Source organism: Zea mays, chromosome 8 (genome assembly GCF_902167145.1).
Source record: "Zea mays cultivar B73 chromosome 8, Zm-B73-REFERENCE-NAM-5.0, whole genome shotgun sequence".
Taxonomy (NCBI): Eukaryota; Viridiplantae; Streptophyta; class Magnoliopsida; order Poales; family Poaceae; genus Zea; species Zea mays.
Genome location: NC_050103.1, coordinates 138,627,323 through 138,764,397, shown reverse-complemented (window position 1 = coordinate 138,764,397; position 137,075 = coordinate 138,627,323). Strand labels below are relative to the sequence as shown.

Genomic DNA, 137,075 nt, shown 5'->3' with positions numbered 1-137,075 from the left:
ACAAAAGACTTGTCTTAGTCTGTGGAGACAATATATGATCCTAGAGAGCTACCAGGAGTAAGTACTGCCGGTCTAGGAGTGGACGGGGTGTTACAACAGTACCATATGACATTGTGTATATGACTTGTTAGTGTTGCCATTGCTGTACAATAACTTGTTAGTACTGTCGTTGCTATTAAACCAGTGTTGCAAGTGTCTTTATTCCAGGATGAAACGAACGAGCAATTCTGTAGTTTTGTATTGATTCCAGATCTGGATTCATCACTGACCAAATTTCAGTGAACCAACCAGATGCACTATATCCGGGTCAGGAACAAAACGTGCGTGATTTTAATCCTACACAAATGAGCACGAGCTTGTTTGGTTATTTTCAATCCATATGGATTGGAGAGGATTGATATGGATTAGAAGAGATTTTGACTTACTAGGGATTGAAACCCCCTTAATCCATATGAATTAGGGTAGAACCGAACATTGCCTTATGGTTGGATACAAAGAAGAGGATGCATTTACTTGGTGTGATGGAAAAATGTTTTTTCTTTGTTATGAGTATAGTATAAGTGCGGTTTTGGTATCGAAGTTTGTTGTGAAATGATGTCTGTTCTCATCGAGTGATGATCTTATCCACACCACAACGACATATATATGGTGATGATTGCGCCCAACTGTTGTGCAATCGCCTTAGGGGTGTTTGGGTTTCAGAAACTAATTTTTAGTCCCTCTATTTTATCTTATTTTAGTCTCTAAATAACCAAATATGGAAGTTAGTTTCTGTATTTGTTAATTTAGGGACTAAAATAGAATAAAATAGAGAGACTAAAAATTGGTTCCTAGAAACAAAAACCCCCATCATGGTTTGTTGAATCTCTATCTAAAGGTGTCTTCACATTTTGTAGAGATACCCCTCCACCTCTTATCTAAATCACTAATTAATTTTCTCATAACCCCTAGGTTTCATCATCTCGCATGTTCTCCGTTACCATGTCTTTCTCATGACACATGCTCTCCGGTCGCCGCTCCTCTCCGTCGTAATTGTCGTCGCTCCTGTGCCAGTTCCTGCACAACTGCTCCTGTGCTGGCATGCTCGTTCTCATCTCAAAAAGGAAATGTACTAGTTCTATGCCATGGCGTGTGTGTGGTGATGCTCCTGTGCCTGGCGTGCGTGCGATGCATGTTGTACGCCATGACGCATCGGCGCATGCGTTGCTACTGCATCAAGTGTTTCCTGACGCCATGTTTTGCATGTGTTGCTGCAAAATTGCTGACAATCTTGTTTCATAGGTGCTACAGATTAAACCTCGTATATCGTTACTGAGATGGATATGGTTGATGCGACCTATGAGTGAAACTCAACAAATACCAAAGATGTCAATATGCATGATGGATATACGATGCCAACAAAAAAACCGAGTGTACCTATGGTGCGTAAATTTTATTTGTTTTTTATGCACTTGCAATTAGTTGGTTCACGTTCTTGTGAAAACTATGCATTTTGTACATGTTGGGATGTCATTTGATGACATTGAATCCGTAGAGAATTTTTACAAGGATTATGCACATGTCATTGGCTTTTCTGTTTGTGGCGACCGACAAAAAATAGATGACAATAGTGTGATTCAATGGAAACGATACTGTTGCGCAAGGCATTTATATAAATTAACAAAAGACAATGTCGATGCGAATCCATCTAAAAAGGTATGCCACAACAGAGAAACTAGATGTGGATGTGATGCCTTTATTTATGTGAAGCGCAATATTGAATGCAAGTATGTGATATCATAGTAAATAAGGACCATTACCATGATCTTGTTACTCCTAGCAAACTACACTTGTTTAGGTCCAAACACTTTGTAAGTGAGAAGGAAAAACAACAATTTTCAATTGTCACAAAGCAAACATAGGAACATCACAAGCATATAGACTACTTCAAGTCTGTGCAGGGGGGGGGGGGGGGTGTTTGAGTATGTTGGCTGCTCAAAGAAAGATTTACAGAACTACTATAGTGACTTTAAGGACAAAATCAAAGATGTCGATGCCCATATACTTATTGATCAATTTGGTAGGATTAAGGAAGTGTACTCAATGTTTTTCTTTGAATATGAAGTAAAAGATGAAAGGTTGGTTTGAGTGTTTTGGGTTGATTCAATTAGCAGGAAGAACTATATCCATTTTGGTGATGAGGTATCATTTGATTCTACTAATAGCACAAACCAATATGATATGACATTTGCACCTTTCACGCGAGTCAATCATCATATGCGATCTATTTTTCTTTGTCCTGCTTTTATATCTGATGAGAAGATTGAAAGTTATATTTGGTTATTTGAGACATTCCTACGAGCTATGAATGGGAAGGCTCCTACAATGATTATAACTGATGAAGATGCTAGTATGAGGGCTGTTATTGCTAATGTTCTTCCAAATAACAACATAGGTTGTGCATGTGGCATATTCTGAAAAAATCTCCAGAAGAATTTGGTCCACATTTGTTAGATGATGAAAAGTTCTAGAAAAGGGTTAACTCATGTGTATGTGGTTTAGAAACATCTATTGAGTTCGGGAGCAGTTGGCATGCTTTCATAGAGGATTATAATTTGGCAACCAATGAATGGTTGGTGAGAAGGTATGAAATCCGTGAGTCATGGGTCCCAACTTATTTCGAAGGTATGTGGCTTGCAGGTATTCTTCGAACAACATCAAGGTCATCAAGTGCAAATTCATTTTTCAATCGCTTCATTGGTCGTAAGCTAGCATTTGTAGAGTTTTGGCTACGTTTTGACACAGCTTTGAAATGCCAACGACATGAAGAGTTCATAGATGATAACATAACCCTACATATGAATCCTAGTTTATTTATTTCATGCGAATTTGAGGAACATGGTAGTTTGATTTTCACACATGAAGTTTTCAAAAAATTCCAAAAGGAGGTGTTAGCTGCAAGAGAGTATTGTGACGTACACAACACAACTCAAGTGTATGATTGAAAAATTGTTTCCATGATGGACAACTATACAAAGGTTAGAGAGGTAATTCGTTTTGGCAGTGAGCTCATATATAAGTGCTCGTGCATGCTATTTGAGTCCATTGGGATCCCATGCATGTCGTCATATCATTTGAATGTTTCGATGTGATAGAATAATGAATTGCCTATACACTACATTACCAAAAGATGGGTGAAAAATTGTAAAAGGCAAATTCATGTGCCTATATGGTGGTTAATTTTTTTTGCAACACTAACACACTATTGTCTTCTTTTGCAGAGTTGATGCATATGACATCAAAGGTAATCAATCAGTGGAGAGGGCCAATACATGTGCCATCCCTAATTCTATGAGAAGGAAGATGGCAAGTGTGCATAATAAATTTGAAGATATATTCTAAAGGGCTAAGGCATCAGAAGAAGCCATGGATATTTTATTACAAAAATGGAATCTATATCCTTGTTGTTTCAGCCATACTCGCACACTAGACAAGAAGAGCAGGAAAGTTTTATTGGTTGTACCATCCCAAATAAAATAGAACTTCGCCCACCTAATGATATTCATGCAAAGGGGAGGTGCACAAGAATCTTGGGACATGTTGACCATAAAAAGAAAAAGAAAGAATCTACCCCACACAAATGTAAGATTTGCTAAGGAATTAGACATGATAGGAGCAATTGTCCACGGCAGAAAGGAACATGCTAGGAGAAATTGTCCACAACAGAAATTATATTGTGTTCTCTATTAATTTGCTATCTAAAAGTTGCCTAGAGGGGGTGGATAGGCGAAACCTGAAAATTATAAACTTCGAACACGAACTTTGCCTAGGGTTAGAGTTAGAATGAGTAATAATGAAATTGGAGTGCGGAATAGAGTTCTTCTTGCTATGAGTTGTTCAATCAATGCAGGTAGCTTTGGGAGCTAACTCAAAGAGATCGCAAGCAAGAGAACTTTAGAGAGAGTGGAGAGGAAGAATCAAATCGTAATACAAGATTAGAACAAAGACACAAGCGGTTTGTTTCCCGAAGTTCGGTTCCAAAGAACCTACTCCCCGTTGGCCACGTAGGCCTGGTCTCTTTCAACCCTTTCACTTTCTCAAATGGTCACTTAAACCAGTTGAGTGCTTCTTCTTAATCTGGAGGGTCACTTACACCCCGCAAAGATCACAACACAATTAGGTGTCTCTTGCTAGCTTTACAAGTCACTTGATAGTTTAGAAGGAGATGAAGCAAGCATAATAAAGAAAGCCAAGCAACAAGAGCAACAAGAAAATCACAATATCATACTATCTTTAGACTTTCTAAGGCACTACTTACTAATGATTACTAGTCACAATTATGGCACTTGGAGGAGTTTGGAAGCTTTGAATGTGTCTTGTGATGAAGTGTTTGCTCTTGTATTGAATGAGAATGAATGAGATGCTTGGATGAAGTGAATGGAGGTAGTTGGAGTTGTATTTATAGTCACCAACCACTTCCTAGCTGTTGCCCACTTTTTGCCAACCGCGGACGGTCCACGCTCCTAGCCCGAACGGTCCGCCCTACACATCAACGACTAAAATCACAACGGTTAGCAGTAACGACTATATCAATGGCTATAAGTGCATTAAATGTGTCGTAAGATGTTAGATAAAACAGTGGTGGACGGTCTAGCCATGCACCCAGGACGGTCCGCGGGGACGCTAAAAATGAATTGTACCGAACCCATCACCTTCGGGTTTCTCTAGTTTTCAATGGATGGACAGTCCGCGCATGAGACTGAACGATACGCGCTTGGTCTCGGATGGTGCTCTTCTCTCCTTTGAACAATTCGTAGTATAAGTGTGGTTTTCAACATAGTTTCTGTCCGAGGTGCTTCGAGGCATCGCGGACGGTCCGCCGGAAGGGCCTGGACGGTCCGCGCCACAATAGAAAACCTAAAAAGTTCTCCTGTCTGGAATGGATGGACTTATGCACCTGTGAATCAATGAACTAGAGAAACTAGTTAGTCCATAAGATTTGTGATGATTATTAGACATGGCCAAATGGGCGGCCCGACACGACACGACACGGTCCGAGCACGGCCAGGCACGTCACGGTTAGGGCACGGCCCGTTTGGCCCGTTTAATAGTCGTGCCGTGCTGACACGGCACTAGTGCCTAAGACTAGGCCCAAGCACGGCACTAAGCCTGCTTAGCCGTGCCGTGCCGGCCCGTTTAGCCCGTTTAGCACTACACCACAGAATTTTAGTCAGACATTCACAAACACAGTTAAAACATACTAAAATAGCTAATATTGAGCTGTTTAGTGCAATGGTTGACTCATTAAAAACCTATCTAGATAAAAACTCACCATTGTGAGAAAATCCTAGATAGGAAAAAAGAGTACATCACACAGCTAACTACTCGTGATTGGATCTAATCATGCATAACCGTTGAAAGGGAATTAGGCTTACACCTATTTCCTAAACTAATTTTGGTGGTTGAATTGCCCAACACAAATAATTGAACTAACTAGTTTGCCCAAGTTTATAAGTTCTATAGTGTCGGGGACCATAATTAGGGGTACCCTCAAGACGCCTAATTCTCAGCTGGTAACCCCCATCAGCATAAAGCTGCAAAGGCCTGATGGGTACGATTAAGTCAGGGATCAGTCCACACGAGTGACTCGATCACGCTTCACCCGAGCCTAGCCTCGGCCAAGGGCAGCCGACCTCGAGAGACTTCCGTCTCGCCCGAGGCCCCCTTTTTATGGCGGACACATCACCGGCTCGCCCGAGGCCTTGGCTTCGCTCAGAAGCAACCTTGACTAAATCGCCACACCGACTGACCAAATTGCAGGGGCATTTAACGCAAAGGTGGCCTGACACCTTCATCCTGACACGCGCCCCCGGCAGAGCCGAAGTGACCGCCGTCACTCCACCACTCCACTGGCCAGTCTGACAGGCAGTCAGGCCTTGCCAAAGGCACCACGGCGAACTCCGCCCCGCCCGACCCCAGGGCTCGGACTCGGGCTAAGACCCGGAAGACGGCGAACTCCGCTCCGCCCGACCCCAGGGCTCGGACTCGGGCTAAGACCCGGAAGACGGCGAACTCCGCTCCGCCCGACCCCAGGGCTCGGACTCGGGCTAAGACCCGGAAGACGGCGAACTCCGCTCCGCCCGACCCCAGGGCTCGGACTCGGGCTAAGACCCGGAAGACGGCGAACTCCGCTCCGCCCGACCCCAGGGCTCGGACTCGGGCTAAGACCCGGAAGACGGCGAACTCCGCTCCGCCCGACCCCAGGGCTCGGACTCGAGCTAAGACCCGGAAGACGACGAAACTCCGCTCCGCCCGACCCCAGGGCTCGGACTCGGGCTAAGACCCGGAAGACGACGAAACTCTGCCTCACCCGACCCCAGGGCTCGGACTCCGCCCTGGCCTCGGCCGAACGACTTCCGCCTCGCCCGACCCCATGGCTCGGGCTCGGCCACGGCAACGGAAGGCAGACTCAACCTCGGCTTCGGAGGAACCCCCACGTCGCCCTGCCTAGGGCACAGACTGCCACGTCAACAGGAAGCGCCATCATCATCCTACCCCGAATCGACTCGGGTCACAGAGAACAAGACCGGCGTCCCATCCGGCCAGCTCCGCCGGAGGGGCAATGATGGCGCTCCACAAGCTCTATGACGACGGCGGCCCCCAGCTCTCTTACGGAAGCAGGACGACGTCAGCAGGGACTCGACCGCTCCAACAGCTGTCCCTCCGCCAGGCTCCGCCGCACCTCCGACAGCCACGACATCACGCCAGCAGGGTGCCCAGATCTCTCCAGCTGCCACATTGGCATGTACCTAGGGCACTAGCTCTCCCTCCGCTAGACACGTAGCACTCTGCTACACCCCCCATTGTACACCTGGATCCTCTCCTTACGACTATAAAAGGGAGGACCAGGGCCTTCTTAGAGAAGGTTGGCCGCGCGGGACCGAGGACGGGACAGGCGCTCTCTTGGGGCCGCTCGCTTCCCTCACCCGCGTGGACGCTTGTAACCCCCCTACTGCAAGCGCACCTGACCTGGGCACGGGACGAACACGAAGGCCGCGGGACTTCCACCTCTCTCACGCTCGACTCCGGCCACCTCGCCTCTCCCCCCTTCGCGCTCGCCCACGCGCTCGACCCATCTGGGCTGGGGCACGCAGCACACTCACTCGTCGGCTTAGGGACCCCCCTGTCTCGAAACGCCGACAGTTGGCGCGCCAGGTAGGGGCCTGCTGCGTGCTGACGAACAGCTCCCCGTCAAGCTCCAGATGGGCAGTCTCCAGCAACCTCTCCGGCCCGGGACGGTGCTTCGTTTCGGGACTCTTGAGTTCATGTCCTTCGACGGCAGCTACGACATGATACTTCTTCCACCGCCGCGCGACTACGACAATGGCGGCCGACAACCCGCCCGCCGGCGGCGGAATCGACGACGTCTTCCCCGCGAGGTGGAAGGGCAACATTCGGGCTCGCTCCGTTCTCTCCCCCGCCAACGGAGGAGGAGGCGGGGCCGTCAAGGCCAGGTGGGAGGCCGCGCTTCGTCGGCCGTCGAGCGAATCGACGCCCCCGACGCCCCGACGGAAGGCACGCCGAACGTCGACCTCGCGTTCAAGACGGAGGCAAGCGCCGTCCCCCCGCGGCACGCTGACCCCGAGCAAGAAGACGACGCCGGCGCGCTCGCGGAAAGCCTGCAGGACGTCGCCCTCGAGCCAGAGTTGACGGTGCAACCAGTCCCCGATGTGACTACGTCGCTCCTCGTCGACAAAAAGGTACCGACTAACTCCCATCTTGCGTCATTTCGACTCGGCCTCAACCCGCCAAACGACCTCGTTTTGGCGGGCGCCCTCATTGAGGCGAGTGCAACCCCACTGAGGTTCCTTATGCGGTCGCCTTGGGACCGACTGACGGACGTCTCGACCTATGGGCCCTCTGGGTCCGAGGAAGATGACGATCCCAGCATCGCTTGGGATTTCTCCGGACTTGGCAACCCCAGTGCCGTGCGGGACTTCATGACCGCATGTGACTACTGCCTATCCGACTGTTCCGATGGAAGCCGCAGCCTTGGCGACGAGAGCTGCGGCCCAAGCCGCGAATGTTTCCACATCGAGCTAGGGAATCCCTCCGAAGGCAACCATCTTGGCATGCCGGAGGACGGTGATCTCCCTAGGCCGGTGCCTCGCGCCGACATCCCACGGGAGCTAGCTGTGGTCCCCGCTCCGGCGGGGGGTTACGACCCACAACTCGAGCAAGTCCGCGAGGCGCAGGCCAGGCTCAACGAGGGAACAGGAGCGCTTGAGCCGATCCGTCGGGACGTCGGACAGGCGTGGGCGGGCCAACCCCTGGCCGGAGAAATACGTCACTTGCCCCAAGGTCTCCAGCACCGCGTCGCCAACGATGTCAGGATCAGGCCGCCGCCCGCATCCAGCGGGGTTGGTCAGAACCTGGCAACCGCAGCAATGCTCATCCGCGCGATGCCGGAGCCGTCAACCACCGAGGGTCGGCGAATCCAGGGAGAACTCAAGAATCTCCTGGAAGGCGCTGCGGCCCGGCGGGCCGAGAGCACTGCCTCCCGAAGGCAAGGTTATCCCTCGGAACCTCATGCCGCGACTTCCCGATTCATGCGGGAAGCCTCGGTCTACACCGGGCGCACGCGCAACACCGCGCCTGCGGCCCCGGGCCACCTCGGCAACGAGCACCATCGACGCGACCGTCGGGCTCACCTCGACGAAAGGGTGCGCCGAGGCTACCACCCCAGGCGTGGGGGGCGCTACGACAGCGGGGAGGATCGGAGTCCCTCGCCCGAACCACCCGGTCCGCAGGCCTTCAGTCGGGCCATCCGACGGGCGCCATTCCCGACCCGGTTCCGACCCCTGACTACTATCACGAAGTACTCGGGGGAAACGAGACCGGAACTGTGGCTCGCGGACTACCGCCTTGCCTGCCAACTGGGTGGAACGGACGACGACAACCTCATCATCCGTAACCTCCCCCTGTTCCTCTCCGACACTGCTCGCGCCTGGTTGGAGCACCTGCCTCCGGGGCAGATCTCCAACTGGGACGACTTGGTCCAAGCCTTCGCTGGCAATTTCCAGGGCACATACGTGCGCCCCGGGAATTCTTGGGACCTTCGAAGCTGCCGGCAACAGCCGGGGGAGCCGCTTCGGGACTACATCCGGCGATTCTCGAAGCAGCGCACCGAGCTGCCCAACATCACCGACTCGGATGTCATCGGCGCGTTCCTCGCCGGCACCACTTGCCGCGACCTGGTGAGCAAGCTGGGTCGCAAAACCCCCACCAGGGCGAGCGAGCTGATGGACATCGCCACCAAGTTCGCCTCTGGCCAGGAGGCGGTCGAGGCTATCTTCCGAAAGGACAAGCAGCCCCAGGGCCGCCCATCGGAAGAAGCTCCCGAGGCGTCTGCTCCGCGCGGCGCCAAGAAGAAAGGCAAGAAGAAGTCGCAATCGAAACGCGACGCCGCTGACGCGGACCTTGTCGCCGCCGCCGAGTATAAGAACCCTCGGAAGCCCCCCGGAGGTGCAAACCTCTTCGACAAGATGCTCAAGGAGCCGTGCCCCTACCATCAGGGGCCCGTCAAGCACACCCTCGAGGAGTGCGTTATGCTTCGGCGTCACTTCCACAGGGCCGGGCCACCCGCCGAGGGTGGCAGGGCCCGCGACGACGACAAGAACGAAGATCACCTAGCAGGAGAGTTCCCCGAGGTCCGCGACTGCTTCATGATCTATGGAGGGCATGCGGCGAATACCTCGGCTCGGCACCGCAAGCAAGAGCGCCGGGAGGTCTGCTCGGTGAAGGTGGCGGCGCCAGTCTACCTAGACTGGTCCGACAAGCCCATCACTTTCGACCAGGCCGACCACCCCGATCATGTGCCGAGCCCGGGGAAATACCCGCTCGTCGTCGACCCCGTTGTCGGCGATGTCAGGCTCACCAAGGTCCTGATGGATGGGGGCAGCTGCCTCAACATCATCTACGCCGAGACCCTCAAGCTCCTGCGCGTCGATCTGTCCTCCGTCCGAGCAGGCGCAGCGCCCTTCCACGGGATCATCCCTGGGAAGCACGTCCAGCCCCTCGGGCGACTCGACCTCCCCGTCTGCTTCGGGACACCCTCCAACTTCCGAAGGGAGACCCTGACGTTCGAGGTGGTCGGGTTCCGAGGAACCTACCACGCCGTGCTAGGGAGGCCATGCTACGTGAAGTTCATGGCCGTCCCCAACTACACCTACTTGAAGCTCAAGATGCCGGGCCCCAACGGGGTCATCACCGTCGGCCCCACGTACAAACACGCGTTCGAATGCGACGTGGAGTGCGTGGAGTACGCCGAGGCCCTCGCCGAGTCCGAGGCCCTCATCGCCGACCTGAAGAACCTCTCCAAGGAGGTGCCAAACGTGAAGCGCCACGCCGGCAACTTCGAGCCAGCGGAGACGGTCAAGGCCGTCCCTCTCGACCCCAGTGGCGACACCACCAAGCAGGTCCGGATCGGTTCCGGGCTCGACCCCAAATAGGAAGCAGTGCTCGTCGACTTTCTCCGCGCGAACGCCGACGTCTTTGCGTGGAGTCCCTCGGACATGCCCGGCATACCGAGGGATGTCGCCGAGCACTCGCTGGATATTCGGGCCGGAGCCCGACCCGTCAGGCAGCCTCTGCGCCGATTCGACGAGGAGAAGCGCAGAGTGATTGGCGAAGAGATCCACAAGCTAATGGCAGCAGGGTTCATCAAAGAGGTATTCCATCCCGAATGGCTTGCCAACCCTGTGCTTGTGAGGAAGAAAGGGGGGAAATGGCGGATGTGTGTAGACTACACTGGTCTCAACAAAGCATGTCCGAAGGTTCCCTACCCTCTGCCTCGCATCGACCAAATCGTGGATTCCACCGCTGGGTGCAAAACCCTGTCCTTCCTCGATGCCTACTCAGGGTATCACCAGATCCGGATGAAAGAGTCCGACCAGCTCGTGACTTCTTTCATCACGCCGTTCGGCATGTACTGCTATGTCACCATGTCGTTCGGTTTGAGGAATGCGGGCGCGACGTACCAGCAGTGCATGAACCATGTGTTCGGCGAACACATCGGTCGCACAGTCGAGGCCTACGTCGATGACATCGTAGTCAAGACAAGGAAGGCTTCCGACCTCCTCTCCGACCTTGAAGTGACATTCCGGTGTCTCAAGGCGAAAGGAGTCAAGCTTAATCCTGAGAAGTGTGTCTTCGGGGTGCCCCGAGGCATGCTCCTAGGGTTCATCGTCTCCGAGCGAGGCATCGAAGCCAACCCGGAGAAGATCGCGGCCATCACCAGCATGGGACCCATCAAGGACTTAAAAGGGGTACAGAGGGTCATGGGATGCCTCGCGGCCCTGAGCCGCTTCATCTCACGCCTCGGCGAAAGAGGTCTGCCTCTGTACCGCCTCTTAAGGAAGGCCGAGTGTTTCGCTTGGACCCCCGAGGCCGAGGAAGCCCTCGGCAACCTGAAGGCGCTCCTTACAAAGGCGCCTGTCTTGGTGCCCCCGGCGGACGGAGAAGCCCTCTTGGTCTACGTCGCCGCGACCCCTCAGGTGGTTAGCGCCGCGATTGTGGTCGAAAGGCAAGAGGAAGGGCATGCATTGCCCGTTCAGAGGCCGGTCTACTTCATCAGCGAAGTGCTGTCCGAGACTAAGATCCGCTACCCGCAAGTTCAAAAGCTGCTTGACTCCGCGCCCCGAGCCCTTGTCGGAAATGCTTTCCGGCAAGGCTTCTACTGGCCAACGGCGGTGGCTGACGCCACTAGAATTGTCCGCACCTGCGAAGGGTGCCAATTCTATGCGAAGCGGACGCACCTGCCCGCTCAGGCTCTGCAGACAATACCCGTCACTTGGCCCTTCGCTGTATGGGGTCTGGACCTCGTCGGTCCCTTGCAGAAGGCGCCCGGGGGCTACACGCACCTGCTGGTCGCCATCGACAAATTCTCCAAGTGGATCGAGGTCCGACCTCTGAACAGCATCAGATCCGAGCAGGCGGTGGCGTTCTTCACCAACATCATCCATCGCTTCGGGGTCCCGAACTCCATCATCACCGACAACGGCACCCAGTTCACCGGCAAAAAATTCTTGGATTTTTGCGAGGATCACCATATCCGGGTGGACTGGGCCGCCGTGGCTCATCCCATGTCGAATGGGCAAGTAGAGCGTGCCAACAGCATGATTCTACAAGGGCTCAAGCCTCGGATCTACAACGACCTCAACAAATTCGGCAAGCGATGGATGAAGGAACTCCCCTCGGTGGTCTGGAGCCTAAGGACGACGCCGAGTCGTGCCACGGGCTTCACGCCGTTTTTCCTGGTCTACGGGGCTGAAGCTATCTTGCCCACTGACCTGGAATACGGCTCCCCGAGGGCGAGGGCCTACACCGAACAAAGCAACCAAGCCAGCCGAGAGGAATCGCTGGACCAGCTGGAGGAAGCTCGGGACAGGGCCTTACTACACTCGGCGCGGTACCAACAGTCCCTGCGACGCTACCACGCCCGAGGGGTCCGGTCCCGAGAACTCCAGGTGGGCGATCTGGTGCTTCGGCTGCGGCAAGACGCCCGAGGGAGGCACAAGCTCACGCCCCCCTGGGAAGGGCCATTCGTCATCGCCAAAGTTCTGAAGCCCGGAACATACAAGCTGGCCAACCATCAAGGCGAGATCTACGGCAACGCTTGGAACATCAAACAGCTACGTCGCTTCTACCCTTAAGATGTTTTCAAGTTGTTCATATACCTCGCACCTACGCAAAGTTTAGTCGTCAAGGAAGGGTCGGCTTAGCCTCGGCAAAGCCCGACCCTCCCTCGGGGGCTAAAAGGGGGGAGACCCCCTCTGCGTCGAATTTTTCCTCGAAAAAGGATCTCTTTTTAGCAGGATTTCTTTCGTGCTTCTTGACTACTTCGGAAAGCGGATCCTGGAAACGACGGAGTACACGTAAGCAGCCAAGGCTGACCGAGCCGAGGGACTCCTACGCCTCCGGGATACGGATACCTCACTCATCACCTTCTGCGATAAGTAACTTGCGCTCGGATAAAGCGACTCCGTGGACCGAACAAGTCTTCGCATTCGGAAGCTCTCCTGCCGAAGCAGTCCTTCAAGCTTTCTCGACTAAGTCGGGGACAGGGCCTCATGGACGGGTGAAAGTACGCGTAAGCGGCAAGGCCGACCGAGCCAAGGGATTCCCACGCCTCTGGGATACAGATACCTCACTCGTCCCTTCCGCGAAAAGCAACTCTCGCTCACACAAACATCCCTGTTACCGACAGAGTCCAGATGCTCGAAACGAGAGGAAAAAAGGCGCAGCTTCGCAAGCGTGGCGAGGGTGTGTTTTTTCTGGCCTCGGCGGCCGCAGAAAGCACACGCTACAAGATGATCTGATCCTGCAGGCTCGGGTCTTCACGCTGAAGGGAGCCGTAGCACCCTCGGCATCGACGACGTCTTCAGCAAAGCCCGACCCAGCCTCGGGCGGCGACGCGGCCCAGGGACTCCTCCGGGAATCCGGCCCGAGCAGGCGGCTCGACCGGTTACCCCTGGGGCCTCGGTCAACCGGCTTCCAAGGGCGCCAGCCCGACCCGAGGCCTCGACTGATCGACTTCGGCGTCGGCTCCGCTGACGGACAACACGACTAGGCTCCGGCCAACCAGGTTCCCATTCTCGAGCCAACTCCGCCTCTGTTCATACTGATATCGCTACCCCTGGCCTCGGTCCACCGAAGGGCGGCCGAGGGGTCTCTTTAACTAAGCTAGAGGAACCCCAGACAACAAGGCCGAACGGGCCGAGGGATTCCTACGCCTCCGGGATACGGATACCTCACCCGTCACCTTGACACGGAGCGACTCATGCTTGGTAAAGCGGTTCAGATAATCAACAGGCGAGACTTAGTGCTCGAAAATGAGGAAAAAACACGGCTCCGTGCCGAAATTACATACATGTTCAGGCCCCGACAGCCACAATGAACAAAAAGCACTGGCATTCGAAGTGCCATTACGAACGGAACTCCGGTTCCCCCCTCCGCAGGTACGAACGACCCCACTCCATGGGGAAGGCCTGCGGAGCAACAGAAGACCGACGGTCGGCTCGCCGCCGCCCATCCTGACTACGGTGACGGTAGGCCGGCGCTGCTGCGATCTTGCTCTCGCCCCCGCCGACGCTCGAGGGGCGAGGACAAGCACGCCGGCGCGGTGGCCCGGGGCGCGGGTGGTGGCAGTGATCCCGTCGGTGACGAGGACTTCTCGAGCCGCCTCCGCCTCGGCGCCGATGGCAGGGGACACCAGCCCCCCGGCAGATCCCCACTCAAATCCTCCCAGACGAGTGGGGCGCCGGCCTCTGCGCAAGGGCGCCGTCCCAGTGCAAAAGCAGGGTCACCCCAGAACACGAACGCCGCCCTAACGGCGCGCGGAATCGTGGGTGGTCCTCCCGTGCACACGATGCGGCGGTCACCCTCCGGCAGGAGGGGCCGCCGGAAGCCCGGCCGACGACTCCGACACGCTGGAGGTAACGACGCCCGCTGTCGATCAGCCCCACGTTGTCTAAGTCCGCGCCGTCCGCAGGGCCAGCGAGCGCCTCCACCCCCGAACGCCGCGGGAAAGGGCGACCCGCGGACCCGCGCGGAAGGTAGAGCGACGGCTCAGTGTGGCTCCCGCCCCAGCGGGGATGATGAACATCCTTGAAGCTGAGGGTGGGACCAAGATCGCAGCCCGGCTTGCTCTTCCCCACCCAGAAACCGGCGGTCACCATCCTGGGTGATCGTCGGCATGGGGGAACGGCCGGGCCGGCTGATGAAAATCCTAGAAGCCGAACGATGGCTGAGAGGTACCAACTCCCATGGAGTTGCGTTCCTCCAACGAGGAGGCGGAGAGGCGGCGGATACCCCCCATCCGGGGGCTTGAAAGATGGGAAGACACGCCGCTTAAGGGAGGAAGAAGACATGGTTGCCTTCCGAAAGGAGTCTCCCTCCTTTTAAAGGCAACTCTCCCTACGTGCGCCCCCAGGCGCCACGGGCTGAGTCTTCTCCAACACGCTCCAAGGCCCTCCCCTGCGACTCGGGGCTGGGTCCCGCATGTCATGCAAGCCGGCTCAGGGCAGAAGAAGCCGAACTGCCGCGCGTGGTGCGCACGACCGTCCAGCGGTTACAAGCGACCCCCCATTTCCGCCCAGACCAACGGGCAGAAGGGGCGGGCAGCCATGCAGGCGGCATGCAACCGCGCCAGATGGACGCGCTTCTCCAACTTCTGACACGCCAGCTTGGGAACCCAGGCCCACGCGTCGAGCAACCGGCGCGCCAGTTGCTGCATGCAAGCAACCGCACCGCCACTTGTGCCACCATCGCACCTCTTCGGTTGCGGAGCCAATGCCGCGACTCGAGGCGACCCAACAGCGCCAGCCTGGCGCGTCGGTCAAAGCGACCGAAAGAGGGCCGGCAGTAATAGCGGTGGCAGGCGGGCGGGCACAGCAGTCACGTCGTCAGCCAGGCTCACGTCCCATCCTGGGACAGCAAGAGAGCCTCCTCTCACGGCGTGGAGACGGTGCACCCGTGACCCGTTCCTCGAACGGATCGCACACGCGTAACGGCCGCCCCGCCAACCACTCGCCCCGTCGCATTAACTCCGCGGCGGGACACGCGGCGCCTCTGGCAGGAGGAGCGCGCGACGCTTCACCTTCGCCGTAATAATCGCGTCAGAAAAGGTACGCCACATCGTCCGATTTCGTATCCTTTTCCGTTTTCCTCTTTCTCTATCTCTTGCAACAGGGACCGGGAAAGGGGGATACCCCGAAAGGGATCCTTCTCCGCGAAGGAACCGGGCTCCGAGCCCCCCACTACTGATCAGGGGTTCGAAGGCTGGCCCTCCGAAGGGTTCAACAGCCGCCTCAGATCGCGTGGGCCCGACACCCACTACTGGTCAGGGGTTCGAAGGCTAGCCCCCCGAAGGGTTCCATGGCCGCCTCAGGCTACTCGGGCTCCGCGCCCATTACTGATCAGGGGTTCGAAGGCTGGCCCCCGAAGGGTTCACAGTCGCCTCAGACACCGAGCGAGGGATGACCAGGGGTACGTTCGATACATAACCAAGGCTCGGGCTGCGCTCCCGAGGTACCCTAGGACATTTTCGAGACCAGCGGAAACGATCTTGTAACGGAATCCCATCGGAGGGAGGCATCGAGCCCTCGGACCCCGTCGCCAGGGGACCGGGTCCGGCAAATCACCCGCAGGTACTTTTGGGCGTGCCTCTGGGCCCCTAGCCGACCCCCAACGAACGGGGCACGGACGTCCACTCGGATTACCCGCTTGCAGCTCACCGGAGACACCATGTTCGGTGCCCATCGAGGGTAACATGGCGCACTCCCCCCCTCCTCCTTGCGGAAAGGCGACGTAGGGGCGTATGTAAAAAGTCGAGTCTGTCCCTGATCGCCCTCTCGCCCTGTGCAGAGGCTCGGGGGCTGCTCTCGCAAAAACCAGCTCCGGCCAAATCGTTGACAGCGTCAACATACCAGCCCGAGAGCTTGGACCCCGACCGTGCACCCGGGCTACGGCCAGTTCGCATGAGGGAACGACCAGACCAGCCGAAGCATTGCGCGAGGTATTAAGACCTCGAAGGAGTGTAACCACTCCTCCGAGGCCTCGGGGGCTACACCCGGCGGGTGCGCTCGCGCGCACCCACCGGAACGAAATGCAACCGAGAAAGGCTGGTCCCCTTGCAAAAAAGTGCGACAAAAGCCTCCAAGCGAGTGCTAACACTCCCTTCGAGGCTCGGGGGCTACTGTCGGGGACCATAATTAGGGGTACCCTCAAGACGCCTAATTCTCAGCTGGTAACCCCCATCAGCATAAAGCTGCAAAGGCCTGATGGGTACGATTAAGTCAGGGATCAGTCCACACGAGTGACTTGATCACGCTTCACCCGAGCCTAGCCTCGGCCAAGGGCAGCCGACCTCGAGAGACTTCCGTCTCGCCCGAGGCCCCCTTTTTATGGCGGACACATCACCGGCTCGCCCGAGGCCTTGGCTTCGCTTAGAAGCAACCTTGACTAAATCGCCACACCGACTGACCAAATTGCAGGGGCATTTAACGCAAAGGTGGCCTGACACCTTCATCCTGACACGCGCCCCCGGCAGAGCCGAAGTGACCGCTGTCACTCCACCACTCCACTGGCCAGTCTGACAGGCAGTCAGGCCTTGCCAAAGGCACCACGGCGAACTCTGCCCCGCCCGACCCCAGGGCTCGGACTCGGGCTAAGACCCGGAAGACGGCGAACTCCGCTCCGCCCGACCCCAGGGCTCGGACTCGGGCTAAGACCCGGAAGACGGCGAACTCCGCTCCGCCCGACCCCAGGGCTCGGACTCGGGCTAAGACCCGGAAGACGGCGAACTCCGCTCCGCCCGACCCCAGGGCTCAGACTCGGGCTAAGACCCGGAAGACGGCGAACTCCGCTCCGCCCGACCCCAGGGCTCGGACTCGGGCTAAGACCCGGAAGACGACGAAACTCCGCTCCGCCCGACCCCAGGGCTCGGACTCGGGCTAAGACCCGGAAGACGACGAAACTCCGCCTCACCCGACCCCAGGGCTCGGACTCCGCCCTGGCCTCGGCCGAACGACTTCCGCCTCGCCCGACCCCATGGCTCGGGCTCGGCCACGGCAACGGAAGGCAGACTCAACCTCGGCTTCGGAGGAACCCCCACGTCGCCCTGCCTAGGGCACAGACCGCCACGTCAACAGGAAGCGCCATCATCATCCTACCCCGAATCGACTCGGGTCACGGAGAACAAGACCGGCGTCCCATCCGGCCAGCTCCGCCGGAGGGGCAATGATGGCGCTCCACAAGCTCTATGACGACGGCGGCCCCCAGCTCTCTTACGGAAGCAGGACGACGTCAGCAGGGACTCGACCGCTCCAACAGTTGTCCCTCCGCCAGGCTCCGCCGCACCTCCGACAGCCACGACATCACGCCAGCAGGGTGCCCAGATCTCTCCGGCTGCCACATTGGCATGTACCTAGGGCGCTAGCTCTCCCTCCGCTAGACACGTAGCACTCTGCTACACCCCCCATTGTACACCTGGATCCTCTCCTTACGACTATAAAAGGGAGGACCAGGGCCTTCTTAGAGAAGGTTGGCCGCGCGGGACCGAGGACGGGACAGGCGCTCTCTTGGGGCCGCTCGCTTCCCTCACCCGCGTGGACGCTTGTAACCCCCCTACTGCAAGCGCACCTGACCTGGGCGCGGGACGAACACGAAGGCCGCGGGACTTCCACCTCTCTCACGCTCGACTCCGGCCACCTCGCCTCTCCCCCCTTCGCGCTCGCCCACGCGCTCGACCCATCTGGGCTGGGGCACGCAGCACACTCACTCGTCGGCTTAGGGACCCCCCTGTCTCGAAACGCCGACATATAGGTACCAAAGATTCACCATAAGTCAATAAAAAGACCAAGAAAAAGGGTTCAAACAAAGGAGCAAAGGGACAACCGAAGGCACCCTGGTCTGGCGCACCGGACTGTCCGGTGCACCACTGGACAGTGTCCAGTGCACCAGGGAAGATCGATTTCAAACTCTTCACCTTCGGGAATTCTCGGAGCCGGCGCGCTATAATTCACCGGACTGTCCGGTGTACACCGGACAGTGTCCGGTGCTCCAAGAGGACATGGCTCCGAACTCGCCAGTCTCGGGAATTCGCATCGGCTGCTCCGCTATAATTCACCGGACATGTCCGGTGTACACCGGACTGTCCGGTGTAACTGAGGGGCAACGGCTACTTCAGGCGCCAACGGCTACCTGCAGCGCATTAAATGCGCGCCAGCGCGCGCAGAGGTCAGGCACGCCCATGCTGGCGCACCGGACACCCTACAGTTCATGTCCGGTGCACCACAGGACATCCAGGAGGGCCCAGCGTCAGAGCTCCAACGGTCGGAACCCTAACGGCCTGGTGACGTGGCTGTCGCACCGGACATGTCCGGTGTGCACCGGACTGTCCGGTGCGCCATACGACAGACAACTTCCACCAAACGGCTAGTTTGGTGGTTGGGGCTATAAATACCCCCAACCACCCCACATTCAAGTCATCCAAGTTTTCCACTTCTCAACCACTTACAAGAGCTAGGCATTCAACTCTAGACACACTCAAGTGATCAAATCCTCTCCAATTCCACACAAGGCTTTAGTGATTAGCAAGAGAGATTTGTCGTGTTCTTTTGAGCTCTTGCGCTTGGATTGCTTCTTTCTTTCTCACTTGTTCTTGTGATCAAAATTCCATTGTAACCAAGGCAAGAGACACCAATTGTGTGGTGGTCCTTGCGAGGAAGTTTTGTTCCCGGTTTTGATTTGAGAAGAGAAGCTCACTCGGTCCGAGAGACCGTTTGAGAGAGGGTAAGGGTTGAAAGAGACCCGGCCTTTGTGGCCTCCTCAACGGGGTGTAGGTTTTCAAGAACCGAACCTCGGTAAAACAAATCCGCGTGTCACACTCTTCATTCGCTTGCGATTTGTTTTGCGCCCTCTCTCTCGGACTCATTATTATTTCTAACGCTAACTCGGCTTGTAGTTGTGATTAATTGTGTAAATTTCAGTTTCACCCTATTGACCCCCCCTCTAGGCGACTTTCAATTGGTATCAGAGCCCGGTGCTTCATTAGAGCCTAACCGCTCGAAGTGATGTCGGGAGATCACACCAAGAGGGAGATGGAGACCGGCGACAAGCCCACTACGAGTCACGGGAGCACTTCATCGGAAGAGTCCCGCACCAAGAGGAAGGAGAAGAAGAAGAGCTCCTCCAACAAAGGGAAGGGAAAGGAGAAGAAATCCTCCTCCCACAAGTCGCATCGGAGAGGCGACAAGCACAAGAGGATGAGGAAAGTGGTCTACTACGAGACCGACACTTCATCAACGTCGACCTCCGACTCCGACGCACCGTCCATCACTTCTAAGCGCCAAGAGCGCAAGAAGTATAGTAAGATCCCCCTACGCTACCCCTCAAAGCGTACTCCTTTACTCTCCGTTCCATTAGGCAAACCACCGGTTTTTGACAGTGAAGATTATAACATGTGGAGTGACAAAATGAGGCACCATCTAACCTCACTCCACACAAGCATATGGAATGTTGTTGAGTTTGGTGTACAGGTACCATCCGTAGGGGATGAAGACTACGACTCGGACGAGGTGGCCCAAATTCACCACTTTAACTCCCAAGCCACCACTATACTCCTCGCCTCTCTAAGTCGAGAGGAGTATAATAAGGTGCAAGGGTTAAAAAGTGCGAAGGAAATTTGGGACGTGCTCAAGACCACGCACGAGGGAGACGAGGTGACAAAGATCACCAAGCGGGAGACGATCGAGGGGGAGCTCGGTCGCTTCATGCTTCACCAAGGGGAGGATCCACAAGCTATGTACAACTGCTTGAAGACCTTGGTGAACCAAGTGCGCAACCTCGGGAGCGAAAAATGGGATGACCATGAGATGGTCAAGGTTATTCTTAGATCCCTCGTATTTCTTAACCCTACACAAGTTCAATTAATTCGAGGTGATCCTAGATATAAGCAAATGTCTCCCGAGGAAGTTATAGGAAAATTTGTGAGCTTTGAGCTAATGATTGAAGGCTCAAAGAAAATCATCGAGCAAGGCACTTCCTCCACACCCGAGGCACAATCGGTCGCATTCAAGGCGACGAAAGAAAAGAAGGAGGAAGCTACTCCAAGTCGAACACCCATCGATGCCTCCAAGCTCGACAACGAGGAGATGGCGCTCATCATCAAGAGCTTTCGTCAAATCCTCAAGCAAAGGAGGGGGAAAGACTACAAACCCCGCTCCAAGAAAGTATGCTACAAATGTGGTAAGCCCGGTCATTTCATTGCTAAATGTCCATTATCTAGTGATAGTGACAGGGGCGACGACAAGAAGGAGAGAAGAAAGGAGAAGAAGAGACACTACAAGAAGAAGGGCGGCGATGCCCACGTATGCCGCGTGTGGGACTCCGACGAGAGCTCCACCGACTCCTCCTCCGACGAGGACGCCGCCAACATCACCGTCACCAAGGGACTTCTCTTCCCCAACGTCGGCCACAAGTGCCTCATGGCCAAGGACGGCAAACAGAAGAAGGTTAAATCCAAATCCTCCACTAAATATGAGTCCTCTAGTGATGATAATGCTAGTGATGAGGAGGATAATTTGCGTACCCTTTTTGCCGACCTAAACATGCAACAAAAAGAAAAATTAAATGAATTGATTAGTGCTATTCATGAGAAGGATGATCTCTTGGACTCTCAAGAGGACTTCCTTATTAAGGAAAACAAAAAGCATGTTAAGGTCAAAAATGCTTATGCTCTACAAGTTGAAAAATGTGAAAAATTGTCTAGTGAGCTAAGCACTTGCCATGAGACTATTGACAACCTTAGAAATGAAAATGCTAGATTAACTGCTAAGGTTGATTCTCATGTTTGTAATGTTTCAATTCCCAATCTTAGAAATGATAATGATGGTTTGCTTGCTAAGATTAAGGAATTGAATGATTCTCTTGCCAGTCTTAGGATTGAAAATGAAAAATTAATTGCTAAGACTAAAGATTTTGATGTTTGCAACGTTACTATTTCTAACCTTAGAAGTGAAAATGATATATTACATGCTAAGGTTGTAGAATTAAAATCTTGCAAACCCTCTACATCTATTGTTGAGCATGTTTCTATTTGCACTAGATGTAGAGATGTTGACATTGATGCTATTCATGATCATATGGCTTTAATTAAACAACAAAATGATCATATAGCAATATTAGATGCTAAAATTGTCGAGCATAACTTAGAGAATGAAAAGTTTAAATTTGCTAGAAGTATGCTCTATAATGGGAGACGCCCTGGCATCAAGGATGGCATTGGCTTCCAAAGGGGAGACAATGTCAAACTTAATGCCCCTCCTAAAAATTTGCCTAACTTTGTTAAGGGCAAGGCTCCCATGCCTCAGGATAACGAGGGTTACATTTTGTACCCTGTCGGTTATCCTGAGAGCAAAATTAGGAGGATTCATTCTAGGAAGTCTCACTCTGGCCCTAACCATGCTTTTATGTATAAGGGTGAGACATCTAGCTCTAGGCAACCAACCCATGCTAAGTTGCCTAGAAAGAAAACTCCTAGTGCATCAAATGATCATGGCATTTCATTTAAGACTTTTGATGCATCTTATGTGCTTACTAACAAATCCGGCAAGGTAGTTGCCAAGTTTGTTGGGGGCAAACACAAGGGCTCCAAGACTTGTGTTTGGGTACCCAAAGTTCTTGTTTCTAATGCCAAAGGACCCAAAACCGTTTGGGTACCTAAAGTCAAGAACTAAACTTGTTTTGTAGGTTTATGCATCCGGGGGCTCAAGTTGGATCATCGACAGCGGGTGCACAAACCACATGACAGGGGAAAAGAAGATGTTCTCCTCCTACGAGAAAAACCAAGATCCCCAACGAGCTATCACATTCGGGGATGGAAACCAAGGTTTGGTCAAAGGTTTGGGTAAAATAGCTATATCTCCTGACCATTCCATTTCCAATGTTTTTCTTGTAGATTCTTTAGATTACAATTTGTTTTCCGTATCTCAATTATGTCAAATGGGCTACAACTGTCTATTCACTGATGTAGGTGTCACTGTCTTTAGAAGAAGTAATGATTCATAGCTTTTAAGGGAGTGTTAGAGGGTCAGCTATACTTGGTGGATTTTGATAGAGCTGAACTCGACACTTGCTTAATAGCTAAGACTAACATGAGTTGGCTCTGGCACCGCCGACTAGCCCATGTTGGAATGAAGAATCTTCATAAGCTTCTAAAGGGAGAGCACATTTTAGGATTAACAAATGTTCATTTTGAGAAAGACAGGATTTGTAGCGCATGCCAAGCCGGGAAGCAAGTTGGTGTTCATCATCCACACAAGAACATCATGACAAGTGCCAGGCCACTAGAACTCCTGCACATGGATTTATTCGGCCCGATCGCTTACATAAGCATCGACGGGAGTAAGTACTGTCTAGTTATTGTGGATGATTATTCTCGCTTCACTTGGGTGTTCTTTTTGCAGGAAAAATCACATACCCAAGAGACCTTAAAGGGATTCTTGAGACGGGCTCAAAATGAGTTCGGCTTAAGGATCAAGAAAATTAGAAGCGACAACGGGACGGAGTTCAAGAACTCTCAAATTGAAGGCTTCCTTGAGGAGGAGGGCATCAAGCATGAGTTCTCTTCTCCCTACACCCCACAACAAAATGGTGTAGTGGAGAGGAAGAATCGAACTCTCTTGGACATGGCAAGAACCATGCTTGATGAGTACAAGACACCGGATCGGTTTTGGGCCGAGGCGGTCAACACCGCTTGCTACGCCATCAACCGGTTATATCTACACCGAATCCTCAAGAAGACATCCTATGAACTCCTAACCGGTAAAAAGCCCAATATTTTATATTTTAGAGTTTTTGGTAGCAAATGCTTTATTCTTGTTAAGAGAGGTAGAAAATCTAAATTTGCTCCTAAAACTGTAGAAGGCTTTTTACTAGGATATGACTCAAACACAAGGGCATATAGAGTCTTTAACAAGTCTCAGGACTTGTTGAAGTTTCTTGTGACGTTGTGTTTGATGAGACTAACGGCTCTCAAGTAGAGCAAGTTGATCTTGATGAGATAGGTGAAGAACAGGCTCCGTGCATCGCACTAAGGAACATGTCCATTGGGGATGTGTGTCCTAAGGAATCCGAAGAGCCTCCACATGCACAAGATCAACCATCCTCCTCCACGCAAGCATCTCCACCAACTCAAAATGAGGACGAGGCTCAAGTTGATGAAGAAGAAGATCAAAGAGATGAGCCACCTCAAGATGACGGCAATGATCAAGGGGGAGATACAAACGATCAAGACAAGGAGGATGAAGAACCAAGGCCGCCACACCCAAGAGTCCACCAAGCAATCCAACGAGATCACCCCGTCGACACCATCCTCGGCGACATTCATAAGGGGGTAACCACTCGATCTCGTGTTGCACATTTTTGTGAGCATTACTCTTTTGTTTCCTCTATTGAGCCACATAGGGTAGAGGAAGCACTCCAAGATTCGGATTGGGTGATGGCGATGCAAGAGGAGCTCAACAACTTCACTAGGAATGAGGTATGGCATTTAGTTCCACGTCCTAACCAAAATGTTGTAGGAACCAAGTTGGTCTTCCGCAACAAACAAGATGAGCATGGTGTGGTGACAAGGAACAAAGCCCGACTTGTGGCCAAGGGATACTCCCAAGTCGAAGGTTTGGATTTCGGTGAAACCTATGCACCCGTAGCTAGGCTTGAGTCAATTCGTATATTATTAGCCTATGCTACTTACCATGGCTTCAAGCTGTACCAAATGGACGTAAAGAGTGTCTTCCTCAACGGACCAATCAAGGAAGAGGTCTATGTTGAGCAACCTCCCGGCTTTGAAGACAGTGAGTATCCTAACCATGTCTATAGGCTCTTTAAGGCGCTTTATGGGCTCAAGCAAGCCCCAAGAGCATGGTATGAATGCCTAAGAGATTTCCTTATTGCTAATGGCTTCAAAGTCGGAAAAGTCGATCCTACTTTATTCACTAAAACTCTTGACAATGATTTATTTGTATGCCAAATTTATGTTGATGATATTATATTTGGGTCTACTAACGAATCTACATGTGAAGAATTTAGTAGGATCATGACACATAAATTCGAGATGTCTATGATGGGGGAGTTGAAGTATTTTCTAGGATTCCAAGTCAAGCAACTCCAAGAAGGCACCTTCATTAGCCAAACAAAATATACTCAAGACATTCTAACCAAGTTTGGAATGAAGGATGCCAAGCCCATCAAGACACCCATGGGAACCAATGGGCATCTCGACCTCGACACGGGAGGTAAGTCCGTGGATCAAAAGGTATACCGGTCGATGATTGGTTCATTGCTTTATTTATGTGCATCTCGACCGGACATTATGCTTTCCGTATGCATGTGTGCAAGATTCCAAGCCGACCCTAAGGAATCACACCTTACGGCCGTAAAACGAATCTTGAGATATTTGGCTTATACTCCTAAGTTTGGGCTTTGGTACCCTCGGGGATCCACATTTGATTTGATTGGTTATTCGGATGCCGATTGGGCGGGGTGCAAAATCAATAGGAAGAGCACATCGGGGACTTGCCAGTTCTTAGGAAGATCCTTGGTGTCTTGGGCTTCAAAGAAGCAAAATTCAGTCGCTCTTTCTACCGCCGAAGCCGAGTATATTGCCGCAGGCCATTGTTGCGCGCAATTGCTTTGGATGAGGCAAACCCTGCGGGACTATGGTTACAAATTAACCAAAGTTCCTCTTCTATGTGATAATGAGAGTACAATCCGCATGGCGGATAATCCCGTTGAGCATAGCCGCACTAAACACATAGCCATTCGGTATCATTTTCTTAGGGATCACCAACAAAAGGGGGATATCGAGATTGCATACATTAATACTAAAGATCAATTAGCCGATATCTTTACCAAGCCACTTGATGAACAAACTTTTACCAAACTTAGGCATGAGCTCAATATTCTTGATTCTAGGAATTTCTTTTGCTAAACCTGCACACATAGCTCAAAAGCATACCTTTGATCATGTCTCTTTTATATATGCTATGACTAATGTGTTTTCAAGTGAATTTCAAACCAAGTCATAGGTATATTGAAAGAGAATTGGAGTCTTCGGCGAAGACAAGGCTTCCACTCCACTCTACTACTCATCCTTCGCCATCGCTCCGCTTCACTCTCCGCTTTTGGTATAATCTTCACTCATATGTTTTATTTGCCAAAGGGGAGATAGTAGTTAGACAAGGGCTTATATCTCACTCAAAGTATCCGTTTTTGGCGATTCATGCCAAAGGGGGATAAAGTATGAGCCCAAAGCAAAAGGACCGCACCACCACCCTAATTTTAAAATTAATGATTTTCAAGTGGTAAATTTCAAATTGGTATCTCTTTGTGTTCTAAAGGGGGAGAAAGTATTATTTTCAAGATTGATATCTTAAAACCCTCTTGAATACTAAGAGGAGAATTTATTTGAGGGGGAGTTTTCAAAGGAAAAGCATTTGAAACAAGGGGAGAAAATTTCAAACTTGAAAATGCTTCGCAAAATCTTACTCATTTACCTTTGACTATTTTGCAAAAGGACTTTGAAAAGGATTCACAAAAAGAATTTGCAAAAACAAAACATGTGGTGCAAGCGTGGTCCAAAATGTTAAAAATAAAGAAACAATCCATGCATATCTAGTAGGTAATATTTATTGGCTCAATTCTAAGTAACCTTTGTACTTGCATATGCAAACTAGTTCAAATTCTGCACTTCTATATTTGCTTTGGTTTGTGTTGGCATCAATCACCAAAAAGGGGGAGATTGAAAGGGAATTAGGCTTACACCTATTTCCTAAACTAATTTTGGTGGTTGAATTGCCCAACACAAATAATTGAACTAACTAGTTTGCCCAAGTTTATAAGTTCTACAGGTACCAAAGGTTCACCATAAGCCAATAAAAAGACCAAGAAAAAGGGTTCAAACAAAGGAGCAAAGGGACAACCGAAGGCACCCTGGTCTGGCGCACCGGACTGTCCGGTGCACCAGGGAAGATCGACTTCAAACTCTTCACCTTCGGGAATTCTCGGAGCCGACGCGCTATAATTCACCGGACTGTCCGGTGTACACCGGACAGTGTCCGGTGCTCCAAGAGGACACAGCTCCGAACTCGCCAGTCTCGGGAATTCGCATCGGCTGCTCCGCTATAATTCACCGGACATGTCCGGTGTACACCGGACTGTCCGGTGTAACTGCGGGGCAACGGCTACTTCAGGCGCCAACGGCTACCTGCAGCGCACTAAATGCGCGCCAGCGCGCGCAGAGGTCAGGCACGCCCATGCTGGCGCACCGGACACCCTACAGTTCATGTCCGGTGCACCACAGGACATCCAGGAGGGCCCAGCGTCAGAGCTCCAACGGTCGGAACCCTAACGGCCTGGTGACGTGGCTATCGCACCGGACATGTCCGGTGTGCACCGGATTGTCCGGTGCGCCATACGACAGACAGCTTCCACCAAACGACTAGTTTGGTGGTTGGGGCTATAAATACCCCCAACCACCCCACATTCAAGTCATCCAAGTTTTCCACTTCTCAACCACTTACAAGAGCTAGGCATTCAACTCTAGACACACTCAAGTGATCAAATCCTCTCCAATTCCACACAAGGCTTTAGTGATTAGCGAGAGAGATTTGCCGTGTTCTTTTGAGCTCTTGCGCTTGGATTGCTTCTTTCTTTCTCACTTGTTCTTGTGATCAAAACTCCATTGTAACCGAGGCAAGAGACACCAATTGTGTGGTGGTCCTTGCGGGGAAGTTTTGTTCCCGGTTTTGATTTGAGAAGAGAAGCTCACTCGGTCCGAGGGACCGTTTGAGAGAGGGTAAGGGTTGAAAGAGACCCGGCATTTGTGGCCTCCTCAACGGGGAGTAGGTTTTCAAGAACCGAACCTCGGTAAAACAAATCCGCGTGTCACACTCTTCATTCGCTTGCGATTTGTTTTGCGCCCTCTCTCTCGGACTCATTATTATTTCTAACGCTAACCCGGTTTGTAGTTGTGATTAATTGTGTAAATTTCAGTTTCGCCCTATTCACCCCCCCTCTAGGCGACTTTCAACCGTGCCTAACCGTGCCTAGGGGCTAATCGGGCCGTGCCCGTGCCGGCCCAGCGTGCCCGGTGCTCAGCCCAGGCACGACACTACCCATTGGGCCGTGCCGGCACGGGCCCGGCTCCAGCCGTGCCGTGCCGTGCCCAGGCACTACGGGCCGTGCCGTGCTCCGGGCCGGCCCAATTAGCCCGGCACTATTGGCCATCTATAATGATTATCAAGCACCAAAATCAATTATAGAAAATGGTTAAGACTCTCTCACTTTCAAACAAATGTGTTCACGTATGTTTCAGTTAACGTTTTCTTTAGTCTTTAGCAACGACAAAGTGTCACGATGATGATCAGTTGACCAAAATGCATAAGCATCCGTTAGCTAGCATGGCCATGCGTTGTGTATGAGCTAGCGCGCGTTAGGAAACAGGTTCATTTCACTTTAATTCGAAATGATTATTAATATTTCTATAATATTTTGTCTGTATAAATTATAATAATAATAATAGTTTGAATAACTAGCTTTAATCTATAGTGAACAGATTGCGGTAGCGGCGCACTCCAGCCATGGCGTACAGTTAAGTATCCGCGCCTGACACAACTGTACAGGAACCGACCGCCGGCGACATAAAGAAGATCTTCGGTGCTAAGAAAAACAAGGACCCGCCGCCCACCGTCTAGGACGCAACCAACAAAATCCCTGCGGATTCACAATACACATATATCACAAATCCATTCAATTCAATCAAAATCCCTGCGGATTCACAATACACATATCCAACCAAACCGATTCCTCCTTGCAGATCACCATGCGCGACGACACCGTCGATGACAAGATAGGATCATGCTGAATCAATCTTGGTGTCTTACTCGATACATACATTTTAGTTATCCTAATTCTATTTCTATAGATAATCATATGTAATACCATACAACAACACCAATTATTTGTAGATTGATTTCACAAGGTGTGCTCATGCCAAATTTCCAAACAACATATCAAATGCGTCATGGCTGGATGGAGTTGAGTAGCGATGATTTCTTCTAGGCAGCGCGGAAGTGGAATTGCTTTTATATCCAATGCATTTGTACATTCTTTTAGATTTCCATAAAAAGAAGTTTTAGGGCTAGTTTGGGGACCCATTTTTCCAAGGGAAATTAGCTCATTTTTCCATGGGAAAATAGAAATCTCATGGGAAAACGGAGTTCCCAAACTAGTCTTTAGAGAAATTTTCGTGCATCAATGGATACTAATTCCTATCTTCACCCTCTTGTCGGCGTTTCGAGACAGGGGGGTCCCTAAGCCGACGAGTGAGTGTGCTGCGTGCCCCAGCCCAGATGGGTCGAGCGCGTGGGCGAGCGCGAAGGGGGGAGAGGCGAGGTGGCCGGAGTCGAGCGTGAGAGAGGTGGAAGTCCCGCGGCCTTCGTGTTCGTCCCGCGCCCAGGTCAGGTGCGCTTGCAGTAGGGGGGTTACAAGCGTCCACGCGGGTGAGGGAAGCGAGCGGCCCCAAGAGAGCGCCTGTCCCGTCCTCGGTCCCGCGCGGCCAACCTTCTCTAAGAAGGCCCTGGTCCTCCCTTTTATAGTCGTAAGGAGAGGATCCAGGTGTACAATAGGGGGTGTAGCAGAGTGCTATGTGTCTAGCGGAGGGAGAGCTAGCGCCCTAGGTACATGCCAATGTGGCAGCCGGAGAGATCTGGGCACTCTGCTGGCATGATGTCGTGGCTGTCGGAGGTGCGGCGGAGCCTGGCGGAGGGACAGCTGTTGGAGCGGTCGAGTCCCTGCTGATGTCGTCCTGCTTCCGTAAGAGAACTGGGGGCCGCCGTCGTCATAGAGCTTGTGGAGCGCCATCATTGCCCCTCCGGCGGAGCTGGCCGGATGGGACGCCGGTCTTGTTCTCCGTGACCCGAGTCGATTCGGGGTATGATGATGATGGCGCTTCCTGTTGACGTGGTGGTCTGTGCCCTAGGCAGGGCGACGTGGGGGTTCCTCCGAAGTCGAGGTTGAGTCTGCCTTCCGTTGCCGTGGCCGAGCCCGAGCCATGGGGTCGGGCGAGGCGGAAGTCGTTCGGCCGAGGCCAGGGCGGAGTCCGAGCCCTGGGGTCGGGCGAGGCGGAGTTTCGTCGTCTTCCGGGTCTTAGCCCGAGTCCGAGCCCTGGGGTCGGGCAGAGCGGAGTTTCGTCGTCTTCCGGGTCTTAGCCCGAGTCCGAGCCCTGGGGTCGGGCGGAGCGGAGTTCGCCGTCTTCCGGGTCTTAGCCCGAGTCCGAGCCCTGGGGTCGGGCGGAGCGGAGTTCGCCGTCTTCCGGGTCTTAGCCCGAGTCCGAGCCCTGGGGTCGGGCGGAGCGGAGTTCGCCGTCTTCCGGGTCTTAGCCCGAGTCCGAGCCCTGGGGTCGGGCGGAGCGGAGTTCGCCGTGGTGCCTTTGGCAAGGCCTGACTGCCTGTCAGACTCACTCTGTCGAGTGGCACTGCAGTCGGAGTGGCGCAGGCGGCGCTGTCCTTCTGTCAGACTGGCCAGTGGAGCGGTGGAGTGACGGCGGTCACTTCGGCTCTGCCGGGGGCGCGTGTCAGGATGAAGGTGTCAGGCCACCTTTGCGTTAAATGCCCCTGCAATTTGGTCAGTCGGTGTGGCGATTTAGTCAAGGTTGCTTCTGAGCGAAGCCAAGGCCTCGGGCGAGCCGGTGATGTGTCCGCCATAAAAAGGGGGCCTCGGGCGAGACGGAAGTCTCTCGAGGTCGGCTGCCCTTGGCCGAGGCTAGGCTCGGGTGAAGCGTGATCGAGTCACTCGTGTGGACTGATCCCTGACTTAATCGTACCCATCAGGCCTTTGCAGCTTTATGCTGATGGGGGTTACCAGCTGAGAATTAGGCGTCTTGAGGGTACCCCTAATTATGGTCCCCGACAGTAGCCCCCGAGCCTCGAAGGGAGTGTTAGCACTCGCTTAGAGGCTTTTGTCGCACTTTTTTGCAAGGGGACCAGCCTTTCTCAGTTGCATTTCGTTCCGGTGGGTGCGCGCGAGCGCACTCGCCGGGTGTAGCCCCCGAGGCCTCGGAGGAGTGGTTACACTCCTTCGAGGTCTTAATACCTCGCGCAATGCTTCGGCTGGTCTGGTCGTTCCCTCATGCGAACTGGCCGTAGCCCGGGTGCACGGTCGGGGTCCAAGCTCTCGGGCTGGTATGTTGACGCTGTCAACGATTTGGCCGGAGCCGGTTTTTGCGAGAGCAGCCCCCGAGCCTCTGCACAGGGCGAGAGGGCGATCAGGGACAGACTCGACTTTTTACATACGCCCCTACGTCGCCTTTCCGCAAGGAGGAGGGGGGGAGTGCGCCATGCTACCCTCGATGGGCACCGAACATGGTGTCTCCGGTGAGCTGCAAGCGGGTAATCCGAGTGGACGTCCGTGCCCCGTTCGTTGGGGGTCGGCTAGGGGCCCAGAGGCACGCCCAAAAGTACCTGCGGGTGATTTGCCGGACCCGGTCCCCTGGCGACGGGGTCCGAGGGCTCGATGCCTCCCTCCGATGGGATTCCGTTACAAGATCGTTCCCGCTGGTCTCGGAAATGTCCTAGGGTACCTCGGGAGCGCAGCCCGAGCCTTGGTTATGTATCGAACGTACCCCTGGTCATCCCTCGCTCGGTGTCTGAGGCGACTGTGAACCCTTCGGGGGCCAGCCTTCGAACCCCTGATCAGTAATGGGCGCGGAGCCCGAGTAGCCTGAGGCGGCCATGGAACCCTTCGGGGGGCTGGCCTTCGAACCCCTGACCAGTAGTGGGTGTCGGGCCCACGCGATCTGAGGCGGCTGTTGAACCCTTCGGAGGGCCAGCCTTCGAACCCCTGATCAGTAGTGGGGGGCTCGGAGCCCGGTTCCTTCGCGGAGAAGGATCCCTTTCAGGGTATCCCCCTTTCCCGGTCCCTGTTGCAAGAGATAGAGAAAGAGGAAAACGGAAAAGGATACGAAATCGGACGACGTGGCGTACCTTTTCTGACGCGATTATTACGGCGAAGGTGAAGCGTCGCGCGCTCCTCCTGCCAGAGGCGCCGCGTGTCCCGCCGCGGAGTTAATGCGACGGGGCGAGTGGTTGGCGGGGCGGCTGTTGCGCGCGTGCGATCCGTTCGAGGAACGGGTCACGGGTGCACCGTCTCCACGCCGTGAGAGGAGGCTCTCTTGCTGTCCCAGGATGGGACGTGAGCCTGGCTGACGACGTGACTGCTGCGCCCGCCCGCCTGCCACCGCTATTACTGCCGGCCCTCTTTCGGTCGCTTTGACCGACGCGCCAGGCTGGCGCTGTTGGGTCGCCTCGAGTCGCGGCATTGGCTCCGCAACCGAAGAGGCGCGATGGTGGCACAAGTGGCGGTGCGGTTGCTTGCATGCAGCAACTGGCGCGCCGGTTGCTCGACGCGTGGGCCTGGGTTCCCAAGCTGGCGTGTCAGAAGTTGGAGAAGCGCGTCCATCTGGCGCGGTTGCATGCCGCCTGCATGGCTGCCCGCCCCTTCTGCCCGTTGGTCTGGGCGGAAATGGGGGGTCGCTTGTAACCGCTGGACGGTCGTGCGCACCACGCGCGGCGGTTCGGCTTCTTCTGCCCTGAGCCGGCTTGCATGACATGCGGGACCCAGCCCCCGAGTCGCAGGGGAGGGCCTTGGAGCGTGTTGGAGAAGACTCAGCCCGTGGCGCCTGGGGGCGCACGTAGGGAGAGTTGCCTTTAAAAGGAGGGAGACTCCTTTCGGAAGGCAACCATGTCTTCTTCCTCCCTTAAGCGTCGTGTCTTCCCATCTTCCAAGCCCCCGGATGGGGGGTATCCGCCGCCTTTCCGCCTCCTCGTTGGAGGAACGCAACTCCATGGGAGTTGGTACCTCTCAGCCATCGTTCGGCTTCAAGGATTTTCATCACGCAGCCTGGCCACGCTCCGCCACCGGTGGCCACCCAAGATGGTGACCTCTAGTTCGACGGTGGGGGAAGCAGGCCAGGCCGCGGCCTCTACTCCTCCCTCGGCCTCAAGGATTTTCGTCATCCAGGCCAAGATGGAAGATGAGGCGAGTCGGGGGGCCGCCCCCGCGTGGGTCGGGTGCCCTTTTCTTCCCCCCGCGCCCGGGGGTGAAGGGCGTCCTTGAGCCCCACGGAGACTTCCTCCAGCCATGCCGGGATATGTAGGGCGCTAGTGGCCCTGGATCTCCGTCTCCCTGCCTGAATGGCTGGTTCTCGTCCTCAGCGGGGGGGAGTCCTCCTGCCGTGACACCTGCCCCAAAGCTGCTGCCTAAGCCGCTTCGCTGTCTAGGGCAGGGGTGGTTGTCGTCGCGGTTGGAACGGGCGGCAGCGAGCCGCTCATCGTTCTTCAGTTACTCCGCAGGCCTTCCCCCTCGGAGGGGGGTTGTTCGTACCTGCGGAGGTGGGAACCGGAGTTCCGTTGGTAGTGGCATCTCGAATGCCAGTGTTTTTTGTTCATTGTGGCTGTCGGGGCCTGAACATGTATGTAATTTCGGCACGGAGCCGTGTTTTTTCCTCATTTTCGAGCACTAAGTCTCGCCTGTTGATTATCTGAACCGCTTTACCAAGCATGAGTCGCCCCGTGTCAAGGTGACGGGTGAGGTATCCGTATCCCGGATGCGTAGGAATCCCTCGGCCCATTTGGCCTTGTTGTCTGGGGTTCCTCTAGCTTAGTTAAAGAGACCCCTCGGCCGCCCTTCGGTGGACCGAGGCCAGGGGTAGCGATATCAGTATGAACAGAGGCGGAGTTGGCTCGAGAATGGGAACCTAGTTGGCCGGAGCCTAGCCGTGTTGTCCGTCAGCGGAGCCGACGCCGAAGTCGATCAGTCGAGACCTCGGGTCGGGCTGGCGCCCTTGGAAGCCGGTTGACCGAGGCCCCAGGGGTAACCGGTCGAGCCGCCTGCTCGGGCCGGATTCCCGGAGGAGTCCCTGGGCCGCGTCGCCGCCCGAGGCTGGGTCGGGCTTTGCTGAAGACGTCGTCGATGCCGAGGGTGCTACGGCTCCCTTCAGCGTGAAGACCCGAGCCTGCAGGATCAGATCATCTTGTAGCGTGTGCTTTCTGCGGCCGCCGAGGCCAGAAAAAACACACCCTCGCCACGCTTGCGAAGCTGCGCCTTTTTTCCTCTTGTTTCGAGCATCTGGACTCTGTCGGTAACAGGGATGTTTGTGTGAGCGAGAGTTGCTTTTCGCGGAAGGGACGAGTGAGGTATCCGTATCCCAGAGGCGTGGGAATCCCTCGGCTCGGTCGGCCTTGCCGCTTACGCGTACTTTCACCCGTCCATGAGGCCCTGTCCCCGACTTAGTCGAGAAAGCTTGAAGGACTGCTTCGGCAGGAGAGCTTCCGAACGTGAAGACTTGTTCGGTCCACGGAGTCGCTTTATCCGAGCGCAAGTTACTTATCGCAGAAGGTGATGAGTGAGATATCCGTATCCCGGAGGCGTAGGAGTCCCTCGGCTCGGTCAGCCTTGGCTGCTTACGTGTACTCCGTCGTTTCCAGGATCCGCTTTCCGAAGTAGTCAAGAAGCACGAAAGAAATCCTGCTAAAAAGAGATCCTTTTTCGAGGAAAAATTCGACGCAGAGGGGGTCTCCCCCCTTTTAGCCCCCGAGGGAGGGTCGGGCTTTGCCGAGGCTAAGCCGACCCTTCCTTGACGACTAAACTTTGCGTAGGTGCGAGGTATATGAACAACTTGAAAACATCTTAAGGGTAGAAGCGACGTAGCTGTTTGATGTTCCAAGCGTTGCCGTAGATCTCGCCTTGATGGTTGGCCAGCTTGTATGTTCCGGGCTTCAGAACTTTGGCGATGACGAATGGCCCTTCCCAGGGGGGCGTGAGCTTGTGCCTCCCTCGGGCGTCTTGCCGCAGCCGAAGCACCAGATCGCCCACCTGGAGTTCTCGGGACCGGACCCTCGGGCGTGGTAGCGTCGCAGGGACTGTTGGTACCGCGCCGAGTGTAGTAAGGCCCTGTCCCGAGCTTCCTCCAGCTGGTCCAGCGATTCCTCTCGGCTAGCTTGGTTGCTTTGTTCGGTGTAGGCCCTCGCCCTCGGGGAGCCGTATTCCAGGTCAGTGGGCAAGATAGCTTCAGCCCCGTAGACCAGGAAAAACGGCGTGAAGCCCGTGGCACGACTCGGCGTCGTCCTTAGGCTCCAGACCACCGAGGGGAGTTCCTTCATCCATCGCTTGCCGAATTTGTTGAGGTTGTTATAGATCCGAGGCTTGAGCCCTTGTAGAATCATGCCGTTGGCACGCTCTACTTGCCCATTCGACATGGGATGAGCCACGGCGGCCCAGTCCACCCGGATATGGTGATCCTCGCAAAAATCCAAGAATTTTTTGCCGGTGAACTGGGTGCCGTTGTCGGTGATGATGGAGTTCGGGACCCCGAAGCGATGGATGATGTTGGTGAAGAACGCCACCGCCTGCTCGGATCTGATGCTGTTCAGAGGTCGGACCTCGATCCACTTGGAGAATTTGTCGATGGCGACCAGCAGGTGCGTGTAGCCCCCGGGCGCCTTCTGCAAGGGACCGACGAGGTCCAGACCCCATACAGCGAAGGGCCAAGTGACGGGTATTGTCTGCAGAGCCTGAGCGGGCAGGTGCGTCCGCTTCGCATAGAATTGGCACCCTTCGCAGGTGCGGACAATTCTAGTGGCGTCAGCCACCGCCGTTGGCCAGTAGAAGCCTTGCCGGAAAGCATTTCCGACAAGGGCTCGGGGCGCGGAGTCAAGCAGCTTTTGAACTTGCGGGTAGCGGATCTTAGTCTCGGACAGCACTTCGCTGATGAAGTAGACCGGCCTCTGAACGGGCAATGCATGCCCTTCCTCTTGCCTTTCGACCACAATCGCGGCGCTAACCACCTGAGGGGTCGCGGCGACGTAGACCAAGAGGGCTTCTCCGTCCGCCGGGGGCACCAAGACATGCGCCTTTGTAAGGAGCGCCTTCAGGTTGCCGAGGGCTTCCTCGGCCTCGGGGGTCCAAGCGAAACACTCGGCCTTCCTTAAGAGGCGGTACAGAGGCAGACCTCTTTCACCGAGGCGTGAGATGAAGCGGCTCAGGGCCGCGAGGCATCCCATGACCCTCTGTACCCCTTTTAAGTCCTTGATGGGTCCCATGCTGGTGATGGCCGCGATCTTCTCCGGGTTGGCTTCGATGCCTCGCTCGGAGACGATGAACCCTAGGAGCATGCCTCGGGGCACCCCGAAGACACACTTCTCAGGATTAAGCTTGACTCCTTTCGCCTTGAGACACCGGAATGTCACTTCAAGGTCGGAGAGGAGGTCGGAAGCCTTCCTTGTCTTGACTACGATGTCATCGACGTAGGCCTCGACTGTGCGACCGATGTGTTCGCCGAACACATGGTTCATGCACCACTGGTACGTCGCGCCCGCATTCCTCAAACCGAACGGCATGGTGACATAGCAGTACATGCCGAACGGCGTGATGAAAGAAGTCGCGAGCTGGTTGGACTCTTTCATCCGGATCTGGTGATACCCTGAGTAGGCATCGAGGAAGGACAGGGTTTCGCACCCAGCGGTGGAATCCACGATTTGGTCGATGCGAGGCAGAGGGTAGGGAACCTTCGGACATGCTTTGTTGAGACCAGTGTAGTCTACACACATCCGCCATTTCCCCCCTTTCTTCCTCACAAGCACAGGGTTGGCAAGCCATTCGGGATGGAATACCTCTTTGATGAACCCTGCTGCCATTAGCTTGTGGATCTCTTCGCCAATCACTCTGCGCTTCTCCTCGTCGAATCGGCGCAGAGGCTGCCTGACGGGTCGGGCTCCGGCCCGAATATCCAGCGAGTGCTCGGCGACATCCCTCGGTATGCCGGGCATGTCCGAGGGACCCCACGCAAAGACGTCGGCGTTCGCGCGGAGAAAGTCGACGAGCACTGCTTCCTATTTGGGGTCGAGCCCGGAACCGATCCGGACCTGCTTGGTGGTGTCGCCACTGGGGTCGAGAGGGACGACCTTGACCGTCTCCGCTGGCTCGAAGTTGCCGGCGTGGCGCTTCACGTCTGGCACCTCCTTGGAGAGGTTCTTCAGGTCGGCGATGAGGGCCTCGGACTCGGCGAGGGCCTCAGCATACTCCACGCACTCCACGTCGCATTCGAACGCGTGTTTGTACGTGGGGCCGACGGTGATGACCCCGTTGGGGCCCGGCATCTTGAGCTTCAAGTAGGTGTAGTTGGGGACGGCCATGAACTTCGCGTAGCATGGCCTCCCTAGCACGGCGTGGTAGGTTCCTCGGAACCCGACCACCTCGAACGTCAGGGTCTCCCTTCGGAAGTTGGAGGGTGTCCCGAAGCAGACGGGGAGGTCGAGTCGCCCGAGGGGCTGGACGCGCTTCCCAGGGATGATCCCGTGGAAGGGTGCAGCGCCTGCTCGGACGGAGGACAGATCGACGCGCAGGAGCTTGAGGGTCTCGGCGTAGATGATGTTGAGGCAGCTGCCCCCATCCATCAGGACCTTGGTGAGCCTGACATCGCCGACAACGGGGTCGACGACGAGCGGGTATTTCCCCGGGCTCGGCACATGATCGGGGTGGTCAGCCTGGTCGAAAGTGATGGGCTTGTCGGACCAGTCTAGGTAGACTGGCGCCGCCACCTTCACCGAGCAGACCTCCCGGCGCTCTTGCTTGCGGTGCCGAGCCGAGGTATTCGCCGCATGCCCTCCATAGATCATGAAGCAGTCGCGGACCTCGGGGAACTCTCCTGCTAGGTGATCTTCGTTCTTGTCGTCGTCGCGGGCCCTGCCACCCTCGGCGGGTGGCCCGGCCCTGTGGAAGTGACGCCGAAGCATAACGCACTCCTCGAGGGTGTGCTTGACGGGCCCCTGATGGTAGGGGCACGGCTCCTTGAGCATCTTGTCGAAGAGGTTTGCACCTCCGGGGGGCTTCCGAGGGTTCTTATACTCGGCGGCGGCGACAAGGTCCGCGTCAGCGGCGTCGCGTTTCGATTGCGACTTCTTCTTGCCTTTCTTCTTGGCGCCGTGCGGAGCAGACGCCTCGGGAGCTTCTTCCGATGGGCGGCCCTGGGGCTGCTTGTCCTTTCGGAAGATAGCCTCGACCGCCTCCTGGCCAGAGGCGAACTTGGTGGCGATGTCCATCAGCTCGCTCGCCCTGGTGGGGGTTTTGCGACCCAGCTTGCTCACCAGGTCGCGGCAAGTGGTGCCGGCGAGGAACGCGCCGATGACATCCGAGTCGGTGATGTTGGGCAGCTCGGTGCGCTGCTTCGAGAATCGCCGGATGTAGTCCCGAAGCGGCTCCCCCGGCTGTTGCCGGCAGCTTCGAAGGTCCCAAGAATTCCCGGGGCGCACGTATGTGCCCTGGAAATTGCCAGCGAAGGCTTGGACCAAGTCGTCCCAGTTGGAGATCTGCCCCGGAGGCAGGTGCTCCAACCAGGCGCGAGCAGTGTCGGAGAGGAACAGGGGGAGGTTACGGATGATGAGGTTGTCGTCGTCCGTTCCACCCAGTTGGCAGGCAAGGCGGTAGTCCGCGAGCCACAGTTCCGGTCTCGTTTCCCCCGAGTACTTCGTGATAGTAGTCGGGGGTCGGAACCGGGTCGGGAATGGCGCCCGTCGGATGGCCCGACTGAAGGCCTGCGGACCGGGTGGTTCGGGCGAGGGACTCCGATCCTCCCCGCTGTCGTAGCGCCCCCCACGCCTGGGGTGGTAGCCTCGGTGCACCCTTTCGTCGAGGTGAGCCCGACGGTCGCGTCGATGGTGCTCGTTGCCGAGGTGGCCCGGGGCCGCAGGCGCGGTGTTGCGCGTGCGCCCGGTGTAGACCGAGGCTTCCCGCATGAATCGGGAAGTCGCGGCATGAGGTTCCGAGGGATAACCTTGCCTTCGGGAGGCAGTGCTCTCGGCCCGCCGGGCCGCAGCGCCTTCCAGGAGATTCTTGAGTTCTCCCTGGATTCGCCGACCCTCGGTGGTTGACGGCTCCGGCATCGCGCGGATGAGCATTGCTGCGGTTGCCAGGTTCTAACCAACCCCGCTGGATGCGGGCGGCGACTTGATCCTGACATCGTTGGCGACGCGGTGCTGGAGACCTTGGGGCAAGTGACGTATTTCTCCGGCCAGGGGTTGGCCCGCCCACGTCTGTCCGACGTCCCGACGGATCGGCTCAAGCGCTCCTGTTCCCTCGTTGAGCCTGGCCTGCGCCTCGCGGACTTGCTCGAGTTGTGGGTCGTAACCCCCCGCCGGAGCGGGGACCACAGCTAGCTCCCGTGGGATGTCGGCGCGAGGCACCGGCCTAGGGAGATCACCGTCCTCTGGCATGCCAAGATGGTTGCCTTCGGAGGGATTCCCTAGCTCGATGTGGAGACATTCGCGGCTTGGGCCGCAGCTCTCGTCGCCAAGGCTGCGGCTTCCATCGGAACAGTCGGATAGGCAGTAGTCACATGCGGTCATGAAGTCCCGCACGACACTGGGGTTGCCAAGTCCGGAGAAATCCCAAGCGATGCTGGGATCGTCATCTTCCTCGGACCCAGAGGGCCCGTAGGTCGAGACGTCCGTCAGTCGGTCCCAAGGCGACCGCATACGGAACCTCAGTGGGGTTGCACTCGCCTCAATGAGAGCGCCCGCCAAAACGAGGTCGTTTGGCGGGTTGAGGCCGAGTCGAAATGACGCAAGATGGGAGTTAGTCGGTACCTTTTTGTCGACGAGGAGCGACGTAGTCACATCGGGGACTGGTTGCACCGTCAACTCTGGCTCGAGGGCGACGTCCTGCAGGCTTTCCGCGAGCGCGCCGGCGTCGTCTTCTTGCTCGGGGTCAGCGTGCCGCGGGGGGACGGCGCTTGCCTCCGTCTTGAACGCGAGGTCGACGTCCGGCGTGCCTTCCGTCGGGGCGTCGGGGGCGTCGATTCGCTCGACGGCCGACGAAGCGCGGCCTCCCACCTGGCCTTGACGGCCCCGCCTCCTCCTCCGTTGGCGGGGGAGAGAACGGAGCGAGCCCGAATGTTGCCCTTCCACCACGCGGGGAAGACGTCGTCGATTCCGCCGCCGGCGGGCGGGTTGTCGGCCGCCATTGTCGTAGTCGCGCGGCGGTGGAAGAAGTATCATGTCGTAGCTACCGTCGAAGGACATGAACTCAAGAGTCCCGAAACGAAGCACCGTCCCGGGCCGGAGAGGTTGCTGGAGACTGCCCATCTGGAGCTTGACGGGGAGCTGTTCGTCATCACGCAGCAGGCCCCTACCTGGCGCGCCAACTGTCGGCGTTTCGAGACAGGGGGGTCCCTAAGCCGACGAGTGAGTGTGCTGCGTGCCCCAGCCCAGATGGGTCGAGCGCGTGGGCGAGCGCGAAGGGGGGAGAGGCGAGGTGGTCGGAGTCGAGCGTGAGAGAGGTGGAAGTCCCGCGGCCTTCGTGTTCGTCCCGCGCCCAGGTCAGGTGCGCTTGCAGTAGGGGGGTTACAAGCGTCCACGCGGGTGAGGGAAGCGAGCGGCCCCAAGAGAGCGCCTGTCCCGTCCTCGGTCCCGCGCGGCCAACCTTCTCTAAGAAGGCCCTGGTCCTCCCTTTTATAGTCGTAAGGAGAGGATCCAGGTGTACAATGGGGGGTGTAGCAGAGTGCTATGTGTCTAGCGGAGGGAGAGCTAGCGCCCTAGGTACATGCCAATGTGGCAGCCGGAGAGATCTGGGCACCCTGCTGGCGTGATGTCGTGGCTGTCGGAGGTGCGGCGGAGCCTGGCGGAGGGACAGCTGTTGGAGCGGTCGAGTCCCTGCTGACGTCGTCCTGCTTCCGTAAGAGAGCTGGGGGCCGCCGTCGTCATAGAGCTTGTGGAGCGCCATCATTGCCCCTCCGGCGGAGCTGGCCGGATGGGACGCCGGTCTTGTTCTCCGTGACCCGAGTCGATTCGGGGTAGGATGATGATGGCGCTTCCTGTTGACGTGGCGGTCTGTGCCCTAGGCAGGGCGACGTGGGGGTTCCTCCAAAGTCGAGGTTGAGTCTGCCTTCCGTTGCCGTGGCCGAGCCCGAGCCATGGGGTCGGGCGAGGCGGAAGTCGTTCGGCCGAGGCCAGGGCGGAGTCCGAGCCCTGGGGTCGGGCGAGGCGGAGTTTCGTCGTCTTCCGGGTCTTAGCCCGAGTCCGAGCCCTGGGGTCGGGCGGAGCGGAGTTTCGTCGTCTTCCGGGTCTTAGCCCGAGTCCGAGCCCTGGGGTCGGGCGGAGCGGAGTTCGCCGTCTTCCGGGTCTTAGCCCGAGTCCGAGCCCTGGGGTCGGGCGGAGCGGAGTTCGCCGTCTTCCGGGTCTTAGCCCGAGTCCGAGCCCTGGGGTCGGGCGGAGCGGAGTTCGCCGTCTTCCGGGTCTTAGCCCGAGTCCGAGCCCTGGGGTCGGGCGGAGCGGAGTTCGCCGTGGTGCCTTTGGCAAGGCCTGACTGCCTGTCAGACTCACTCTGTCGAGTGGCACTGCAGTCGGAGTGGCGCAGGCGGCGCTGTCCTTCTGTCAGACTGGCCAGTGGAGCGGTGGAGTGACGGCGGTCACTTCGGCTCTGCCGGGGGCGCGTGTCAGGATGAAGGTGTCAGGCCACCTTTGCGTTAAATGCCCCTGCAATTTGGTCAGTCGGTGTGGCGATTTAGTCAAGGTTGCTTCTGAGCGAAGCCAAGGCCTCGGGCGAGCCGGTGATGTGTCCGCCATAAAAAGGGGGCCTCGGGCGAGACGGAAGTCTCTCGAGGTCGGCTGCCCTTGGCCGAGGCTAGGCTCGGGTGAAGCGTGATCGAGTCACTCGTGTGGACTGATCCCTGACTTAATCGTACCCATCAGGCCTTTGCAGCTTTATGCTGATGGGGGTTACCAGCTGAGAATTAGGCGTCTTGAGGGTACCCCTAATTATGGTCCCCGACACCTCTGTTCTTATATGTTTCCTTGCAGGTATGAGGGGCAGCGTGATATGCTCTACAACCAAACATATAACCTTGACCAAGTTGCTTTTGCGGCACTGAAAGGGAAATGTGTTCTTGGTCTATTTCTGTTTTGTTTTGGTGATTAAATACTCAACATATTATTTTTTGTCTAACATCATCTTGTATGAGCATGAGCACAAGTAGTTAAAGCAAATTGAGAAAAAGGTACTTTTAGGCTCGAAAACGGGCATACTACAAATCGATGTGGTTCCAAGTGAAAAAGGTATGTTCCTAACACTTGGTCAATTGTTTTAGGTACTAATCATATTTGTCTAGGTGTTAGGGACTACGACAAGTCAAGTCAAAAGGAGCAAAAGAGAATTGGCATGAAAAAGGAGCATCAAGATTGGTCTGCGTAGCATTGGACGGTCCGGTGCCAACCACCGGACAGTCCGGTGTGCACCTGACAGTTCGGTGATGGTTCGACCGTACAGGTTGCTCTTGGAAAAAGCAGACTCGCTCTGCTATAATGCACTGGACGGTCCACGCGGAGCACTGAACAGTCCGGTGTGTCACCCGACCAACGGCTACTTGACACGTCAGTTGAAACCAATAGTCAATAGGAGCACCAGACAGTCTAGTGTCACTCACTGGACTCTTCGGTGCCCCTAGAAGCAGAAAGTAGCCAATCAAGTGATTCATAGCCGTTGCACTGTGTAGTGTCCGGTGTGCATTGGACAGTTCGGTGCACCCGCGGACAGAAGACAACCAGAGCCTTCCAAATGGAGTTGCAACGGCTCCTAGGTCCCTTGAGACTATAAAAGGACCCCCTAGGCGCCATGGAACTATACCAAGCACACTTTGAGCACTCTACAACTTCGAGACTCCATAACCACGTTGTTGATTCATTAGAGAGAGATTTGAGCGCGTTCTTGAGCTGTGACTATGTCGTTTTTATTCTTGCGCTCTCTTCTTCGCTTGTGTGCGTGTTGTTGTTGTATTGTACTCTTGTGTGTGTTTCTACTCCATCCTTACTCTGGTTTTGATTGAGATCATTTGTGTAAGGTGTGAGAGACTCCAATTTGTGGAGATTCCTCACAACAGGGTATTGATATAAGGAAGACAATCGTGATACTCAAGTTTGATCTTTGAATCACTTGTGAGGGGTTGAGTGCAACCCTTGACCGAAGGAGGTCACCACAATTTGGAGTAGGCATTGGCCGAACCACGGGATAAAATCGCCTTGTCTCTTGTCCATTTACTTTATTGTGATTATCGTCTTCTTGAGTTCTCATATTCACTTGTATTATTGATCCTAAGTTTGATACACATTTCAAAGGAGCAATCAAGTGAAGAGTTCTCTTAACTCTTTCTCTACTCTTAAATTTGGTTTGATTTACTCTAACTCAACTACTAGACTAAGTTTGTTGTTTTAAGTTAAATTTCGAAGGATCACCTATTCATCCCCTCTAGGTGCTCTCAATTGGTATCGGAGTCGTTCTCTTTATCAAGGGACTAACCGCTTGAAGAGATGGATCCTAAGGGCAAGGGGATTGTGATCAACAACAAGGAGGAGACCCTCAACAACAACGAGCCAAAATGATATAAGCCCATCGACTCAGGCTCAAACAATAAGAAGGGAAGAAGAAGAGGCGCATTAAGAAGATAATCTACTACGACATTGATGCCTCATCACTTTACCAAAGGACGACTGAAAGGGAAATAGGGTCAAACCTTTTCCTATAAATGATTTTGGTGGTTGAATGCCCAACACAAATATTGGACTAACTAGTTTGCTCTAGATTATGTATTCTACAGGTGCATAAAGTTTCAACATAAACCAATAAAAAGATCAAGTTAGGGTTCAAAAGGAAGGAGCAAAAGAAACCGAAGAGGACCCTGGTCTGGCGCACCGGACTATCCGGTGCACCAGGGGCGAGCAACTCCAAACTCTTCACCTTCGGGTTTCTGAGGCCGCGCTCCGCTATAACTCACCGGACTATCCGATGTGTCACCGGACTGTCCGGTGTGCCAGTGGAGAAACGACTGGGCAGCGCAACGATCAACTCCAACGGTCGCCTGCAAATGTGAATAGTGCACAGATAGTTCGTGCAGAGTCAGAGCAGCGCCAAAAGGCGCACCGGACAGTGAACAATGCCTGTTCGGTGCAGCACCAGACTGTCCGGTGCACCAAGAAGTCAAAGCTCCAACGATCGAAACCGTTAGAACCCTAACGGTTGGGTGACGTGGCTGGCGCACCGGACAGTGTCCGGTGGCGCATCGGACTGTCCGGTGCGCCCATCGACAGACAGCCTCCCCAACGGCTATGTGGTGGTTGAGGGCTATAAATACCCCCCAACCACCACCACTCCAAGCATCCAAGTTTTTCAGACATCTCATTCAATACAAGAGCTAGTGCAATCAATACAAGACACAATTCAAAAGAATCAAAGCCTCTCCAAGTCCCAAATCCACTCTAAACAACTAGTGACTAGAGAGAGAGTTTTGCTCGTGTTCTTTGAGCTCTTGTTCTTGGATCACTTTCTTCTTCCTCATTCTTGTTCTTCAAGCAACTTCTAATCAAAGCAAGAGACACCAATTGTGTGGTGATCCTTGTGGGGTCTAAGTGACCCGTTTGATTAAGGAGAAAGCTCACTCGGTCTAAGTGACTGTTTGAGAGAGGGAAAGAGTTGAAAGAGACCCGGTCTTTGTGACCACCTCAACGAGGAGTAGGTTTTCAAGAACCGAACCTCAGTAAAACAAATCACCGTGTCATTCGCTTTATTTCTTGGTTGATTTGTTTTCGCCCTTCCTTTCGGACTCATATTTATTTCTAACGCTAACCTCGGCTTGTAGCTTGTGTATTAAGTTGTAAATTTCAAATTCCGCCTATTCACCCCCTCTAGGCGACTTTCAACGACGATGATTCTTCTTTAAAGAAAAAGACGATTAATCAAAACTATTCTTTGTCTACAGTTGAATGTACAATACCGCAATACCGCAAGCTTCCATTCGTCCATAGTTAAACAGAATCATGTTTCTTGGAGTCAATGATGTAAAGAAAGACATATTCCGCATGTTTGGTTGCATGCTCCTCGGAAACCAGTCTCTACGCGTGCGTTGACTGCTCCCCAACATTTGATTGGAAGCCTGTATGTGGACGACCGTGCCTGTATGTGTGGATGCATTGTAGGCTAAATTAAAGCTTTTCAGTTGCATGCACGCAAACGGAGAAAAACTGCGTTTGTGGAGGGACAGGCTCGCGCGAGACATGCGCTGGTTGTGCAACCAACCAATCATGTGGATTATATCTACAGTTGAATGTAAAATGTTCTTATGTACTGCACCACTTGGATTCTTTGTCACTTCACTTGTGGACGGTGTAAATGTGATTGAATTGGTTGGGACATAATAAGATCCTCCTCTTGTATTTGGATTCTTTGTCATTTTACTTGTGGACGGTGTAAATGTGATTGAATTGAATTGGTTTGACTTAGGACATAATAAGATCCTCTTGTATTTGGTGGTGAGCATAGGCATGATTTGTTGTACCTGTACAACGTATGACATTCACTGGGCGTATCTGCTCTGCCGGCCTAGTTGTGCCGTGAATTCAATAATTGAGTTCAACATATAGTATTGTGTACCAAGTATCTGATTAATCAAAGAATGCTCTTCTTTTGGCTAAGTTGAACGAAAGAAAGAATGTGGAAATGGTTATTGCAGATAAATGTCAACCATTGGAACTTTAGTTTAGTTCTGGTACACCAAAGGACCCAGAACATTTGAAATTTTACAACCCACATGTGGTGTTTCTTTGCGATCACATCATCTGTGTCTATGATTTGTGAGTCAGTTTGTGTTTATGATTTATCTCTACTAACTATTAAGAGCTCAATGTAGACTGCCCCCCCACCACCTCCGCCCGCCCGAAATCCACGCCGCCAACAACTGTCCGCCCGGAATCCACGCCGCCGTCTCCGCCTGCCAACCCCGCCCGTCCGCAAACGAACCACGCTCGCCCCCCTCCAAATCATTCCGCCAATCGCGCTGCGACCAACAATCCCGCGCTAACCAACGTCGCAATCGGGCGGGCGCGACCAAAGTCGCGGGTGGCGGCGACGTAGTCGGGAGGGTACGTGGGCCAGAGCGCGGTCGGCGAGCCCGTCAGGGTGCACAAGGTGGAAGAGGTAGTCCTCCCACTCGCGCTGCCCGCAGGCGTTGGCGGCAAGACGGCTGCCGTAGCCCTGCAGGCGGGCGGAGGCAGGGTCGTTGGTGTAGGCCTCCTTGTCCTGGACGGGGAGGGCGAAGAAGGCGGTTCCTGCGGCGCGCAGGCGGTCCTTGAGCTCGGCGGGGATGTCGTGGCCGGCGATGTGCATGATGCCCCAGTCGGCGGCGGCGGCGCGCACGACCTCCACGCACTCGTCCCGCTGCTGCTGCTGGTTGCTGCTGTCGAGGAAGGGGGAGATGTCGATGACGGAGATCCTCGGCGCGTTGTGGTTGTTGGCATGGGTGCGCGCCAGGTCGAAGGCGTCCCCGAGGCTGGCTCGCTCGTCGAGAAGCTGGACGCGCTGAACCGCGTGGTGGCGGTGGCCTCGCGCCTCGGCCACCGGTGCGCGGCCCCGGCGCTCGTGGGCTTCGGCCACGTCTACGCCGACCTCCTGGCCGAACGCGCCGACGCGGGCACGCTCGCCGCCGTCGCATCCCGCTCCGACGCCGTGCCGCTCGTGCGCAGGCTCGACCGCGTCACCGCCACGCTCTACGCCGAGCTTGACGCGCTCGCCGAGCTCAAGCCGTCGGCGCGGAGGCCGCCCACCGACTAGGCCCGCCACGCGCTCGAGCAGCGCGCGCGGTGGTGTCGCCATGACGTGCGCCGGCTCAGGGACGCGTCGCTCTGGAACTGGACCTACGACAGGGCCGTGCTCCTGCTCGCGCACGCCGTGTGCGCCATCTACGGCCGCATCCGCCTCGTGTTCGGCGACCCCGTTCTAGGGCTCGACCTGCTGGCCATGACCCGGGAGTCGGGGCAATGCGAGCAAATCCCGCAGCTCTCCGGTCTGGTGGCAGCAGATTCAGGCCCCGTACTCCAAAGCAGTCTTAGCGATGGCAGGTCAGCGCCGATCTGCAGAGTCGATCATCCAGACATGTCGCGGCCAGTGAGTTTTCGGTCGAGCTGTGGAGCCAGCCTCGGGAAGATGTTCATGCACTGCTTGAGCTTGAGTAGCTCAGCGCCATGGACGGACGGGCTCGAGGGCGAGTTCTCGGAAGATTCCAGCTGCATCAGCAGCACAATCAGATCAGGGATGCTTGCACCATTCAGCAGCGAGTAGGGGGTACCCACCACCACCACAACGCCGCCACCACCGAACAGTGGCAGTATCAGCAGAAAGGCGCGGCGGTTCGGTCCGAAGAGCATAGTGACATCGCTCGCGCCGGCGTCCACGGTTGGTGGCTCCGCCCTCGCGCTGCACTACGCGAACATCGTCATCGTCATCGAGAAGCTGCTCCGGTACCCGCACCTCGTGGGCGAGGAGGCGCGGGACGAGCTATACCAGATGCTGCCGCGGAGCCTGAAGCTGGCGCTGAGGAGGAGCCTGAGAGCCCGCGCGAGGAGCACGGCGATCTACGACGCGTTCCTGGCGCACGACTGGCGGGAGACGCTCCAGAAGACGATGCTGGCGTGGCTCGCCCCCATGGCCCACAACACGGTCCGGTGGCAGGCCAAGCGGAGCTTCGTGAAAGGGAATTAGGCTTATACCTAGTCCCTAATTAATTTTGGTGGTTGATTTGACCAACACAAATAATTGGACTAACTAGTTTGCCCAAGTGTATAGATTATACAGGTGTAAAAGGTTCACACACAGCCAATAAAAAGACCAAGTTTTGGATTCAACAAAGGAGCAAAGGGGCAACCGAAGGCACCCCTGGTCTGGCGCACCGGACTGTCCGGTGTGTCACCGGACATGTCCGGTGCACCAAGGGGACTCAGACTCAAACTCGCCACCTTCGGGAATTTCCAGAGGCACTCACGCTATAATTCACCGGACTGTCCGGTGTACACCGGACAGTGTCCGGTGCGCCAAGGAGAAGCGGCCTCAGGAACTCGCCAGCTTCGGGAATCGCCAACGGCTAGTCCGCTAAAAATCACCGGACTGTCCGGTGTGCACCGGACTGTCCGGTGCGACTCCGGAGCAACGGCTACCTCCGCGCCAACGGCTCTCTGCGGTGCAATAAATGCGCACGCAGCGCGCGCAGATGGCAGGCTTGCCCATACTAGCACACCGGACAAGGAACAGTAGATGTCCGGTGTGCACCGGACACCCTGGAGGGCCCACATGTCAGAAGCTCCAACGGTCAGAATCCAACGGCAGTGATGACGTGGCAGGGGGCACCGGACTGTCCGGTGTGCACCGGACTGTCCGGTGCGCCATCGAACAGACAGCCTCCCAACGACCACTTTTGGTGGTTGAGGCTATAAATACCCCAACCACCCCACCATTCATTGCATCCAAGTTTTCCACTTCCCAACTACTACAAGAGCTCTAGCATTCAATTCTAGACACACCAAAGAGATCAAATCCTCTCCAAATTCCACACAACGCCATAGTGACTAGAGAGAGTGATTTGCTTGTGTTCTTTCGAGCTCTTGCACTTGGATTGCTTTCTTCTTTCTTGATTCTTTCATTGCGATCAAGCTCACTTGTAATTGAGGCAAGAGACACCAAACTTGTGGTGGTCCTTGTGGGAACTTTGTGTTCCAAGTGATTGAGAAGAGAAAGCTCACTCGATCCGCGGGATCGTTTGAGAGAGGGAAGGGTTGAAAGAGACCCGGCCTTTGTGGCCTCCTCAACGGGGAGTAGGTTTGAGAGAACCGAACCTCGGTAAAACAAATCCGCGTGTCTCACTTCATTATTCGCTTGCGATTTGTTTTGCGCCCTCTCTCACGGACTCCATTATATTTCTAACGCTAACCCGGCTTGTAGTTGTGATTATTTTTGAGAATTTCAGTTTCGCCCTATTCACCCCCCCTCTAGGCGACTTTCAATTGGTATCAGAGCCCGGTGCTTCATTAGAGCCTAACCGCTCGAAGTGATGTCGGGAGATCACGCCAAGAAGGAGATGGAGACCGGCGAAAAGCCCACTACAAGCCACGGGAGCACTTCATCGGAAGAGTCCCGCACCAAGAGGAAGGAGAAGAAGAAGGACTCCTCCAAACGGAAGGAGAAAAGATCTTCCTCTTCTCACCACAAAGAGAAGAAGGAAAAATCTTCTTCTCACAAGTCGCATCGGAAAGGCGACAAGCACAAGAGGATGAGGAAAGTGGTCTACTACGAGACCGACACTTCATCAACATCAACCTCCGACTCCGATGCGCCCTCCGTAACTTCTAAACGCCAAGAGCGTAAGAAGTTTAGTAAGATCCCCTTACACTATCCTCGTACATCTAGACATACTCCATTACTTTCCGTTCCATTAGGCAAACCGCCAACCTTTGACGGTGAAGATTATGCTAGGTGGAGTGATTTAATGAAATTTCATCTAACCTCACTCCACAAAAGTATATGGAATGTTGTTGAGTTTGGAGCACAGGTACCATCGGTAGGAGATGAGGATTATGATGAGGATGAGGTTGCCCAAATCGAGCACTTCAACTCCCAAGCCACAACCATACTCTTGGCCTCTCTAAATAGAGAGGAATACAACAAGGTGCAAGGATTGAAGAATGCAAAGGAAATTTGGGACCTCCTCAAGACCGCGCACGAAGGTGATGAACTAACAAAGATCACCAAGCGGGAAACGATCGAGGGAGAGCTCGGTCGCTTTCGACTTCGCCAAGGGGAAGAGCCACAAGACATGTACAACCGGCTCAAGACTTTGGTGAACCAAGTGCGCAACCTCGGGAGCAAGAAGTGGGATGACCACGAGGTGGTTAAGGTTATTCTTAGATCACTCATCTTCCTTAACCCCACTCAAGTTCAATTAATTCGTGGCAATCCTAGATATACTCAAATGACCCCCGAGGAAGTTATCGGGAATTTTGTGAGCTTTGAATGCATGATCAAAGGCTCCAAGAAGATCAACGAGCTTGATGAAACCTCCACGTCCGAAGCACAACCAGTGGCATTTAAGGCGACGGAGGAAAAGAAGGAGGAGTCTACACCAAGTAGACAACCAATTGACGCCTCCAAGCTCGACAATGAGGAGATGGCTTTAATCATCAAAAGCTTTCGCCAAATCCTCAAGCAACGGAAGGGGAAGGACTACAAATCCTGTTCCAAGAAGGTTTGCTACAAGTGTGGTAAGCCCGGTCACTTTATCGCTAAATGTCCATTATCAAGTGACAGTGACAGGGATAACGACAAGAAGGGAAAGAGGAGAGAAAAGAAGAGGTACCACAAGAAGAAGGGCGGCGATGCCCATGTTTGCCAGGAGTGGGACTCGGACGAGAGCTCCACCGACTCCTCCTCCGACGAGGACGCCGCCAACATCGCCGTCACCAAGGGACTCCTCTTCCCCAACGTCGGCCACAAGTGCCTCATGGCAAAGGATGGCAAAAGGAAGAAGGTAAAATCAAGATCCTCCACTAAATATGAAACCTCTAGTGATGAGGATGATGCTAGCAATGAGGTGGATAACTTGCGCATTCTTTTTGCCAACCTTAACATGGAACAAAAAGAAAAGTTAAATGAATTGATTAGTGCTATTCATGAAAAAGATGACCTTTTGGATTCCCAAGAGGATTTTCTAATTAAAGAAAACAAGAAACATATTAAGGTTAAAAATGCTTATGCTCTAGAAGTAGAAAAATGTCAAAAACTATCTAGTGAGCTAAGCACTTGCCATGACACCATTGTCAACCTTAGAAATGAAAATGCTAGTTTAATTGCTAAGGTTGAGTCTCATGTTTGTGATGCTTCAATTCCAAATCTTAGAAATAATAATGATGACTTGCTTGCTAAGATTAAGGAATTGAATGATTCTCTTGCTAGCCTTAGAGTAGAAAATGAAAATTTGATTGCCAAGGCTAAAGATTTTGATGTTTGCAATTCTATTGTTTCCGACCTTAGAACTGAGAATGATATGTTACATGCTAAGGTTGTTGAATTAAAATCTTGCAAACCCTCTACATCTAATGTTGAGCATATTTCTATTTGTACTAGATGTAGAGATGTTGATATCAATGCTATTCATGATCACATGTCTTTAATCAAACAACAAAATGATCATATAGCATTATTAGATGCAAAAATTGCCGAGCATAACTTGGAAAATGAAAAGTTTAAATTTGCTAGAAGTATGCTCTATAATGGGAGACGCCCTGGCATCAAGGATGGCATTGGCTTCCAAAGGGGAGACAATGTCAAACTTAATGCCCCTCCAAAGAACTTATCCAACTTTGTTAAGGGCAAGGCTCCCATGCCTCAGGATAACGAGGGTTACATTTTATACCCTGCCGGCTATCCTGAGAACAAAATTAGGAGAACTCATTCTAGGAAGTCTCACTCTGGCCCTAACCATGCTTTTATGTATAAGGGTGAGACATCTAGCTCTAGGCAACCAACCCATGCCAAGTTGCCTAGAAAGAAAACTCCTAATGCATCAAATGATCATGCTATTTCATTTAAAACTTTTGATGCTTCTTATGTGCTTACTAGCAAATCCGGCAAGGTAGTTGCCAAATTTGTTGGGGGCAAACACAAGGGGTCAAAGACTTGTGTTTGGGTACCCAAAGTTCTTGTGTCTAATGCCAAAGGACCCAAAACTGTTTGGGTACCTAAAGTCAAGAACTAAAATTGTTTTGTAGGTTTATGCATCCGGGGGCTCAAGTTGGATACTCGACAGCGGGTGCACAAACCACATGACAGGGGAGAAAAAGATGTTCTCCTCATATGAGAAAAACCAAGATCCCCAAAGAGCGATCACATTCGGGGATGGAAATCAAGGTTTGGTCAAAGGCTTGGGTAAAATTGCTATATCTCCTGACCATTCCATTTCAAATGTTTTTCTTGTTGATTCACTAGATTACAATTTGCTTTCCGTATCCCAATTATGTCAAATGGGCTACAACTGTCTATTTACTGATGTAGGTGTTACTGTCTTTAGAAGAAGTGATGATTCAATAGCATTTAAGGGAGTGTTAGAGGGTCAGCTATACTTGGTAGATTTTGATAGAGCTGAACTCGACACTTGCTTGGTTGCTAAGACTAACTTGGGTTGGCTCTGGCACCGCCGACTAGCCCATGTTGGAATGAAGAATCTTCACAAGCTTCTAAAGGGAGAACACATTTTGGGACTAACCAATGTTCATTTTGAGAAAGACAGGATTTGTAGCGCATGCCAAGCCGGGAAGCAAGTTGGCACCCATCATCCACACAAGAACATCATGACGACCGACAGGCCGCTTGAGCTACTTCACATGGATCTATTCGGCCCGATTGCTTACATAAGCATCGGCGGGAGTAAGTATTGTCTTGTAATAGTGGATGATTATTCTCGCTTCACTTGGGTATTCTTTTTACAGGAAAAATCTCAAACCCAAGAGACCTTAAAGGGATTCTTGAGATGGGCTCAAAATGAGTTCGGCTTAAGGATCAAGAAAATAAGAAGCGACAACGGGACGGAGTTCAAGAACTCTCAAATCGAAGGCTTTCTTGAGGAGGAGGGCATCAAGCATGAGTTCTCTTCTCCCTACACGCCACAACAAAATGGTGTAGTGGAGAGGAAGAATCGAACTCTATTGGATATGGCTAGAACCATGCTTGATGAATACAAGACTTCGGATCGGTTTTGGGCGGAGGCAGTCAACACCGCTTGCTACGCCATCAACCGGTTGTATCTACACCGAATCCTCAAGAAGACATCATATGAACTCCTAACCGGTAAAAAGCCCAACATTTCATATTTTAGAGTCTTTGGTAGCAAATGCTTTATTCTTGTTAAAAGAGGTAGAAAATCTAAATTTGCTCCTAAGACTGTAGAAGGTTTTTTACTTGGTTATGACTCAAACACAAGGGCATATAGGGTCTTTAACAAGTCCACTGGACTAGTTGAAGTCTCATGTGACGTTGTGTTTGATGAAACTAACGGCTCTCAAGTAGAGCAAGTTGATCTTGATGAGATAGGTGATGAAGAGGCTCCATGCATAGCGCTAAGGAACATGTCCATTGGGGATGTGTGTCCTAAGAAACCCGAAGAGTCTCCAAGAACACAAGATCAACCGTCCTCCTCCACGCAAGCATCTCCACCAACTCAAATTGAGGATGAGGCTCAAGATGTTGAACAAGATGATCAAGAAGATGAGCCACCTCAAAATGACGGCAACAATCAAGGGGGAGATGCAAATGATGAAGACAAGGAGGATGAACAACCAAGGCCGCCACACCCAAGGGTCCACCAAGCAATCCAACGAGATCACCCCGTCGACACCATCCTCGGCGACATTCATAAGGGGGTAACTACTCGATCTCGGGTTGCACATTTTTGTGAGCATTACTCCTTTGTTTCCTCTATTGAGCCACACAGGGTAGAGGAAGCACTCCAAGATGCGGATTGGGTGATGGCGATGCAAGAGGAGCTCAACAATTTCACAAGAAATGAGGTATGGCATTTAGTTCCACGTCCTAATCAAAATGTTGTAGGAACCAAGTGGGTCTTCCGCAACAAGCAAGACGAGCATGGTGTGGTGACAAGGAACAAAGCTCGACTCGTGGCCAAGGGATATTCACAAGTCGAAGGTTTGGATTTTGGTGAAACCTATGCACCCGTAGCTAGGCTTGAGTCAATTCGCATATTATTGGCCTATGCTACTTACCATGGCTTCAAGCTTTATCAAATGGACGTGAAGAGTGCCTTCCTCAATGGACCAATCAAAGAGGAGGTCTATGTTGAGCAACCTCCCGGCTTTGAAGACAGTGAGTACCCTAACCATGTTTATAGGCTCTCTAAGGCGCTTTATGGGCTCAAGCAAGCCCCAAGAGCATGGTATGAATGCCTTAGAGATTTCCTTATTTCAAATGGCTTCAAAGTCGGCAAAGCCGATCCTACTTTATTCACTAAAACTCTTGACAATGATTTGTTTGTATGCCAAATTTATGTTGATGATATTATATTTGGGTCTACTAACGAATCTACATGTAAAGAATTTAGTAGGATCATGACAAAGAAATTCGAGATGTCTATGATGGGGGAGTTGAAGTATTTTCTAGGATTCCAAGTCAAGCAACTCCAAGAGGGCACCTTCATTTGTCAAACTAAGTATACACAAGACATACTAACCAAGTTTGGAATGAAGGATGCCAAGCCCATCAAGACACCCATGGGAACAAATGGGCATCTCGACCTCGACACGGGAGGTAAGTCCGTGGATCAAAAGGTATACCGGTCGATGATAGGTTCATTGCTTTATTTATGTGCATCTCGACCGGACATTATGCTTTCTGTTTGCATGTGTGCAAGATTCCAAGCCGACCCTAAGGAATCACACCTTACGGCCGTAAAACGAATCTTGAGATATTTAGCTTATACTCCTAAGTTTGGGCTTTGGTACCCTCGGGGATCCACATTTGATTTGATTGGTTATTCGGATGCCGATTGGGCGGGGTGTAAAATTAATAGGAAGAGCACATCGGGGACTTGCCAGTTCTTGGGAAGATCCTTGGTGTCATGGGCTTCAAAGAAGCAAAATTCGGTCGCTCTTTCTACCGCCGAAGCCGAATACATTGCCGCAGGCCATTGTTGCGCGCAATTGCTTTGGATGAGGCAAACCCTGCGGGATTACGGTTACAAATTAACCAAAGTCCCTTTGCTATGTGATAATGAGAGTGCAATCAAAATGGCCGACAATCCCGTCGAGCACAGCCGCACTAAACTCATAGCCATTCGGTATCATTTTCTTCGGGATCACCAACAAAAGGGGGATATCGAGATTTCATACATTAACACTAAAGATCAATTAGCCGATATCTTTACCAAGCCACTCGATGAACAATCTTTTACCAGACTTAGGCATGAGCTTAATATTCTTGATTCTAGAAATTTCTTTTGCTAAAACTTGCACACATTGCTCATAAATGTACCTTTGATCATGTCTCTTTTATATATGCTATGACTAATGTGTTTTCAAATGTATTTCAAACCAAGTCATAGGTATATTAAAAGGGAATTGGAGTCTTCGGCGAAGACAAGGCTTCCACTCCACTCTACTACTCATCCTTCGCCGGCACTCCGCTCCACTCTCCGTCTTTGGTATAATCCTCACTCCTATGTTTCATTTGCCAAAGGGGAGAAAATAGTCATCTATAGGGCTCTAATGATGCCGTTTTTGGCGATTCATGCCAAAAAGGGGGAGAAATGAGCCCAAAGCAAAAGGACCGCACCACCACCCTAATTTTAACATATGATTTTCAATTGGTTGAAAATTTCAAAATTGGTATCTCTTTGTGTTCTAAAGGGGGAGCAAGTAGTATTTTCAAAACTTAATATCTTAAAACCCTCTTGAACACTAAGAGGGGAATTTATTTGAGGGGGAGTTTTGTTTAGTCAAAGGAAAAGCATTTGAAACAGGGGGAGAAAATTTCAAATCTTGAAAATGCTTTGCAACTCTTATTCATTTACCTTTGACTATTTGCAAAAGAACTTTGAAAAGAATTTACAAAAATTTTTTTTGCAAAAACAAAACATGTGGTGCAAGCGTGGTCCAAAATATTATATAAGAAAGAAACAATCCATGCATATCTTGTAAGTATTAATATTGGCTCAATTCCAAGCAACATTTGCACTTACATTATGCAAACTAGTTCAATTATGCACTTTTATATTTGCTTTGGTTTGTATTGGCATCAATCACCAAAAAGGGGGAGATTGAAAGGGAATTAGGCTTATACCTAGTCCCTAATTAATTTTGGTGGTTGATTTGACCAACACAAATAATTGGACTAACTAGTTTGCCCAAGTGTATAGATTATACAGGTGTAAAAGGTTCACACACAGCCAATAAAAAGACCAAGTTTTGGATTCAACAAAGGAGCAAAGGGGCAACCGAAGGCACCCCTGGTCTGGCGCACCGGACTGTCCGGTGTGTCACCGGACATGTCCGGTGCACCAAGGGGACTCAGACTCAAACTCGCCACCTTCGGGAATTTCCAGAGGCACCCGCGCTATAATTCACCGGACTGTCCGGTGTACACCGGACAGTGTCCGGTGCGCCAAGGAGAAGCGGCCTCAGGAACTCGCCAGCTTCGGGAATCGCCAACGGCTAGTCCGCTAAAAATCACCGGACTGTCCGGTGTGCACCGGACTGTCCGGTGCGACTCCGGAGCAACGGCTACCTCCGCGCCAACGGCTCTCTGCGGTGCAATAAATGCGCACGCAGCGCGCGCAGATGGCAGGCTTGCCCATACTAGCACACCGGACAAGGAACAGTAGATGTCCGGTGTGCACCGGACACCCTGGAGGGCCCACATGTCAGAAGCTCCAACGGTCAGAATCCAACGGCAGTGATGACGTGGCAGGGGGCACCGGACTGTCCGGTGTGCACCGGACTGTCCGGTGCGCCATCGAACAGACAGCCTCCCAACGGCCACTTTTGGTGGTTGAGGCTATAAATACCCCAACCACCCCACCATTCATTGCATCCAAGTTTTCCACTTCCCAACTACTACAAGAGCTCTAGCATTCAATTCTAGACACACCAAAGAGATCAAATCCTCTCCAAATTCCACACAACGCCATAGTGACTAGAGAGAGTGATTTGCTTGTGTTCTTTCGAGCTCTTGCACTTGGATTGCTTTCTTCTTTCTTGATTCTTTCATTGCGATCAAGCTCACTTGTAATTGAGGCAAGAGACACCAAACTTGTGGTGGTCCTTGTGGGAACTTTGTGTTCCAAGTGATTGAGAAGAGAAAGCTCACTCGATCCGCGGGATCGTTTGAGAGAGGGAAGGGTTGAAAGAGACCCGGCCTTTGTGGCCTCCTCAACGGGGAGTAGGTTTGAGAGAACCGAACCTCGGTAAAACAAATCCGCGTGTCTCACTTCATTATTCACTTGCGATTTGTTTTGCGCCCTCTCTCACGGACTCCATTATATTTCTAACGCTAACCCGGCTTGTAGTTGTGATTATTTTTGAGAATTTCAGTTTCGCCCTATTCACCCCCCTCTAGGCGACTTTCACTTCGAGTTCGAGCAGCAGCAGCAGCAGCGGGTCGTGTCGGAGCGGAGCGTGCTGCTGCTGCAGACACTGTACTTAGAGATGGCAATGGGTACCCGCTACCCGAAACCCGGTGGGTTTTTGCTCTATTAGGGTATGGGTTTGGGTCAATTTCTCTACCCATGGGTTTGTTAATGGGTTCAAATGGAAACCCAATGGGTACGTGGGCATGGGTTTGTTCTTCCACTACCCATACCCGCAAACCCGTGGGTTTTTAAAACCCGCCTTAAAATCAACATTCCTTATAAATATGTCTCATAATATTATTAATTGAATATGTTCTAATTAAAATAAACTTCATGTAACAAATTTTAGGCTAAAATTAGTTATCACTTGTTCCTTTTATGCTAGCTTATTAATGTATTGATTGTCATTTACATGATGAATTATTTTTTATGTTGATGTTAGTGGATATGGGAAACCCGTTGGGTACCCGAAACCCGCATGGGTATGGGTTTGGGCAAAATTTTATACCCGTCATGGGTATGAGTTTTTTAGCGGGCGTATTTTTTCTTCACGGGTATGGGTTTGGGCAAGTAATACCCAGCGGGTTTTTACCCATTGCCATCTCTAGCTGCCTGTACTTCGCCGACCGGGAGAAGACGGAGGCGGCGGTCTGCGAGCTGCTCGTCGGCCTGAACTACATCTGCCGGTACGAGCGGCAGCAAAACGCTTTGCTCGACTGCTCTAGCAGTCTCGGCTTGGATGATTGTGTGGAGTGGCAAGTCCAGTAGAGCCGAAAGCCAAGGTCAGGCACTCAGGCCTCTGCTCTGGTCCGTAGTGTATACAACAAGTGATGTGATTCAGCGAAGGGTATCTGTGATTTGGTTTTGCTTGTTTTCTCTTCCCTTTTTTCTTCTACGTTGTTCTTGGCGCATTTTGCACAGGAGCTCATCGTCTGTTGTTAGATGAAATGTAGAGGTTTGTCGACTCGAAAGATGTTCGCTTTAACTCCTGGCTGTGCATAATTAATCTTGTAGAATCCTTGTGTGAAGCAACCTGAAAACTGGTTTGGTACTTAGAGCCTCTTTGTTTCAGCTTATAGATTATATAATCTAGATTATAATTTAAATTATACAATCTAGATTATAATCTACACATGTAGTTGTTTGGTAGTCTACACATGTAACTGGATGAAATCGTGAATAAATTACTTGTTCTTCTTCAGGTACGTAATTACTTGTGTTGAATTAGGTTTCGGGTTGCTTCAAATATATTTGTTATCATGGTTAGTAAACAATGCTAACTGCTCATGTTCATATTCTAGAATGGCAAGCAAATGGTGCACGAGGGACCATTGACAGCTCTAGCGTCAGTAGCAGATTCATCATAGGTGTTATTCACTTGGGAGTTTTATGCATATTGAATCTCTGTTATTGTGCATCATAGCCTCATGGGGTTGTCGTATTGTTGTAGCGCTTTCTAACTTACTCATAATAACAACTTTATATATCATTTACATTGTTTTTTTATTGTCTAGCTGATCATAAGTTTGTAGCAATAATTTTTTTGTTTGTCCATTTACGTGGGTCAGCAGGCTGCTGCGCTCTTGGGAGAGCAACCCGTCTACCACGCCGTACAGCGTACCATTGGCTGCGGGGCCGCCATGCCCCCAGTGGCGCTGCCCGGCAAGGACGCTGGGTATTTTGGGAGTATCGGCGAAGCATCATGGCTCCCGACGAAGTAGGGGTTGCGACCAGCGCGCTGGACGTTGCTGGGGCTGCCTGATGCTGGCGGCGGCTGCTGCCTGGGGGCAGCGGTAGAGCTCATGATCGTCGAGACCTTTGATACCAGATTGGTAGAAGCCACGTTCCCTATACTAACGATATGTTTCCGTTGCAACGCACAGGCACCACCTAGTAGATCCTAAGATCCGATGTCATATTAGCGGAGCCCACTACCGTTGAGGTTGAAATTGCAAATCCCTCAAGGACGCAAACATAATTTCGTGATATGTGGGAGGTTCATATGCAAGATAGTTTTGGTGTGGGTGGGCTTTTCCTTTTTATCTAGTATAATCCGTCCGCAACCGTTCTCTGCCTTCTCCATCCTAAACCCTCCTAGTCCTCTCCATCCCCATCCCCTCCAATGGCGGCGACTGCCACGTCCTTCGCCACTCTCGTAAGCCGAAGCGCCCCCTCCTCTTTGCCCACCATCCCCCAACCCTTCAATCGCCTGACGGACCCTCTCGTGTTGCTTGCAGGCCGTCGCGCGCTCGGCAGGGCAGCGGTTCCTCCTTGCCTCCAAGGCCGCCCCCTCGCCGCTCCTCTCCCTCCGCGGCGCCCGCCTCCCCTCGCAGGGCGTCTCCTTATCTGGGGGCCTCGCGGCGTCGCCCTCTCATAGCCGCGCGCGCTTCGCCACATCAGCCAGCGCCGAACCCAAGGTACCATCTTTACGCTTCTGCCGGGTTCCTTCTCCCTCTCTTCTTTAATTAATTAATTAATCTATCTATCTATAGCGGCATATTTACTTATTTGGGGCTGTGCGGTAAAGTTTGCATCCTTTTTTCCCCATTCCTTTCCATTCTACAGGGAATGGAGAGTATTATCCACTTTGTTATAAATTGGACTTGCTCTTCTAATTCAGTGGGCATGCTAAATTTAAGTCACAACTAAAATTTCTGTTCTAACTGCGGCACATCATCAGTGACTTTTCTGATAAAACGTTTGAATCTTCAGACACCAGGAAACCATGGGGCACTCACTGCTTGATGGCCCTATATTTGTGTGCATTATACCCCCACATTCGCCATTGCTTATGTGAGGACGCAGATGTGCAATGCCTTGTATTTAACTCTCAAACTGCGGGCTAGGCAGTTCTGTTGCTGCGTCCAGTTAATATATATACTCTTACCTATGTTACCTCAGCGTGTAATGTATGGCAGGATACCTATGTTGATTTGTCTCTTGTGCCTTTTGCAGGAAGCAGAACTTCAGTCTAAAATCACAAACAAGGTGTACTTTGACATAAGCATTGGGAACCCTGTGGGCAAGAATGTTGGGAGGATCGTCATCGGCTTGTACGGGGATGATGTTCCACAGACAACAGAGAACTTCCGTGCTCTTTGCACTGGTACGAGAGGGATTGCTGGGTCACCTCGTTGTGCAATCTTATTAGTTTGAGTATTGCCTTGCCCTGAAGAGAAACATAACAACATCCATCTTTTGCAGGAGAGAAAGGGTTTGGATACAAGGGATCCAGTTTCCATCGTGTCATCAGCGACTTTATGATTCAGGGTGGAGATTTTGACAAGGGCAATGTATGTGTTTTACAAGTTTAATTGTTTTATCTTGTTGATTATTCTGCTAATAGAATTTACAGAAGTTCAGGGTACTTTATGCCAGACGTTTAATTGGTGAATAAAAAAGAGGAACTGCCCTACTCCTACATATGTTTCTTGATAGTATACTAGCTTTGTTTTATACAGTAACCTTTGGGATGCAGATAAAATCTTGTTGTAGTACATTATGTCCATATACATACATGCAATTAGTATCTCAATTCATGAAATTATAAGTGATTGGCATCTAATGTTGTTTTTCAAACTGATGCACACATTTTCCACGTGTGGCTTTATGAGGCTCAACTGGCAGTATAAGGTTGGGACACTGAATTCTATGTGTACAGCCTAGCAGATTGCTTTTTTAAAACACTACATAAAAGATTGGTTTTGTGCTTGAACGAATAGAAACTGAATTGGAACATGCACCTTTCAAGTATTGCATGTGATTAACTAGAAGTTATTGCAGGGTACCGGTGGGAAGAGCATATATGGACGCACCTTCAAAGATGAGAACTTCAAATGTATGCTCTACGTTTGAAACAGTAGTGATATGCTGTGTGGTTTGTAGTTCCCTGCGTAAACTGATGGCATGCTGATTCCATGTTTTAGTGGTTCACACTGGACCTGGAGTGGTCAGCATGGCTAATGCTGGGCCGAACACCAATGGCAGCCAGTTCTTTATTTGCACTGTCAAGGTAATCTTGTACGTACCTTGTTTAGCTACCAGAAAAATGGACTTGTTTGCGTCCTCTCCTCTGCTACCTCGACAATTTATGTTTCGACTAGATTCTCTCATGTACTATCACCAGAGCTAACCTAGAACTGGTATGACTGGTGCAGACACCTTGGTTGGACGGAAGGCATGTCGTGTTTGGCCAGGTCCTGGAAGGGATGGATGTCGTAAGTCTGATCGAGTCGCAGGAGACCGACAGAGGTGACCGCCCGAAGAAGAAAGTAGTCATCAGCGAGTGTGGGGAGCTTCCAGTGGTCTAAGTGTTACTCATCTGTTGTCGGTCTTACCTAACCTCGGATGGATGGCGATATTTCCCCCACCTGAACTTGTCGTGCTACCCTCCCCCCCCCCCCCCCCCCCCACCCCCACCCTGCTAGTTATAGAGAATATTTCGAATTGAAGTAAGGTCCCAAATCTGAGGGCATACTGTTGCTTCTCTGCTGGAATAAATGTGCTCCTTGTTCATGGAACAAAAATATTCTGTTGCATTGCATATGCAAGAGCTGTTGATCGTTCAGAGCAATGCATTATTATTAGTTGTGACGGCGCTCACAGTGATATATGCCTGCCAGGCCCAGCATATTCATATGGACTGACAGGGCATCATCCTTGTGCTGTGCTGCATACAACTGATGTATAGCAAGGAAAAAAGCACTGGCTGGGGGCATAAATTGTGTATATGCATGTGACACAGCCAGCTCTAGCAAAGCATGCTTTGGATAGTGGCGATGAACACCTACTGCGTTTTTCCTCCTCTCTTCCCTTCCATAACAATATCTCTACATCTATATCGCTAAGAGATTGAACGGTTAGAGGAGGAAGACAGCTAGATCCTAGAGATATAGCCCCCGTTTGGTTCACCTTCTGGGCGGCTTCTGGCCGCCAGAAGCTGAAGCTGTAACCAAACGGCCAGCTTCTCGGGCGGCTTTTCCTCGCAGCGCTTCGAATAGAAGCGAGCCGCCTACGGTGCCCGAGAAGCGGCCATCAGTTGGCTTCTTGCGAACGCTTCGGAACGTCGCTAGGGTTCTCGCGCACCCACCGCGCCGCCGTCGCTCCCTCTCCTCCCCACACCGGCGGCTTCGCAGGTACGGGCGAACACCTCCGCGATCTCCATCCGTGTATTCTCCTCCCCCGCCGCGTCTCGTTCGCCTAGGGTTGGCGCACCCTTGACCGTTTCTGTTTCGCTAGGGTTGGCGCACGCACACAGGCATCGCAGCTCCGTCGTGAAGGGTTCTCCCCGTCACGTCGTCGTCTTCGCAGGTACGCTCGCCTCCATCCCGAGCCTCTATTCTCCAGCCGCCGCCGGTTGTCGGGGACCATAATTAGGGGTACCCTCAAGACGCCTAATTCTCAGCTGGTAACCCCCATCAGCATAAAGCTGCAAAGGCCTGATGGGTACGATTAAGTCAGGGATCAGTCCACACGAGTGACTCGATCACGCTTCACCCGAGCCTAGCCTCGGCCAAGGGCAGCCGACCTCGAGAGACTTCCGTCTCGCCCGAGGCCCCCCTTTTTTAACGGCGGACACACCTCCGGCTCGCCCGAGGCCTTGGCTTCGCTTAGAAGCAACCCTGACTAAATCGCCGCACCGACTGACCAAGTTGCAGGAGCATTTAACGCAAAGGCGGCCTGACACCTCTATCCTGACGCGCGCCCCCCGGCAGAGCCGAAGTGACCGCCGTCACTCCGCCGCTCCACTGACCGGTCTGACAGAAGGGCAGCGCCGCATGCGCCACTCCGACTGTAGTGCCACTCGACAGAGTGAGACAGACAGGCAGTCAGGCCTTGCCAAAGGCACCATGGGAAGCTCCGCCTCGCCCGACCCCAGGGCTCGGACTCGGGCTAAGACCCGGAAGACGGCGAACTCCGCTCCGCCCGACCCCAGGGCTCGGACTCGGGCTAAGACCCGGAAGACGGCGAACTCCGCTCCGCCCGACCCCAGGGCTCGGACTCGGGCTAAGACCCGGAAGACGGCGAACTCCGCTCCGCCCGACCCCAGGGCTCGGACTCGGGCTAAGACCCGGAAGACGACGAACTCCGCTCCGCCCGACCCAGGGCTCGGACTCGGGCTCAGCCCCAGAAGACGACGAACTCCGCCTCGCCCGACCCCAGGGCTCGGACTCCGCCCTGGCCTCAGCCGAACGATCTCCGCCTCGCCCGACCCGATGGCTCGGACTCGGCCTCGGCAATAGAAGACAGACTCGACCTCGGCTTCGGAGGAGCCCCCACGTCGCCCGACCTAGGGCGCAGGCCCGCCACGTCAACAGGGAGCGCCATCATCATCCTACCCCGAGCCGACTCGGGTCACGGAGAACAAGACCGGCGTCCCATCTGGCCAGCTCCGCCAGATGGGCAATGATGGCGCCCCACAAGCTCTGTGACGACGGCGGCTCTCAGCTCTCTTACGGAAGCAGGGCGACGTCGGCAAGGACTCGACCGCTCCAACAGCTGTCCCTCCGCCAGGCTCCGTCGCTCCTCCGACAGCCACGACATCACGCCAGCGAGGTGCCAAGACCTCTCCGGCTGCCACATTGGCATGTACCTAGGGCGCTAGCTCTCTCTCCGCTAGACACGTAGCACTCTGCTACACCCCCCATTGTACACCTGGATCCTCTCCTTACGACTATAAAAGGAAGGACCAGGGCCTTCTTAGAGAAGGTTGGCCGCGCGGGGACGAGGACGAAACAGGCGCTCTCTTGGGGCCGCTCGCTTCCCTCACCCGCGTGGACGCTTGTAACCCCCCTACTGCAAGCGCACCCGACCTGGGCGCGGGACGAACACGAAGGCCGCGGGATCTCCACCTCTCTCACGCCCGTCTCCGGCCACCTCGCCTCTCCCCCCTTCGCACTCGCCCACGCGCTCGACCCATCTGGGCTGGGGCACGCAGCACACTCACTCTTCGGCTCGGGGACCCCCCGGTCTCGAAACGCCGACAGTTGGCGCGCCAGGTAGGGGCCTGCTGCGTGCTGACGAACAGCTTCCCGTCAAGCTCCAGATGGGCAGTCTCCAGCAACCTCTCCGGCCCGGGACGGTGCTCCGTTTCGGGAGTCTTGAGTTCATGTCCTTCGACGGCAGCTACGACATGATACTCCTTCCTCCGCCGCGCGACAACGACAATGGCGGCCGACAACCCGCCCGCCGGCGGCGGAATCGGCGACATCTTCCCCGCGTGGCGGAAGAACAACATTCGAGCTCGCTCCGTCCTCTCCCCCGCCAACGGAGGAGGAGGCGAGGCAACCAAGGCCAAGCGGGAGGCCGCGCTTCGTCGGCTGTCGAGCGAATCGACGTCCCCAGCGCCCCGACGGAAGGCACGCCGGGCGTCGACCTCACGTTCGAGACGGAGGCAGGCGCCGTCCCCCCGCGACACGCTGATCCCGAGCAAGAAGACGACGCCAGCGCGCTCGCGGAAAGCCTGCAGGACGTCGCCCTCGTACCTGGGATGACGGTGCAACCAGTCCCCGATGTGACTACGTCGCTCCTCGTCGACCAAAAGGTACCGACTAACTCCCATCTCACGTCATTTCGACTCGGCCTCAACCCGCCAAGCGACCTCGCTTTGGCGGGCGCCCTCATTGAGGCGAGTGCAACCCCACTGGGGTTTCGTATGCGGTCACCTTGGGACCGATTGACGGACGTCTCGACCTACGGGCCCTCCGGGTCCGAGGAAGATGACGATCCCAGCATCTGTTGGGATTTCTCTGGACTTGGCAACCCCAGTGCCATGCGGGACTTCATGACCGCATGTGACTACTGCCTCTCCGACTGTTCCGACGGAAGCCGCAGCCTTGACGACGAGGGCTGCGGCCCAAGCCGCGAATGTTTCTACGTTGAGCTGGGGGATCCCTCCGAAGGCAACCATCTTGGCATGCCGGAGGACGGTGATTTTCCTAGGCCCGTGCCTCGCGCCGACATCCCGCGGGAGCTAGCTGTGGTCCCCGTTCCGGCGGGGGGTCACGACCCACAGCTCGAGCAAGTCCGCGGGGCGCAGGCCAGGCTCGACGAGGGATCAGGAGCACTTGAGACGATCCGCCGGGACGTCGGGCAGGTATGGGCGGGCCAACCCCCGGCCGGAGAAATACGTCACCTGCCCCAGGGTCTCCAGCACCGCGTCGCCAACGATGTCAGGGTCAGGCCGCCGCCCGCGTCCAGCGGGGTTGGTCAGAACCTGGCAGCCGCAGCGATGCTCCTCCGCGCGATGCCGGAGCCATCAACCACCGAGGGTCGGCGAATCCAGGGAGAGCTCAAGAATCTCCTGGAAGGCGCAGCGGCCCGACAGGCCGAGAGCACTGCCTCCCGAAGGCAGGGATATTGAAAGGGAATTAGGCTTACACCTAGTTCCTAAATAATTTTGGTGGTTGAATTGCCCAACACAAATATTGGACTGACTAGTTTGCTCTAGTGTATAAGTTATACAGGTGTAAAAGGTTCACACTCAGCCAATAAAAAGACCAAGTTTTGGATTCAATAAAGGAGCAAAGGGGCAACCGAGGGCACCCCTGGTCTGGCGCACCGGACTGTCCGGTGTGCCACCGGACAGTGCACAGTACCTGTCCGGTGCACCAGGGGACCCAGACTCAAACTCTTCGCCCTCGGGAATTCTCGGAAGCCGGCGCGCTATAATTCACCGGACTGTCCGGTGTGCACCGGACATGTCCGGTGCTCCAAGGAAGCTCGGCCTCCTGAACTCGCCAGCCTCGGGTTCGCGCGGCAGCCGCTCCGCTATAATTCACCGGACTGTCCGGTGTGCACCGGACTGTCCGGTGTACCAGCGGAGCAACGGCTCCCTGCGGCGCCAACGGCTCCCTGCGGTGCATTAAATGCGCGCGCAGCGCGCGCAGAAGTCAGAATCGCCCATACCGGTGCACCGGACATCAAACAGTGCATGTCCGGTGTGCACCGGACACCCAGGCGGGCCCACAAGTCAGAAGCTCCAACGGCTAGAATCCAACGGCAGTGATGACGTGGCAGGGGCACCGGACTGTCCGGTGTGCACCGGACTGTCCGGTGCGCCATCGAGCAGACGCCTCCAGCCAACGGTCACTTTTGGTGGTTGGGGCTATAAATACCCCAACCACCCCACATTCATTATTATCCAAGTTTTCCACTTCTCAACTACTACAAGAGCTCTAGGCATTCAATTCTAGACACACTAAAGAGATCAAATCCTCTCCAATTCCACACAAAGCCCTAGTGACTAGTGAGAGTGATTTGCCGTGTTCATTTGAGCTCTTGCGCTTGGATTGCTTCTTTTCTTTCTCACTTGTTCTTGAGATCACAACTCCATTGTAATCAAGGCAAGAGGCACCAATTGTGTGGTGGCCCTTGCGGGGAAGTTTTGTTCCCGGCTTTGATTAGAGAAGAGAAGCTCACTCGGTCCGTGGGACCGTTTGAGAGAGGGAAGGGTTGAAAGAGACCCGGCCTTTGTGGCCTCCTCAACGGGGAGTAGGTTTGCAAGAACCGAACCTCGGTAAAACAAATCTCCGTGTCCCACTTGCTTATTCGCTTGGGATTCGTTTTACGCCCTCTCTCGCGGACTCGTTTATATTTCTAACGCTAACCCGGCTTGTAGTTGTGTTTATATTTATAAATTTCAGTTTCGCCCTATTCACCCCCCCTCTAGGCGACTATCAATTGGTATCAGAGCCCGGTGCTTCATTAGAGCCTAACCGCTCGAAGTGATGTCGGGAGATCACGCCAAGAAGGAGATGGAGACCGGCGAAAAGCCCACTACAAGCTACGGGAGCACTTCATCGGAAGAGTCCCGCACCAAAAGGAGGGAGAAGAAGAAGAGCTCCTCCAACAAAGGGAAGGAGAAGAAATCTTCTTCTCACCACAAAGAGAAGAAGGAAAAATCTTCTTCCCACAAGCCGCATCGGAAAGGCGACAAGCACAAGAGGATGAGGAAGGTGGTCTACTACGAGACCGACACTTCATCAACATCGACCTCCGACTCCGATGCGCCCTCCGTCACTTCTAAGCGCCAAGAGCGCAAGAAGTATAGTAAGATCCCCCTACGCTACCCTCGCATTCCTAAACATACACCTTTACTTTCCGTCCCATTAGGCAAACCACCAACTTTTAATGGTGAAGATTATGCTATGTGGAGTAATTTGATGCGATTTCATCTAACCTCTCTCCACAAAAGAATATGGGATGTTGTTGAGTATGGTGTACAGGTACCATCAATAGGGGATGAGGACTATGACACGGACGAAGTGGCCCAAATCGAACACTTCAACTCCCAAGCCGCAACCATCCTCCTTGCCTCCCTAAGCAAGGAGGAATACAACAAAGTACAAGGATTGAAGAACGCCAAGGAGATTTGGGACCTACTCAAGACGGCGCACGAGGGTGATGAACTCACCAAGATCACCAAGCGGGAAACGATCGAGGGGGAGCTCGGTCGCTTCCGCCTTCGCCAGGGGGAGGAGCCACAAGACATGTACAACCGGCTCAAGACCTTGGTGAACCAAGTGCGCAACCTCGGGAGCACAAAATGGGATGACCACGAAGTGGTTAAGGTTATTCTAAGAGCTCTTATTTTCCTTAACCCCACTCAAGTACAATTAATTCGTGGGAATCCTAGATATCCACTAATGACCCCCGAGGAAGTTATCGGGAATTTTGTGAGTTTTGAATGCATGATTAAGGGCTCCAAGAAGATCAACGAGCTTGACGAGCCTTCCACCTCCGAGGCGCAACCAGTGGCCTTCAAGGCAACGGAGGAGAAGAAGGAGGAGTCTACACCAAATAGACAACCAATTGACACCTCCAAGCTCGACAACGAGGAGATGGCCCTAATCATCAAAAGCTTTCGGCAAATTCTCAAGCAACGGAAGGGGAAGGACTACAAACCCCGTTCCAAGAAGGTTTGCTACAAGTGTGGTAAGCCCGGTCACTTTATTGCAAAATGTCCTATGTCTAGTGACAGTGACAGGGGCGACGACAAGAAGGGAAGAAGAAAGGAGAAGAAGAAGTATTACAAGAAGAAGGGCGGCGATGCCCATGTTTGTCGGGAATGGGACTCCGACGAAAGCTCAAGCGACTCCTCCTCCGACGAGGACGCCGCCAACATCGCCGTCACCAAGGGCCTTCTCTTCCCCAACGTCGGCCACAAGTGTCTCATGGCCAAGGACGGCAAAAAGAAGGTAAAATCAAGGTCCTCCACTAAATATGAAACATCTAGTGATGAGGATGATGATAAAAATGAGGAGGATAACTTGCGCATTCTTTTTGCTAACCTTAACATGGAACAAAAGGAAAAATTAAATGAACTAATTAGTGCCATCCATGAAAAGGATGATCTCTTGGACTCCCAAGAGGACTTCCTAATCAAAGAGAATAAGAAACATGTTAAGGTTAAAAATGCTTATGCTCTAGAAGTAGAAAAATGTAACAAATTATCTAGTGAGCTAAGCATGTGCCATGACACTATTGCCAACCTTAGAAATGAAAATGCTAAATTAATTACTAAGGTAGATTCTCATGTTTGCATTGATCCTAGAAATGATAATGTTGATTTGCTTGCTAGGATTGATGAGTTAAATGTTTCCATTGATAGCCTTAGAAATGAGAATAAGAAACTAATTGCTAAGGCTAAGGATTTTGATGTTTGCAATGCTACTATTTCCGACCTTAGAACTAAAAATGATATGTTGCATACTAAGGTTGTTGAACTAAAATCTTGCAAACCCTCTACATCTAATGTTGAGCATATTTCCATTTGTACTAGATGTAGAGATATTAATGTTGATGCTATCCATGATCACCTAGCCTTAATTAAAAAACAAAATGATCACATAGCTCAACTAAATGCCAAGATTAAAGAGCATGACTTAGAAAATGAAAAATTTAAATTGGCTAGAAGCATGCTCTATAATGGGAGACGCCCTGGCATCAAGGATGGCATTGGCTTCCAAAGGGGAGACAATGTCAAACTTAATGCCCCTCCAAAGAACTTATCTAACTTTGTTAAGGGCAAGGCTCCCATGCCTCAGGATAACGAAGGTTACATTTTGTACCCTGCCGGTTATCCCGAGAGCAAAATTAGGAGAATTCACTCTAGGAAGTCTCACTCTGGCCCTAACCATGCTTTTATGTATAAGGGTGAGACATCTAGCTCTAGGCAACCAACCCGTGCCAAGTTGCCTAGAAAGAAAACTCCTGATGCATCAAATGATCATGCCATTTCATTTAAAACTTTTGATGCATCTTATGTGCTTACTAGCAAATCCGGCAAGGTAGTTGCCAAATTTGTTGGGGGCAAACACAAGGGCTCCAAGACTTGTGTTTGGGTACCCAAAGTTCTTGTATCTAATGCCAAAGGACCCAAAACAGTTTGGGTACCTAAAGTCAAGAACTAAATCTGTTTTGTAGGTTTATGCATCCGGGGGCTCAAGTTGGATACTCGACAGCGGGTGCACAAACCACATGACCGGGGAGAAAAGGATGTTCTCCTCATATGAGAAAAACAAAGATCCCCAACGAGCTATCACATTCGGGGATGGAAATCAAGGGTTGGTCAAAGGTTTGGGTAAAATTGCTATTTCACCTGACCATTCCATTTCCAATGTTTTTCTTGTTGATTCATTAGATTACAACTTGCTTTCTGTTTCCCAATTATGTCAAATGGGCTACAACTGTCTTTTTACTGATATAGGTGTCACTGTCTTTAGAAGAAGTGATGATTCAATAGCATTTAAGGGAGTGTTGGAGGGTCAGCTATACCTGGTAGATTTTGATAGAGCTGAACTCGACACTTGCTTAATTGCTAAGACTAACATGGGTTGGCTCTAGCACCGCCGACTAGCCCATGTTGGGATGAAGAATCTTCACAAGCTTCTAAAGGGAGAGCACATTTTAGGATTAACAAATGTTCATTTTGAGAAAGACAGGATTTGCAGCGCATGCCAGGCGGGGAAGCAAGTTGGAGTCCATCATCCACAAAAGAACATCATGACGACCGACAGGCCGCTTGAGCTACTCCACATGGATCTATTCGGCCCGATTGCTTACATAAGCATCGGCGGGAGTAAGTATTGTCTTGTAATAGTGGATGATTATTCTCGCTTCACTTGGGTATTCTTTTTGCAGGAAAAATCTCAAACCCAAGAGACCTTAAAGGGATTCTTGAGACGGGCTCAAAATGAGTTCGGCTTGAGGATCAAGAAAATTAGAAGCGACAACGGGACGGAGTTCAAGAACTCTCAAATTGAAGGCTTCCTTGAGGAGGAGGGCATCAAGCATGAGTTCTCCTCTCCCTACACGCCCCAACAAAATGGTGTAGTGGAGAGGAAGAATCGAACTCTATTGGACATGGCAAGAACCATGCTTGATGAGTACAAGACACCGGACCGGTTTTGGGCCGAAGCGGTCAACACCGCCTGCTACGCCATCAACCGGTTATATCTTCACCGAATCCTTAAGAAGACATCATATGAACTCCTAACCGGTAAAAAGCCCAACATTTCATATTTTAGAGTTTTTGGTAGCAAATGCTTCATTCTTAATAAAAGAGGTAGAAAATCTAAATTTGCTCCTAAAACTGTAGAAGGCTTTTTACTTGGTTATGACTCAAACACAAGGGCATATAGGGTCTTTAACAAGTCCACTGGACTAGTTGAAGTCTCTTGTGACGTTGTGTTTGATGAAACTAACGGCTCTCAAGTAGAGCAAGTTGATCTTGATGAGATAGGTGAAGAACAGGCTCCATGGATCGCGCTAAGGAACATGTCCATCGGGGATGTGTGTCCTAAGGAATCCGAAGAGCCTCCAAGTACACAAGATCAACCATCCTCCTCCATGCAAGCATCTCCACCAACTCAAAATGAGGATGAGGCTCAAAATGATGAAGAGCAAAAACAAGAAGACGAGCCACCTCAAGATGATAGCAATGATCAAGGGGGAGATACAAATGATCAAGAAAAGGAGGATGAGGAAGAACCAAGACCGCCACACCCAAGAGTCCACCAAGCAATCCAACGAGATCACCCCGTCGACACCATCCTCGGCGACATTCATAAGGGGGTAACTACTCGATCTCGGGTTGCTCATTTTTGTGAACATTACTCTTTTGTTTCCTCTATTGAGCCACACAGGGTAGAGGAAGCTCTCCAAGATTCGGATTGGGTGGTGGCGATGCAAGAGGAGCTCAACAATTTCACGAGGAATGAGGTCTGGCATTTAGTTCCACGTCCTAACCAAAATGTTGTAGGAACCAAATGGGTCTTCCGCAACAAGCAAGATGAGCATGGTGTGGTGACAAGGAACAAAGCTCGACTCGTAGCCAAAGGGTATTCACAAGTCGAAGGTTTGGATTTCGGCGAAACCTATGCACCCGTAGCTAGGCTTGAGTCAATTCGCATATTATTGGCCTATGCTACTTACCATGGCTTTAAGCTCTATCAAATGGACGTGAAAAGTGCCTTCCTCAACGGACCAATCAAGGAAGAGGTCTATGTTGAGCAACCTCCCGGCTTTGAAGACAGTGAGTATCCTAATCATGTCTATAGGCTCTCTAAGGCGCTTTATGGGCTCAAGCAAGCCCCAAGAGCATGGTATGAATGCCTTAGAGATTTCCTTATTGCTAATGGCTTCAAAGTCGGCAAGGCCGATCCTACACTCTTTACTAAAACTCTTGAAAATGACTTGTTTGTATGCCAAATTTATGTTGATGATATTATATTTGGGTCTACTAACGAGTCTACATGTGAAGAGTTTAGTAGGATCATGACACAGAAATTCGAGATGTCGATGATGGGGGAGTTGAAGTATTTTCTAGGATTCCAAGTCAAGCAACTCCAAGAGGGCACCTTCATTAGCCAAACGAAGTACACTCAAGACATTCTTGCTAAGTTTGAGATGAAGGATGCCAAACCCATCAAGACACCCATGGGAACTAATGGGCATCTCGACCTCGACACGGGAGGTAAGTCCGTGGATCAAAAGGTATACCGGTCGATGATTGGTTCATTGCTTTATTTATGTGCATCTCGACCGGACATTATGCTTTCCGTTTGCATGTGTGCAAGATTCCAATCCGACCCTAAGGAATCACACCTTACGGCCGTAAAACGAATCTTGAGATATTTGGCTTACACCCCTAAGTTTGGGCTTTGGTACCCTCGGGGATCCACATTTGATTTACTTGGTTATTCGGATGCCGATTGGGCGGGGTGCAAAATCAATAGGAAGAGCACATCGGGGACTTGCCAGTTCTTGGGAAGATCCTTGGTGTCTTGGGCTTCAAAGAAGCAAAATTCGGTCGCTCTTTCCACCGCCGAAGCCGAGTACATTGCCGCAGGACATTGTTGCGCGCAATTGCTTTGGATGAGGCAAACCCTGCGGGACTACGGTTACAAATTAACCAAAGTCCCTTTGCTATGTGATAATGAGAGTGCAATTAAGATGGCCGACAATCCCGTCGAGCATAGCCGCACTAAGCACATAGCCATTCGGTATCATTTTCTTAGGGATCACCAACAAAAGGGGGATATCGAGATTTCTTACATTAATACCAAAGATCAATTAGCCGATATCTTTACCAAGCCACTTGATGAACAATCTTTTACCAGACTTAGGCATGAGCTCAATATTCTTGATTCTAGAAATTTCTTTTGCTAAGCTTGCACACATAGCTCTTTTGAATACCCTTGATCATATCTCTTTTATATGCTATGACTAATGAGTTTTCAAGTTTATTTCAAACCAAGTCATAGGTATATTGAAAGGGAATTGGAGTCTTCGGCGAAGACAAAGGCTTCCACTCCGTAACTCATACTTCGCCAACACTCCGAGCAACTCTCTCTTCTTTGGGGGAGAAATGAGCATCAAAGAAAAGGACTTCATCCCTGGGGAAGAGAGTAAAAGCTCAAAAGCTTCGCTTTTTGGTATAATCTTAACTCATTTATTTTATGACCAAAGGGGAAGATAGCACTTAGAGGGCTCTAATGATTCCGTTTTTGGCGATTCATGCCAAAAAGGGGGAGAAATGAGCCCAAAGCAAAAGGACCGCACCACCATGAGCCCAAAGCAAAAGGACCGCACCACCACCACCAAATTCAAAAACTTAGTGCTTTCCAAAAGTCTTTATCATCTGGTATCCTATTGTGTTTAAAAGGGGGAGAAAGTAGTATTTCAAAAATGGTATATCAAAACCCTCTTGAACACTAAGAGGTGGATCTCTTTTAGGGGGAGTTTTGTTTAGTCAAAGGAAAAGCATTTGAAACAGAGGGAGACAATTTCAAATCTTGAAAATGCTTTGCAAACTCTTATTCATGTACCTTTGACTATCTGCAAAAGATCTTTGAAATGGATTTACAAAAAGAATTTGCAAAAACAAAACATGTGGTGCAAACGTGGTCCAAAATGTTATATAAGAAAGAAACATTCCTTGCATATCCTGTAAGTAGTTATATTGGCTCAATTCCAAGTAACCTTTGCACTTACATCATGTAAACTAGTTCAATTATGCACTTCTATATTTGCTTTGGTTTGTGTTGGCATCAATCACCAAAAAGGGGGAGATTGAAAGGGAATTAGGCTTACACCTAGTTCCTAAATAATTTTGGTGGTTGAATTGCCCAACACAAATATTGGACTGACTAGTTTGCTCTAGTGTATAAGTTATACAGGTGTAAAAGGTTCACACTCAGCCAATAAAAAGACCAAGTTTTGGATTCAATAAAGGAGCAAAGGGGCAACCGAGGGCACCCCTGGTCTGGCGCACCGGACTGTCCGGTGTGCCACCGGACAGTGCACAGTACCTGTCCGGTGCACCAGGGGACTCAGACTCAAACTCTTCGCCCTCGGGAATTCTCGGAAGCCGGCGCGCTATAATTCACCGGACTGTCCGGTGTGCACCGGACATGTCCGGTGCTCCAAGGAAGCTCGGCCTCCTGAACTCGCCAGCCTCGGGTTCGCGCGGCAGCCGCTCCGCTATAATTCACCGGACTGTCCGGTGTGCACCGGACTGTCCGGTGTACCAGCGGAGCAACGGCTCCCTGCGGCGCCAACGGCTCCCTGCGGTGCATTAAATGCGCGCGCAGCGCGCGCAGAAGTCAGAATCGCCCATACCGGTGCACCGGACATCAAACAGTGCATGTCCGGTGTGCACCGGACACCCAGGCGGGCCCACAAGTCAGAAGCTCCAACGGCTAGAATCCAACGGCAGTGATGACGTGGCAGGGGCACCGGACTGTCCGGTGTGCACCGGACTGTCCGGTGCGCCATCGAGCAGACGCCTCCAGCCAACGGTCACTTTTGGTGGTTGGGGCTATAAATACCCCAACCACCCCACATTCATTATTATCCAAGTTTTCCACTTCTCAACTACTACAAGAGCTCTAGGCATTCAATTCTAGACACACTAAAGAGATCAAATCCTCTCCAATTCCACACAAAGCCCTAGTGACTAGTGAGAGTGATTTGCCGTGTTCATTTGAGCTCTTGCGCTTGGATTGCTTCTTTTCTTTCTCACTTGTTCTTGAGATCACAACTCCATTGTAATCAAGGCAAGAGGCACCAATTGTGTGGTGGCCCTTGCGGGGAAGTTTTGTTCCCGGCTTTGATTAGAGAAGAGAAGCTCACTCGGTCCGTGGGACCGTTTGAGAGAGGGAAGGGTTGAAAGAGACCCGGCCTTTGTGGCCTCCTCAACGGGGAGTAGGTTTGCAAGAACCGAACCTCGGTAAAACAAATCTCCGTGTCCCACTTGCTTATTCGCTTGGGATTCGTTTTACGCCCTCTCTCGCGGACTCGTTTATATTTCTAACGCTAACCCGGCTTGTAGTTGTGTTTATATTTATAAATTTCAGTTTCGCCCTATTCACCCCCCCTCTAGGCGACTATCAGATATCCCTCGGAACCTCATGCCGCGACTTCCCGATTCATGCGGGAAGCCTCGGTCTACACCGGGCGCACGCGCAACACCGCGCCTGCGGCCCCGGGCCACCTCGGCAACGAACACCATCGACGCGACCGTCGGGCCCACCTCGACGAAAGGGTGCGCCGAGGCTACCACCCCAGGCGTGGGGGACGCTACGACAGCGGGGAGGATCGGAGTCCCTCGCCCGAACCACCCGGTCTGCAGGCCTTCAGTCGGGCCATCCGACGGGCGCCGTTCCCGACCCGGTTCCGACCCCCGACTACTATCACGAAGTACTCGGGGGAAACGAGACCGGAACTGTGGCTCGCGGACTACCGCCTGGCCTGCCAACTGGGAGGGACGGACGACGACAACCTCATCATCCGCAACCTTCCCCTGTTCCTCTGCGACACTGGTCGTGCCTGGTTGGAGCACCTGCCTCCGGGGCAGATCTCCAACTGAGACGACTTGGTCCAAGCCTTCGCCGGCAATTTCCAGGGCACGTACGTGCGCCCCGGGAATTCCTGGGATCTCCGAAGCTGCCGGCAACAGCCGGGAGAGTCTCTCCGGGACTACATCCGGCGATTCTCGAAGCAGCGCACCGAGCTGCCCAACATCACCGACTCGGATGTCATCGGCGCGTTCCTCGCCGGCACCACCTGCCGCGACCTGGTGAGCAAGCTGGGTCGCAAGACCCCCACCAGGGCGAGCGAGCTGATGGACATCGCCACCAAGTTCGCCTCTGGCCAGGAGGCGGTCGAGGCTATCTTCCGAAGGGACAAGCAGCCCCAGGGCCGCCCATCGGAAGAGGCTCCCGAGGCGTCTACTCCGCGCGGCGCCAAGAAGAAAGGCAAGAAGAAGTCGCAATCGAAACGCGACGCCGCTGACGTGGACCTTGTTGCCGCCGCCGAGTACAAGAACCCTCGGAAGCCCCCCGGAGGTGCTAACCTCTTCGACAAGATGCTTAAGGAGCCGTGCCCCTACCATCAGGGGCCCATCAAGCACACCCTCGAGGAGTGCGTCATGCTTCGGCGTCACTTCCACAGGGCCGGGCCACCCGCGGAGGGTGGCAGGGCCCGCGACGACGACAAGAACGAAGATCACCAAGCAGGAGAGTTCCCCGAGGTCCGTGACTGCTTCATGATCTACGGTGGGCATGCGGCGAACGCCTCGGCTCGACATCGTAAGCAAGAGCGCCGGGAGGTCTGCTCGGTGAAGGTGGCGGCGCCAGTCTACCTAGACTGGTCCGACAAGCCCATCACCTTCGACCAGGCCGACCACCCCGACCACGTGCCGAGCCCGGGGAAATACCCGCTCGTCGTCGACCCCGTCATCGGCGACGTCAGGCTCACCAAGGTCCTGATGGATGGGGGCAGCTGCCTCAACATCATCTACGCCGAGACCCTCAAGCTCCTGCGCGTCGATCAGTCCTCCGTCCGGGCAGGCGCTGCGCCCTTCCACGGGATCGTCCCTGGGAAGCGCGTCCAGCCCCTCGGACGACTCGACCTCCCCGTCTGCTTCGGAACGCCCTCCAACTTCCGAAGGGAGACCCTGACGTTCGAGGTGGTCGGGTTCCGAGGAACCTACCACGCTGTACTGGGGAGGCCATGCTACGCGAAGTTCATGGCCGTCCCCAACTACACCTACTTGAAGCTCAAGATGCCGGGCCCCAATGGGGTCATCACCGTCGGCCCCACGTACAAACACGCGTTCGAATGCGACGTGGAGTGCGTGGAGTACGCCGAGGCCCTCGCCGAGTCCGAGGCCCTCATCGCCGACCTGGAGAACCTCTCCAAGGAGGTGCCAGACGTGAAGCGTCACGCCGGCAACTTCGAGCCAGCGGAGACGGTTAAGGCCGTCCCTCTCGACCCCAGCGGTGACACCTCCAAGCAGATCCGGATTGGGTCCGGGCTCGACCCCAAATAGGAAGCAGTGCTCGTCGACTTTCTCCGCGCAAACGCCGACGTCTTTGCGTGGAGTCCCTCGGACATGCTCGGCATACCGAGGGATGTCGCCGAGCACTCGCTGGATATTCGGGCCGGAGCCCGACCCGTCAGGCAGCCTCTGCGCCGATTCGACGAGGAGAAGCGCAGAGTGATAGGCGAGGAGATCCACAAGCTAATGGCAGCAGGGTTCATCAAAGAGGTATTCCATCTCGAATGGCTTGCCAACCCTGTGCTTGTGAGGAAGAAAGGGGGGAAATGGCGGATGTGTGTAGACTACACTGGTCTCAACAAAGCATGTCCGAAGATTCCCTACCCTCTGCCTCGCATCGATCAAATCGTGGATTCCACCGCTGGGTGCGAAACCCTGTCCTTCCTCGATGCCTACTCAGGTGGTTAGCGCCGCGATTGTGGTCGAGAGGCAAGAGGAAGGGCATGCACTGCCTGTTCAGAGGCCAGTCTACTTCGTCAGCGAGGTACTGTCCGAGACCAAGATCCGCTACCCACAAGTTCAGAAGCTGCTGTATGCTGTGATCCTGACGAGGCGGAAGTTACGACACTACTTCGAGTCTCATCCGGTAACTGTGGTGTCATCCTTCCCCCTGGGGGAGATCATCCAGTGCCGAGAGGCCTCGGGTAGAATCGCAAAGTGGGCGGTGGAAATCATGGGCGAAACAATCTCGTTCGCCCCTCGGAAGGCCATCAAGTCCCAGGTGTTGGCGGACTTCGTGGCCGAATGGGTCGACACCCAGCTGCCGACGGCTCCGATCCAACCGGAGCTCTGGACCATGTTTTTCGACGGGTCGCTAATGAAGACGGGAGCCGGCGCGGGCCTGCTCTTCATCTCGCCCCTCGGAAAGCACCTGCGCTACGTGCTACGCCTCCATTTCCCGGCGTCCAACAATGTGGCCGAGTACGAAGCTCTGGTCAACGGGTTGCGGATCGCCATCGAGCTAGGGGTCAGACGCCTCGACGCCCGCGGTGATTCGCAGCTCGTCATCGACCAAGTCATGAAGAACTCCCACTGCCGCGACCCGAAGATGGAGGCCTACTGCGATGAGGTTCGACGCCTGGAAGAAAAGTTCTTCGGGCTCGAGCTCAACCACATCGCTCGGCGCTGCAACGAGACTGCAGACGAGCTGGCTAAAATAGCCTCGGGGCGAACGACGGTCCCCCCGGACGTCTTCTCCCAGGATCTGCATCAACCCTCCGTCAAGATCGACGACGCGCCCGAGCCCGAGGCACCCTCGGCTCAGCCCGAGGTACCCTCGGCCCTCGAGGCCGAGGCACTGAATGTCGAGGAGGAGCAGAGCGGGGCCACGCCTGATCGAAATTGGCAGGCCCCGTACCTGCGATATCTCCGCCAGGGAGAGCTACCCCTCGACCGAGCCGAGGCTCGACGGGTAGCGCGACGCGCCAAGTCATTCGTCTTGCTGGGCGATGAGGAGGAGCTCTACCACCGGAGCCCCTCGGGCATCCTCCAGTGATGCATCTCCATCGCCGAAGGTCAGGAACTCCTGCAAGAAATACACTCGGGGGCTTGCGGCCATCATGCGGCGCCTCGAGCCCTTGTCGGGAACGCTTTCCGGCAAGGTTTCTACTGGCCAACGGCGGTGGCTGACGCCACTAGAATTGTCTGCACCTGCGAAGGGTGCCAATTCTATGCGAAGCAGACCCACCTGCCCGCTCAGGCTCTGCAGACGATACCCATCACCTGGCCCTTCGCTGTATGGGGTCTGGACCTCGTCGGTCCCTTGCAGAAGGCGCCCGGGGGCTACACGCACATGCTGGTCGCCATCGACAAATTCTCCAAGTGGATCGAGGTCCGACCCCTGAACAGCATCAGGTCTAAGCAGGCGGTGGCGTTCTTCACCAACATCATCCATCGCTTCGGGGTCCCAAACTCCATCATCACCGACAACGGTACCCAGTTCACCGGCAAAAAATTCTTGGATTTTTGCGATGATCACCACATCCGGGTGGACTGGGCCGCCGTGGCTCATCCCATGTCGAATGGGCAAGTAGAGCGTGCCAACGGCATGATTCTACAAGGGCTCAAGCCTCGGATCTACAACGGCCTCAACAAGTTCGGCAAGCGATGGATGAAGGAACTCCCCTCGGTGGTCTGGAGCCTAAGGACGACGCCGAGTCGTGCCACGGGTTTCACGCCGTTCTTCCTGGTCTACGGGGCCGAGGCTATCTTGCCCACTGACCTGGAGTACGGCTCCCCGAGGACGAGAGCCTACACCGATCAAAGCAACCAAGCTAGCCGAGAAGAATCGCTGGACCAGCTGGAGGAGGCTCGGGACAGGGCCTTACTACACTCGGCGCGGTACCAGCAGTCCCTGCGACGCTACCACGCCCGAGGGGTCCGACCCCGAGACTTCCAGGTGGGCGACCTGGTGCTTCGGCTGCGGCAAGACGCCCGGGGAAGGCACAAACTCACGCCCCCCTGGGAGGGGCCATTCGTCATCGCCAAAGTTCTGAAGCCCGGAACATACAAGCTGGCCAACAATCAAGGCGAGATCTACGGCAACGCTTGGAACATCAAACAGCTACGTCGCTTCTACCCTTAAGATGTTTTCAAGTTGTTCATATACCTCGCACCCACGCAAAGTTTAGTCATCAAGGAAGGGTCGGCCTCGCCTCGGCAAAGCCCGACCCTCCCTCGGGGGCTAAAAGGGGGGAGACCCCCTCTGCGTCGAAATTTTCCTCGAAAAAGGATCTCTTTTTAGCAGAATTTCTTTCGTGCTTTTTGACTACTTCGAAAAGCGGATCCTGGAAACGACGGAGTACACGTAAGCAGCCAAGGCTGACCGAGCCGAGGGACTCCTACGCCTCCGGGATACGGATACCTCACTCATCACCTTCTGCGATAAGTAACTCACGTTCGGATAAAGTGATTCCGCAGACCGAACAAGTCTTCACGTTCGGAAGCTCTTCTGCCGAGACGGTCCTTCAAGCCTTCTCGACTGAATCGGTGACAGGGCCTCATGGACGGGCGAAAGTACGCGTAAGCGGCAAGGCCGACCGAGCCGAGGGACTCCCACGCCTCTGGGATACGGATACCTCACTCATCACCTTCCGCGAGAAGCAACTCTCGCCCACACAAACATCCCTGTTACCGACGGAAAGTCCAGATGCTCGAAATAAGAGGAAAAGGAGACGCGGCTTTACAACGAAGCGAGGGTGTGTTTTCTGGCCTCGGCGGCCGCAGAAGGCACACGCTACAAGACAATCTGATCCTGCAGGCTCGGGTCTTCACGCTGAAGGGGGCTGTAGCACCCTCGGCATCGACGACGCCTTCAGCAAGGTCCAACCCAGCCTCGGACGGCGACGCGGTCCAGGGACTTCTCCGGGAATCCGGCCCGAGCAGGCGGCTCGGCCGGTTACCCCTGGGGCCTCGGCCAAGCATCTTCCAAGGGCGCCAGCCCGACCCGAGGCCTCGGCTGATCGACTCCGACGTCGACCCCCGCTGACGGGCAACCCGGCTAGGCTCCGGCCAACCAGGTTCCCATTTTCGAGCCGACTCCACCTCTGTTCGTACTGATATCGCTACCCCTGGCCTCGGCTCATCGAAGAGCGGCCAAGGGGTCCCTTTAACTAAGCTAGAGGAGCCTCAGACAACAAGGTCGATCGAGCCGAGGGATTCCTACGCCTCCGGGATACGGATACCTCACTCGTCACCTTGACACGGGGCGACTCATGCTTGGTGAAGCGGTTCAGATAATCAACAGGCGAGACTTAGTGCTCGAAAATGAGGAAAAAACACGGCTCCGTGCCGAAATTACATACATGTTCAGGCCTCGACAGCCACAATGAACAAAAACACTGGCATTCGAAGTGCCATCACGAACGGAACTCCGGTTCCCCCTCCGCAGGTACGAACAACCCCACTCCATGGGGAAGGCCTGCGGAGCAACAGAAGACCGACGAGCGGCTCGCCGCCGCCCGTTCTGATTACGACGACAACCACCCCGCCCCAGGCGGTGAAGCGGCTTCGGCAGTAGCTTCGAGGCAGATGTCACGACAGGGGGGCTCTCGCCCGCAGAGGACGAGAACCAGCCATTCAAGCCGGGAGACGGAGACCCATGGCTACCGGCGCCCTAGCCGAGTAACGGCGGCCTACCTATCCCGGCATGGCTGGAGGAAGTCCCCGTAGGACTAGAGGATGCCATTCTCTCCCAGGCGCCGGGGGAAGAAAAGGGCAGCCGACCCATGCGGGGACAGCCCCCCGACTCGCCTCATCCTCCATCTTGGCCTGGATGACGAAAATCCTTGAGGCCAAGGGAGGGGTAAAGGCCGCAGCTTGGCTCGCTTTCCCCCACCGCCAGACTGGAGGTCACCATCTTGGGTGACCGCCGGTGGGGGGATGCGGCCGGGCTGCGTGATGAAAATCCTTGAAGCCGAACGATGGCTGAAAGGTACCAACTCCCACGGAGTTGCGTTCCTCCAACGAGGAGGCGGAAAGACGGCGGGTACCCCCCATCCGGGGGCTTGGAAGATGGAAAGACACGACGCACAAGGGAGGAAGAAGACATGGTTGCCTTCCGAAAGGGGTCGCCCTCCTTTTAAAGGCGACTCTCCCTACGTGCGCCCCCAAATGCCACGAGCCGAGTCTTCTCCAACACGCTCCAAGGCCCTCCCCTGCGGCGCGGGGGCTGGGTCCCGCATGTCATACAAACCGGCTCAGAAGCAGAAGAAGCCAAACCGCCGCGCGCGGTGCACACAACCGCCCAGCGGTTACAAGCGATTCCCCACTTTCGCCCAAGACCAACGGGCAGGAGGGGCGGGCAGCCATGCAGGCGGCATGCAACCGCGCCAGGTGGACGCGCTTCTCCGACTTCTGACACGCCGGCTTGGAGGCCCAGGCCCACGCGTCGCGCAACCAGCGCGCCAGTTGCTGCGTGCAAGCAACCGCACCGCCACTTGTGCCACCGTCGCACCTCTTCGGTCGCAGAGCCTGTGCCGCGACTCGAGGCGACCCAGCGCACGACCCAGCGGCGCCAGCCTGGCGCGACGGTCAAAGCGGCCGAAAGTGGGCCGGCAGTAATGGCGGTGGCAGGCGGGCGGGCGCAGCAGTCACGTCGTCATCCAGGCTCACGTCCCATCCTGGGACAGCAAGAGAGCCTCCCCCCACGGCGTGAAGACGGTGCACCCGTGATCCGTTCCTCGAATGGCTCGCGCACGCGCAACGGCCGCCCCGCCAACCACTCGCCCCGTCGCGTTAACTCCACGGCGGGACAGGCGGCGTCTCTGGCAGGAGAAGCGGACGACGCTTCGCCTTCGCCGAAATAACCGCGTCAAAAAAGGTACGCCACGTCGTTCGATTTCGTATCCTTTTCCTTTTTCCTCTTTCTCTATCTCTTGCAACAGGGACCGGGAAAGGGGGATACCCCGAAAAGGATCCTTCTCTGTGAAGGAACCGGGCTCCGAGCCCCCCCTACTGATCAGAGGTTCGAAGGCTGGCCCTCCGAGGGGTTCAACAGTCGCCTCAGATCGCGTGGGCCCGACACCCACTACTGGTCAGGGGTTCGAAGGCCAGCCCCCCGAAGGGCTCCATGGCCGCCTCAGGCTACTCGGGCTCCGCGCCCATTACTGATCAGGGGTTCGAAGGCTGGCCCCCGAAGGGTTCACAGTCGCCTCAGACGCCGAGCGAGGGATGACCAGGGGTACGTTCGATACATAACCGAGGCTCGGGCTGCGCTCCCGAGGTACCCTAGGACATTTCCGAGACCAGCGGGAACGATCTTGTAACGGAATCCCATCGGAGGGAGGCATCGAGCCCTCGGACCCCGTCGCCAGGGGACCGGGTCCGGCAAATCACCCGCAGGTACTTTTGGGCGTGCCTCTGGGCCCCTAGCCGACCCCCAACGAACGGGGCACGGACGTCCACTCGGATTACCCGCTTGCAGCTCACCGGAGACACCATGTTCGGTGCCCATCGAGGGTAACATGGCGCTCTCCCCCCCCTCCTCCTTGCGGAAAGGCGACGTAGGGGCGTATGTAAAAAAGCCGAGTCTGTCCCTGATCGTCCTCTCGCCCTGTGCGGAGGCTCGGGGGCTGCTCTCGCAAACCCGGCTCCGGCCAAACCGTTGACAGCGTCAACATACCAGCCCGAGAGCTTGGGCCCCGACCGTGCACCCGGGCTACGGCCAGTTCGCATGAGGGAACAACCAGACCAGCCGAAGCATTACGCGAGGCATTAAGACCTCGAAGGAGTGTAACCACTCCTCCGAGGCCTCGGGGGCTACACTCGGCGGGTGCGCTCGCGCGCACCCACCGGAACAAAATGCAATCGAGAAAGGCTGGTCCCCTTGCAAAAAAGTGCGACGAAAGCCTCCAAGCGAGTGCTAACACTCCCTTCGAGGCTCGGGGGCTACTGTCGGGGACCATAATTAGGGGTACCCTCAAGACGCCTAATTCTCAGCTGGTAACCCCCATCAGCATAAAGCTGCAAAGGCCTGATGGGTACGATTAAGTCAGGGATCAGTCCACACGAGTGACTCGATCACGCTTCACCCGAGCCTAGCCTCGGCCAAGGGCAGCCGACCTCGAGAGACTTCCGTCTCGCCCGAGGCCCCCCTTTTTTAACGGCGGACACACCTCCGGCTCGCCCGAGGCCTTGGCTTCGCTTAGAAGCAACCCTGACTAAATCGCCGCACCGACTGACCAAGTTGCAGGAGCATTTAATGCAAAGGCGGCCTGACACCTCTATCCTGACGCGCGCCCCCCGGCAGAGCCGAAGTGACCGCCGTCACTCCGTCGCTCCACTGACCGGTCTGACAGAAGGGCAGCGCCGCCTGCGCCACTCCGACTGCAGTGCCACTCGACAGAGTGAGACAGACAGGCAGTTAGGCCTTGCCAAAGGCACCATGGGAAGCTCTGCCTCGCCCGACCCCAGGGCTCGGACTCGGGCTAAGACCCGGAACACGGCGAACTCCGCTCCGCCCGACCCCAGGGCTCGGACTCGGGCTAAGACCTGGAAGACGGCGAACTCCGCTCCGCCCGACCCCAGAGCTCGGACTCGGGCTAAGACCCGGAAGACGGCGAACTCCGCTCCGCCCGACCCTAGGGCTCGGACTCGGGCTAAGACCCGGAAGACGACGAACTCCGCTCCGCCCGACCCAGGGCTCGGACTCGGGCTCAGCCCCAGAAGACGACAAACTCCGCCTCGCCCGACCCCAGGGCTCGGACTCCGCCCTGGCCTCAGCCGAACGATCTCCGCCTCGCCCGACCCGATGGCTCGGACTCGGCCTCGGCAACAGAAGACAGACTCGACCTCGGCTTCGGAGGAGCCCCCACGTCGCCCAACCTAGGGCGCAGGCCCACCACGTCAACAGGGAGCGCCATCATCATCCTACCCCGAGCCGACTCGGGTCACGGAGAACAAGACCGGCGTCCCATCTGGCCAGCTCCGCCAGATGGGCAATGATGGCGCCCCACAAGCTCTGTGACGACGGCGGCTCTCAGCTCTCTTACGGAAGCAGGGCGACGTCAGCAAGGACTCGACCGCTCCAACAGCTGTCCCTCCACCAGGCTCCATCGCTCCTCCGACAGCCACGACATCACGCCAGCGAGGTGCCAAGACCTCTCCGGCTGCCACATTGGCATGTACCTAGGGCGCTAGCTCTCTCTCCGCTAGACACGTAGCACTCTGCTACACCCCCCATTGTACACCTGGATCCTCTCCTTACGACTATAAAAGGAAGGACCAGGGCCTTCTTAGAGAAGGTTGGCCGCGCGGGGACGAGGACGAAACAGGCGTTCTCTTGGGGCCGCTCGCTTCCCTCACCCGCGTGGACGCTTGTAACCCCCCTACTGCAAGCGCACCCGACCTGGGCGCGGGACGAACACGAAGGCCTCGGGATCTCCACCTCTCTCACGCCCGTCTCCGGCCACCTCGCCTCTCCCCCCTTCGCGCTCGCCCACGCGCTCGACCCATCTGGGCTGGGGCACGCAGCACACTCACTCGTCGGCTCGGGGACCCCCCGGTCTCGAAACGCCGACACCGGTTTTCATGTTTTTAGGGTGCCTCGTCCCCGTTTGCCTTATTGTTTACGGTTGATCCTCGTAGGTTAAGTCGTAATGTGCAGTCTATTTACAACATCACAACGGGTATCGATCGAGATACTAACGAAATTTTTGTCCAATTTGTCAGATTTCCGCATCAACAGGGCTTCTTGGACTTCGGTTCCTACATCCACTGCAGCGAAGGTAACGTGAATATCAATTTGTGGTTTACTTATTTCTCAGCATAGATGCGGTTTAAGTGTTGCAACAACCTCAAACGATGGCCTTCTTTTAGTTCATTGACTCACGACACCTAAACAAGGAGTCCACGGTTAGGATAAACAGGTAGAGTCAACAGAAGTATTCTCAATGGTAGGGCTCAACTGCTACATTAATTAAATGGACACCAGGTTTGCCCTGATCTAAACCATGAGTACGAGGAAGACAAGTCACTTTGTGGGGGGTGTATATGATGTGAATACAGAAGATATTACCAAATGTTGTTCGCGGTTAACTGGAAACCATTCATATGTTTTATCCCTACTATTTAGGGTTCATGGTTTATTTCATAGATTGCCTATCTGAGTATCTGTATGATTGTAGCTTGAACCCTACTTTTGTCTATGTACGCACAGAATTCATGTGATTACATGGATGTAAGTACATTGTCCTAATGTCTAGTTCACTAACCACCTAAATCCACATCAGATGGATTCAGCAGACTCCATAGCCGACAAGGCAATTGGAAGGATGCAAGAGATTGCAGACAAGATATTTTCCGTAGCGAGGGAAACAATCCGTTCTGGACGCGGGTTGACTTCATTTGACGCTGCATGATGGAGCAAGACTCTCTGGTGTTCCAAGAGTATTTGGACAAGGTCAACAACGTAACCCACCAGCCTGACAGCAACTACGAACCCTCAGACTTGTCCTCACCACCCCCTGGTGAAGACAACCTTAGTCCAGACTGGGACTTTGCCGAGCACTTCGAAAGATTTTGGGGTATTAAATATGACTCCGATCAGATGCCTTCCTTTAGTGACAATGAGGTTTAAGTTAGAACTTGGGTAAGCTTCTAGTCAGGTCTTAGGGAGTGGTGGGATATGATCAGGCTTTTGCGTAATGGGCTGCTTTAAATGTCTTCCCTGTCCTTTTGTGTCCAGTAGCAGTTTATAAACGTTGTCTTTGTGTAATTAAGAAAATCCCAATGTTACTACTTATGGTACTACCAGATGTTATTATGGTCAGTTCAGTGTTCTTTTTTTTCTTCTTAATCCGAGAGCACTACGTATTTTCAAAACTCTACACTTGTTTTGCACTAGATGGACAAGTCTGACAAAGTGATTGCAAAGTGGGATAGTAGAGCAACAAAAATTTACACAGAAATTTGTGTAGAAGAGGTCAATGCTCGGAACAGGCCACAACAGTTTCTAAATGCCGAAGGGCATGCTAACCTCATAAGGAAGTTTAAGGAACGCACTGGTCGCACTTACACCAGGGACCAAATGAAGAATAGGTGGGACTCCTTAAAGAGAATGTTCACCCAGTGGAAAACTCTTAATGAAAGGGCTACAGGTCTTGGTCGAGACCCTCATACTGGCTCTATCAGTGCTCCAGATGAGTGGTGGGCTAAGCAAAATGAAGTAGACTTTTTGTTTATTTTTTAGATTAACAATAGTAATGGCCATCTCAAAGTAGGAAATACCATGTTGGTGCAGGCAATGCCAGGGTGTATTATGTTCAAAACAGCCCCCTAGAGAATGAGGACGAGCTAAAGGTTATGTTTGGACCCATTGTCTGCACAAATGAAACAACCCTTGTTCCTGGCGTCGAGGATGCAAATTCATCATCTGATGATCATGTCGAAGCCACTTTAGGTGGGGGTGAAAACAACACCCCTGACCCATGCTCAAATGCGACTGGGAAGCGTAAGGTGCGTCATGATTCTCCTAAACCGAAGAAGAAAAAAGATGGGAGGGAAGAGTACATGAAACACCTAGTGGAGGCTTTTGAGTCGCGTTCAATGACCACTAACAAGTCGATCACCTCTGCTGAGACCGACCCTGTTCGTGTTGAGGTTATTGCGCAGTTGCAACAAGTTATCGATGATGGCTCACCAGAAGGCAGCGACCTACATTTGTTTGCCACTCATCTGTTGATTGAGAAAAAGTATAGAGATGTATTTGCATCACTGAAGACCAAAGAAGGAAGGAACGCTTGGCTGCGCCGTGCATTCGAGATAGATGTTAAAAATCCACTTAGATGGTGGTCGTCCGACAACAGAGCCTAATGTCAACTATTATGTTGCTTTTCATGTTAGTCGTGTTGCAGTCTTGTCAGTATTATGAGTCATGTCGTGTTACGAAATAAACTTGTCGTACTCATAATTTTTCGTTTCCAACAGTTTTGCAATTATTCGAGTTGAACATGTATTTGAATAATCAGAGTTGTATGTTTGTGAACAATGTCAATCTGTGAATGCAGATGTGTGATCCTATGATACATGATTATGTGTCTTATATAATGTGCTTATACATGAATATGTGGCTGTTGTTTGTGTGCATGCAGATGTGTGACCCTGCTGCACACACATATGATCATGACACGGATGACAGAGATGCAGAATTGCTTGTTGCCCTATATGCTGTAGACATTTGGGGCATGCCACCCAGTGAGGTTTCTAGAAGAACAATGGTTGAAACAGGTATTCAATGGGTTGACCGAACTTTGGAGAATAGTAACGACTGCTTTGACATGTTTCGCATGCGACGTACTGTTTTTAAACGATTGCATGATACGTTGGTGGAAAGTTATGGTCTGCTTCCAAGCCGTGGTGTCAGTACTATGGAAGCTCTAGGTATTTTCTTGTGGGCATGTGGGGGTCCACAATCCTTTAGGCAGATAAGGAATAAGTTTGGTCACTCCTTGGAAACTATTAGTCGCAAGTATAGTGAAGTACTTAATGCACTATATAAGATGTCATCTGACGTAATCAAGCCCAAAGACCCAAATTTCATAGAGATTCATCCTCGTTTGCGAGAGGGGAGATTTTGGCCCCACTTCAAGGATTGCATAGGAGCAATTGATGGTACTCACATTCCAGCGTCTGTCCTGGCCTCGGAGCAAGCCAAATATATTGGTCAGCACGGTTACGCATCACATAATGTAATGGCCGTTTGTGACTTCGATATGAGGTTCACATTTGTTGTCACTGGTTGGCCAGGTTCAGTACATGACACTAGAGTATTACAAGATACTTTGATAACTTATGCAGATAGGTTCCCCCATCCACCGGAAGGTAAATAAGTATGTTGTACTTTTGTATCATTCGATATTCATTTATGTCTTAAGTATTGAACTTTATATTTCTGTTTGTGCAGGTAAATACTATCTTGTGGATTCAGGTTATCCAAATAGAAAGGGGTACCTTGCACCTTATAAGGGTCAGAAGTACCACATTTCAGAATGGCAAAATGCGAGGCAACCTATTGGGAGCAAAGAAGTATTTAACTATGCACACTCGTCGCTACGCAATGTTATAGAGCGATGTTTTGGTGTGCTTAAAATGAAGTGGAGAATTCTGTTAAGTCTCCCTTCATTTTCGCTTAAGAAACAATCCAAGATAATTATTGCGTATGACATTGCATAACTTCATTAGAGACAGTGCTCTACACGATAGAGACTTTGATCAACTAGGACCTAATAGCCTTGGTCATGATGTATCTGTAGGTGAGAGTAGTAGTAGCACATCTGATGAGTTAGACATGAGTGCATTTCGAGATGCAATTGCTAATGCATTAGTGTCGTAGTTAAATATGTAAATGTAACGGTAGTTATGTTGTAATGAACTCCACTAATTATATGTAATGACCTTTTGTTGCTTCGGTGTCATTGTGTATAGTTTGTTCAAACAGAATATGCAATCTGAGAATCTGTGTATCCAAACACCTAGATTCTAACGAACAGCTTTTCTGCACAGCTGGCGAACCAAACACCTAGATTCTAACGAACAACTTTTCTGCACAGCTGGCGAACCAAACACCTAAATTCTAACCACCAGCTTTTTCCAACAGCCAGCTTTTCCCCACAGCCAGCTTTTCAGAAAAGCTATTCAGAAAAAAGCCGAACCAAACACGCCCATAGATGCATATGTAGGGCTGACAATGGGCTATAGATTTTGCATTATAAAATTTAAGGATCGAATCAGGTTAGGATCGAGCTATATTTCTAGTCATTTTTGAAATATAATTTATTAAGGGCCTTGACATTTTATGAAGAATCATTTGGATCACGATCCATTACCACCCCTATGCATACGTTGTCCCTTTCCTCTGACCATAAGTCCAAAGGACTTTTTGGGAAGATGAACACATGAGGGTTCAAGGACCGATATTGGAGTCTGAGTCGGAATCGGAGTCTGAATCGGAGTCTGGATCAGACTTGAGTTCGAGTTGGTGTCGAAGTGGAGTCGGAGTCGATGTCATATGATTGGATCGAGCTGAATTCGTCCAAGTGTAGATTGGATTTTCAAGTACTTGATTATGGAGCGTCAAAACTGTCGAAATACTCAGAGTGAGCCTAAGATTTTTGAGCGAATCAACGACGAATTTGAGTGTACTGAAGATGACTTCTCCCATGCGAAACCCATAGTTGTCATCAACTCTTTGGTGATTAGTGCAATTTTCCCTACCTAGCATGCTAACTATCGAAGATTATTCGATACTAAATTTTAGGGAGGCTGCGTTATCAAGAACTAAAGGTAAAGACACGTTGGTGTCTATTGCTATGCAATGTGATCAGATAATCTGGCATCTTGAGGCTTCCCTGATCCTTCTTTTATAATCCAATGAGGGTGACGAGTTTATAAGATGTATTTTTAGATAGGTTATAGGATGTAAATCATAACTAAGTCTATCTCGAATTATCTCTGCCAGTTTTTACTATATCTGCTAGGATATCGATCTCATCTCCCAATATAATAAGATCTTAGTAATATTTATCCATCTAAAAATCTTTTAAATCATGCGGTTTCCTCAGGTTGTATCAGCCGAGTCTAGAGTCTCGGCTAACCCACTAATCATATCTTTCTCGTTGAGCTGCACTCGAATACCCATGGTATATATATGTAAAGGTTCTGAGTACCAGGATACATTCTACTAAACAGATCAACGAGCCAGAGTGAAGAAAACTATTGAAACTAGGGTTACAGAGGTAACATGGGTGGAAGGTCGAGGGCCAAGACCCTGACGCTTGGGAGCCATCATCCTAGGGTTAGGGCTGCTGGTTGGGAGAGACGTGCCCACGGGTGAACAATAAGCGAAGGGGAAAAAGCACGAGCAAGAATAATTGCCTGCTTGATCTTTCATTAATTGAATGCTTGATCTTTCATTAATTGAAGGGATACATTTATATAGCTGAGATAGCAGCCTTTTAACAAACTAACAAACCTTATCTAAGATCTAACAAACTAATGTTTATCTATCTAAACTCTATCCAAGACTAACAAACTAATGTTTATCCATCCAAACAAAGCTGAACTAAGGTCCTAGGCGCCACTTCTAGCCACTTGGCGAAGCTGATATGTGATGCAACATATATATGTTTGATTTACAAAAAAAGGAAGACTAAGTGTCGACTTCTTAGAGATCCTTGGTTGCAAAATAATAAGAGAACCTTTTTTAAGGAAAAAAAGCCACCTTGCTTGGTCATCACCATTCTCAGACTTTCAGAGTTCTAAAAGTAGGCACCACTAGGGTATCTCATGGGAGATAAACAGGACAACATATTTTCTAAAGCCAACGAGGATATAATAATAACATTGGTCCAATTGAACAATTAATCCATCAATTGACCAGAAATATATTTTGTTTCGATCAAAAGAATATAAACTCTGTTTTACACATTTGCACCTGCTTTACACATGGCAATGGCAGTATACAGACATAAACTCTGTTTCAAAACAAACTAAGGGCAGAAGCAAAGATCCTATCTAGTAACAGAATACATTCTACTCTTTGGGTCAGCAAGGTAACTGAACAGATATATGTTCTAGCTGCAAAAAGAAAATGCAGAATAAGTTGTGATTTCTTAGAGATCCTTAGTTGCAAAAAATGAAACACCTATTTTTTTTAGTTGCCTGGCTAGCACCATTCTCAGACTTCCAGAGTTCTAAAAAGCACTCATCACTAACGTGCAAAGCACAAGAATGAAAAGCATTGTGCAAATAGGTACTTCAGACAAATTCTGTGTTTCAAAAGAAAATGTGCAGCTAAAGCAAAAATTGAAGTACTAGAATATGTTTAATTCATTGGATCAGCAAGCAAAAGTAGAAACAATATATATGTTCAATTTGCAGAAAAGAAAATGTCAACTTTTTAAAGATATTTCTTGCCTGCTTGGCACCAATCTCAGACTTGAGAGTTATCACTAGCGTTTCTCTCATAGGAGATAAGCAGGACAGTATTTCCTATTAGCACAAGAGAAGATAATAATATTGATCCACTTGGAACAGAATTCTACAGCCCATGGACTGAATGAAATACAAAATAGCAGTGCTGGCACGGAAAATAGGTAAACAGAGGCATCATGCACACAAGAGTACGACAATAGCACAATAATGACACCATAGAACACAGCAAAAATCTGCAGCGTGGCTAGTGGATACCAATCCAACACAAGATCAATATATATTTCAGAAAAAACCTTTGCACCAGCAACTTGATATACCAATTTTAACAAACATATGCAATATCGCTAAGCTCAAGGTGCGCTGCCTCAGGTAGCCCAGTGCAGTGGCATTAGAAATCTACAGTGGGTCCCATGAAAATCCTTGGTTATTTGAATTGCCTCAAAAGATAAAAAACAGAGTCCGCGTATCAGCTCGCCCCAACTCACAAAGCTTCACGGACTACATACTAATCAGCTTTTGCGGCAGTACTTTTGATGGCCATGAGAGCACATGCCTCAAATCTCTTGACTGCTTCAGCACACTTGAGCGGGTCCTTTGTATTGGTCTTGTAACACTCAAGGCAGCCTGCCCTCTCCTGGGTGCAGGGCATGGGTTTCTGGTATGGTAGCTTGAACTCCTTGTCGTGCAGCTCCTTTGCTCTCTTGCTGAGCTCTTGGCGTGCCCCAGTTTCCTGGTTCTCCAGCTTCTTGAGAAGCGCCTCACTTTCTTTCAGGACGGAACGAATGGCTTCCACCTCCGGCATTGTGGCCGGGGGTGGCGGGGGAGCAGGGGTCACTGGCAGAAACATAGGGGGAGGCTGCAGAGGCCACCCAGGAGCAGTAGCAAGGCTTGTCGTCTTTGGTTCTCTCGGGAATTCCAGGGGCTCTTCATGTGGCTGGACGGTGGGCTTCTTCTTAGGCTTGGGCTTCCTGGCTTTCCGTTTTACCTTCTCGTCATCACGAGCAAGCTGGTCAATGAGCTTGGTGCTAATCTGGATTGTGTAGTCACCCATTGCAGAGATATGGCCTGCACCAATAGCAAGTGTATCAATGGGCACATGCACCTTTCTAGAATGCTGATAATTGCAACCAAAATGTGGATTGTTGAATGGTAGGTGTGTTTTCACTGGATTTGTACTTGGTTAGAAGCACATCAAACACACAACGGTTTCACTATAAGTGATTGGGTGCACACCCGTTTTTTTGGCAAAAATCCAATCCAAGTTAGCAGTGGGCATGGGAAAATTCTACATGTGCACCACGTAAATAAACTTTAATTATTAGATCGGATCCAAATACAAACAGGAGTGTGTTACGCAACCCATTACGCTCTATGAGAGAGCGTGATCTCGCCTGCCCCACCACCGGCCAGCGGCTCCATTGAGCCAGCCGAGCCGCCCACCATACCACCTCCGCCCTCCTCTAATCCCAATCGAAGAGCAAGCTCCACGCCTTCGCCTGCCCAGCTCAATCAAATGTCCAGCGACGCCCGATCGGCGGTGCCCCGCCGTCTCGCTCGCTGACAGTCGAACCACCACCACCGCTGGGCCCCCTTCCCCTTCTAAGGCCACCGGGTATGGAGTCCCCCGGGAATCCAAGCCCCAAGCCCCTAATCCCGAAACCCTAACCGGTGAGCTCGTCTCCGGCGACGACGGTAGAGTAGGAAGGTACGGGCCACGAGGTCTCGTCCGAATGCGGCGGCGCGCGTTTCGCGATCCGTCGCTCAATAGAGTTTGCGATGCGAATAGCTTAGGCTAGGGTTTGGGTGCTCGGTTTCGCACAGCAGGAACGGGGGGAGTACAGCAGAGGATGGGCGTACCTGGCGGGTGCTCGTCGCCGAAGAAGACTTCCCACGACTTCCTGGCACCTGGCGGCGGCGGTCGGCGCGCGCGAGAGAAGGGCGGACGCCGGAGGATGGATACGAGGAAAAGGGAAAGAATAGAGGAGGCACAGGTTGACCACGGCAGGGGCACAGGGCTCCGATAAAGAGGCCCGGCCCGGCCCGGCCCGGCCTGAGTCCACTCTTCTTCTGCCTTCCCGACTCTACCTGACTTCGCCCGCTCTGAGAAATTCACTCTCACCACCACCGCGCCGCCTCCACTCCCCCCACCCCCGGTCTGAAACCCAAGCTTCCGCTTCTCTCATGGCCGACGCCACCGCCGCCCTCTCAGGTACGTAGCTTTTACTGGATCCAACAAAAACAACCCCCGCTTCTCGCTCTCTCTCAGTTTGGTTAACTCCCCCCTCCCCCTCTTGGAATTGGATACCTTGGCAGCTCGGAGCAAGGTGCAGGCTTTCCTGGAGGCTGCGCGCGCCGGCGACCTCCAATCCCTCAAGAGTACGTCCCGGTCCGATTTCAAGATTCGATTGTCCTCCTCCATTAAATCAACTCCTCACCGCCACCGTATTTGCCATCTTCGCACCCGGTGCTGATTTGCAGACCTCGTCGCGGCGCTCGACGAGGACGGCACGGGCGCCGCCTCCGTCGCCGCCGCCGTGCGCGACGCCAACAAGCGCACCGCCCTCCACTTCGCGGCGATCGGATGTCGCACCGACGTCTGTGAATTCCTCATCGGCGAGCTCGGCCTCCCTGTCGACCCAAAGGACGATGATGGTTGGTACCTTCCAGAGTACCAGACTAATACCACATTTGCACTTTGCTTTGCTTTTCATCTATAATGTCTGTATATACTGCACTAAACTGCATCCCAATGGCCAATACAACACAAACACCATCAGTATGCGATATGCCTAGTGTAGTATCATGCGTTGTACCATCTCATCTGTATACTCCTCATCCTCCCCAGGCGAAACTCCGCTCATCCATGCGACACGCCAGGGCCATCTGGACACTGTCAAGTATCTTCTCGACCATGGAGCTGATCCTTCGGTGGCCACCAGCCTAGGAGCCACAGCGCTACACCATGCTGCAGGCATAGGTACCATAACATTACATGCATGGCCTCTGTGTGCTCGCCCCCTTCCGCACCACCGCCACTCCATCAGTCAATAATCACCAAATCATGTATACCAACATCTCTTTTTCTTGAGCAGGGAACACGGAACTCATGAAGCTTCTCCTCTCCAAGGGAGTTGACGTCGAGTCAGAAAGTGATGCTGGCACTCCCCTTGTGTGGGCTGCTGGTCATGGCAACCAGGATGCTGTCAAACTTCTGCTTCAACACAATGCTAAGGTACCGTACCTCTTACATGTAGTATATAGTATGAATCTCAGTTTTTTATTGTTTTTTCAAAACATCCTGTCTACATATTCAGTTTAGCATGAAGCATTAGGCTAGCTCAGCTTTGTAACGCTTCGGATGCTGTCTATTCACCTCATTACTTATCTCCATGACCATTTGAACCAACGACTACAAAAAACATGCAGCAATAATCTCTTTCTTTCCTTTTTTGTGTTTGGTTCAGAGAACAATAGAAGAGGCCCTTAGTTCGCTACTAAGCATATTGAAATAGTGTTCAAAACTTACAAGATCGGAACAAATACGAAGCCGACAGATATAATGGGACTAATATAAATGTCAAAGACAATCAATTAATTGTCGTGTTGGCCAGCCAGTATGTGCAGCAAATGTTACTTATGAACCTTTGCCTTTTCCAGACTTGTATGTGTCATTAGTGACATTATTCATCTCAATGTTTTCAAGTTGGAAGACTTGCTAGTCGTTCTGGCTGACCGACATGTTTGAGTGCTTCAAGCCACTACACAAGATATGCATATGTTTCTCTGGACCTGGGATGTGCCAATCTGGAAGCATAATAATTATCATGATTCCTGAGTCTGGCATAAATTCATTTAGGCTTCCTTTGACGTTGTAAATAGGTTAATTCTTTGTATAGATATTTTTTCAGCCATGTAAATATGTTAATTCTTTTTTTGCAGCCAAATACTGAAAACGATGATGGTGTCACAGCATTGTTATCTGCTGTTGCTGCAGGTTCCCTCCCATGCTTGGAGGTCCTAATTGAGGTCCGTAGTTTAATTTGATGAATAAAACACCTGTATTTCCCCCTGCTATATCTTTTTACTTCATGCTGTGTCCTATGCCCTTGGGATTTATAGGAATACACACATAAATAAAATTAAGCATGTTTCTTGTTCCTTTATTTTTCAGTCTTGCTTATATTATGTAATGCAAACTGTGATGCTTGTTTGCCAGCAAAAGGAGTTTCAAGGAAAAAAAAGCTGAAATGCTTAGTTGACTGATACACGCAACACAATATTGTTCTATGTACTTAGTTAGCCCCCCTTTGGTAGCGCTCTTTCTGCTCGCTGCCGCTCCAGCTCCGCTCCCCATCCGAAAAAACACCGTTTAGCAGTGCTTTTTCGTTGGCTCTGGCTCCAGCTCGACGGAGATGCAGGCACAGGCGAAGAGTGCGGCGTGAAAGAGGGCCCCGCAGAGGGCAGGCAGGCATAAAGGGACCCCAACAGGCCCTATGGCGACCTTGCCTTCTTCACCAATGGCTGAGAGGGTGCAGGCTGAGAAGGGTAGCACAGCGGAGAGGGCCGGGACAGATGGAGAAGGTCTTGCATGTCGAGATTGGCACGGGCGAGGTGCATTGAGAGCAGGGTTTTTTGCTCCCCACCTGCAATGCAAAACGGATGGAGCTGGAGGAGGAGCGCTTCCTGGACAAAGCGGCAGGAAAGGAGGCGTGTGGTAGTGCTCTCTGGATTCTCATGAGGAGCGGAGCTGTAGAAGTGCTGCCAAAGGGGCCATTACTAATACCTTGTATCATCTATGACTTCACCTCAGAAACTAACCGAATAATATGCAATGTAGGCTGGTGCAAACCCAAATGTCAAGGCTGGTGGAGCAACCCCATTGCATATTGCTGCAGATAGTGGAAATATAGAAGTCATCAAATGTTTGCTTAAAGCTGGAGCTGACCCAAATACCTGTGATGATGTAAGTTTTATTTGATTGTAATAAAACTAGTGTCATAATGAAATTTCAATATCAGGTCCATGCTATGTGTTGACCTGTTTTAAATATCCATAAAGATGCAACAATCTTTTGGTCTTTGTATCCGGACCATGCCAATAAACACCGGACACAACTTGATTGCCATGTGATTTTCTACCTCAGGATGAATTGAAGCCAGTTCAGGTTGCTGCTTGGAGAAATAACCGTGAAGCTGTTGAACTTCTTTTACCGTTAACATCCCCAATTCCAGGTGTTTCAAACTGGAACGTAGATGGGATTATAGAACACATGCTCCCTAAAGAGTATGAGGAAAAGGTGCCGCTTGAATCGCCATTTTTTTTCCTATTTTGGGTTGTCATAGCATCCATAAATCACTAACCGAAAAAGGAAGAAGGAAAGCTCTTAGTGTCTGCTAACTGTTGAACAAACTTTGCAGTCTCAACTGAAGGAAGCGGCATCTCTGAAATCAGGCCTAACACAAACTATTGAGGTATGTCATGCACTTGTTACATAGTGTTGGTGTCAGCCCGAGCCTGTATTATATTAAATGGCAGCCAATACATATACATGTATTAGGGCATAATCAGGGGTAGGCCTTAAATAGAGGCAGATCTGATTTAATTGTTGAGGTTAGCTGAAAATTGGAATCTGACATTAGTTAATTTGATGTGCAGGTGTCATCTGAAGCAAAAAAGAGGTCCTTGGAAGCCAAATCAAGAGGTGATGATGCCTTCAGAAGAAAGGACTACCTTGTAGCGGTGGATGCTTATACGCAGGTAACTAATATGGAATGGCTTTTCCGCATAGACAGAGCCCGACAAATGGAGCTCTGGAATTGTAGATCCAGCTGTTATTCTTCATGTCCACCAGAGTGCTGTTAGTTTAGAGAGCCACGGGAGACTAATGTATGATGGTATGGATTTACATTTCAGGCTACAGAGTTGGACCCAACTGATGCAACAGTGCTCTCAAACAGAAGCCTGTGCTGGCTGCGGGCAGGGCAAGCTGAGCGTGCTCTGGAGGACGCCAAAGCATGCCGTGCATTGAGACCAGATTGGGCGAAAGCCTGCTACAGGGAAGGTGCGGCGCATCGTCTGTTACAGGTATGCATGCGAGGCTTTGTGATGTGACACCTGGTTCTGGTTTGTGTTTCGACGATGACTGGTTGGTTTATGATCCTGGCAGAGGTTTGAGGAAGCCGCAAACGCCTTCTATGAGGGGGTGCAGCTTGAGCCGGAGAACACGGAGCTCGTCAACGCATTCAGGTGGGAAGCATCATTCCCTAGCTCGTAAAGAAGATGCATTTTTCTGTTCTATTAGCGTGCTGTGCTTGTGCTTAAGTTAAGACCTTTTGGTGACGTTGATGAAACAAACATACAGGGAGGCCATCGAAGCCGGGAGGAAGTTCCATGGCGTCAACACGCCAAACTCAACACAATGAGACTTTGCTGTTTGGTTGGATAGGTAGATGATGAAGCGGATGGACATGAACGTTGTCTTAGTTGGAAGTTGGTGAGATGATGAATGAGATGATAATGAAATTTGAAAGAGCGAATTTGCAGATTTATTTTGTGTTTTGTGATTGTTTTCTTAAACTTGTTTTCTTGCGTCGTCCCGGACTCCCGGTCCATGTGTGCTCTTTCTTGAATTGCATTTTAATCAGTGTTAGGGTCTGGGTGATTTAGCTGGGAAAGGGAGAAGATATGCTAGGGCTATGGAAAACAGATCGTGCATATGGTGATGATGCAAAACGATGTTTACAGTGTGAAGTTTAAAATAGGAGATGTGAATAAGTAAGCTATTGGAGACAATATTATAGAGACTATTTGAGACACCTTTTTCCTGTAGAGCTTTTCTAAGAATTTGGATTCTTGGATAATTTAGTTGTCATGAGAATTTTGATAACTATGACCCTTGCGTGCGGAGGAATATAAAGGGTGGACACGCTTTAGAGTTTACGAAACGACAAATTTCTTCCGTCGCAAGGATTTGATGGTGTTGAATATTAAAAATGACATGCGGATTATCTGCCCCTGGGGCTGGATGGTCTGCGGTCCAGACTGTCCGCGGTGGCAATCTGGACGATCTCTGCGTGCGTAGAATCAGTTAGGGTTTTGGATTTCTAACGGGATTTGTCAACAAAACCTGCGGGATTAACTCTGAAACTGACTTGTAACGGATCTAGACCTTCTCCCTTTATATAGATGAAGGGTTATGATCGATTAAACCCTCACATTCGACCCAACCAAATCTACTTATCAATTTTATCTTATTTGCATCGTTCTTCCAATTTCTAGGAGGGGTAATCTAGCCTTCAGTTTAGATCTAGTTTAGTCTTCCACAACAATCTCTCTTCGACTCTACGCCAATTAGAGACGCATCGGGCGGCCTGCCGACCCGGAGCAACGCCTTAGAACTCTCCTCCTCGACGGGATCTCCCTCGGGGACGAGTTCTAGGGTTCTTCGCGGAGAAGACCCTCTGTGCCACCGTAGACTGTCTGGCCCCAGGCGTGGACCGTCCGAAAGCGTGCAGAGGTGGATCCATTCCTGCGCCCAGGTCGCGGACCGTCCGGCCTTGTGCCGCGGACCGTCCGCGCCTCCGCAGAGAGCATCGACAGATGGTTAGTTCCAGTGTTTGGTGCACATATTGATGCCAACATATTTTTTGGTGACTCCGTTAGGGACGAGGGTGTTTAGATCTATCAAAACCCGGCCCCTAGATAGCCGATTCCAAAGACCACACTGACGTCTCCACCATCAACATCATCAAGCTGACCATGGAGGCACTCTCGCCTGATAACCCGCAAAGCTTCGATGACCTCATAAGGCGTGAGGAGGAGGAGGTGTTGCGACAACTCATCGAATGGCGCGACAAAGAAGAGGAGGAGGTGTTGCGACAACTCAAGGAACGACGTGAAAAGGCGACAGGAAAGTACCTATCATACTTCACGGTGGATCGCTACCAGAAAATCATCTGTCAAGGGGATATCGATATGACATCTTTCCTACCTCCGTCTTAGGCTCCCATTGTAAGTACCCCAGATCCATCTTTTGAGGCTTTCATGGAACAATGAGGGGAACTGTTAAAGGAATACGTAGATGAATCAATTAAAAATGGACGCTTTCATATGAGAAACCTACTACCTTAGTTTCCCCTCGCGTGAATCTAATACGGAACCACCCGCATCAAACACATCGGCTACAAATGGGTCTCCCTTGGCCTAGCCATCGTATGGTATGCCGATGCACACTTTCGTGTCACCATCACAACCGCCGCCGCCAGGCACGCGACCGGCTCTGGACACAATCCGAGCGTTCGCGAGTCATTTCAGACAATCTCACGGACCGTCCGAAATATTTTGCCAAACAGTCCAACCCTACACAAACCTGCGCGCAGTCGCGCAGATAACTCAGGTAGCGCCATTCACGACCGAACCATCTGAGTGTACCACCGGATCGTTCGGCCCGATCGCGGACCGTCTGGCCCCTTACGCCGGACTGTCTGGATACGTCACAGACCGTCTAACGTGTTTCGTCGGACCGTCAGACCCCACGCGAATCCGCGCGTAGACCACCCAGGTCACACCGCACATGGTCGGACTATCTAGGTACAACCCCGGACAATTTGGCCAGGTCGCGGACCGTTCGGCCCCTCACGCTGGACCGTCCGGATACGGAACTACCCAGACAACGTAATATACGACTGGACAGTCCGGATACACACTCAGACCGTTTGGCTCGGTCGCGAACTGTCCGGCCCATTACGCCGGACCGTTCGAGTATGCGTACACAGAACCAGGAGCTGCACAATATGCATAGTTCCCGCACCCATCGCAGCAACACCCCTGACCATTCGGTCCTTTGTTGTTTTAGTCTCTAGGCAGTCCCTAGTTGGGTGTGCCGAGTTTTCGCTGTGGAAAAGACAATAGAATCTTCACTGTTGCTGACCTCGGCCTCTGCCTCTGGTTGCATTGCCACTGCGACCTTGCTACGGAGGGTTGCCATGATGACGAGGGGTGTTGTCTCCTGTCTGCTGCTGATTTGCGATATTATGCACTTGTGATTGGGCACGGTCTTGCCGAGCTGAATCTGGTTGCGAAGGCCCGATCCATGTTCTGCTGGACTGCAGAGTCTCCTTGGGCTTCCACTGAGACTCGATTTTCCTCTAGTGGAGCTCTTCTAGTCGGGCATACTTTTCAAAAAGCTGATATAACTCCTACAGGTTTTTTGGTGGATCACTTATACAGTGGCTATATAGAATGCCTGCCCGAAGGCCGCTGATTGCATAACCGATGGTTATATGGTCATCGACCGAAGGCAACTATGATTTCAGTTAGAGAATTTTTTGTTGTATTCTCGAAAAGTTTCTTTCTCTTGTTGCCTACAGAGCGAGAGCTCTGCCAAAGCATCTGTCTCGGGTCTGTACCCTTGAAAATTGAGCAAGAACCTATCGCGAAGGGTCTTCCATGAGTCGACTGACAATGGTGGCAGTCTTGAGTACACGTGAGAGCTAGGTGATAGTCGCCTAGAGGGGGGGTGAATAGGGCGAAACTGAAATTTACAAATATAAACACAACTACAAGCCGGGTTAGCGTTAGAAAGTATAAACGAGTCTGCAAGAGAGGGCGCAAAATAAATCGCAAGCAAATGAAGAGTGTGACACGCGGATTTGTTTTACCGAGGTTCGGTTCTTGCAAACCTACTCCCCGTTGAGGAGGCCACAAAGGCCGGGTCTCTTTCAACCCTTCCCTCTCTCAAACGATCCCTCGGATCGAGTGAGCTTTCTCTTCTCAATCACTTGGAACACAAAGTTCCCACAAGGACCACCACAAGTTTGGTGTCTCTTGCCTCAATTACAAGTGAGTTTGATCGCAATGAAAGAATCAAGAAAGAAGAAAGCAATCCAAGCGCAAGAGCTCGAAAGAACACAAGCAAATCACTCTCTCTAGTCACTATGGCGTTGTGTGGAATTTGGAGAGGATTTGATCTCTTTGGTGTGTCTAGAATTGAATGCTAGAGCTCTTGTGGTAGTTGGGAAGTGGAAAACTTGGATGCAATGAATGGTGGGGTGGTTGAGGTATTTATAGCCCCAACCACCAAAAGTGGCCGTTGGGAGGCTGTCTGTTCGATGGCGCACCGGACAGTCCGGTGCACACCGGACATGTCCGGTGCCCCCGCCACGTCATCACTGCCGTTGGATTCTGACCGTTGGAGCTTCTGACTTGTGGGCCCGCCTGGATGTCCGGTGCACACCGGACATGTACTGTTTGCTGTCCGGTGTGCCAGTATGGGCACGCCTGCCTTCTGCGCGCGCAGAGCGCGCATTAAATGCGGCGCAGGTAGCCGTTGGCGCCGAATAGCCGTTGCTCCGGAGTTGCACCGGACAGTCCGGTGCACACCGGACATGTCCGGTGAATTATAGCGGACTAGCCGTTGGAGATTCCCGAAGCTGGCGAGTTCCTGAGGCCGCTTCTCCTTGGCGCACCGGACACTGTCCGGTGTACACCGGACAGTCCGGTGTACACCGGACAGTCCGGTGAATTATAGCGCGAGTGCCTCTGGAAATTCCCGAAGGTGGCGAGTTTGAGTTGGAGTCCTTTGGTGCACCGGACATGTCCGGTGGTGCACCGGACACTGTCTGGTGGCACACCGGACAGTCCGGTGCGCCAGACCAGAGGTGCCTTCGGTTGGCCCTTTGCTCCTTTGTTGAATCCAAAACTTGATCTTTTTATTGGCTGAGTGTGAACCTTTGACACCTGTATAATCTATACACTTGGGCAAACTAGTTAGTCCAATTATTTGTGTTGGGCAATTCAACCACCAAAATTATTTAGGAACTAGGTGTAAGCCTAATTCCCTTTCAATCTCCCCCTTTTTGGTGATTGATGCCAACACAAACCAAAGCAAATATAGAAGTGCATAATTGAACTAGTTTGCATAATGTAAGTGCAAAGGTTGCTTGTAATTGAGCCAATATAAATACTTACAAGATATGCATGGATTGTTTCTTTCTTATATAACATTTTGGACCACGTTTGCACCACATGTTTTGTTTTTGCAAACTCTTTTGTAAATCCTTTTCAAAGTTCTTTTGCAAATAGTCAAAGGTAGTGAATAAGAATTTTGCAAATCATTTTTAAGATTTGAAATTTTCTCCCCCTGTTTCAAATGCTTTTCCTTTGACTAAACAAAACTCCCCCTAAATGAGATCCTCCTCTTAGTGTTCAAGAGGGTTTTGATATATCATTTTGAAATACTACTTTCTCCCCCTTTTGAACACAATAGGATACCAATTGAAAATATTCAACACTTAAGTTTTTGAATTTGGAATTGGGTGGTGGTGCGGTCCTTTTGCTTTGGGCTCATACTTTCTCCCCCTTTGGCATGAATCGCCAAAAACGGAATCATTAGAGCCCTCGAAGTGCTATCTTCCCCTTTGGTCAAAAATAAATGAGTTAAGATTTTACCAAAGACGAAGTCCGATCCTTTTGCTTTGGGCTCTTAATCTCTCCCCAAAGACAAGGTCCTTTTCTTTGATGCTCAGCTTTTCTCCCCCAAGAATGGAGAATTTCTTGGAGCGACGGCGAAGGATGAGTTACGGAGTGGAAGCCTTTGTCTTCGCCGAAGACTCCAATTCCCTTTCAATGGACCTATGACTTGGTTTGAAATAGACTTGAAAAACACATTAGTCATAGCATATGAAAGAGACATGATCAAAGGTATATAAATGAGCTATGTGTGCAATCTAGCAAAAGAAGTTCCTAGAATCAAGAATATTGAGCTCATTCCTAAGTTTGTTAAAAGATTGTTCATCAAGAGGCTTGGTAAAGATATCGGCTAATTGATCTTTAGTGTTAATGTAAGAAATCTCGATATCTCCCTTTTGTTGGTGATCCCTAAGAAAATGATACCGGATGGCTATGTGCTTAGTGCGGCTATGCTCGACGGGATTGTCGGCCATTTTGATTGCACTCTCATTATCACATAGCAAAGGGACTTTGGTTAATTTGTAATCGTAGTCCCGCAGGGTTTGCCTCATCCAAAGCAATTGCGCGCAACAATGACCTGCGGCAATGTACTCGGCTTCGGCGGTGGAAAGAGCGACCGAATTTTGCTTCTTTGAAGCCCAAGACACCAAGGATCTTCCCAAGAACTGGCAAGTCCCCGATGTGCTCTTCCTATTGATTTTACACCCCGCCCAATCGGCATCCGAATAACCAATCAAATCAAATGTGGATCCCCTGGGATACCAAAGCCCAAACTTAGGAGTATAAGCCAAATATCTCAAGATTCGTTTTACGGCCGTAAGGTGAGCTTCCTTAGGGTCGGCTTGGAATCTTGCACACATGCATACGGAAAGCATAATATCCGGTCGAGATGCACATAAATAGAGTAAAGAACCTATCATCGACCGGTATACCTTTTGATCCACGGACTTACCTCCCATGTCGAGGTCGAGATGCCCATTAGTTCCCATGGGTGTCTTGATGGGTTTAGCATCCTTCATCCCAAACTTGGTTAGAATGTCTTGAGTGTACTTCGTTTGGCTGATGAAGGTTCCCTCTTGGAGTTGCTTCACTTGAAATCCTAAGAAATATTTCAACTCCCCCATCATAGACATCTCGAATTTCTATGTCATGATCCTACTAAATTCTTCACATGTAGATTCGTGAGTAGACCCAAATATAATATCATCAACATAAATTTGGCATACAAACAAATCCTTCTCAAGTGTTTTAGTAAAGAGCGTAGGATCGGCCTTTCCGACTTTGAATCCATTTGCAATAAGAAAATCTCTAAGGCATTCATACCATGCTCTTGGGGCTTGCTTGAGCCCATAAAGCGCCTTAGAGAGCTTATAGACATGGTTAGGATACTCACTGTCTTCAAAGCCGGTAGGTTGCTCAACATAGACCTCTTCCTTGATTGGTCCATTGAGGAAAGCACTTTTCACGTCCATTTGATAAAGCTTAAAGCCATGGTAAGTAGCATAGGCTAATAATATGCGAATTGACTCAAGCCTAGCTACGGGTGCATAGGTTTCACCGAAATCCAAACCTTCGACTTGGGAGTATCCCTTGGCCACAAGTCGAGCTTTGTTCCTTGTCACCACACCATGCTCATCTTGTTTGTTGCGGAAGACCCATTTGGTCCCTACAACATTTTGGTTAGGACGTGGAACTAAATGTCATACCTCATTCCTAGTGAAGTTGTTGAGCTCCTCTTGCATCGCCACCACCCAATCCGAATCTTGAAGTGCTTCCTCTACCTTGTGTGGCTCAATAGAGGAAACAAACGAGTAATGTTCACAGAAATGTGCAACACGAGATCTAGTGGTTACCCCCTTATGAATGTCACCGAGGATGGTGTCGACGGGGTGATCTCGTTGGATTGCTTGGTGGACTCTTGGGTGTGGCGGCCTTTGTTCCTCTTCCTCCTTGTCTTCCTCATTTGTATCTCCCCCTTGATCATTGCCATCATCTTGAGGTGGCTCATTTGATTGATCTTCTTCTTCATCAACTCGAGCCTCTTCCTCATTTTGAGTTGGTGGAGATGCTTGCGTGGAGGAGGATGGTTGATCTTGTGCATTTGGAGGCTCTTCGGATTCCTTAGGACACACATCCCCAATGGACATGTTCCTTAGCGCGATGTACGGAGCCTCTTCATTACCTATCTCATCAAGATCAGCTTGCTCTACTTGAGAGCCGTTAGTTTCATCAAACACAACGTCACATGAGACTTCAACTAGTCCAGTGGACTTGTTAAAGACCCTATATGCCCTTGTGTTTGAGTCATAACCAAGTAAAAAGCCTTCTACAGTTTTTGGAGCAAATTTAGATTTTCTACCTCTTTTAACAAGAATAAAGCATTTGCTACCAAAGACTCTAAAATATGAAATGTTGGGCTTTTTACCGGTTAGGAGTTCATATGATGTCTTCTTGAGGATTCGATGTAGATACAACCGGTTGATGGCGTAGCAAGCGGTGTTGACCGCCTCGGCCCAAAACCGATCCGATGTCTTGTACTCATCAAGCATGGTCCTTGCCATGTCCAATAGAGTTCTATTTTTCCTCTCCACTACACCATTTTGTTGTGGCGTGTAGGGAGAAGAAAACTCATGCTTGATGCCCTCCTCCTCAAGGAAGCCTTCGATTTGAGAGTTCTTGAACTCCGTCCCGTTATCGCTTCTTATTTTCTTGATCCTTAAGCCGAACTCATTTTGAGCCCGTCTCAAGAATCCCTTTAAGGTCTCTTGGGTTTGAGATTTTTCCTGTAAAAAGAATACCCAAGTGAAGCGAGAATAATCATCCACTATTACAAGACAATACTTACTCCCGCCGATGCTTATGTAAGCAATCGGGCCGAATAGATCCATGTGGAGTAGCTCAAGCGGCCTGTCGGTCGTCATGATGTTCTTGTGTGGATGATGGGCACCAACTTGCTTTCCTGCCTGGCATGCGCTACAAATCCTGTCTTTCTCAAAATGAACATTGGTTAGTCCTAAAATGTGTTCTCCCTTTAGAAGCTTATGAATATTCTTCATCCCAACATGTGCTAGTCGGCGATGCCAGAGCCAGCCCATGTTAGTCTTAGCAATTAAGCAAGTGTCGAGTTCAGCTCTATCAAAATCTACCAAGTATAGCTGACCCTCTAACACTCCCTTAAATGCTATTGAATCATCACTTCTTCTAAAGACAGTGACACCTACATCAGTGAATAGACAGTTGTAGCCCATTTGACATAATTGAGATACAGAAAGCAAATTGTAATCTAAAGAATCTACAAGAAAAACATTGGAAATAGAATGGTCAGGAGATATAGCAATTTTGCCCAAACCTTTGACCAAACCTTGATTTCCATCCCCGAATGTGATCGCTCTTTGGGGATCTTGGTTTTTCTCATAGGAGGAGAACATCCTTTTCTCCCCTGTCATGTGGTTTGTGCACCCGCTGTCGAGTATCCAACTTGAGCCCCCGGATGCATAAACCTACAAAACAATTTTAGTTCTTGACTTTAGGTACCCAAATGGTTTTGGGTCCTTTGGCATTAGACACAAGAACTTTGGGTACCCAAACACAAGTCTTTGACCCCTTGTGCTTGCCCCCAACATACTTGGCAACTACTTTGCCTGATTTGTTAGTTAAAACATAAGATGCATCAAAAGTCTTAAATGAAATGTCATGCTCATTTGATGCACTAGGAATTTTCTTTCTAGGCAACTTAGCATGGGTTGGTTGCCTAGATCTAGATGTCTCACCCTTATACATAAAAGCATGATTAGGGCCAGATTGAGACTTCCTAGAATGAATTCTTCTAATTTTGCTCTCGGGATAACCGGCAGGGTATAAAATGTAACCCTCGTTATCCTGAGGCATGGGAGCCTTGCCCTTTACAAAATTTGACAATCTTTTAGGAGGGGCACTAAGTTTGACATTGTCTCCCCTTTGGAAGCCAATGCCATCCTTGATGCCAGGGCGTCTCCCATTATAGAGCATACTTCTAGCAAATTTAAATTTTTCATTTTCTAAGTTATGCTCGGCAATTTTGGCATCTAATTTTGCTATATGATCATTTTGTTGTTTAATTAAAGCCATATGATCATGAATAGCATCAATGTTAATATCTCTACATCTAGTACAAATGGATACATGCTCAACAGTAGATGTAGACGGTTTGTAAGAATTAAGTTCAACAATCTTAGCATGTAGAATATCATTTTTATCTCTAAGATCGGAAATTGTAACTTTGCAAACATCAAAATCTTTAGCCTTAGCAATCAAATTTTCATTTTCTAATCTAAGACTAGCAAGAGAAATGTTCAATTCTTCAATCCTAGCAAGCGAATCATCATTATTATCTCTAGGGTTGGGAATTAAAACATTGCAAACATGAGAATCAACCTTAGCTAACAAATTAGCATTTTCATTTCTAAGGTTGTCAATCAACTCACGGCAAGTGCTTAGCTCACTAGATAGTTTTTGACATTTTTCTACTTCTAGAGCATAAGCATTTTTAACCTTAACATGCTTTTTATTTTCCTTGATTAGGAAGTCCTCTTGGGTGTCCAAGAGATCATCCTTTTCATAGATGGCACTAATCAATTCATTAAGTTTCTCCTTTTGTTGCATGTTGAGGTTGGCAAAAAGGGTACGCAAATTATTCTCCTCATCACTAGCATTATCATCACTAGAGGATTCATATTTAGTGGAGGATTTGGATCTAACCTTCTTTTTGCCGTCCTTTGCCATGAGGCACTTGTGGCCGACGTTGGGGAAGAGAAGTCCTTTGGTGACGGCGATGTTGGCGGCGTCCTCGTCGTCGGAGGAGTCGCTAGAGCTTTCGTCGGAGTCCCACTCCCGACAAACATGGGCATCGCCGCCCTTCTTCTTGTAGTACCTCTTCTTCTCCTTTCTTCTCCCCTTCTTGTCGTCGCCCCTGTCATTATCACTTGATAATGGACATTTAGCAATAAAGTGACCGGGCTTACCACACTTGTAGCAAACCTTCTTGGAGCGGGACTTGTAGTCTTTCCCTCTCCTTTGCTTGAGGATTTGGCGGAAGCTCTTGATGACGAGCGCCATTTCCTCATTGTCGAGCTTGGAGGCGTCTATTGGTTGTCGACTTGGTGTGGACTCCTCCTTCTTTTCTTCCGTCGCCTTGAATGCGACGGGTTGAGCTTCGGATGTGGTGGGTTCGTCAAGCTCGTTGATCTTCCACGAGCCTTCGATCATGCACTCAAAACTTACAAAATGCCCGATTACTTCCTCGGGGGTCATTTTAGTGTATCTAGGATTACCACGAATTAATTGAACTTGAGTAGGGTTAAGGAAAATAAGAGATCTTAGAATAACCTTAACCACTTCATGGTCATCCCACTTTACGCTCCCGAGGTTGCGCACTTGGTTCACCAAGGTCTTGAGCCGGTTGTACATGTGTTGTGGCTCTTCCCCTTTGCGAAGCCGGAACCGACCGAGCTCCCCCTCGATCGTTTCCCGCTTGGTGATCTTGGTGAGCTCGTCTCCCTCGTGCGCGGTTTTGAGCACATCCCAAACCTCCTTGGCACTCTTCAACCCTTGTACTTTGTTATACTCCTCTCTACTTAAAGAGGCGAGGAGTATCGTTGTTGCTTGAGAGTTGAAGTGCTCGATTTGGGCCACCTCATCCTCATCATAATCCTTATCCCCTACGGACGGTACCTGTGCACCAAACTCAACAACATCCCATATACTTTTGTGGAGTGAGGTTAGATGAGATCGCATTAAATCACTCCACCTAGCATAGTCTTCACCATCAAAAGTTGGTGGTTTGCCTAATGGGACGGAAAGTAAAGGTGCATGTTTAGAAATGCGAGGGTAATGTAGGGGGATCTTACTAAACTTCTTACGCTCTTGGCGTTTAGAAGTTACGGAGGGCACATCGGAGTCGGAGGTCGATGTTGATGAAGTGTCGGTCTCGTAGTAGACCACTTTCCTCATCCTCTTTTGCTTGTCTCCGCTTCGATGCGGCTTGTGGGAAGAAGATTTTTCCTTCTTCTCTTTGTGGTGAGAAGAAGATTTCTTCTCCTTCCCTTTGTTGGAGGAAATCTTCTTCTTCTCCCTCCTCTTGGTGTGGGACTCCTCCGATGAAGTGCTCCCTTGGCTTGTAGTGGGCTTTTCGCCGGTCTCCACCTCCTTCTTGGCGTGATCTCCCGACATCACTTCAAGCGGTTAGGCTCTAATGAAGCACCGGCTTTGATACCAATTGATAGTCGCCTAGAGGGGGGTGAATAGGGCGAAACTGAAATTTACAAATATAAACACAACTACAAGCCGGGTTAGCGTTAGAAAGTATAAACGAGTCCGCAAGAGAGGACGCAAAACAAATCGCAAGCAAATGAAGAGTGTGACACGCGGATTTGTTTTACCGAGGTTCGGTTCTTGCAAACCTACTCCCCGTTGAGGAGGCCACAAAGGCCGGGTCTCTTTCAACCCTTCCCTCTCTCAAATGATCCCTCGGATCGAGTGAGCTTTCTCTTCTCAATCACTTGGAACACAAAGTTCCCACAAGGACCACCACAAGTTTGGTGTCTCTTGCCTCAATTACAAGTGAGTTTGATCGCAATGAAATAATCAAGAAAGAAGAAAGCAATCCAAGCGCAAGAGCTCGAAAGAACACAAGCAAATCACTCTCTCTAGTCACTATGGCGTTGTGTGGAATTTGGAGAGGATTTGATCTCTTTGGTGTGTCTAGAATTGAATGCTAGAGCTCTTGTGGTAGTTGGGAAGTGGAAAACTTGGATGCAATGAATGGTGGGGTGGTTGAGGTATTTATAGCCCCAACCACCAAAAGTGGCCGTTGGGAGGCTGTCTGTTCGATGGCGCACCGGACAGTCCGGTGCACACCGGACATGTCCGGTGCCCCCGCCACGTCATCACTGCCGTTGGATTCTGACCGTTGGAGCTTCTGACTTGTGGGCCCGCCTGGATGTCCGGTGCACACCGGACATGTACTGTTTGCTGTCCGGTGTGCCAGTATGGGCACGCCTGCCTTCTGCGCGCGCAGAGCGCGCATTAAATGCGGCGCAGGTAGCCGTTGGCGCCGAATAGCCGTTGCTCCGGAGTTGCACCGGACAGTCCGGTGCACACCGGACATGTCCGGTGAATTATAGCGGACTAGCCGTTGGAGATTCCCGAAGCTGGCGAGTTCCTGAGGCCGCTTCTCCTTGGCGCACCGGACACTGTCCGGTGTACACCGGACAGTCCGGTGAATTATAGCGCGAGTGCCTCTGGAAATTCCCGAAGGTGGCGAGTTTGAGTTGGAGTCCTCTGGTGCACCGGACATGTCCGGTGGTGCATCGGACACTGTCTGGTGGCACACCGGACAGTCCGGTGCGCCAGACCAGAGGTGCCTTCGGTTGGCCCTTTGCTCCTTTGTTGAATCCAAAACTTGATCTTTTTATTGGCTGAGTGTGAACCTTTGACACCTGTATAATCTATACACTTGGGCAAACTAGTTAGTCCAATTATTTGTGTTGGGCAATTCAACCACCAAAATTATTTAGGAACTAGGTGTAAGCCTAATTCCCTTTCACTAGGCCTTCGAGAGCTATGATTAATGACTTGGCCATGGTGGCGTCGTCTCCCCCAGACGATGCAACTGCGACTTGATAGCTCATAATGTATTGAGTTGGGATTGCATTACCGTTGTACTTTGGGTAGGTGCCTGCTCTGAAGTTTTGGGGCCAGGGGGAGGCCTGGAGTTGTGGTGCAAGAGAGCTTCGTTCATCAAGGTAATTCAAACCTTGGAAGGCAGCGGGCGCCTAGAGGTAAGGCATGGGGTCCTATCGTTGGTGAAGGGGGTCCTCGCCATGCACTTCTGCGATCTGCTGCTCCAGTTCTCTTGCTTTCTGCTCCTCATCTAAGATCATTTGCCTAACCTTTGGCTGGCAAGTTGATGCGCTGGCGCTTGGATGCGAGGATTTCCTTCTGTTTCTGTAGGTGATTGTTTTTTATGTGGAGCGCGCGTAACTTTAGCTGGACCTCGGCTGAGATGCCTAGGACTTCCCCGTCCCCGATGATATTGTTAGCTTCCGGGGGGTGAAGCCTGGAGGAGGGTTTCAGGGGAGTCCTTCAGAGCTGCACGTGCAAACGGTGCCCTCAGGGGTAGGCGGGTTCTCCATGTGACATGTGAGGTCGCTTGCTGTTGACTGCTCCATCCTCAAGGGCCTCATGAGGGACGTCATCGACAAGGGCTTCCTTGCCTTTCTTTTCAGCGAGGACTACCTTTGTCGCGTCGTCCAGGGAGGTGGTGGCCTTTGAAGTCGCTTTCTTGGGAGTCATCGCAGGATTGGTTTGTCGGAGCACGAACGGTGGGCGCCAAATGTGGAACCGACTGACACGTGGTCGAGTGGGCCCAAACAATGGGAGGTAGGAATGCTCTGGTGCTCAACAATACAACAGGCAGGGGCAACAATGTTGTTAAGCGTGTCTTGTCAATGTACAGTGCTGGGGTATTTATAGGTAACCAGGTGAGTGGACATGCCCTCATAAGTACGATTATGTCGCTGGTTACCTACGTCTTCCCCCAGAATATTCCCCCCTTAGGGGTCATTACAGGTCATTACAGTGGACTTAAGTACAATCTAAACAAACACACCATCAACCCTACCCAGAGTGGGGCTTACACATGGGCCCGAGTAGGCCATCAGGGCGCTGTGTGGCCCCATTCTGCAATCCACATGGACAGGAGCGGCGGTCTTCGCTCGGGGCGACGGGTCTTCGAATCTCGTCAAGGCTTGCACTCAGAGTCGTGGCAAGCGAAGTCTAGAAGAGCCCCCGCTTTGGCCGACCGGTCCCTTCGCCCCCAAGCCTTCGCCAGTTCTCCGACCGTCCGGAAGCAAGCAGGATTTGCTCCTGCGCCTAGGTCGCGGACCGTCCGGCCCTGTGCCGCGGACCGTCCACGCTTCCGCAGCTAGGTGATTAGTTCTAGTGTTTGGCACCCAGATTGATCCCAATAGGTGGATTCTGCATTCACGTTGATTTTGTGCATTTTTTATGGAAGCGATTCTAGTAGAAGTGGGCTTAGAAGCAAAGCGTGTTAGATATTTGCTACCACGGTGTCATTGCCTATTAGAAATTAGTAACGTGGATGCAGAAGAAATTAGTATAGAGGTACTAGAATATTCTTTTTAGATTAGAAATATAAAGTAACAAGACTGCAGGTACCCTCAGCTTGATGTATTTTTATCTGGGCTGGGGAGTTCTGTGACTGGGAGAACGTGAGTCATATAAGTGACTATAATTAGAGCTGTCTCTAGTTTCTAAAGCCCTTAAGACAAGTAAGATGGCAATGCAAATCTTAATTCGCTGCCAATGCAGATAACCTTCACCCTATCTAGATAGTTTTGATCGTTTTTCGAGCTATCTGGTGGCACTGCGTTGCCAATTCTAGCAGGACCTACAAAATTGCCACCATGGCTCAGCCAAGCTAATTTATAGCAGAAGCCCTGAGCAAAGTGCCGATCACAGGCATCCAGAGGGCCCCCAATCGGCTGGAGCTTGCTTTCCGTCGTGTGTTTGTGCTAGCTGCTGCTGCTGCTGCTGCTTTAGTCGACGATGATGATGCTTGACATGTTTGGCTAGCACCTTCCTCGTTCTCCTTCTCCTGCTCCTTCAGAGCTTTAGGCTGTTCGGCCACCTGCAGCAGGGATGTCTCTTCTGGTCTAGGCACTACAGGTGAGTTTGGCGCCTCCAGAGCTAGTCTTGGCAAACAGCTAGTAGCCTTCTCTACAATTCGCTCTGAATAGGAGGAATCCATGACTGCAGGAACGGATGGCGACGAGATCTGCAAAATCAAAACGACACTTGAGATCACACAAGCAGCAGGGGCAGCATATATATGCCATGACGATGATAATAATAGATTAAGTACGAACATTGGCCTTCGTCTGGCTATATTCCAGCTTCCGGGTGAACTCACACAAGTGATTTATTCCGTCTACCATTTGATCCTGACAGGATTTATCACCAAATAACGTTAGCCACATGCACATTATTCTGTAAAGGAACTTCTCCTTACTCCTTAGTCCTTACCTGAGAGCATTCAAGACGTCCCATCTTGGATTCCTGCGAAATATATGGATTTTCCATCAGTATGTGATACCACCCTATATATATATATATATATACATACACATGGAGTGAGTGTGCCTAGGTACCAGAGTTCGAACTACAAGATTTACTGATTGCAAGTCCTCCTGGAAAGCACTTAGATCTCCATGTATGATTCCGACCTACAACAAGTCAATGATGAGCTCTGCGTGATTATCTTATCCACCACCTTCAAAATGCATCAAAAACCAGATAGATAAACAAATGATGGTACAACGCAATAAGGTTAGGTTCCACTTCCACCTCATCCCTTGTGCCCTCGATAATCTGCTGGGTTTCATCTAAACTAATATCCACACGGGCAATCCTCCCAGCCAGATGTTTCCTTGTCACCTGAACAGCAGTAGCCAGCCAGATATATGTGTTGGTTGGAAATAAAACTGAAATTCTAAACAATTTAAGGGAAAAAAAAACTTACGACAACAGAGTCTGAAACTTTATCCAAATGGCTGCCAACAGCAGAGCAAGCTTCAGATAAACCACGCCTTGTCACAAACATCATATCAGAGAGATTCCATCCCTGCACATTTCATTATTAATGCCCAAAATTTAAGCTACTATATTAATCAAACATGGCGTTTAACTGGTAAGATAGATAGGGCTGTAAAATCAATACAATAATTAATATATTTGTTATATATATATATATATATATATAATATAGACATAAAAATCAAGAGCTAACAGGATTAATATTTTAGGACAGAGGGTACGGCAATTAATGCATCAAATCTTACCTTCCACTTTATATAAGCGTAGCCGATAGCCCCAGCAACAACAACTGCTGTTATAGCATATGGTCCAGAACCTACAAGAGGAAAATGTAAGATAACAATTATCCAGGGCGCATTTGGAAACAAACTAATTCAACTAATTAATCCCCTCTAATCCACATATATATGCAATGAAAAGGGGCTAGCTGTTGGGGGAAGTTTGTGAATTTCCAAGTTTGAATTGGATACACCATAACCAGTAGATGCAGAACCCATAGAATAGATAGTGCACTGCATATATATATATATAGAAGCCACAAGCGAGCAGCCGAGCACTGACCAGATTTCACAGCCGATGTCACTACTGTAGTTGGTGTTGAGGCCTGTAGGGTGTGTAGCTCTTCCCTGATATAGTTGATCTGAAACATCAAATAAGGTCCACCCCATTATTAACGAAAAATTATCAAACATCATAGATTATGAGCTAGAATTCCCCATATATATATCCTGCGACTGCGAGCGAGACAAAAGTCGACAAACCTGAGATAGCAACTGCTGAGAAGTATTCTGATTATCGCTGCTGCCAGACCCAGACTTTGCGGCACCGCCTTCATGTTTCTTCACAAACTGTACATATATATAATAAGACAGGCAGGCAGGCAAGCACACGCAGAGCTATTAATTAATAAATAAACCCTGCATGTTGCATGCATGTGTCTATTCCATTGACAGTCAATTAATCTGACCGACCAACAAGAAGGGTAAGGTAATACTACCTTGGCGGCTCCAGAGAATACATCCCCCAGTTTCGGAAGTTTGGTGTCACCGGTGAGAAGGGATCCAGCGACGCCTGCAAGCAAGCAAGCAATGTTAGGCATCAAGATCATTGTTATCTCTAGTAAAAGTAGATCAAAAGCATGCATGCACTACGCGGTTCTTCTGAATTCTATTCGCCAATACTAGCAAAGTGGACACGGCAGCAGCAGACGAATTTCCTATGATCAAATCAAACAGGACCTAATTAACGCAGCAAAATACTCCTCGATCTGGCAAATTCAATTCAATAGTAGCAGCATGAGACACCACATCTGTTAGCTGTTGTCAATTGACACCGCAGACTGCTTCAAATCCAATTCCATCTAACAAAGTCTCGACACCGCCGCCCCGGCCGGCCGCGAAATTAAAAAACGGAACAAGCTAAGGGAGAGAATCGGGCGGGGAGCGCGGTAGCGACGACGAACCGGAGCCGAGGACGATGAAGACACTGCCGAGCACCATGGCTACGTTACGTGGGAACGGAACGTGAACCGCCGCGACGTCGATCGAACTACTTACGGCGGCGGCGGCGGAGAAGGCGATCTATTACTATGGCTCAATGTTCGCCGACGGTTCCAAGTTTCATGCCCTATCCAACTACTTATAGTTATTGCCTATCTCCGTACGCAGTAGTTATTCAATACTAGCTACTTAGTATATATAATTGGATTGGATTTATTAGTAGTAAACGCATAGCCCAGCTCGTCCGTTAAGCGCTGTTGGGCTGGATAGTTTTTCTGTTTTTTCTTGTAAAAATGAATTACGAATTTTCGTGTGAAATTACCAAGTTGGCTTTCGAGGTTCTAGATGCATCAAGATTCTTGCCAGAAAACCCTTAAGTTCCCTCACGTGATCACGTCTAGGATGTCTAACAAGGGCACCTACCAAGTAGTCCCCAACTCATCACGCTTCGAAGTATTTTACAGATAGATCCTCAAGCCACTCACACCTAGGGCATCAAATAAGGAGCCCCCACTACCCTATGGGTCAGGGTAGTGCTGGGAATTGGGTCGGGCTGAGTCAGCCCGGCCCAAACCCATCGTGCTTCATGACAAACGAGTTCGGGCCAGGAAAGCCTAAACAATTTTTGGGTCGTGCCGTATCAGCCCGAAGTGTAAAAATTGTGGTCCAGTCCGACCCTAAACCACGTCGTGCCTTTGTTGGGCCGTGCCGACCCAAATCCGACCCATATATTTGACCACATAAAATCAAAATATTATAACCATATAAAGTTCATAGCTTACTAAATTAAAGATATTAAACAATTCTAGCATCATTTAACCACATAAACTCCAAATATAACAACAATATAAAGGCGATATCTTACTAAATTAAAGAAATTAAACAGTTTGGGCTTAATTGGGTCGTGTCGGCCCAAGCCCGGCCCATCTATGCTGGCCGTGTCGGAGGCCCGACGGGTCGAAATTTGAGGTCCGGTCCAGACCCGCCTTCGGGCCGTGCTAGCCCGGCTCATATTATTTCGTGTCGGGCCGTGATTTGGGCTCTTATATTCGGGTCGTGCTCGTGCTGGCCCGAAAAGCCCGACCTAGATTCGCAGCACTGGGTCAGGGCATCTAAGAAGTAAGCCCCTTTGCCCCATCACGATCTGGGCATCGAGACCCGAGATTTTAGACAAGCAAAAGTACCGCATTCAGGGCCTCTCATGCCCAGAGTACTAATTAAGTATAATCCTCATATACTAATTGAGTAAAGCCTCTAGGACCCCTCGTGTCCATGGTACTAATTGAGCAAAGCCCAGGGGCGATTCTAGGGAGGGGCACAGGGGGGCAATGTCCCCCCTAATCTTCTACAAATTCCATAGAAGCTACTAATTTGTTTAGTTAATCACCATATAAATAATGTAAAATACCTCTTAACAGCCCCCCTCAATCTAATTTGTCCCTCTCAATCTCAAATGCTGGCTTCGCCCCTGGCAAAGCCCCTAGAGTCCCCCACGCTCCCGGACATGGATTAAGTGCGCTTCCAGGGCCCCTTACGCCTCTAGGCATATGATGAATAAAACCTTAGATCCCACATGGGTAAGCCCTAGGGGCTTGAAAGTAGCCTAGAGAGAGAGTGAATATGCTACACTTGAATTTTGAACTCAAATTTCAAATTAAAGCGATAAAGCAAGTTCAACGTGTGCAAGTCGTTCAACCACTACCGGGGCGGTTGAAGCACTCTGAAGCGAATCAACTACAAAGTTCACACTGGATCCAAATCTAATAGCTAATATCAATGAAAGTAACTTAAATCTAATGAATTTCAGAGACAATCGAGGTATAAAGTAGTTAGTGGAAGTGGAGGAACTCCACAAGAACCACACACACGGTAACACTCGGACCCTTGCTCGCAACGAGATAAATTATGAATACAAATGACGCAAGAACACAAGAACGCTCGATTTATCCCGAGGTTCAGCCACCCACCACAAAGATGTCCTACTCCCCGTTGAGGATCCCACACAGGACCGAGTCTTTTCCAACCCTATTCCTCCCTTAGCCGACCACAAAGGTCACAAGTAAAGTTGAAAAAGCTCAAGAGAGGCTAGGGAGAGAGAGGAAGGGAGTGAAAAACCAAACTCAAAATCAACATGAATCACCTCACACCAAAGGCTCCTTCAATCGATTGAAGAAGATGTGATTCGAGGTGTGAGAGATAGAGTTAATGTGCCTTGTTTGAAGTTTGGTGAGTAGTAAATTCGGGGGAGTAGCTAGAGTAAATGAGGAGAGATGACAGAGGGATATATATTGAGAGGCCCTCCCACACGGCTAACAGTTTGACTTTTCTACGAAAAGGTCGATTTAACTGCCCCGACGTCGGTTGAACCGCATAAATCCAGAGCTGAACATGGTTCAGCTAGCTAGTTCAACCAGCAACCTCAACTGCCTGACATGGTTGAACTGCCCCTGATAGGCCAGTTCAACCACCTCATAATCAGATCACTAGCCAAACATGTCGGTTGAACCACCCAGGCGCATATGACTAGAGAGGTCCGAGGACCTAAGCCGGTTGAATCGCTCACTAGGGGCTAGGTCAACTGCAAAAAATTAGAGAGTTTTAGGGACCTAACATGGTAGAACCACCCACCAGAGGTCGGTACAACCGCATAATTCTAGAGAGCACCTCTGGTCAAGGCAGGCTGAACAACCCATAAGGCTGGTTCAACTGCCCTATGCCAGTGAGTGTCCCCAAACCAAAAATGTTCGAAGGGATTGAACTTTCGCAATGAAATTCAAACTAGTTAGATTTTGAAGGATATTATTTTGAGCTCATGCAAACATCTGTACGGATCCCTCTTGATTGTACATATCCCTCTTGATTGTACAGCAGTTCCTATGACTCGAGAAAATGTAAAATTTAAAGAATCTTCACTTGGAACCACATGAAACACGATGCGATAAGTGAAGCGTTTCGTAATTGCTCTTCATCAAGTGTTTACTATCGGTACCCCGCAACTAGAGTACCCACTCCTACTGTATCAAGCATATATATATAGAACATACATTAATTATTGTATAAATAAATCCACTAGAAATACAAATAAAATTTTAATTTGAGACGGAGTACATTTTATTGATTTGCAATGAGCCTACGTTTCCATCAGCTGTACAGCTTCTTCATAATCATGGTGAATTTTGGACCCCGTTTTAACGTGTTGGGAGGTATTGCTTTATTCGCATCATTAGTGCCAGCCTGCTGCGACTCCTGTCGAGGTCACCTCGGCACCAGCCTATTTGCGATGTACCCAGACGACCTCGGTTGCCTGCCATGTCGTTAACTGTGTCGCTACACAACCAAGGAGCATTACAAATATTCAGCCTGGAGCACATAATGCTATCCAAACAGAAACATCCACCACTCTACCGGGATCCCATCATTGACTAACCCTTTTCTTTCCTGCCAGCTCTCCCATTTTTTAATAACAAATAACAAAAAATGCATCCCTGTCACCAATTGGTCACGTAGGCCAAACATCCACGTTTCAACCAGATAGATCTGCCACAACCAAAGTCACAGCGCCTGAGCAGCAGTGTTCAACTTCTCGGCGATGCTGATTTGTGTCCTTGTGATGCTTGACAGGTATACCAGCGCAAGGTTATCCTGTGGGGTCGGTTATTGTTAATCCATCAGCAAGAAAAAGCACGGTGGCTATCCTACACTGCCATCAAGAGCCAAAAAAATAATTTACCTGAATCTTGTCATTGAAAAGCTTATCGAAAGCAGCTGGGGACAATTTCGGCATTGAAGCAACAGATTCAGAGACCAACCTTCCGATTCTGTTATCAGGTGCCACGCGTCCTTCCTTCAATGTCATATGGAGGTTACTCACCCGCGTCCAAATAAATCAAAATAAAATAGAAAAAAACAGATGCAGGAGAGTGAGTGAGAGAGAGAGAGATCCGTACCACAACATCATCGACGTATTTGTAGATCTCATCAATAAGAATGTAAAGCTTCTCCATTGAGGACTCCATTCCTTCCAGATCATTGGGGAGCTTCTCTACCATCGTAGATTTCAGGATCTCAACTGTACCAAAAGATAGTAAGAGTGATGGAAGTTTGAAATGTTCTGCTACTAAAATTGAGACTGTATTATGGTTCTAACAAACAGCAGCTATTTGCGAGAAATCAAATACAGCAATGGAAACAGAGGCATTATTACTATCCAACTACTGCTGTGGCTATGGCTATTCCTGAGAAGTTCAGAAACGTAACTGAAATACTAATTAATACAAGTGCAAAATGAATTTTTCCCCAAACAGCAGGAAAATATGTGTTAAACCAATACTTATAAAAACATAAACGAATTTAACACTGCAAATACTGCAAGCCTACAGCTAGCAGGATTGATGGGTTCTCATTCAATGCGGCAAGTTCATTCTTCTATGCCATTTACATATTTCTTAAAGTGTTTCTGCTCTTCAAAATTCAGTCCGGTAATCCAAAACAATCATCAATATATAATACACGATGAATGAATTAGCATACAGGAAAGTGACACATACATCCAGCCTTTTCTGCCCCGATCATCCTAAGATCCAGAGGGATTTCCTGAAATTGCGCAGCGAGTTGCCTATCACCGAGGGACAGGTTGGATGAGACGTAGGCTTTGATGGAAGCTTCCCCCCTAGTGAAGCCGGTGTCGACTGTAAGATGGATGGGGCTTTGTACTTCCCTTGAATAGAACTCATGGATAAGCGTACTTCCCCCAGAAACACCAAATCCAGTCGAGAACCTACACAAGTAGATAGGTAACATACAGGTTTGAAAAGTTCAGTAAGGATACTTGGCAAACCAATTCACAGGCTTTCCAAGCCGATTTTTCTAGTGTCTGAATGTGCTTTCGATGATATCAAAGCAACTGACACTGAATATAGCTCTGAGCACATCGATGGTTGTTAATCACAAAGATGGAACTAATTACTCTAGAGTTATTCTGTCCTCGGCTGCTATCTGCCTTGTAATGTCAAAGCAGTATCCTAACAACGAGATGTACAGTGCATAATGTGCATTTGATAAGAAAAATGGGTGCATCCACTCAAAGTAATTCAGCCCAAAAAAACACACTATGCATTGGGGGATTCAGTTGTTGCATATAAACGGTGCCCAATTATATAATCATTAGGAGCACTGGCATTCACATATGTGTTGATATACCGATGGAGCCAGAAAAAATAAATAAAACGAGGGTGTGGAATCGTGAGGCGATGGGGTGGGTTGCTCACCATCCGACGATGACTTCCTTGGGGTTCACCTTCTGGTGCGAGGCGTACATGTTATGGTGGTAGTCGATGTCGATGGCGACCTGCATCACCGCCCAGCATCAGCAAGTGACCCAATGCGATGGAATGAAGGAATGAATCGATCCGTGAGGTGGTTGGGGACGTGATCCGAACCGACCTGGTCGGCCGACTCGCTGTGGGGGACCACGTAGGAGTTGCGGACGTGGACGGTGCCATCGGGGAGGAGGGATCCAAGGAGGGTGCCGATGACACGGTCTGCCTGGTCCGGTCGCCGCACGTAGCTGTCGCAGACGTTGAAGAGGACCACCGCCTCTACCTGCGCGGATGACGGCGGAGAAGATGCCGAAGAGGGCGAAGGGAATAGGAGAGCTGGGGGTGTCGCCATGGCCGAGTCGGAGTCGTGCTACGGCGGCGCGACGAAGAGAGAGAAGGGGCCAAGGGCGTAGCGGCCTAGGGTTTCCTTTCTTTCTCGTCTCCTTTCTTCCTCTTCTTCACTTGTTGCATGTCGCCCGGACCGGCCCACTTAATTTGTGTCAGGCCCACCACGGCTTGTCCGGCCGTCTGGAGAAGTATACTGCGCCTGATGCCCGAGCCATCAGCAGCCCATCACACTCGCAGTTGGCAAGTCGGCATTCTGTGGATTAGGGTAATTTGGTTCGATTTATTCGAGTTTATAAAATTTTGGATTTAAAAAATAAGAACTGAAATTTTAAAATAGTTTTAGGAACCGAACTCGAATAAACTCACGATTTTGGTTCGGTCTATTCGATCCACCGAATAGATCCGAATAGTAGAGAGACTTGTATTTTTTATTAAAATATATACAATGAATAATTAATTCGAAATATTATTATTATAACAAGTGACTATAAAAAATATCATACAGAGATATATATACTATCGTTAAGATGATATTATAATTTTTAACTAATAAATTAATAAATATAATATCTTCAGTTTTTTTATATTTTGGGTTATTCGGTCTATTCGGGTTTTAAAGGTTAGAAACCGAACCCGAACTCATACCTCTAAACATAGCATATATAGGAACCGAACTTGAACCCGAATAGACTGACAATTCGATATATTCGGGTTTGAATTTTTATTTTAAAATGCCTACCCCTAGGCAAGTCAACAACAACTGCTACAGGACTAGTACATAGTGGTAGCATATAAATCATTAGTTCGTAATAAGATGTAACAATAGTCATAGATTAATGTTGATCGAACTCCAGTCGGTCGTACGGATGCAAACAAGCTTTGAGGTCCGTTACATTATATGATCCAATTGTATGTTATATATAGGGCTCCTTTAAAAAGCAGGAATTTTAAAGAAATCATACAGGAAATGGGAAAAATTGCCAAAGGGAGCCTTAACATTGATTAAGCTCTTATACCACCAGCTCGTCCATCTTTGTAAAGATGAACTCCCTAACAAGCTACTGTTGTAGCTCGTGTCTGCTTGCACCTAAGGCCTGATGCAGGCCTACATTGTAACCTCCAACAATTTATGTACACTTGTTCCATTCCATCCATCAAATCAGTATTTCCAGTTAAATCAAGCTGCGCAATCCATTCTAAAAACAAAAATTTCCCTCTAATCATGATCCCAACGGTTCACAAGATCATGACCCCCCAGGTTTCTTTGGAATTAATGGGTTACGGTTATGCATGGAACGACAACAAATAGGAGTATATCTTAGCAAATTGTATGTATATATATAATAGTATATGTTTATTCTCCGTGCACAGCACAGCAATTCGAAGACAGAAAGGGCGCATCGAAGCGCCCTATCCATCCTAGTAGTACATTGACTTCACAGCAGGTAGGCTCTTGTTATTCCTTGATATCTCCATCACCTGGAACAATATCATCGCTACTACACAGCACCAAGGTTACGTATAACATGGATTGCTCCATCAGGCACCATTCATCTGAGCGCCTCCCAGAACCAGCTCCTTGAACCGAGCTATGCATCCCATCGCACGCTCGAATTCCCCCCTCTCCAGAGCAAAGCTGAACCGGCAGTAGCCAGGGATCCCCGTCCAGGAGCTGCTGTTTATGCACAGCCCAGTGGCCCTCAGGATGGCTTCCCGGATGTTGCTCGCGTCCAGCTCGCCGTCGAAGCCAGCAGCTTTGAAGGCCTTCCCCATGTACGCGGTGGGCTTCGCCAGCATCGAGATGCCACCGCAACCGATGGCAGCTTCCCAGCCACAGCTCTCCAGTGTCTGTTCATATCATTGTAAAATCACCATGAGTCAGACATTAAGGATAGATAGATAGATGGATGGAATCACACAATGGTTGCAGAGCGTGTGATGAGCTAGCTAACCTGTATCAACTGGTTGGCGCGATTCTTCAGCTCCTCCTTCTGCTCCACTATCAGATCCGAGAAATGCTGGTCCTTCTGGTTCTTAAGCCCCAGCAGCTTCTTGAAAGTGTACTTCAATGTGGTGTGCGGTCGACTCAAGCTAGAAAAACTATGGAACGTCTCAGCCAACGACGAGTCACCCAATATCACAAACCCAAAGTCATGCCCACCTGCAGTCAGCGCAAAGGACAGCTCTCCGAGCAGGACCACAGAGAACGATGGCTCTGAACGCTTCAAAGAGGAAAGGCATCCTGCCAGATTCCACTGCCTCCATCCATCGGTCTCGTACTCCAGGCCAGAGAAGGATGTATCTATCACTACCCTGGCTCCATATTCAGCGCATACGGAGAGCAGCTCTCGGATGTCACTGTCACTGTACAGAAAGCCAGTAGGGTTGATCGTGGGGCCGCAAACATACACCCACGGCCGAGATACATTCTTAAGAGTGTCAGCTAGAACCTTGGGCTCGATCCTGAACCCTGAACTGGGATTTGTCGGTATAGTCACGGTGCTAGCGTTCACAAACTTTGCTGCGGAGACGTAGTGGCCATTGGTGCCCAAGGGGAAAAGCAAGGTGCCCTGTTCTTGCATGCAACAAAGGACGAGCTTGTTGAAGAGTGCTACGGAGGTGTTTCCGTAGATAATTTCTGCACAACCAGCTGCGGATAAACCATAGCTGTCTTTCACCAGCTGTTGGATGCTGGAACGGACATCGGTTTCAGAATCAGTGATGTTCTGCCTGACAAAACTTTCAAAAACAGACGCATTCACTGCTGAAGGTACTGGCAGGAAGCTGCGATCTAAATCCATATGAATAATGCTGGATTCAGCTGAACCAGGAACGAAAAATTCAGTAGCCTTTAGGGTAGACACAGCTGGGTCAGAAAATCCTATCATCTGCTGAGGTATCACTTCCGCAGGTTGTCTCTGAAAAAGAGCAAAGATAAACAAAGAACAAATAAAGGGCACCGTTAAGGTCTGAAAAGGAACACAACAAGACATCCTACCACACATTCGGCTGCGCATTTTGAATAGCTACTATTCAACTAAGGGGAATGTTCAGTAATCATTACAAAAGGGAACTATTGAACATGAAAGTTAATGGTAAGGATGGATTATGGGTGAGGTAAACCCTTTACCTCTTGCTGTGGATGACGGTCAGCAATCTGAAATGCCAGAAGCTCGTGGAAAAGGCAACCATAATAGTGCTGGCTGATCAGAGAAGTGTGGCCTTCCAATAGCTCAATAGTTTGTGATAATGCTTTATATACAGCTGCATCTTCGGAAATGGCAAAAGCAACCTCCAGATCAGAGTACACCTACAAGTTTAGTCCACAAAATCAGATAAAGCGGTTACAAATGGAACAGCATGCCGGTCCAGTGCACCAATGGAAATGGAAATCAATTGTTGTGTTAAAGTTGTAGGCACCTGATTCTTTACTAAACCACACAGTATAGCTGCATGTGACGGTAATGTCTTTCCAGCAAGATATTTCAATACACCATTAGAGCTTGGCAGGCTAGACAACTCCAGATGCTCAGAAATATCCAGGAACAGCCGGGAGCCAACATCTTTTGTTACGTTTAGTAGGTTCTCAAAAGCAGCACTGGTGATAGCCTCAAATTGAGCCATGCCAGTAACAACCACCTGAGGCTGCAGCTTCCTGATCAACTCAATCAGTAAATCTGATTGGCGTGGTGCCTCAATTACAGTAACTGTACCATCGGCGTGATTACAATCTGCTCTTCCCTGAAATTCACAAAAAAATGTGTTCTACAGAACATCCAGACCCATGACAACTCACACAGATATAATGGAGTAACCAAGGTACCTCAATTGCTAAAGATGTTAACCATTGCTTGGGCAAGTGTCTGGTTAAATGTTCATCAACAATTGCAAGCGCCGGTGAGAACAATTGAAGAGCATTCTCTATTGCCACAGAGCGAGAAGGGAACACAACGACATTCTAGTGATAGGAGAAAAATCAGCATCATGTGAATCATAGGAAAGAAACATAGAACAGGTAGATTTTAAGACAATTTAGACAAATCTTACATCAGGAGTTAGAGGAATGTGATGGTAGCTCTTCATAAATCCAGCAACAAGTTTCCTAAAGTTTAGACATCCAGCTGGTGGCTCACAGGGATTTGACTTGTTCTCTTTCAGAAAACTAGCAAGGTAAGCTAGGAAGGGAATTTTTTCCTCAGCTACAGAATCATCGTCAAAGGATAAATCAAGGGAACTGCTGACTTCATGGAATCCATCTTTAAGAAACTCAAATATTTTCTTCACCTGAAAGTTCAATAATAAGAGTACTATTCCAACTGTCACATTATTACTCTTAGAGATCATTAGAGAACACAAAAGTAACCTGGTTGGGCTGGCGAAGTTGACAGCTATACACAGACAAAGCATGTGAAATGTGACCACCAGATTTCATGTATGCCCAGGCTGTGCGAGCACAGATAGGCTGATCCCCAACAAGATCCATGAAGAACTCGAATCGATGTCTGCTGTTTTTCTCAATTTCAACCAAAGCTGAAATATCTGTGTCAGCAGCCTGCAAGCAAACCAATTAATTAGTAACGGTGCTAAACAAAATAAAGCATTGAGAAATAGATGAAACTATAGTCCCTAACCAGAACATACTATAGATGCAGAAAATATTCTGGTGTGCCACAGCCTTACTACCTGCATAATTTTGGTTTGCCAGAGCTTAGTAATGCGAAACCCACGCCGTCGAAATAGACGTTCACAGACACCCTGTCCTGGTCGACCTCCCATGTTGAATACCATAATACCTGAAGGCTTTATGACAGATATCCCTTCTTCCACCGCACGAGCAATCAACCCAAGGCCAAATTGGTCCTCGACAAAACCCTGGATGCAGAAAGATATCGATGTTGGCAAACATAAAAGAAAATCAAAATCCTTAAGCAAAGAAATTCTAATGTAGGATTGGTCTGAATAATCATTTAACTAACTATTGACTTCATGAAACATATGCCCATCATTTTTCCTAACATTTTTAGAAAACATTGTTAACTTCAATTCTGATGGAGGATCCAATACATCCAAAATTGTTCCTAGATATTCTACTTCCATGAATCTTAGAACCACAACATAAATAAATAGCCTTGTTGCCTCTGTTCTTAAGGCGTCGCCTAGGCGTCGCCTAGGCGTCCGGGCGGTGGTCTAACGCCTAGACGCCTTGCCCGCCTACCTCGCCTAGGCGTCCGGGCGGTGCTCCAACGCCTTGGACCGCCTTACCGCTTTAAAAACCATGCTTGTTGCTGTTGCTAGTACTTTGTCAATAAAATTTCGCATATACCGTTTCAAGAAACAACATGCTAAACACTTAACATGTTGGTTGAGGTCAACTGTTTCAATGGACATAGTCAAAGCTGTAGCTACAAAGTAAAGTGTCCAAATATATTTAAAAATCTGGCATGCGAGGGATAAAAACAACGTCCAAGCATTGCCTTCTAATGCAGTTGTAGAGAACCCTCGAACACTTACCTCACCCATACACAGTGGCATAGTGGCCCAGTAAGAATGTCATGACCATGACTAAGGCCGGACCTTAGACCCATGCTTTGGTGAGAGAGAAACAAGGGAATCTTTCTAACCCCATCCTGAAAATTCACTCCCACAAAAAGTTGGACACATGACCCAAGGAGTACTATTCAAGCTACCTAAACAACTCAGCTAGATGCCCTTTCGCACATAAATATATTTTTCTGACCCTTAACTTCAGACGAACATATAACTTGAAGACAAATCATTATAATTAAATAGCATGGCTTAGGTTTCATGCATTTCACTGCATTTGTTTGATAACAGGCAAGAGGATAGCAAGTTTGAAATTCTGTCACTGTAGGAAATGGATTTCTATTACTATGAAATTCATAAATTAGTTAATGGGAGGGCTACCATTATCCTAGGGACGTATATATGAAAGACATCCTACAACTAACCTGAAGAGCACAGTAGTTACTCAAGGCGTACAAGAACTCCTCACTTGAATTCTCTGTTACAATCTTTGACATCGCCTCTGGATTTGGGTTGAGAATCTGAAATAAGGATATAGTGTAAGTAAATATTTTCCTTCTTTCGTTTCATCTCACCGAACATTGGAACAGTTGACTCTTGACTGTACCTGTGGTATGCATCCAACAATACGATCGAGCTCTATCTTGTTGTCTCTACAGTAAGAAAGGAGATCAGATTCATAGAATTCAACTCTATCGAGCAATGTTTTCCCCTCCCCGTCATAGATCGGGAGACCGTCGTCATCTAATGCGTTCAAGTACAGGTTTATCCATGCAATCTTCACAGCTCTTGGGTTTATATCCAGGCCATAGACCTTCAAAGAATGTGTTAAAAAATTGTCAGTTTGGATTCCAACAGAAATAAAAAAGCCCAGAAAACAATTAAAATGACAGGGTCATGCCAAGCTGAATGCAAATAAAATTTTGAGTTTCCCTCAGGTGCACTAGGCAAATCAGAACCTCATAATCCATCTTGTATACATGAACAAATGCTCAAGTTTGAAGTGCTCCAGATCAGCTTATGTTTGCAATGAGGAATTGAGTATACACTATACAGCAAAAATGTGCAGGAAAAGACAGGTCGACCTTTGAAGGGCACCACTTCTCTGCAAGAGCAATAGATATCCAACCGTTGCCACATCCCAGCTCAGCTACTGTCTTATCCCTGAAAATGGAGTCTGGATGACGGTTGAGGCCCTCATAGAAAGTGAATGACCAATCTTCAGGAATGAAGATGCTTGGTATCTCCATCATTGTCAACTTCTTCATTTGTTGGAAACCTAGAAGGAGTTGATAAATTTGTTATGATAAAACCAGGTGCTAGATACTTGGTAGAATTAGTGTGCTGATATACTGGAAGCTTATGTCACTGAGCCAAAGCCAACAAGAGACAAGAGTTTATGCACCCAAATGACAACAATAGACCTTTGTGTTACGATCTAACAAATCATAATCGTTCCAATGCAACAACTCCCTTCTCCCTCCAGCATAAGAAAACCATGTAAAAGACGCGATGCCCATAAAATGCAAGCTTGTCCAGTGGGAATGCCAATAGATACTCAACTGACGTTTCTAATTCAATGTAGCCAGAGTAAGTCATCCTCACAACATGCCTTGCACGAGGCTGATGTCATTTAAAGTCTAAAGTAAATGAAATAAAAAAAATACTGGAAGACAGATGAAGGGAAGAGTTGCCTTTTATGTGTAGTAGACAACCAGAATCTAAATTATTGAACAACCAAATCATACTGTTCCCTGCATAACCAGCATGGAAAACAGAGCTTTCCAGAAGTGTACACATAAATCTCTGCATTATGCATCGGCCACATGGTTCCCGAATATCATATGGGTAATGTAGGCATAATTCCGCTATAAGGGCTAGTTTAGAAACTCCATTCGCAAGAGATTTCTATTTTTCCAAGAAATCCCTTACGCCCTGTTTGGATTATTAGAACTGAATTCCATTCTAATAATAATAATTTAGGCATATATTAATTAAGCCAATTCGGTTTTATGCAAAATATATTTGTATACTATTATTAGCAAGATGTCGGAGATATTTATGTGCTACATTTTTATTATAAAGGAGTGAGACGAAGAGTGTCATGTAAGTTACAGAATAGAAACAAATTCTACTAATGCATAAAATCATTTCCCATCCTCCACCCCATAAAATTTAGATATGCTTATATCTTAACTTTAGAAAGTGGTGGAATGTCAAGTTGTAAACTAAATAAGTTACTTTATTGAGTGAATTTTAATTCCTCTAAAATAAAGGGATCCAAACGCACCATTAGGAAAATAGATTTTCCAAACTAGTCCTAAATAATTGTTTTCTGATGAAAACCGATGGATCCGGCACCAGCACCGTGATTGGTTTATAAGGACTAATTTTTTATTTTATTTTAGTTACTAAATTGTCAAATACGAGTTTCCGTATTTATCAATTTAGTAGAAACCAAACACCCTACAACTGGTTGGCATAAAAGTAGCAGGTAACGGAGGTATCGCGAGACCCATTTTTCTTCAGCGATGAAGGTGAAAAATATGGGCACATTTGATCGCAGATTACTGGTGACAGGCCGTAAAAATGTGCATGGAAAGTCACGTTGGCGCGAGATTTGATTTAGTGGGAAGCAGATCGCGCAGTGCAGTCCAAATCCAACCAAGGGTGACGAGAAAAACGACAACAAAACTGTGGCTGTGGCGCGGGGGATGTGAGACGGAGCAGCAGTGGATGTAGTAGAGGCAGCAAGACCTTGTACGTGTGGGTCGAGGACGACGTCGTGGATGCGAAAGTGGAAGGTGCGGAAGCAGTCCTCCCCCGCGGCGCGGGAGGCGGCGAAGCGTCGGCGGACGGCGCCAAGGAGGCGTCGTGCGGCGGGGCGCGTGGCGGGGGCGTGGAGGCGCTCGAGCACGGCCTTGGCGGCGCCATACGCGGCGTCTCCCGACGCCGTGCAGTCCGCGAGGAAGGCGTCAACGTCCTTGTCCTCGCCCGCCAGCGCCGCCATATGTCCCGTGCCTCGGATTGGTCTGGAGACCACGGGTGGCGAAGACGGACAGATGGATGGGCCGAAGGTGGGAGGAAGGAGAGGGTCAGTGAGGTGGAAAGAAAATGGCAGCGTGCCTGCTCTGCCTTTATAGACGGTGGTGGGCCGGGCCGACGAGGCGACGCCGCCGTCGACGAGGAGGGCGCGGGGTTAAACAGGTAAAATACTCCCTCTGTTTCGTATTAGTATTCACTTTAGCACTTCAATTTAATTTTATGTCTATATTTAAATAGATAAAAATAAATCTAAACACGAACATAAAACACATATATTAATCATTGTATAAATTTATTAAATGTGTAAAAAGAATTTTAATTTGGGATGGAGGGAATATTGTGTTAAATAGTACTTACTATAGATGGTTAAATGGGTTGTCCGGTCCGGCAAAACACTAGCACTATAAGGCACGACACTATTAAACACAACACTATTAGACACTATTAATAATCGTGCCGTGTCATACCGGCACTAGTGCCTAACCAGCGGCCCAGACACTATATTGTAGTGACTAATCATGTCGTGTCAGCACTATATTGCACTACCATCTAGTAGTGTCTGTGCTTAGGGCTGGACGAAATACTCGTGGCTCGCTGGCTCGCTCGGTTCATAGTCAGCTCGGCTCGGATCGGCTCGTTTGAATTTTTTTACGAGCTGAGCTGACATCCTAGCTCGGTTCGTTAACAAGCCAGCTCGGTTCGTTAACGAGCCAGCTCGCGAGCTAAACGAGCTACCATATTCCAGCAAAACGAAACTATATGCATATCATTTACAGAATAATTGATGAACATGTTATATATACGTGAGGTATCTATGGTCTATGAATTAAACTAATAATTAATGAACTATGTCTATGTGTTAATTTGGTCTATGCAAATATAATTATAGGTTAAACTGATGAAATGTATGTGAATTGTAAATTAATGAGTGATGAATTGTGCTAATTTGGTGTTATATTGACGTGGTTTGTGAAACTATGAATATAATTACTATTTTCTATTGTTAAATTAGTTTGAAATTAACTAAAAAATAATTATTACGTACATTTTATTTTATTTTTCTGCTCTGGCTCGCAAGCTAAATGAGCCGAGCTGGCTCGTTAGCTTAACGAGCCAGCTCGAACTCGGAGGAGCCGAGCCGAGCTGGCTCGTTATCCACCCCTATCTGTGCGAGCCCAGACACTATTTCATTTTAAAAGCGCAAAAAATATATAAAATATTTAATATTATATATATAATTTTAAAATTTGATATTTATACCATTATAAAGTAAATTTATTATGTTTAAAATCATAGCAAATAACAATTTACAATCATGTGCACATATCAGTCACATCTATAAATCACCGGTTGGCCTAAGTCGTGTCTAACCATGCCGACCACTTAATCGTGCCAGCCCATCGTACGGGGTGGCGGCTCAAGCATGTCACTAGACTTGTGTCGTGCTGGCACTGGCACTATATGAATCGTGCCTGTGCCCGTGCCCGTGCCGTGCTTAGTGCCTGCCCATTTACCACGGCTCATTTGATCATCTATATAGTACTTACCTTACTACAGGATAACCACATTCTTACTTTCTTTTTTATGTATAATAATATTGCTATATTACACTCTATTTATTGGAGTAGTTGTCCACCTGTTGAGTTATTATTTTAATATCATATTAAATTATTAATTATAGCATTTACTAAACTCATATGACTGCGAGAATTCGACACTGGGTCGATACCCGTTTGGTAGGGCTATTTATCTGCCAGCTTCAAGATTAACTATGTTTCCACTAAGAAAATAACTCTCTCCTTATTTTTACCTTATTTTTATGAAGAACTCTAGAAAGAGCACACTATTTAGTTGGAAAATATAGCTTTTTTATAGCTTCTCTTATGATGTAATTTCGATCGAAAGAAAAACATGGGAGAGAAGCAGTAGAAATTCATTTTACCGAATCCCGGCTCGTGCTGTTTTTTAAGGAGCTCAGACCTTTTTTTAGGAAAAATCTATCAAAGAGCCTCCTCTTTGCTAGATTTTTTTAAGAATTTGGGAAAGGCTCGCCCTATTGGCGGTAGGTGAGTAGGGACGGCAAGACAAGGGCGTGTTCGGCTGGCTACAAGCCGACACTGTTGCAGCTGTTTGGATTGCTGCAGCTGTAATCCATAGAGAGAAAAATACTGTAGAAGCCGCAGCCGCAGCCGGATTGCAGCCGCAGCAAGCCGCAGCGAACAAGCTGCAACTTATTAATAATACATTTCCTTGTGAATCATGAGGCCAATGTATACAAAAAATAAATAAATGATAACTTTTGTCGGTTAAGGCATCATAGGTTGTTTTTTATGTCCACTCTTTGATAAATGGGCACTACACTACTACGACTGCAAAAGCGAAGCACCGCCCCCGCATGCAGTCAAAGGAGCTGAGTGAGTGAGAATGTGATGTGCCAAGTGGAGAGACACACTCGAATTCTGTATAAATATATACTGAAATTAAAAAAGGGAAATAAATTAAACGAGTTATTAATAATTACTAATACGGAGAAAACAATACATATGTGTATATAAAAACCTGCGGCTGCGGCGGGCTTGGTGGCGATGAAGCTGGAGGCGGTTATGTCGGTGGCGGTATCCTGGAGCAGCAGCTCCTGCATGCGGAAGCCGAAGCGTCGAAAGAATTGCTCGTGCGTTAGTCCGCCGGCGGCCGACGAGCTGCGCTGCTGGTGGCGGTGGAGCGCGGCGAGGAAGAGGCGCGCGTCGCGCCTGGTGGCCGGGTCGTGGAGGCGCGCCAGCAGAGCCCTGAGCTCGCCGTAGGCGGCGTCGCCGGAGGGCTCGCACCGCTGCAGGAACTCCTTGACGATGCTGCCGTCGTCATCCGCCTCCACGCCCACGCTGCCCATCCGATTCCGATCTGATCCCGGCCGCTGAGGTCCGCCGGAGCTAGCTAGAGCCTATAGCTTGGCTTGTTTGCTTCTTCCAGCCGGTACGCAAGGTACGGTGGTGCAGTACGCGCCATGTATGTAGCTTTGCTTTATAGACGCCACAGACATGGTCGACGACGACCTTTGTGCTAGCTAGCTCTCGCCAGTCGTCATATTTCCATTTAGTATTTTTTTTCATAATATACTCACAGCAAAATTCGAGCGAATCCATAATTTGGAACCGACAAACAGATGTGTGCATCATTTAGGTCGTCAGATTTTATTTAACTTGACTTTAAACAACCAAATTAAAATAAGCAAGTGGTGGCCGGCTGCTCACCCTAACCAAGAGACAATTATTAGGTTCTTCACATGTTTGTAGCGTGAACGTTAATCCATAACGTTAAAACCTCGATAAACGTGGTCTTTGTCGAGAGTTTTATTAGTTCATTGAGAGTAACACTCAACAAAGAATAATTTATTGAGTGCCCGATAAAATGCATTCGATAAAGCGCCGAGTAATTGGTAAAGAGCTGGATTTCGTAGTGCATGTTTGTTTAAGTCCAACAGTAATCGAATATCACAATAGAAATTGATACAGTCATATTCAAACTTGTTACCACTAGTAATCGAGTATTAATTATTACCATTATTTATTTACGTTACATTTCATAAACTAAACGACGCCTTAATAGTCACACTACCTCTCTTCATCATCAATAATAATGCCCGTGACAAGTTGCCTTCCACGCTACTGTGCTTTTTCGTTATTTGTTGCTGTCTTAACATACCTTTCCTGTCGCACGCCGGGGTCAAGGTCGCTCTAGTTTATACATGCATATATATATATATATCATATTCGCGGTGCACGTCCACGTCGTTCAAAACTTAAAATAGTGCCTCCGTCCATTAAAATGTGTTTAAAGTTTGACTAGGTCTATAAAACCTATTTAAATTTAACTAAGAATTCTTCTGAGAGGTTGCATAGTACACGCTCAACGTGGGTCGTTTGGCTTTTGTGATTAAGATAACTAGTGGACTAATGATCACTATCAAAGTGAAAATATTGCTACATTTTTCATTTATACTTAAGTATAAAGTATAAAATACAAAGACATATGTGTCATGTTGGCTAGGTAGGTGCGAGTGTGGATTTAGAGCCAACAACCATAGTTTGAATTCCTCATTTATGCATAATTAATTTTAGCTTTTACCATTTAAATGCGGGTCATGATGATGGAACAATGAAAATTGGTGTTTTATATCATAGAGATTTACTAAGTATGTGATTAGCTTTGGATAGATCTAAGTCGTTGTCATGGATTTGAACCAACGACAAATAAATGTGTAGGTTAGGTGAGGATTTTGGAGACTGTCCTAATGTCTTTGCTCTAATGAGCTTGAGGGAGTATTTAGACTGGTTCAATATCCAGTATATATGGTGTTGAAATCGTTGTTGGTGTTTAAATGTGTTACAAGATAGAGCCTAAGGTTCTCGTGCTTCTGTGTCTACTTGTTTACTTGATTGCTTAGATTGTTCTATGCTCTTGTCACACCCGAGTTTAGAAGACAAACCGAATATAAACTATGTATTGTTAGGATTTATGGGCTAGGCCCAATTGAGAAATTCAAATAAATCTCAGGAAAATCACAAAAGCACATATAAGTGTATGGCTAGGGAATGGTGGAACCAATAGCACCAAATTGCTAGTTCTAGTGGAGTAGAGCTAGCTTAAATATGGAAGCCACACTCACTCACCAAGTCATGGATGAGAGGAGAGAGTATGGAGAGCCACACGCGCGCACTCGCTCGCCTGGGCGGGGCGAAGGGCGCGGGCGCACGACATGCGCGTGAATGGTCCGCCGAAATCCGTCCCCTCGCCTTGCGGGGGCGTGGCTTCCTTTTGCCGTTTGAATTTTTGGTTACTTGACTATTAAGTTTAGAATCCTAACCGATCGCTATAAAATCTAAACTGAACGCGAGATTTTCGCGGGCGGATAAGATCGAAGATAGTTATCTGGTCGCGGACTCGACCCTATAAAAGGAGCCTGGCAGCAAGCATCCAGATCATCCCAGTTTTGCTTTCGCCTCTCTTCATAATTGATCCGCCTTCCAGTTCTCTTCATCCCGACCGCAGACGTGCATCTGCGATCAGGAGAGCAGGTCTCCGGAACCCTTCGTCTTCTAGATCCTGCACCGGGAGAGGGCGAATAAGGTTTTTAGGAAGCGTCCTCATGCGACTACTCGTGTTCTTCTGACCTCGTCGACCCTGCTGATTTCGCTGCTTCGACGTCGTCGAGCCTGCTGATTCCTGCTCACGCCATCAACCAGTATGTCTGATCAGTACGCATCATCTGATTTGACTTTTTACTTGAGTTATTCTGATTTGGTCATGATTTATATACGGAATTTAATCTAGAATTTGTCTAATTATTCAACAATCCAAAAACCTTATTGTAGACAATTTCCTAGTTTTTCTATGGCTGCTTTTGCCGACGCGCTGAAGCCAGAAAAGTTCAATGGTATGCACTTTAAGATATGGCAAGTCAAGGTCACGCTCTGGCTTACTGCTATGAATGTCTTCCATGTTAGTAAAGGCAAATCTGAGGGTCCACTGACGCCTGAACAGGAGAAAGAGTACGACCATGCCAATACTATCTTTACGGGAGTCGTTCTTAGCGCCCTTGTTGACCGTCTGGTTGATGCGAATATTCAGCACACAGACGGGAAAGAGTTGTAGGATGCACTTACTACTAAGTATGGTGCATCAGATGCTGGCAGTGACCTGTATATCATGGAGAGCTTTCATGATTATAAGATGGCTGATAATCGCTCTATTGTAGAGCAAGCTCATGAAATACAGTGTATAGCCAAGGAGCTCGACCACCTTAAGATAGTCCTTCCTGACTGATTTGTGGTTGGATGCATTATTGCAAAGTTGCCTTCTACATGGAGGAACTTCGCCACATCTCTGGAACATAAGAGGCAGGCGATATCAGTTGAAAATCTGATAGTGTCTCTGGATGTTGAGGAGAAAGCTCGGGCTAAGGACACGGGATCTAAAGGAGGCGAGGGCCACTCCAGCGCCAACATGGTTCAAAGGAACCACAACAAGGGCAAAGGAAAGCCAAAATCTAACAAGCCCAACAAAACTACCAACTTCAAGAAGAAGAAGAACAAGGCTGAACTGACATGTTTCGCATGTGGCGAGGCGGGTCATTTTGCCAAGGATTGTCCTGATCGAGCGGATCGCCGTGGCAAAAAGGGCAATGTCAACACAGTGATCGCTAGCAATGAGGAAGACAAAGGGTATGGTAATTTACCTTTCATCTTCTCAGTATTTCAATCACCTAGTTGGTGGCTTGATACTGGTGCTAATGTTCATGTGTGTTTTGACATTAACTTGTTCTCTTCTTATCAGGGTGCCCGGGATTCTTCCGTCCTAATGGGGAATGGGTCACATGCTTCTGTTCATGGCACTGGCACGGTGGATCTGAAGCTTACTTCGGGAAAGATCGTGCAACTAAATAACGTGCATCATGTCCCTTCTATACACAAGAATCTCGTTAGCGGAACCTTCTATGTAGAGATGGGTTCAAGGTAGTTTTGGAGTCCAATAAATTAGTTGTGTCTAAGTCTGGACAATTTATTGGTAAAGGCTATTGTTGGGGGTATACTTCGTAGCCGAAGATCCTGAAGAAAGAAACACCTTCAGCGGATCCTCTCAAAAGCAAGGCCGAAGCTATCACCTATAAAGCTTCGGCACAGTGACTTGTCTCAAGACGAAGGAGTGAACCGACCTAAAGATGAAATGACCAATAAACCCTGGATAGTTTGTGTCATGACTGTAATCGATTGTGGAGGGCATAAATGTAATTTCATACAGGCTGTGCCCCGTGCCTATAAATAGATGAACAGTACCCCTGTACTATTCACGCTATCTTGTAATCGCTCGCGCACAACACTTGGATTTTTGCTTTCTATCAAGCCTAAGGTATAAATGTAATTAAATATCGTATTTAAATATTCAAGTTTGTATAATGATAATATATGAATGATATTATGATATGCTTATTTGTGTTTAACTTTCATGTTTTATATGTTTCATCTTTCATTTTCCTATAACCGTGATGATGAAGGTACGTCCTTCATAACCTTCGTCCGAAGATCGTTATATCCTAAGGGAAATAATGCTTCGAAGGACGAAGGACATTAACATTTAATATTTCGTGTTGCCTTGTTCTTGACTCTTAGCATTTGAGAACAAGTCCCCAACATTGGCGCCCACCTCCGGTGAACTCACTTCCACTTTCTGAGCTGATGGCTTCATTCAACAACCAAGCTGAAGCTGCTTCGGCTACGAAGCTTGTGCTCCCAATAACAGGTGGTTCGTGCTCAGAGCCAGCCAACAAGAAGCAGAAGAAGGAGGCTCAGAGAAGGGTACAACATGTCGGGGTGCAGGGACCCTTCATCAAGTCAAAATGGTCCCACATCCCAATCACCTTCTCCTAGGAGGACCTTCAGCTCAAGGATTACCCTCACAATGATGCTATGGTCATTTCTTGTGTCATCAAGGGATTTCTGGTCCACAATGTTCTGGTTGATACAGGCAGTGCAGCGGATATTATATTTGCCAAGGCCTTCAGACAGATGCAAGAGCCAGAGGATAAGATTCATGATGCTACACACCCTCTTTGTGGCTTCGGAGGAAGGCAATTTGTAGCACTTGGCAAGATCACGATGTCAGTGACCTTCAGATTTGTCAACAATACAAGGACTGAGCAAGTTGTGTTTGATATTGTCGACATGGAGTATCCTTACAATGCAATCATTGGTCGTGGGACACTCAATGCTTTTGAAGCAATTCTTCATCCAGCATATCTATGCATGAAGATACCTTCGGATCAAGGGCCTAGTGCTATTCACGGAAGTCAGGAAGCTGCTAGAAAGGCTGAAGGAAACTGGACAGATTCAAAAGCAATCCATAATATAGATGGAGCCGAAGCTTGTGAACAGTATAAGTACAGAAGGGAGAAGGCTGCTTCGGCTGATCAGACGAAGCCCATGCTTCTATGTGAAGACATAGCAGAGCAGAAGGTATTGCTGGGATCTCAACTATCTGAAGAGCAGGAGAAAACCTTGTTAAGGTTTTTATTCAACAACAAAGATGTTTTTTCATGGTCAGCCAACGATCTCTGTGGTGTCAATAGGGACATCATTGAACATTCTCTCAATGTCGATCCATCCTTCAGACCCAGAAAACAGAGGCTTCGGAAAATGTCTGATGACAAGGCCGAAGGTGCTCGAAATGAAGTAAAAAGACTTCTTAGTGCTGGAGTCATCAGAGAAGTAAAATACCCGGAATGGCTAGCTAACACTGTTATGGTGAAGAAGGCCAATGGTAAATGGAGAATGTGCATT

The 137,075-nt window shown here is 50.3% G+C and overlaps 6 protein-coding genes and 2 pseudogenes across 7 annotated transcripts; 4 read left to right on the top strand and 4 right to left on the bottom strand.

Annotated features, from left to right (window-relative positions):
- The first annotated feature begins 46,245 nt into the window (after positions 1-46,245).
- On the top strand, positions 46,246-57,361 carry LOC109941886 (uncharacterized; annotated as a pseudogene).
- Positions 57,362-58,619: 1,258 nt separating this feature from the next.
- LOC100282887 (peptidyl-prolyl cis-trans isomerase) lies at positions 58,620-61,240 on the top strand. Its single transcript, NM_001155793.2, has 7 exons — positions 58,620-58,748; positions 58,831-59,010; positions 59,549-59,699; positions 59,798-59,886; positions 60,377-60,431; positions 60,520-60,605; positions 60,751-61,240. Exons 1-7 carry the CDS (start codon positions 58,716-58,718, stop codon positions 60,901-60,903), a joined length of 747 nt encoding a protein of 248 aa, NP_001149265.1. The 5' UTR covers positions 58,620-58,715; the 3' UTR covers positions 60,904-61,240.
- A 24,542-nt stretch (positions 61,241-85,782) lies between these two features.
- LOC118473214 (L10-interacting MYB domain-containing protein-like) lies at positions 85,783-87,317 on the top strand (annotated as a pseudogene).
- Positions 87,318-91,119: 3,802 nt separating this feature from the next.
- LOC100282246 (copper ion binding) lies at positions 91,120-92,907 on the bottom strand. The gene is made up of 2 exons (NM_001155158.2): positions 92,727-92,907; positions 91,120-91,934 (listed from the first exon to the last, which is right to left on the bottom strand). The coding sequence occupies exon 2, from the start codon at positions 91,918-91,920 to the stop codon at positions 91,375-91,377; it is 546 nt and encodes a 181-aa protein (NP_001148630.2). The 5' UTR covers positions 91,921-91,934; positions 92,727-92,907; the 3' UTR covers positions 91,120-91,374.
- A 41-nt stretch (positions 92,908-92,948) lies between these two features.
- LOC100280256 (Ankyrin-1) lies at positions 92,949-97,661 on the top strand. Its single transcript, NM_001361035.1, has 13 exons — positions 92,949-93,078; positions 93,183-93,245; positions 93,348-93,521; positions 93,715-93,846; positions 93,962-94,101; positions 94,809-94,895; positions 95,707-95,832; positions 96,013-96,165; positions 96,287-96,340; positions 96,525-96,626; positions 96,783-96,953; positions 97,036-97,115; positions 97,231-97,661. Exons 1-13 carry the CDS (start codon positions 93,051-93,053, stop codon positions 97,289-97,291), a joined length of 1,371 nt encoding a protein of 456 aa, NP_001347964.1. The 5' UTR covers positions 92,949-93,050; the 3' UTR covers positions 97,292-97,661.
- A 14,012-nt stretch (positions 97,662-111,673) lies between these two features.
- Positions 111,674-114,649, bottom strand: LOC103635983 (Putative DUF1664 domain family protein). The gene is made up of 11 exons (XM_008658345.1): positions 114,454-114,649; positions 113,989-114,062; positions 113,753-113,839; positions 113,553-113,631; positions 113,237-113,307; positions 112,918-113,019; positions 112,743-112,832; positions 112,547-112,621; positions 112,422-112,454; positions 112,265-112,339; positions 111,674-112,173 (listed from the first exon to the last, which is right to left on the bottom strand). The coding sequence occupies exons 1-11, from the start codon at positions 114,488-114,490 to the stop codon at positions 111,817-111,819; spliced, it is 1,080 nt and encodes a 359-aa protein (XP_008656567.1). The 5' UTR covers positions 114,491-114,649; the 3' UTR covers positions 111,674-111,816.
- Positions 114,650-118,842: 4,193 nt separating this feature from the next.
- LOC100216874 (uncharacterized) lies at positions 118,843-120,224 on the bottom strand. The gene is made up of 2 exons (NM_001143263.1): positions 119,933-120,224; positions 118,843-119,837 (listed from the first exon to the last, which is right to left on the bottom strand). The coding sequence occupies exons 1-2, from the start codon at positions 120,158-120,160 to the stop codon at positions 119,754-119,756; spliced, it is 312 nt and encodes a 103-aa protein (NP_001136735.1). The 5' UTR covers positions 120,161-120,224; the 3' UTR covers positions 118,843-119,753.
- A 1,240-nt stretch (positions 120,225-121,464) lies between these two features.
- MMT1 (Methionine S-methyltransferase) lies at positions 121,465-131,897 on the bottom strand. 2 transcript variants are annotated; one of them, XM_008657191.3, is made up of 12 exons: positions 131,305-131,897; positions 126,786-126,979; positions 126,308-126,514; positions 126,126-126,221; positions 124,840-125,028; positions 124,520-124,708; positions 124,204-124,440; positions 123,980-124,114; positions 123,577-123,897; positions 123,287-123,466; positions 122,109-123,074; positions 121,465-122,004 (listed from the first exon to the last, which is right to left on the bottom strand). In XM_008657191.3, the coding sequence occupies exons 1-12, from the start codon at positions 131,630-131,632 to the stop codon at positions 121,696-121,698; spliced, it is 3,351 nt and encodes a 1,116-aa protein (XP_008655413.1). In that variant the 5' UTR covers positions 131,633-131,897; the 3' UTR covers positions 121,465-121,695. The 2 variants fall into 2 exon arrangements, with proteins under 2 accessions (XP_008655413.1, NP_001104941.2); NM_001111471.2 differs by lacking the exon at positions 131,305-131,897 and adding an exon at positions 128,458-128,712 and having other exon boundaries at positions 121,475-122,004.
- Positions 131,898-137,075: the final 5,178 nt, after the last annotated feature.

Bases quoted from the DNA above. Each gene is read 5' to 3' on its own strand.
- LOC100282887 (NM_001155793.2), top strand. From the start codon at position 58,716: ATGGCGGCGACTGCCACGTCCTTCGCCACTCTC. The intron at 59,011-59,548 runs GTACCATCTTTA...TGCCTTTTGCAG, and splicing joins CAGCCAGCGCCGAACCCAAG to GAAGCAGAACTTCAGTCTAA. The intron at 59,700-59,797 runs GTACGAGAGGGA...CATCTTTTGCAG, and splicing joins CTTCCGTGCTCTTTGCACTG to GAGAGAAAGGGTTTGGATAC.
- LOC100282246 (NM_001155158.2), bottom strand. From the start codon at position 91,920: ATGGGTGACTACACAATCCAGATTAGCACCAAGCTCATTGACCAGCTT.
- LOC100280256 (NM_001361035.1), top strand. From the start codon at position 93,051: ATGGCCGACGCCACCGCCGCCCTCTCAG. The intron at 93,246-93,347 runs GTACGTCCCGGT...GCTGATTTGCAG, and splicing joins CGACCTCCAATCCCTCAAGA to ACCTCGTCGCGGCGCTCGAC. The intron at 96,954-97,035 runs GTATGCATGCGA...TGATCCTGGCAG, and splicing joins CGGCGCATCGTCTGTTACAG to AGGTTTGAGGAAGCCGCAAA.
- LOC103635983 (XM_008658345.1), bottom strand. From the start codon at position 114,490: ATGGTGCTCGGCAGTGTCTTCATCGTCCTCGGCTCCG. The intron at 113,840-113,988 runs GTAGTATTACCT...ATATATGTACAG, and splicing joins TATTCTCTGGAGCCGCCAAG to TTTGTGAAGAAACATGAAGG. The intron at 112,833-112,917 runs GTAAGTTTTTTT...ACTGCTGTTCAG, and splicing joins AAGTTTCAGACTCTGTTGTC to GTGACAAGGAAACATCTGGC.
- LOC100216874 (NM_001143263.1), bottom strand. From the start codon at position 120,160: ATGGCGACACCCCCAGCTCTCCTATTCCCTTCGCCCTCTTCGGCATCT. The intron at 119,838-119,932 runs GTCGGTTCGGAT...GCGGTGATGCAG, and splicing joins ACAGCGAGTCGGCCGACCAG to GTCGCCATCGACATCGACTA.
- MMT1 (XM_008657191.3), bottom strand. From the start codon at position 131,632: ATGGGCAGCGTGGGCGTGGAGGCGGATGACGACGGCAGCATCGTCAAG. The intron at 126,980-131,304 runs GTTTTTATATAC...AACTCCTTCTAG, and splicing joins CAAGCCCGCCGCAGCCGCAG to GTTTCCAACAAATGAAGAAG. The intron at 124,709-124,839 runs GTAGTAAGGCTG...GTTTGCTTGCAG, and splicing joins GGCAAACCAAAATTATGCAG to GCTGCTGACACAGATATTTC.